Source organism: Pteronotus mesoamericanus, unplaced genomic scaffold (assembly GCF_021234165.1).
Source record: "Pteronotus mesoamericanus isolate MK-2021 breed Mesoamerican mustached bat unplaced genomic scaffold, CSHL_Meso_final scaffold_85, whole genome shotgun sequence".
In the NCBI taxonomy this organism is placed as follows: Eukaryota; Metazoa; Chordata; class Mammalia; order Chiroptera; family Mormoopidae; genus Pteronotus; species Pteronotus mesoamericanus.
In genome coordinates, this window is record NW_026555329.1 from 34,497,776 (window position 1) to 34,641,954 (window position 144,179).

A 144,179-nucleotide genomic window follows, 5' to 3' on the forward strand; every position below is an offset into this window, starting at 1 on the left:
TCAGAAAATGACTTCTCTGTCATTGTTTGGGTGTCCTCTCATGCAGCACTTGCAGCCTTGGTGAAACAACACAGCAGCGTGTCATGTTTTGATACGAGGTCATCACAAGTGGAGAGGAGGTTGTATTACTAAAAGGGAACTCAAGAACACAAAAATCATTAAAAATGGCAACAAAGATAGGCTGTGGTTTATGTGGAACTCCCTGCATACCAGCTATAATTTTACTCCTTTCTCTCTCAGGAAATCATACTGGAATGCTAAACAGATGTGTGTATATGTACATGTGTGTATATATGTGTATATGAATTATAATTACATATATAATTCAAAAAGGAAGGATGAATACTCAGAGGTCCTAGTAGTCTACACCACATAACATGTTCTTTTTAAAATGAGGGCAAAATGTCCATAACAAAATTTACCATTTTAACTATTTTTAAGTTTACAGTTCAATGACATCAAGTACATTGACACTTTTGTGCAGCCATCACTAACATCCGACACCCAGACTTTTTTATCATCCCAGACTGTACCTTGATATTTTCTCAATTAATTTTATTAACATCCCTTGAGAGAATTTGAGATACTTTGGGAGGCTAAAACCGGGAAAATTCCATTCTCTACCTAGCAGTAGTTTTCCACTTGTTCAGTTTCATGTCCAGTACCTGTGTAGGAAAAATTAATTTGTAGAAATATTATTTTATCTTATTTATTTACTGCATTATAGAGTCTTACTTTGGGAGAGAGCTTTTTACTGTCAAATTTCCAAAATAACTTTGGAGACCAATGTGGAGTTTCTTATTTTCATTTTTGCCGTGGTAATGGGAAAAAAAACTATCCTTTATCACCACTATTCTCAAAAAGGACATCATTTTTTAAGAGATTTTATTTATTTTTAGAGAGAGGGATAGGGAAGGAGAGAAGGAGAAAAAAGTTGATGTGTTACAGAAACGTTAATCATTTGCCTCTTGTATGCCCCCAATCTGGGGCCTGGCCCACATCCGAGTCCTGTGCCCTGACCAGGAATCAAACCGATGAGCTTTTGGTTTAAGGGATGACACCCAACCCTCTGAGCCACACTAGTCAGGGTGCAAAAAGGACATCTTAACGCCAAAATAAACAGGAAAAGCCATAAGGACAGATAAAAAGGAAATTTACCTTCATAAAAATGTTGCTCACTGTATGTTTCTTATTTTTCTGAATGTACCAGTGACTGGTGGAAACCATGACATAGAGAAACAACATTCTGAGAAAGAGTAAATGAATTTTTGGTCTCAGTCAACCACTTTCCGCCAATATTCAATGACTCTTGATGGTTCACTTGGAAAGGTGTATTTTCTCTAGGTTACACTTTTTAAAAAAATTTTTCCCCCTCACCCAATGACATATTTTCATTGTTTTTTTAGAGAGACAGGAAGGGAGAGAAAGAAACATCAATTGGTTGCCTCCTATACATGTCCAGACAGGGATCAGACATCTTGATTTTCATCAAGTTTTCTGAAATTCTTATCTAATGAATTGATACCTTCAATAGCACAAATCATTTGAGAGGAAGAGGGGGACCAGTTTTGTATTTTTTTCTTTTATGATTAAAGTAGCTGTAAAAATAAGAGTGGAGTTGTGAAGGTAAAGATAAAAGATGTGGCAGTCTTGCTAGATTTCAGATTGAGTCTCTCACTCTAATTGATGCTATTTATTATACTCCATGCAACTCCCACCCTAGACCTTCCCCAGTACAGGGCACTATAGACTAATTTACTTCCTAGTGCATTTTACAGCATTTGGAAGCCCTCCAGTGGCCAAATACTATACCTGAAAAAAAAACACACAACACCTATTAAACTGAATTGTTTACATGTGAAGTGTACCCATGTTTGCAATGTACTTTGAAATGTAACAGAAAATAAATGGATTACTGTATGAATAGAGGGATGTGTAGATGGTTACATATGGGATAAAGCAAATATAACTGTGAATTGTAGAATTCAGGTGACAGGTGTATGGGTCAGTATATCATTTCAACTGCTCTGTGTTTGAACATTTATATAAAAAAATATTGTGTACAAATCTCTGCTACACTCTCAAGATTTATACCTTGTAATTCAGATTGTTGGATTAAAATTTTTTAAGACAACATTTAAACTACCTTTCAATAAAATTGTCTTCATTAATGAACATGGACTAATTTTTCTTAGCATGGATTAATTTTTAAATATTTAAAAAGCACTTCTGTGTTTCTATTCAGAAAATTTATACAACAGGAATGTGAAATAGCTAATGGATTTCTTTGTTTTAATAAAATGTTTATCTTCCTAGAATATCTATTTTACACACTCATAACTTGTTACCAAATTAACTAGATTCACTTTGTTTTTTAAATCAGAGAGGCAGTTGTTTGGCAATTGCTGACAATACTTATTTTTAGAGGAGATGCATTGATCAGAGTTGAATGCAGAGAACAAAACCCACCCTTAAGTAATTTAAGCCAGAAGGGATCTATTACATGGTATATTACACATGGTTGGCAGGAAGAAACAACCTATAAGCTGAGCTTCAGGAATGACTCACAGATTCATGCCATGGAGCTGGGCTGTCAAAGAACTGCTGTTCATGCCATGATCAGGAAGTCACTTACTGAATGGGGAAGCCAACCCCAAGCCACATCACCTTCAGTATGAAATACATCAGGAAGGATGCCTCATAAGCTTCCTCTCTCCCTCACTCAATTTTGGATTCTTCACTATACTCGCTGCTATACATAAATGCCTCTAGTTAGTAGAATTTAAATCACATCTTTAACTCTAACTGCAAAGAAATTAAAAAAAATACGTTTTCAGCCATCCAGACACTAAAGCCCAGAAAGGTATGCTAAGAAGGGGGTGGCATTAAATGAAAGGCTGTTGAAAACTCTCTAGTGGACAAATCAGGCTGACAGCACCTGAACACAGTGATCAACATTACCACTGAGACTACTAGACATTACCATGATGAGTAAAATAAAAAGTAGATGGCAGGATCTATGAAAAATTCTGGCCCCAAACATCAAACCTGAATCTGAGAAAGCCTCCAGATCCAAATGCCAAGTTTACAGGAAATAGAGGGATGGAACACATTAATATCACCCCAGGGATGCAATTAGCAAAATCTAGAGCGCGGGAAACTACAGAACAGATGACAGTTTCTACAATAAATGGCAGAAACAAAAAAAGAGACAGGAACCTAAAATTAGACTTAAGAGACCTATCCAGTAAATGCAGTGTGTGAATCTTGTATGGATCTTGATTCAAACAAACCAATTGTCAGACATATTTTATGAGACTCTCAGGGAAATTTGAACATACATGTACTTGAATAATTGATTATATTAAATAATTACTGTCAATTTTTTAGATGAGCTAATAGTGTGATTATATCAGCAATCACTTCAGTCACTTTCACAATAATCTTTCAGATTGTTATACATTGTTTCATAATTTATGGTTCTGGGTTTAATATTGGAGAGAAAGTTAATTGTGCTACTCATTTTACAATGTTAAATAATGTAATCCTTGTAACAATCCTGTATTAAAGGTAAATTATGGTGTTTGTTAAGGGGAACACCTATTAAAAGCTTTTCCGAAAGTGGATAAAAAAACAAATGTCTGTTTTAAAGTAAACTTGGTATGTCTAGGAAAGAACAAGGAAGCAGGCAGTATTTCAGGGAAGGAAGACCATCAAGCAACTTAGCTAATTGATAGGTAAGAAAAATTATCAGATAATATGTCCTTTCAAGAAAATAGATTTAGATTTACTTTAGGTTCCATAAAGTAAACAATAGATTCAACGTTCAAGGTGTTTTTAAAATGTTCCTTTGTCCTTGAAACTGTGAGAAGGCAGCTGTTGTCTCATTTCAAAGATGAGGAAGAACTCACAGCACACCCCTAGCCAGAGTAAGTGTGACAAGCACATTGAGAGGTGTGGTGCGACCAGACACATCCAAAGCTGGGAACCCTGGGCCATGAGGGCTCCCCAAACTAGTTGGTCGCAATCTTGAATTTGCAATTCTATTAATGCGCTTAGGTCATGCATTCTAAAAGTTTGTTCTTGGGGGTGAAAAATATCTTAGATATTACAGAGATCTGTGCCGCTCTAAGCCTCAACCCTATCCAACAAAATCCTATTCCTTATTTCTATCACAAGGGAGAATTTAAATTTAATTTAAATTCCCCCTTGTGTGTGTGTGGTGGGGGATGGATGAAGAAAAAGTTTCAGAAACACTCGGTTAGCCAAAGGATATTTTATTTATAATACAGCGATATTTGAATCATGTTATTTCATTCCTGAAAATGGATATCATTATATTTACTTTTCAAATTAAATTAATTTTAAAAACAAGTATTTTTCTTAAGTAGAAATCATTTTTTTTCCAGATTTCAAATGGCTTACAAAATCACAATGCTACCTTGTTTTTCTGAAAATGATCCACCCAAAGCCACTCTTTCCAAGGAAAATTGTGTAATCTCTGTCTAAAACTGGTAATTAGTTTCTTAAAGGGATGATTGGATAGCTCCTTTGGCGAACTGCAGCCCCAGTTGACTTGAGTTGTCTATGTAAAGTGAGCTTATTAACTGGTAATTGCTAATCTCCACTAAACTTTGTGCTTCATAAATAATATTTTTAAAAAAATCCTCACCTGAGGATAGGGTTATTGTTTTTTTTAATTGATTTTTGAGAGAGAGGGATGGAGGGAGGAACATAGATGTACACTTCCCAAGTGGGGATCAAACCCGCAACCATTTGGTGTATGGGGATGATACTCCAACCAAGTAAGCCACCCAGCCAGGGTCTTTGTAAACAATCTTAAAACCTGTTTGTAAGTTACTGTTTAGAGTTATTGTCCTAATACTTCTAGCTTCCACTCCCCTACTCTTATATGGAATTGCTGTAGAATTTTCTAGCTCGAACTGAAGATGCGAGATCATTATTATTTACCCTGAAACTGAATTCTCCTGAGGCAATACCAGAAATGCCACCTCTGCTGGTCTCTAAACTTTATATAAAAGAAATTGAGTCTGAAAAACGTGCCCTCTTCACCCTGACTGAATGTCACCTCTATTCAAATTACTTCACTGCAACTAAGGTGCACCTAAGCACACACTGTAAGCAGAACATTGGGTTAGGCATTCAAGAAGCTTGCAAGCTAACATGGAAGATACAGTTTGTAAACAGCTAATTTAAAATGATGTGAAAAAATTGCTTAGAATACTAGCGCTAAGGAGACTTTATGGAAGTAGCAATTGATTCTGCCAGAAGATAAGGGATGTGTATTGCAAAGTAGAAAGGTTTTAAAAAAGTACTACTAGCTGAATGACTTTGGAAGGGATGTAACTTAACTTTTACGCTTGAAGACAGTGGTAAAAGCTTTTCATGCAGGGGTGGGTGTTGGGTGGGACCAAATGAGCAAAACACGGAAGTTAAAAATTCCAAGGTGGCCCTAGTGGGGTAGGTCAGATGGTTAGAGCGTCGTCCCTATACGCCAAGATTGTGGATTCAATCTTCAGTCAGGACATACATATAAGCAGCAGCCAATGAATGCATAAATAAGCAGAACAACAAATTCTCTCTCTCTCTGGCTAAAATCAATAGATTTTTTAAAATTTTAATTAAAAATTCTGCCCTGACTGGCACGGCTCAGTGGGTTGGGCATCATCCTGCAAAGTGGAAGGTTGTCGGTTGGATCCCTGGTCAGGACACATGCCTGGGTTGCGTGCCAGGTCCCTGGTTGGGGGCGAGTGAGAGGCAACTGATAATTCTCTCCCTCTCTTTCTCCCTCCCTCCCTCTCTCCCTATAAATAAATTAAAAAAATATAAACGTCAAGGTGTATTTGGGGACTATAGTTGGAGGTTAGGGTAGAGGGGCCAGTGGTAGCATATGAGCTACATCTTGGATTTCAAAACATACAAAGGCCTTCCTGGTCTCACAGTTACTTCCCTGGGAAGAATTACTTCAATGGAACTGTTATTTGAATGCATAATACCACCTAACCACCCCCTCCTCCACCCCTTCATCAGCAGAGAGAGATCAAAATTTCCCTGCATTGAAATCTTGGACAACTTACTTAACCTCTCTCTGTAGCCTGATTTTCTTACATATAAAATGGAGATTAAAGAGAGTGCTGCCTTAAGTGAGCCACTTACATGGGTGTAGTATGAGTTTGTGACATAAATTTGTAGACAATGGATATAGCTCTATCAGAAATTCTTGTTTTGAAGCATGAGGGGCAGGGGGGGCGCTGGGGGGGGAGGAAGGATTTGGGATCTGTTTAGATATGTGCTAACTCCCAACCAAGGGCTTAAGACTGACAGCCTTAAAGAAGGGGCTTGCTAAAAGGACTACAAGTGTGCCCTTTTAATTTAGAGCTCAGGTAAATACTTTTCAGCCCTAGGAGCTGCTTACGGAGTGTTACTAAATAAGTGAGTACACTTCTAATTATTTAAGGCTTGATTTAAGACTTTGGAAATTCTTTGGCTTTTAGCTACAGCCTTTTGACATTTTCAGTGTTCATCACCAACTGTATGTTGTAAAAAGGAAAAGAGAAAGGATGCATGGGGCCATTTTATACACTTTTGGACTGTGGAAAAATGAAAGTAGATAGGAAAAAGGCAGAATCTACATTAACTATATGTAGATTTAACTAATGACATTTTGTTGTCCATTATTGTGATTATTTCAGTATTGCCACATAATAAACTACATAAAACATAACGGCTCCCAAACAACACTATCATTTCTCACATTCTGGGAATTAGGAGGCTCAGGTGGGAGCTTCCCCCTTGCATGGTGTTAGCTGTTACTGTCTCCATGTATTTTCTCTTCATTTTCTCACTGTTCAGTGCTTTAGCTTGAGCTCTTTACATGCCAGCAGGGTCCCAAGCAGAGTCAGGCCAGAAATGCATCTGCTGCATTTTACTGGTCAAAGCAAGGCACGAGGCCAGTTTACATACTAATGGTAGGAAAACAGACTCCACCTCCATTGGAGGAGCTGCAAAATATTGTGGCCATGATTTCCAAGCTGGCCCAGTAGCTGACAAAGTTAACAGTAAAATTGAAGTTGACCAAGAGGGCAAAATTCCAGATTCTGACTCCTGCCCACACAATGCTTGTCTCATTTTGCCCTAGAAATTACCCTGCTTACTGCTGGATAGGAAGTAAACATGGAGGGGAGGGATGCAGATGGCCTTCATGTGTTCAAGCTGTGTATTTTAAAGCCTTTGGGTGGCATTTAACTAAAGTAGCCCCTGGTCAGTTACCTAGCATGCATGTTTCTTGCCTGCTAAAGCCTACACACCTAGCTTCCCTGAAACCTAGAGGCATATAGTAGGGTCAGTAGTTAAAAGCAAGGGTTTTGGAATAGGAGCTAGGTATGAATTCTGGCTTTGCTCCTTCGTGTGACTTTAAATTACCTAAAGTCTGTATTCCTCAGGTTCATCCATTAAACAGGAATATATATACCTGGCAAGGTTTTCATGAAGTTGAAGTGTTCAGAGATCAGCAGTGCCTGGCACATGGCAAACATTCAGCAAGGTTAATAATTCTTATTAAAAAGGCCTGAGTCTGCATGAAGATACATCAAAGCCTTCAGATCTGATTTACTCATGCCTCTTGCAAAGCAAGGCACTTGACATTAGGGCTTTCAGAAACATTTTCACACAGTGAAGCCATCCAAAAAAGCTTCTGGGCTATTGCGTTTTTTAAATTTTCATGAGTACCTTCCTTGAATTTTTTTGACCTATACATTTCCACTTGCTCTACTACCCTCTTCTGGTAGAATGGGGAAGAGTTCAGTGATGTTCCAGCTGGTGCAGCTACAGAAATAAAAGCTATCATTATTGGCAATCCTTAAAGAATCCAACTTTCAAAAATATTTGCTCCTATGTTCAAATGAATTCAAGTGAAGGTAAAGTCTAAATGTAAAATTTCTATGTATAAATTTCAATTTATTCCTGTTACAAGGAAACTGATATTAACAGAATAACATTAGAATGGACAACTCACTTTAGTTTGAGAAGATGCTAAGACAACTTTGTTATTCTGAATGGAACTAGATAATTCCCTGTAGGCTGGCTGCATTTCACCTTTCCTAGCAAAATGCATATATAGAACATTTTTTAAAAGTTTTTATGTATTGATTTTTTTAGAAAAAGGGGGAGAAAAGGCAACTTTAGAAACTTTAATTTGCTGTTCCACTTATTTATGTATTCACTGGTTGATTATGTGCCCTGACCAGGATTGAACATGCAACCTTGGTATATCAGGATGATGCTCTAACCAACTGAACTATCTGGCCAGGGCCTAAAAATGCTTTTCTAATGTTAATTTCAACTAAATCTCTGCATCTTTCAAATTATAAGACATGATGTAGTATCTATCCTTAGCTTGGTGTTTTAAATTTTTGCATAGAAGTTGCATGGAAATGTTATTGTGTACCTACTTTAAATACAATGAGAAATGCTAACTTCTTAAGATTTTTATATTTAAGTTAACTATATAAGTAAAGCTAAAATTTATAAGGCATAATTTAAATACCCAGGTATATAGATAAAACTGTATATTTATGTACACATTAAATATAATCCTACTGAAGAATTTTTTTAAATAATTATTTATTATCCTTGCCCGGGACATTTTTTCATTGCTTTTAGAGAAAAGGAAGAGAAACATCGATGCCAGAGAGAAGCATTGATTGGTTGCCTCCCATATGCACCTGGACCTGGGATCAAACCCACAACCTACGTATGTGCCCTGACTGGGAATCCAACCCTCAACCTTGGTTACAGGACAATGCTCCAACCAAGCCACACCTGTCAGGGCTACTGAAAAATATGTATTTTAAAATTTTTACTCACTGATTAGAGAGAGGTGTCTATTTGTTGTTCCACTTAGTTGTGCATTCATTGGTTACTTCTTCCATGTGCCTGACCAAGGAGCAAACCTGCTGTTGATGTTACCAGGACGATGCTCTAACCAACTGAGCTACCTAACTAAGGCTACTGAAGGATTTTTGAGAAAAACAGAATATTTGGGGCAGGACTCAGCAAAACGAGTGAAAGGGGTCAAAAAGTACAATCTTCCCGTTGTAAAATAAGTCGTGGGGATGTAAAGCATGGTGAATATAATTAGTAATACTGGATTGCATATTTAAAAGTTGCTGAAAATGGATCTCTAAAGTTCTCATTGCAAAACAAAATACTATGGAAAATTTAAATACTGATTTAAAAAAGAGAACTTTTTAATATTTGGCTATTTGGGAATAACTCTACTAGTAGGTAAAGAATATGTCGTTGCTGAAATATTGGGAAGAGTTCTCAAGTCACCAATCTTACTGTATTAGATCATAACAACACATATGCCATGTTATCTCTAAAAAATGTAAAATGACTGGAATCTTTGGAATTCTCTTCCCCCACAAATTCAACAAAGCCCAGATTTGTTATAGTTCAGAACACAGAGACACATCTTGAGTTTTGCTTTTCACTCATTAAATTGTTTACGATCTAAATATTGGTCATTTATCTTAGAAGATTTGTGCCCCTTAAAGACAAATAGCAGAGGAAACACATTATAGCAAATCTGTTAAGAGTTCTCACATAAAATGTGAGTGGGTGTGTGCCAAAGTCTAGGTTAAAGCTTTTGCTATTCTGTCTGCCAGAGTGAAAATATGAGCTTCTAGCTTTTAATAGCTGTGTAACAAAGACCCATAATTGGAGAATAATTTAAAAAGCTATTAATAGAATCTGAATTTTTGGTATTTAAAATAACATCACTAAAAGCAAGTATAATTAGGAGGTATATGTATAATAAAAAAGCATCAAAAACTTTCCCAAAACTAGCATAATGATTTAATTCAATTTAATCCTGTCTTTAGGATTAACCTAGAGTAATTTCATGGATTGCTATCCAGAATACCAAATATGTAATTCAACATTAGAATACATTTTAAGACTAAATATATAAGACGTCATTCTCCACTTTCTCTTGAAAAAGCTTCAGATCGCAAATTGCAGTTTTATTGTTCCTCCTCACATTTAGCACAGAATGGTCTCTTTTAGTTTAATTATGAAAAAGTTAATACATATGTACAGATGTCTTAAGAACAGAACCAAGTATTGTTTGGAAACTGCAGATATGTTCTTGGCAAAGTATCAGTTATTGGATGTTTTTGACTATTCTGTGCTATGATCTGGCTCCAGGAGCAGAGATAAGTAAAACAACCTACTGTTAAGCTTTACTCCTTGAGTGTATTTATGTGGGTACCTTAAATCATGTCAAGAGGTATTATGTTTTAAAGTACAAACACTTAAATAGAAGGGTGGTTAGAAATGTAAGTCAAAACCAAGTACGGACTTAGCTACCTTAACATGTACTGTAGTTTTGGATTCAGCTGACATTTACTTTCTACTGTGTCAGGGCCATATTTAAGAAAATACTTATAATTAGTTCTACTTTACACATTTAGCTGCTTTTAAAGTATACATATATATGCTAATATTTTCACTAAAGATCATGTTCACTTCTTTTCAAAGGAGCAAGTATATAACAGGAATTTCAAGTGCACTGATAAATTAAAAGGGTACAGTATAGACACAAAGAGAGATTAGTTGACTGACTTGGTAGGAAACAGGACAAGCTCAAGGGTTTAATAGAAGAAATAACATTTGATTTAAGTCTTGATAGATGTGCCTGGCTCTCCCGAAGGAGAAAAAGAGTATTTAAGATAGAGGATATAGTGTGAGGTCAGGGCCTGCAGAAACTTTTAAGTAGTTCATTATGGCTGGAACACAGGTGTAAATGGAAAAAAGGATAGAAGTCAGCAGCAGACAGATCTTTGGAGTGGTGGTATTGTATGATCTAACTTCAGACTTGATCCTGTGGGCCTGGTCATCCAATTTCAGTATGCAACAGAATCACCTATGGCTCTTGTCTAAAATACATATTCCTCAGCCCCATTCTAATTCAGGTCCACACCAGTACCCTGGAACCTGTATACCCATTTGGATGGCTAAAACGAAAATCAATTGCAATACCAAGAGTTAGGATAGGTAACAATCAGAACCACTTTAATCCAAAAAATCCACTCCTTGGTATATACCCAACAGATCAATGTATATTAAGTGCATCAAATAGTTCACTAAAAATGTTCACAGAAGCATAATTTGTAATATTCCCAAACCAGAAACCCAAAAGTCTATTAACAGCAGAATGGACAAACTGTGATATATTCATACAATGCAAAGCTCTATAGAAATGAAAAAAGAACAATTGCTATACACAGAACAACAAATTTCAGAAGCCCAAGGGGCAACCTTCTTAGTGGCTCATTTGTTCAATTGCCTGACCTTGGTGATGATCACACAGAGGTGTGTGTGTATGTCATCGTAATTTTGGCACCCTTCTGAATACATTATACTTCAATAAAGGCCTTCCAAAAGCAAACTGTTCTCCCCCAAAAATCTTTACAAATGATTTTAGGACCATATTACACAAATTATCAAGTATGTGAAGGAGCTAAGTATTTTTCAGTTATACTTCAGTTTAAATTTTATTAGGAAACTGAATATGCTATAAAGGTGTCTATCTCTTGCAAATGTCAAGGGTCCATTGTATTCACATTTCCTTATGACCAAATGTAAGAGAAAAATTGGAAATTCTAAGGGATCAACATGAAGACCATTTGGCCTTAAAATATTTTGACATAAAATTCTATTTCCTCTTCCACGATGATCCTTCCTCCTTCTATTCATAGAAATTATTCTATCTCTATTTAATCTCAATTTCTTCCCCCTCTTGTGTGCAGAAGGCAAAGATAGATGTCCACTGACTTTAATCCATGATGTCACAATTCTAACTTGGTTCTTACAGATGGGACCTGTGCTCCAATAGAGTGATGGAAAGAAACTGGTTTCCCTCTTTCCTAACTCACATCCGTTTGGTCTTTTACTGGTACCTTAGAAGGCAGTAGCACCCAGGGGTGACTCAAGGGCTAGCATCAAGATTAGTATTACAATGACAAAGCCATGTGTTTGCAGAAGTTGCTGGTTTTTTTCATTAAGAGATTAAACCCTGTTCACACTCTTGACTTTAAGGTAAGACTAAGCCAGCAGGAAGGCAGACAGTAAGTCTAATTTCCGAGGAATACGGAATGAAAAACCAAGACAAGTAAGCACTGTAAAATTGTTGTTTTGTTTTTTTAATGGCTGGTCAAATATCCTGAAACATACATATGTTTTGATAGTCTTCTAATCCCAGTTGAGTTCAAATATTAAAGTAACACACACGAGCTAAGAGAATTCAATATTGTTCCAAGGCACTTACTGAATCTCCATGACTAGATGAAAACAAGGACAATTAGGATAGACAATTAGACAGTATATAATATAAAAATAACTTTTTGCTTACAATTTACAAAATGTATTATTATTACAATCTTTGATCTCTGATAACCTGCAATGCTGGCTGCATGAATCCAGCAGTTTTGAAATTCAGAAACTATTTTCTAAAACTTCAGGGCAAATAATTTACAAATAAGGTACACAAAGATTAGACCATGCAGAAATTTCTTACATCTTCTGTTAATAATATTTTATGACTCCAACTTTATCAAATTATATACCTACTTGCCCTGTACATATACAAAATAATGCATACATGATAAAACATTAGCAAAAGAGTAGTCCTTAAACTCAATTTATCATAAAAGTATTACTATATTAACATGTTTACAAGCAGCGTGTAACAGGGTTAAGAGACATTAAGGCAATAATACTTGAAGTTACAAAAGAAACCATATGTAATACTTTTTCCTAAGTGTAGTATAAGGCAGGTAGATGCTCCCAGCAAAAATTGCTAAGATAACAATCTACACTGCTGTTAATCCCACATTTTTAAGATGGAATACTATTAATCTGGCTTTTGGTGGCACTTAAATTTTCCAGTATAATTTAAAGTGTTTTTTGGCTCCCTGAATCATGTCCATTCTGAAGGCGGATCTCTTGGTCCTTTGGGTTTTCCACAGCGATTACCAAAACCTATAATCAAAACACCACAGTAACTGGTTAGTGTTCAGAAATATTTTAATACTGTTAAAACCATGTCAGACATCCTTATTTTCTGGAACAAATACATTTCCATATGGGAATTCAGAATTTAAACAAATTAAATAAAACTATAAACACAAACCAATTTTCAATTGAGAAATACCTCATTTAAGAAACTGAATAAATCGCAGAACAAAGTTTAATAAACTTTGTCTTAAGGAAATCCTATGATGATGGCACATGAACTTTTCTCATTCTCGCCAGCATTAACTAATTCAGATTCTGAAATTACCAATATCTGTGGCTTTTGTTGGACTTTCTGGTATTTGATCTTTCTTGTTACTGGAAGTAGGTGGACACTCTGTACAAGTCTCTGGGTGAATAGCTCCTGTTAGATGAAATAAAATGCAAAACAAAGGCATTGTTAATTACCATTATTTGTAGCATTATGTATAATTCTCTGATTGTTTTAATGTGGACAGTAAGTTAAACGAGCAAGTTTTCTCTCCAGGGTATCATGATTTTAGAGGCCCAGATAAATATAAATGCTAGGGTAGTGAGCACAGCATTTCCTATATTAAATAATAAAACCTATATTATCATAAGGTTTTCCTGAGGGCACCCAGAAATCTGGAGTACTTCTGCAATGTGAAGATTCTCCTTATGCTCTTACTTACCAATCCTGGATCTTGCTCTGACTGGTGTGGCTCAGTGGGTTGGGCATTGTCCCACAAAGTGAAGTCTCCAGTTTGATTCTGGGCGGTGTACATGCCTGAGTTGCTGGCTAGGCCCCTGGTTGGGGGCATGTGAGAAGCAACCGATCGATATGTCTCTCCCATAACGACGTTTTTCTCCCTCTACCTCCCTCCCTTCCTATCTCTCTCTCAAGAAATTTTTAAAAATCTTTTTAACACACACACACACACACACACACACACACACACACCCCCACACCCCCACACCCCAGCCTGGATCTCAACCTGGATCTCAGCATATTTCCTTAAAGTATTACACTGTGTGCTAATAATTCCAAGTGAAATGCCTTTATATGGACATCAATGACAAGCCAGTTCATAGTTAAATAATGGACTTAGTATTTTCCCCTAAAAGTAATAATCTTTTCTTTACTGTAAAGTTTTACACTGCTTGAATTTTAGTTTACATAATTACAATATATACGATTACTTAACAAAAGAAATTAACTGCTATGAATCATTCATGCTTTCACAACCTCTACACCTCTGTAATAAGCTTTTCTGGAAACTTGGAGTACAAGTCAAATTATATTTTAATATGTTAACTCCCTTCTGGTTCTCTTCCTTCTTTATGCAATCTAGTTATCGTCCTCCATCGTTCTAGTCACACTCACAATTATCTCTGACTTTATAATCCTTGTCCTTAGGTGCTTAGAGTCTAGACAGAGGTCAACAAACTTTTTCTGTAAGACACTACAGAATAAGTATTTTAGGCTTTGCAAACCACACACCATCCTGTCACATATTCTTCACTGACTTCTGTTTTTTTGCTTTGGTTTTTAAACAACTCTTTAAAAATGTAAAAATCATTTGTTCAGATCAAGGGCAGAATAAGAACAAAGGCCAAGGGGCAGGATTAGGCCTGTTGAATACAGTTTGCCAAGCCCTGGTCTAGTATGAGAGCCAGAAAAGTACATTAATTACAGTACTGTGGAAAGCTTTATAATGAAATTATACATAGGGTGCAATAGGGACAGAGAAGAGGGTCATTTAAGTGGAACTTGTGGTGATTAGGTATTCAGGGCTGGCTTCTAAGTGGAAAAGATGATCTAGTCTAAAGGCCTCAATTTTCTCAGTGAAGTAAAGGTCATCTACTGAGTAAATTAGTGGGATTGATGACTTTAGAAGTAAAGATTTGGATAATTCAGGTGCCAACTACAGTCACTATCTGTAGTTTGGTTATCTTATATAACCAAAGCTGAGGGCCCAACTGTGGATGAAGGCCCAGAATTACAGGCTCAGTCTATAAAACTGAGTGATGTTCCCAGCTGTATTCAATACACCCAAGGCATAAAATACAATGCTATGGGAATTACGAACAAGAAAAGTCAAGGATAATTGTGAGTGTGACTAGAGTGATGGAGGATGGTATCTAGATTAGACAGAGAAGGAACAGAAGCCAGAAAGGAGTTAACATATATTTAGAAAATAAAAAATCCAGGGAGCCAGCCATAACAGTACTGGTTAAAAAAAAAAAAAAAAAAAGGTAGTGATGAATAGCTTTGCTACCTATTACATACCAGGCACAGTACCTGACACTATATATGTGATTTGATTTAATTAAATCTTCACAACAATCCTTTAGAGTAGGTGCTATTACCTCCATTTCACACAGAAGGAAACTGAGGCTGAGACAGATTAGATAAACATGGGCAAAGCCACATAATAAGTAAAATGGCAAAAACTGGATTCTAGTTCAGGTGGGCTTGACTCTAAAGTTTCTGCTCTTTTACTTACAATATGTTGCCTCCAAAAAGTAGATAGAGAGTAACAGTTGAAATGGAGCCCTATTAATCAAAGATCCGGAGAGAAGTTGAAGCAGAATGGAGGATACAGACAGAGATGATAGATGAATTGAGGGAACCGCACAGGCTAGGACCTTTGATAAGCTGCTTACATGATCATTGAGGAAAATTAACAATAACTTGACCTATTTTATTACCATGATAGTATAAGTAATGTGGTAGGGAAAAATTTTAACTTGGCATTATGACACTTGGTTGAACTACATAATCATATTGGTCTTTATAAATGTGTAAGTCTTGCCCTGGCTGGTGTGGCTCAGTGGGTTGAGCACTGGTCTGTGAACAGAAAGGCCACAGGTGTGGTTCCCAGTCAGGGCACATGCCTGGGTTGTGGGCCACGTCCCCAGTTGGAGCATGTGAGAGGCAACCCATTGATAATCATCTCCCTCTCTTTCTCCCTGCCTTCACCTCTCTCTAAAAATTAAAATCTTTTTAAAAAGTACTATCAACAACTGAGTCTAAAAACAAAACAAAACAAAAAAACTACAAAGAAACAGAACAGGAACAGAGTCATAGATATGGAGATCATTTGGAGGGTTATCAGCTGGGTGGGAGAAGGGGGAGAATGGGGAAATGGTGCAGGTATTAAGAAGCTAACAAAATAGACAGGGGAAGGTTCAGAACACCATAGGAAATGGAGAAGCCAAAGAACTTAAACACACACCCATGGACATAAACTAAGGAGGGGGGAGCGGGAATGCTGTAGGGAAGGGGGTTACTGGGCAGAGGGGAGCAAAGAGGGAAAAATACTGGGACAACTGTAATAGCATCATCAATAAAATATACTTTAAAATTTTTAAATTAAAAAAACAAGTAACACCTAAAAGATTTCCAAAACAATCAACTTTTAGGGACCTAATTCAATCACCTAGATTAATATGGGGCATCTATTCAAATCATTGTCAGACGTAGATTCTAAGTGTTTTTATAAACAACAAAAGATAAAATACAGAGAAATGTTTAAAAAATAATTTCCTTCCTATCAGTCTATAACTACTGATAATAAATGCTGTTATTTTCAAGATCAATAATAATCTTCAGAATAGTAATTATTTTGGAAGACTTACACTACATAATTCAAGTTCTAGAAGAGGTATCCTACATATTTTCACATACAGAAAGAACCAAATAGCACATACCATAAGACATTCTATTTTATAATTAATTTATATAATCTACAGCAAAAAGGAACAAAATCTAACTTACCATATTTTTCACTTCCAGACTTTATCAAGCCCTATATGGAAGACATTTAATAGTTTTATGAAAAACTATAAAATATTTTGTCTTTTAAGTACAGATCCCAAGAAATCAAGACTTATCAAGATAATCAGTGTCAAAGGAAAACAAAACAGTGATGTTTTCAAATAGATTTAAAATTTTCAAATGTGCAGTATTTTATATTGGGAGTAAAAGGATAGGGAAATTCCTTTTCCTTCTGGATAAAAACTGAAAATGCAGAAGCTACTATACAAAGAAACATATACCATTCTACATTTTGCCAGTTATATTTATCAAAGTATGATACCATGGATTAGACATACCATAATTATTATATATTATCACTATTTTATGACAAAGTATATCAGTGTTTTTAATCAACTGTAATATGTACCCAATTTCAGGGATATTAAAATATGGGAGAAATATGAAAAAAGTGTTGATGAAAAATTATTATTTTCCATGGCTAAAATACTTAGCTACCAACACATTTCCTGAATGGGAAAGGAAACCTCATGTGACCAGAAAAAAGCCAAAGGGAGGTACTATGTACCTCGTATTACAACGGGAGGGAAAAAATTTAGCAAAGTACTATGACCCTGAAAACGGTAACTCCAGTTTTATTCATACCTCCAGAATGATTTGGGACATAGCTTAATATACAAATTTCAAAAGCAGCTTGGTAAAACAACACTCTGAAGGTATATGACAGTCATATGTAGGCTAGGATGCCCTTTTAAAAAATTCAGATCTCACATTTCATCTGAAATATAGCACTAGAAAGAAATGCTGATTAAAAAAAATACATTTAACAATCTTAAGCAAGCAGTTATTTAACAAACAACAACCATGATACATTAACCACAGAGCAAAAATACTTGAGCTCTAGCTATTTCAATCCCAAAGGACTCACTTCAGATTTTTTTTGTTCAGAGTCTTCCTGACTTTGAAGTTCACTCCATTCAGGTGTACCTGAGAAAAAGGAAATCTTACAATTAAAATTAACATCTTTATTTCTTGACATTTCATTAGATAATATTCAAAATCATTCTATAGATTTTTCACTTTCATAAAAAATTTTGTTTCTATCAATTTAAGAATATTCCTCTAAGTTTCCTTTCTTAAAATTTAAAAAATCCAGTCATCAGATTATAAACCCACTATACAGATTTGACAGACTTGTTTAGTATTATTCATATATTATGGCTTCACTGTTTTTAACAGTTCTTTTTTAAGATTTTTATTTATTTCTCGAGAGAGGGAAAGGGAAGAAATAGAGAAGGAGAGAAACAGCGAAACATCAGTGGGATGACCCTCACACTCCCCTAACCTGAGACCTGGCCCACAACCAATGTATGTGCCCTGACTGGGAGTCGAACTGGCGAGCTTTTGGTTCACACAGGAGGGCACTTAATCCACTGAGCTCCACCAGTCAGGGCAACATTCTTAAAATCAGTTAAAAATAATAAAATATTGGTGAAATGTAATTCAAATAAGAGTAGTGATCACCTCCATGGAGTATGAGACACTGTAAATATATTAAATATATCTGTACTCTTTTTCTAGAGGGGAAGAAGAGAAATACATTATCAGGGCTTTGAATTATGATCACTGTTCCCAGTTCTCACTGATACTCTTGTGGCCTTAAGTGTCTTTCAATTAATACCGCCTAACAACCCAACTTAAATGTTTACTTATCTGAACTGGCACAAAAGACATCAAATTGAAACTACATTTGTAATTGCACTTAACTACATTATAGTATCTAACACAGATACAGTCATTTTAGCCATCTTAGCAAGTAAAAATACCATTTTGAAAGTATTTTTCATACAAAGGATTAAAAACATTTGTCAATATCAATTCAAACCTGTTTTTAATTTATTTATGCAGTTTTATATCAACTACATTAAAATCAGCCAAGTTTTTCAGAGTTTAAACTAGAGTATGAAGTATTTTGTAAAAGCAGAAGAGATACTCACTATGTTCACTTGCTAATACAAAAGATTCAGGAGTTCTTTCAGGGAGAGGAGGAGGTAAATCTTCACTAACAGCAACATCTATATTAAATACATAAAATTTAGAAAAATTATGAACTTGTTAAAAAATGTTGACTCATTTAAAAATGACCTTATCTAAACAAATTGAGAGCTTTCTTCACGTTCTGAAATTCACTGTCATAAGTATCTGAAAGGTTTTTTAAATGCAAAAATTAAACAAGAAATCCTTACCACTTGACTTGTCACGAATTACAAGGTCCACTCAGCAAGTAAGAATTAAATCCATCACAGAGAGAAAAATGACTCTCCTATTAACTTTCCCAACACCCTGAAAACATTATCACACTGCCCTCTGAGTCTGGAGGCAGTCTCCAGAAAAGCCAGCAGCAAGTGACTTCTTTGCTGGGCATGCTGATGATGCTTTGAGTCCACAAAGGAAAGCGTTGTCATTAGATGCAAGCCAGTATTTCCCAAACTGGAATCAACTGCCCAACTGGACTGCCTGAGTTTTGCCACACTTAATACCATCTGTCCCCTTTACTTTTTAAATTCCCCTCATTTTTCACTTAACTATGTAATTGTAATTTTAAAAACAGTAATGACTAAAACAACAGATTTGAAGTTGTAGTTATTTTTCTACTATACATAAAAATAATTTTTGAATATCCATTCATATGTTAACTAAAATCTTCTGAACAGCAGCACATGACTATGAGAATACTAACTGAAGCCATATGAAAGTTTTTCAATAAAAACAAAATTAGCTCTTAGAAAACACCATACATTAGGCCTCACCAGCCTTATGTCGTAGGGTGAATTAGATCTTTTGAAGTTTCACTGGGAAGGTAGAGAAAGAAAACAATGAGGATACAATCCCATGTGTGGACTCTCAGGTTAGGGAGGATAAGGGAAATGTGAGGATTCTGTTATTTTGTCTTGGCCATGACAGCTCTTTTTAAAATCTTGCCGTGATACTTTAATGTTTTACCGCATCTGATGGGCTATCTACTAAGAGACTGAATATCAAGTAAACCATTTTCAAGAAGCACAAGTCAGATATGATTGCTATTGTCCGTTTAACATTTATTTAGCTGAATAGACAAGAAAACAGAGTTAAGTGTCCTGCTGACAGAAAAGTTCCAGCCCAGTATTTTGTAACCGTCTGAGCCATCATCATCCTTCCCCTTGCCCTTTTGTTTCTAATAGATCACAGTGATGAAGAGACGGCTCTTGAAGGAAGGGATGCATAATCTTGGCATTGTGGTGCCATTTCATAATTAAGTGAACAAATCAGGAAGGGCAGCCTCTTTTGCTTATATTTAGAATCAAGTATCCTTCAGAAACTTTATAACTCTTCTCTCTTAAAGCCTTTTTTATTTTAAAATATGGCCCATGCTTTTAACCTGCATGTTTCTCCCTCGATCTCTCTGGATTGTCTTTTCCATGTTATAAACATGTTTTAGAAGTTATTCAACCTAAGACACCACATTTTACATAGGCTTTTGTGAATAATATATTGTATGGGGGTCTAGTGTAGCCAAGTTTGAGAATTTGAGTACACCAGAGCCAATTTTCAAATCAAAATTCATAGCCAGGAATTTCTGTCAGGCAGTAACTATGTCAAAGGTTGTTTTTGAGTATTCTGTTTAACTCCCTAACAAGTTCCAAAACAAGCAAAAAGAAAAAGAAGAAAGAAAAACCCCAAAACACAACTACTCTTGAGCCAGTGATTCATCCAAAAGATAAATGATAGCATTAAGAATAGAACTGCTTGTAGTTATGTTGCTGCACAGAACACTTACACAGGAAAATCTTCAGTTAATATCAAACTAATTTAGCATAGTCAGGACAAGGTGAAAAGAAAAAGAAATCACATTTACAGCTACCTTTGTTTTGAAATACAAGTAAATTTTAAAAAGCTGAAGTGAGCTGATATATAGTAGGGTACTTTCAACTATCCCTGTACAGTATGTGGTATTTTATGCTAACTCTTTCTGTTATCACCAAAAGACTGGGCATGAGGCAATATATTTAATGAGCATATAATATCATCCATCCTTCCTGCCCTCACCCAATTCTATTTCTAGTAATCATTAAAAGAAAAAATTTCCTGGGCCTAAGACTTCATGCCTGAAAAGGGGGTGGGGGAGCCCCAAATGAAAATTTCTTGTCCACACGTTTCTTGAGCAGTTACAATTTGATAGTTATTTTTAAAACTATGAGGTTGAAAAAAAAATAAACAACTTTAAATTATGGCAAACCAGAAAAGTAGTATTTATTGTGGTATCCATTATCTCTTGAAGACCCTTCAAATAAAACACAGGAGAATCGAGTATAGAAAATCCTATAAACTTAGGAAACTAGCTTAGACTCTCGTCCATTCATCAGATATGTTCTCAAAAAATATAGTACATGTGAGTTGGGGGGAAAAAAGGCACCACAGTATGAGTGGTACTTATTGAATTAGAAAATCATCTTCCAAGTTCACAGTACGTATTTACATACATACTACATATTACAAATAACAGTCTGCATGTGTTACTAGCAAAGTTCACTGACAGTCAATGGCCACTGATAATCTATCAGTAAACAGCTTTCATGTTTAATCCTAAATCATTTGCTGTCAACTTTTTGGTCTGTTGAGGAAGGCAGCCGATGATTATTTTAGCTGATCACAGATTTTTAAGTATCAATAATACATCTTAGGAACTGAGTGCACACATTATCTTGAAATGCTAAGACTGCTTAATTAAATAATAGCAGTGATGACTATATACAGATATAGCCCACTCACTACCGATTGGATTAAAAGTCACATACTTCTGCTGAGTAGCTGCAATATTACTTCTTGGTTAAACCCAGGATTGAAAGCAGCCTCTTTTTCAAGCACTTACAAATAAAATTTAAAGGAAAAACTTTCTGTAGTTAAAAGAACATAAAAAAGGTAAGTGTTTTTTATAATCTTTAGTGGACTTAAATGGCCAATCAAGCCATTTTACCATATTTGTGCCACTGTTGCTTTAAGCAATTGTCCTTAAATTATTTCTATTATTCAGTCAGATAAAAAAGAAAATTTTTTTAAAAGACTTTATGTATCTTTTTAGAGAGAGGGAAAAGGAGGAAGAGATGGAGAGAATCATCAATGTGTGAGAGAAACATCTATCGTTGCCACTTGCACGCTCCTAAAACTGGGGTCTGGCCTGCAAACCAGGCATATGCCTTGACTGGGAATTGAACCAGTGACCTTTCAGTTCACAGGCCAGCGCTTACCTCACCAAGTCACACCAGTCAGGGCCAGTCAGACAAACTTTTGACCTATACAAAACGCTGAAAGCTATACTATATAGGAGGAGGAAATTTTTAGTTACAACAATTGAAACATTTTGAAAACAGAAAACCCAGCAATGCAATATGATCAAATTAAGGTAATACATATAAATTTACTTAAAATTTTTATCTAAAATGATTTAGATAAAATTTAGATAATTTTATTCTAGAGTAAAGTATGGAATAAAACCTAATGAATTAATATAGCTAAAGAGCTTAAAACAGTGACTGGCACATGGTAAAAATATTTAAGCATTAGATACTATTATTACCTTTTTCAGCACCTGAATGTATTGTTCCTGCTATATCATGTCTAGCAATGGACATTGGCAATACTTTCCTTGTAGAAATGCTTTCAGTACTAGTGGCAGCAGAAACCGTCGCACTTGCTGTTGAAATACTAGTTTTATTCTTGGTCAAAGCATCATCACAGTTCCTTTCATCTGAGTCTGAGTCATCCGAGTGAAGGGGATTAGTAAAACTGAGGGGTGCTCTGAATAGAGGTGAATTGCTATGATGATCCACAAGATCATGGGTTTCAACTTGTATTGTGGGGCTTGGTGTTAAACTCACAGTTTTCATTGTTTGACAGTGGTTATCTGAGGATTTTCCTTCAGATGAATCAGGCATGGGTTCAGTATTTTCAGGTCCATGAAATGACCACAGTACATGTCCCTTCTCATCAAGAGGCAAGCGGTCTGGCCTTGGAGGTGTGTCTGAATTCTTCTGTGATTCTTCTGGTGGAGTAACTGGAGGTTGATTTGACTGTGATCCACTGCAATCTACACAAGAATTCTGATAATTATCATCAACTTTTGGATCCCTAGGTGAAACGGATTTAATTTTCATTGCATGTCCCCTATTCAGGAGTGTGTTCCCATCAAAACTTTTTGGTCCCTCTTGGAGAGGGACCTTCTTAATTTCAAAACTTAAATTTCGCTCTAATTTTTTATCTATCTGTTCAATAGTTGATTCATTTTTCCCTGGAAGTTCTGCTGATTTATTATAATTTCTGTTGAGGTCTGTCGAATGTTGGTCTGATGAAACCATGTGCAACACTGGCTTTGGATGGTATCTGTCATTGTCCTGCCACACAGTAGTGACTGTTGGAAAAGCTGACGGGGGAGAAGGTGTCAAAATGGGTGGCACAGGGTGAGGTTCCGGTGGCTGCAATATTTCTTCCTTAGCATCCCCTTCCACAAGGCAACTGAAAAACAAGATTAATAAAAGGCTATTTTAAGAATGTTCATCCTTTTTAAAATAAGTTAGTGGGTAACAATTACGTAGTTGTCTATTATGTAGAGTCTGTGGTTATGAACAAAAACTATAATTTGTCAAACTAAAAAAACTTAATGTTTAAAAAGGTAATGCATGTACACTGTTCAAAAAGTAAAATCCAAGAACTTTAATGCAAAACAGAAGCCCCTCACACAGCTGCTTAAGCAACTACCCAGACATCAACTTTCAACATTTTTTAATAGCTGTTTCTAAGATTTTCCTTATCTCAAAATGTTTCAAAATGTATAAACTGTTTTCTTGATCTATTTCATATATTCTGTTGTCTTCCAACTGTGTGTCTTCATCTTCCCAACACTGTAATAATTTGTTTAGTTCCATTTTATGACTATAATTATTATTCATACCAGTGATACCATGATTTTATATCTCTTCTTGTACAAGTTCTTGTTTTTCCTTAATAATTGCTTTGTGTTTCTGATGGCTCTGTTCTATATGTAGCATTAGTAATTCAGCTCTTCTACTTACTTACCTGCAGATTCGTACACCTCCTCTTAACTAGTCAGGCAAACCAGGTAACATCAACACCATAGCATCCCTCTTAGAAACTTCGGGCCTTCTGTTCTAGTGTCCTCTCCTGTGTCAGACTTTTTCCCAGGCCCCATTTTCCTTTTTCTAGGTACAATCCCTTGTTTTGGCAAGTTATGTCCTCTAGTAACTTCGCAAGAACTATATGTAGTCCCCCATCAGTGTGGCTCAGTTGGTTGGAGCATCGTGCAGTACACCAAAAGGCTGGGAGCGACATTCCTGGTCAGGGCATATTCCGAGATTGCGGGGTCAATCCCTAGTTGTGCAGTATATGAGAGGCAACCAATTGGTGTTTCTCTCTCTCTCCCTAAAATCAGTACACTTCTTTTTTTAAAAAAGAACTATATATGAGGCAAATTTCTTGAAGCTTTGTATATTTAAGTATTATGTTTTCAATGGTACTGATTTTTTTGAAAGGTATATAATTGTAGATCAGAAATCATTTTCCTGCCCTCACTGGTGTGGCTCAGCAGACTGAATGCCGGCCTGCAAACCAAAAGGTCACATGTTCTATTCCCAGTCACGGCACTTGCCCGGGTTGCAGGTGGGGTCAGTCTCCAGTTACGGGTGTTTGAGGCAGCCAATCAACGTTTCACTCGCACATCGATGTTCCTCTCCCTTTTTCTCCCTCCCTTCCCCTGTCTACAAGTAAATAAAATCTTTAGAAAACAAAAATCATTTTCCTTCAGAATTTTGTAATTCTGATTCCTGTTCCTTGGAGTGTGAACTTGTTTTTTCTCTCTCTTGGAGCTTTCAGGTTCTTTTTTATTCTTGATGTTCTATAACCTCATATAAATAACATACACTGTATTACATTTTTTTAATCCATTATATTGGGAGCTTTCTATATTAAAACTAGTGTGTTTCGTTACTAGAAATCTTCTTTGCTAATTTTTTACTTTTGGTCTCCTTCCAGACTACTACCACTATTATTATTTAACAGACCTCCTGGTTTGATTCTTCCCTCTCCAATTTTCTATCTCTCTATTTGTTCATACTCATGAGCTGTTTCCTTATCTTCCAGCCTTTAATTTTTTAAATTTATGCTGTTATAATTAATTTCCAATAGCTTATTTTTTACTGTCCAGTTCTCATTTCATGGTATCAGTATTTCCTAAAGAATGAAAAAAATGGATGTATGTCCCCTTCCCCCCACACCCCCAGCTTTCTTTTACTGTGTATTGTTTCCATTTCCTCCAAGTTCCTTTTTGTTCCTGCTTATTTGAAGTTGTGTTTCATGTTCGGGGCTTTGTCAAATGTCTGATCATTCCTGGTTTGGTTCACTTTGTAAAGTGCATGGTGGTCTGACTACTATGCTGTGCCTCTGAGGCTAATGCAGAATGGTGTTGAATATAAACTTACTGAAAAAATGTATATATATGTAAAAAAAAATTAATCTCTTAAATGCCACCTTGAAAAAAAAGGGTAAAATTAAAAATGACTGGAATATGTGTGTATATATATGTGTTAAGGGAGAGTGCTTGTGGCTTAGTAATTATCTTACTGCATGGGAACTGAACATAGCCCTTGCAATATCACTGATGGACACAACCATCAATCACGATAGCTTTCCTCTCTTGGGCTGGTTAGTTTTTTAAGAAGGGAATTCTATCAACATCAGAAATGGCTACCAGTATTCTGGGAGTGAAATAAAGGGTAAGAGAAAGGGAGCTGGAGGATCTCATCAGTCAGTATACAGATTCCTGTTCTGAGTAAGACATTATCTACAATTCCACCATTAGTTGGACCTGACGTCCTTGAATCCAGAGACTCCCTGGTTCAACCACTTCACAGTAAATCCTTCCTATTGAGTGCCAAGGTATGGGAGAAGCAGTTATCTGTCTGCTCAATTTGATGAAAGGGATATGGGGTTCTAAATTCTCTATAGACACATTCAAGTACTCTTCTTGTTTTCAGTACTGTCCTATACAGCAGCTTAAGTGGGACCTCCAATTTCTGAGCCTTTCTGGAAGGTTCTTTGAAGAGAAACATTTTGCTTCTTACTGGTTTTCCCACCTTTCTTTCTTTTCAAAGAAAGTTTCATCTTTCTTTGTTGTTAGGCTCCTTCTCATTGGTCACCGTGCTCTTCACTTTTCAGTATTTTGTCAACATCTCATTTGATGCCACCACTACTCCAATTTTGTTTTCTCTTTAACTTTTATGTATTTTTATATTTCCTCACTGTAATTTCAGGAAGTTTAGAAAAGGATCAGAGTTAAGTGTTCAAACTGCATTATTTAACCAATGATCTTTTAAATGCTTTTAGAAGCAGTAGTCTACACATGATGTTGATACGTACATAGTAAATATATTCTTGATTACTCAAATTTTTAAAAAACAGCTTTATTGAGGTATAGTTGATATACAAAAAGAACTGTACATATTTAATGTATATAACTCAATGAATTTGGACACAGACACCCATGATACTATCACCACAATCAAGGTAAAAAACATATCCATTATCTCCAAATTCTTCATTGTGTCCTTCGTGGCTACTCAAATTTGATAATTATACTGACAAGTTTTTTTCCCTTATCCTTCCTTATTTTATATTTTGTTTAAACAAGGCTTAGTACACTTTTATAGCACTCGTATATGCACAATTTATAATAGTTCTAAAACTCATCTCAACCTATTAGTCCCAGGGAACACAATGGAATTCTGCCATTTGACCCTACTGCCTGAATTTTAAAAAAGACCTACACATGTAATACAGGTCACATACATAAAAAGTTAGGCACATATCCCCAAATAAAATCCTATCACAAGCTAAATGAAGATTTTTCTGTTAATACACATTTGCTACTTTTCTTTATTATGTTTTTGTTATTAAGGAATAATAGGACCCAAACTTGTAAAATGATATGTAAGAAAAGCTTAAAATTCAGAACATTCTACTTCTGTTTTTCCCTCAAAATTAGGAAGAGTCTATACCATTGTTTGTTGTTGGAGGTACAAAACCGTATCAATCACAAATTTCAGTGTACAGTTTGAAAACCTCCACACTGGCTCAATCACAAAAAACAAATTAAAAGATATCAGAGTAGCAAAATACTTCTCAATTTAATTTACAGCCAGTACAGTTTCTTTTAGGACTCACATGTGGGACAAAGAAGTTAGAGAACAGTTTACAGGTTTTAACTGGCTATCTTCCAAAGGAAATTAAAATTCCAATTTTGGGAGATAGCACAGGGAAAATCAAGAACTACTGGGAAGTTTTATTAATGTACAGTCAACATCCTGAGCATTTAAATGCTGAGACTTAAACTCACCTATATAGGCATTCTGATTTTCCTTAGAGAAGCACTGGAAAGGCAATCTGGGGACTATAGTAACTACCACATCTTGCCTTAGATGTTGAGGATAGCTGTAGTCTTTTTTTAAAGAGGAATGGTCTTGTGAAGGCGCAGCGACTAAATGCCAAGATCCAACCCTATTCACTTCATCCAACATAAGTCAACTTCTTTCAAGGTTATAAGAGGAAAAAATTGGTGAGTCCTATATTAAAGAAGTCTTACTCTGAGAAAAGGTCAATCAGTTTGGGTAAATATGTGCTCAAAATAAGACACTATGTAAAAGTCATTCTCAAAGTTTTATTACAGATCTCGGACTTTGCTTCCTTTTAAAAATAATTCCATAACCTGATTGTAACTTCACATATTTTATTTCATTTAATCCTTAGGACAATACTTAAACAGAAAACCCCCAAGGATCAAATCAGTTAAGTGACTTACTCATGACCTCAAAGCTAGCAAGGAGCCAAAAGGATTTGAAACTAAATCTTTCTGACTTTCTATACCTTTTCCATACTAACACCTAACTAATCTAGCAATATATGTTGATTTTAACTATTATAAATGAGCACAATAATAACTATGTATGTAGCCCTGGCTGGTGTGGCTCAGAAGACTGAATACTGGCCTGCAAACCAAAGGGTCACTGGTTTGATTCCCAGTCAGGACACGCCTGGGTTGTAGGCCAGATTTCCAGTACAGGGCATGCAAGAGGCAACCACACACTGATGTTTCTCTCCACCCTTCCTCCCTTTCTCTCTCTCTAAATATAAATAAGTATATAAAATCTTAAAAACTATCTATGGTGCCAGATGGACACTAGAATTATCCAGAATCGGATTTGGGATCACTTCGCATATTATATAATTCTCTAACCACTATGCTGTACACCTGAAACTCATATAAAATAATACTGAATGCCAACTGTAACTGAAAAATAAAACTAAAAAAAAAAAATTAGTATGAGAAAAAAATCTAGAGTAATAAACTAATCTTTGTTAGTAATGTTTTGAAACATCTTCACAGAGCTTCTTCAATTTGCATACAATTTTTGGCAATCATACTACCTGCACAGTCATTAAGAGAAACTGTAATCTTTAGAATATTTAAAATTTTAGTTGTCCAACATACCAAAACATCAGCTATTATCAGTTCATAGTTATGCTCACTGTTCTTACTCAGTATACTACTGAAATTTTTATCAAAATTAAACAAAATTTATGTAGTACACCAGTACAAATTAGTTGCCACTTATGCTACATCCTAAACAAAAGAATGATAAAGTTTATAAAGAAAATTTAGATATATTCAGAATTTGTTGTTTTAATTAACAGTGAGTAAAATAAAAAGTATCCTTTCAAAGAAAGCGTGATTTACAATACCTGCGGGTCCTTGGTGGTTTTGGAGGAGGAGAATCTTGTTTGTCCGAATCTATGGAGCTGACCATATTTTCAGTGTTAATTTCATTCTGCCAAGAAAAAAATGCTTCATTAAAGTTAGGAGGAAAATAATTTTCTTTCCTTGTATTCCAGGTAAATTGTTTTTGGGCTTTTTTTCTCAAATACCAGTTTTTGCCTAGTAACAAAATGGGTCTTATTTTGTATACTATAGCCCAAAGAACTATGAAAAACCAGTCCATTTCCACTTACTAAAAGATCAATTGTGTACAACAGCATTTCAACACATTTCAAATGTGGATCTTCCCAGGTTTCAGAGTGTGCGTGTGCATACACAGGGGAAAAAAAAAAGGAAAAGAAGAAACAGGTTTCCCAAGAAAATAATGATCAAAGAAGACACTGTTTTCTAGACATGGCTTACACTAGAAACTTAGTATGTGGAGAGGGGGAAAAAAGCCAACAAAGTAAGGGTTATATCCCTTACTTTCCCAACCTGTTTTGGACCCCTACTACTACATAGTATTTTTATTAGAGGTCCCAGAGCTCACTTTAAGCATTCTTTGTCCCATCCTCCCTACATCATGGAGTGCCCTACTCTGTTAGTGTACACAGCCCCTATATCACTATCTGAATAAATGAACCCCCAAAAGGCAGGGAGAACCCATCCAGGGATATCCTCAGTTCTCCCTAGTCACAAGAACCAGGGATAGGGTAGATAACTGCTGATGGAAATAAACAAACACAAACAAAACAACAAAAATAAACCTAGCTATAATTTTTTTTTTAAAAGAAGAATCTTAGTTTGTGTTTAGGATTGTGAATAGACGAGCTATGACATCATTATATAAAACATTGCCTTGAATTAATTTCAAGAGTACCTCATTTTTATCCAGTTAGCTATGTTAATTCTGAACCAGTAAACAGACAAGAGTGATTTTTTCACCCTTGCCTATACCACAGAAAATTTGGGGGGCAGAATTTTTGCATATACTCATATACTATGATCAATTATGGAACTCTAAAACTGTAGTTATTTTTTTTTTTTAAATCAAGAGACACTTCTACCATATCCATTTTGGCAGCATCTTTGTCTTTTATAACTGCTTATTGACAGTGTGCTTTTTTTATAAGCTCGCCCCACCAAAGAAAACAGAAATCTCAACTTTCCATCAATTTATAGGGCACCCTGTCTCCTTATACACAATCAGATGTATTAGAAGAGTTTTATGCATCTTATGCATCTTTCTCTGACTAGAAGAGTTACATCATGAGACAGAATATTCTCATTCTTAATAAAAGCCACCTACCATAACAAAGGCCCATGTTGCAGGGATATCAGCTGTAAGTAGGGTGAACACATAATTTATTATTCAATCCTGGCTCTAGAGAATGAAAAGGGGAGTGCTATTTATTATATCTAGACAAAAAGTATGAACTGGTATTGCCTCAAGTAAATCAGGACTTTCAATCACCACATTTTTAGATCCTCAGATATCACGAGAATTTAGAGACTTTTTCCATCATAAAGACACTTTTGACCTATTAATGATTCGTTTATTAGCCTATCAATTACACAATCTCATTCCCGTAAGAACACTCATTTTGTACCAAAATCTGTAAATATTCACATTTAGTAGGTTAAATAAAGATGAAGACTGCATGGGAAACTGCTACTATTGATCTGATTTTAACCTACAAAAACACAGCCATTATTTTATAATAAACCATAAATAAGAGCCTCATCTCGTGTTAAGTTCTGCTGCAAAATGAGCACTAAACACACACAGAAAAACAACTTTAGGTTTTCAGAGCATTTTTAGATTTTCAAACAGTCGGCAAGGCATTGTGGCTCTACAAGTGAAATGCACTGAACAGTAAGCACTGGGGAGGATACAAAAATGTAAAGGAAACAGTATTTAACTTCAAGAAGCATATAGTCTGGTACAACAACAAACACAAAAGTAAAGAGTTAATAAAACCAAAAAGCGGTAAAATCAGTATAATAAAGCTGTCAAATCAGGGAAAGAAAATGTTATATAGCTGAGAATATTAAGAATATTTTCAACTTCTTAAAGTTGAACTCTAAGGGATAGGTAAGACTTTGACAAAAATAACAAAAGGATGAAAGGGGGAAGAGGTGGGAGGGAACAACAAAAAGTAAAAACATTTGCCAACAAATGACTACATGTAATAAAGGAAAGAAGGTGTCAGGAAGGATTCTTCATTCTGGGTGAATGAGAGAGTAGTGGAGCCATAAATAGGACAAAAAAAGGAAAAGGAATTTCTAGGGGAAGTAAGCTTTTTGAGCACATTGAATTTTATATGATGAATGGAATTAATGTGGAAATGCAGAGGGAGCCATGGCCTATGCATGAAAAAAACTTTCTAGTCACTGGACTTCACAACAGAACAGTATTATCCTTGGACTCCTAGTTTTTACCTATATTATTTGCTGTACTCTCATGCCTTCTGACTTTCTTAAATTGACTATAGTTTTTGCCTGCACATTTGTCCTAATGAATATGAGGTCTGTCCAGAAAGTATCCAGCCACATAATACAAAAAAGAGACATTGAAGAAGATAAAAGATACCAAAAACAAACAAACAAAAAACCACTGTACAAAAGACAATAATGCCTCACTCTCCGTCAAAGGAGGCACCTTGGAACCTTACAGTTCTCCTAATTGGCATCAGCTGCCCCATCGTATTTTCCTGAAACTCACTGATGATCTGAAATCTCTTCCCTTTCAACGGTCATTTTAGTTTTGGGAGAAGCCAGAAGTTACACGGTGCCAAATATGGGCTGTAGAGGGGCTGAGTCACCTGGGTGATTTGACGTTTCACCAAAAAACTCTGCACCATGTGTGATGCATGAGCCGGCACACTGTCATGATGAAGCTGCCAATCACCAAATGCCCGCAGCTGTGGCCTTCAGAGCCATTCAAATAGTTTCCGTGGAGGAATGTTCAAGCTTAATGCAAAATCTGATGCAAAATCTTTGTTCTACTCTCAGTAATTTTGAATGTGACAGCCACACAGTACAAATGCTTACTCCTCAGTATCTGCCAACTTCACTATTACTCTGAAGTCATGTTTATGAATGCGCATTCCAGTCCACTCTCCTTGGCTGCCAGGTTACACTGATGATGCGCAAACCATTCTCGTATTAACAACGGCTGGACTTTTCCCTGGACAGATCTTGTGTAGCTGTCTTTAGCTGCTTTTATTACCTGTTGAAATAATCTCCAACTTTTGAAGTTGAAAAGAATTGTAGACATTAGTCCACTGCATATTAGGTTCTAGTGTATTCTCTTGCTCCAAGCAGAGATTGCTCAAGTTACTTTTTTGTTAACGGCTGACTACCTTTACCCATTAGCAAAAGTTATTCTGTGTATTACTTTTTCCCACATAACACAGCTGTAGCAAAAGCCATAAAAGAAAAATATCAGAACCTAATTATCAAATATATGAGAATAATCTCCAGCTACAGAATAAAATAAATACTAAAACAGGGTGCTTTAAAATTAAAGAATGTTATTTTTTTCTATTTTTTAAACTGTTGTTCAGTTATAGTTGTCCTGCCTCTTTCCCCATTGCTCTCCACTGCTCCGTGTCCCCCAACAGTCAATCTCCATTAAGAATATTATTTGAGGAAATAATATTCAGAATTCAGTATCACATCTAAAATGTGCAACACAAACTATTACTGCTATTACACAATCATTGTAGAATTGAAAATCCTGGTGTTGATAACTGGTGGTGAAGTCTTTTATATACAAGGTAAAAGAACATACCTTACAAACAGTTTGCTTTCTGAGATGTCTCTAAATCACAAGTAATAGAGTACTGGATCACAGAATAAACACTATATTTAGATCTCCTACTCAGGAAAATCATTTTTAATTCTAAACACCTCTTACTAGCATGCATTTATTATAGAGTCTTAAATTGCTGACTAGCATTTCAAACTAAAATTTCTACAAAAATACTTCTGGAACACAGAGCTAGTTTCAAAATCAAATTATCAGAAAAATAATTAAACAGAGATTCATGATTTCCACAGCATAGGTTCGCAAAGGTAAGTAACATTATTTGAAATCATTTTACGCAACCACACAGTTTTAAGATAATTTCTCCCTTTTATAAGATTCCACATTTTCTCTAACTGGGATTTATGGTCTCCAATCATATATATAAAGTTAACTATACTTAAGAAATCTTATTTTCTAGGCACTTTTAAGAGGAAACTAGAGCGCCAGATATTATGGTACACAACCATAGGTAAAATATATTTATTCTCATCAGATATAGCTTCTTCAGAATAGATTCTATACAAAGCTGCTTTTTCCTTATGCAGGATAGGAAAACCCATCTTGTCCAGATGGAAAACTCAGCAGTCACCACACCTCAGCTTAACAAAATACAAGGACATAGTTTAACTTTTTAAATTCAGTTAGCAGACATTTAGTGTGTGTATCCCTATGCACTTGTGATATTTCTTGTATTCCTTAGCCATTTGGAAACTTCTGAAAGACCTGTTATACAGACAATCTACAGTGGGACTACATTAAACTAAAATGCATTTGTAGAGCAAAGGGAAGTATCAACAAAATGAAAAGGCCACCTACTAAATGGGAGGAAACATTTTTCATATCAGACATCTGATAAGGGATTAATATCAAGAATATATAAACATGCACAACTCAATAGCAAAAAATTAAAAAATCCAATTAAAAAATGGGCAGAGGATCTGAAAAGACATTTCCACAAAGACATACAGATGTCCAATAGGTACATGAAAAACTGCTCAACATCACTATTCATGAAGAAAATGTAGATCTAAACCACAATGAAACCAGTTACAATAGAATGGTTATTACTTAAAATAAATAAATAGTGGTTGAAAGGATGCAGATCAAAGGAAACTCTTGTGCACTATTGGTAGGAATGTATATTGCTGCAGCCATGATGGAAAACAATATAGAGGGTCCTCAAATAATTCAAAATAGATCTACCATATGATCTGGCAATTCCACTTATTGGTATTTACCAACAAGATACTAATTCAAAAAGATACATGCACTCTGATGTTCACTGCATCTTCATCTATCTACGTGTTTATCACTGGATGACTGGATCAATCAAGTATGCGTGCTTTATACATACACTGGAATACTATTCAACCATAAAAAAGAAAATCTTGCCATTTGCAACAACATGCATGGATCCTGATGGCATTAATACTAAGTGAAATAAGTCAGAGAAAGACAAATACTGCATGACCTCACTTATGTGTGGAACCCAAAAACAAAAAGACAAAATCAAACTCAAAGATAGAGAACAGATTAGTGAATGACATAGGCAGGGATGGGAGGTAAGTAAAAATGGGTGACAGGGGTCAAAAGGTGAAAATTTCCAGTTATAAAATAAGTAATGGTATGTAATGTAAGCTTGATGAGTATAGTTAACAATACTGTATCGTATATTTGAAAATTCTTAGACTTCCGGCCAAGATGGCGGCACAGGTAGGTACACTTTGCCTCCTTGCACACCAAAAGGACGACAAATTTAAAAACAAATAACCAGAACTGCCAGAAAATTGAACTGTATGGAAGTCCAGCAACCAAGGAATTAAAGAAGAAACATTCATCCAGACCAGTAGGAAGGGTGAATATGCGCAGCCAGGGCAGAGAGGATACGCAGTGAGGCGGCAACTGGAGGACAGGGCAGACAAGTTGGCAGGTGGGAGATCCCACATTTGCCTACAGATAAACCAGGTGGAACAGCTCAGGAGCGAGACAGACTGCGCAACCTAGAGTTTCACTGTGGGAAGAGAAAGCCTCAAAACCAATGACTGTAAAAATCTGTGGGGGATGCAACAGCAGAGAAACTCCCAGCCTCACAGGAGAGTTTGCTGGGGAGACCCACAGGATTCTAGAATGTACACAAACTCACCCACCCGGGAATCACCACCAGAATGGCCCAATTTGCTTGTGGGTACCGGGGGAAACGACTGAAAGCCAGCCAAGAGCTGAAAAAGCAGCATTGTTCCCTCTTGGACCCCTCCCCCACATACAGCATCACAACACAAAACCCTGAATTACCCCACCCTGGTGAATGCCTAAAGCTCCACCCCTTCCAACATAACAGGTGCACTGACACAAAGAAATATGGCCCAAATGAAAGAACAGATCAAAGCTCCAAAAATAGAACTAAGTGATGAACCTGTAGCTAACCTATCAGGTGCACAGTTCAAAACACTGGTAATTAGGATGCCCACAGGATTGGTTGAGTATGGTCGCAAATGGGAGGAAAAAGTGAAGGCTATGCAAAGTAAAATAAAGAAAAACATACAGGGAACCAACAGTAAAGGGAAGAAAACTGGGACTCAAATCAATGATTTGGAGCAGAAGGAACAGATAAACATTCAACCAGAACAGAATGAAGAAACAAGAATTTAATAAAAAATTAGGGGAGGCTTAGGATCCTCCAGGACAACTTTAAACACTCCAACTTCTGAATCATAGGGGTGCCAGAAGAAGAGGAAGAGCAAGAAATTGAAAACTTATTTGAAAAAAACAAACAAACAAACAAATGAAGGAGAACTTCCCCAATCTGGTGAAGGAAATAAGACTTCCAGGAGATCCAGGAAGCTCAGAGACTCCCAAAGAAGTTGGACCCAAGGGACCAAGGCACATCATAATTACATCACCCAAGTTGAAAGATAAGGAGAGAATCTTAAAAGCTGCAAGAGGGAAGGAGACAGTTACCTACAAAGGAGTTCCCATAAGACTATCAGCTGATTTCTCAAAAGAAACCTTGCTGGCAAGAAGTATCCAAAGTCATGAAAGGCAAAGACCTACATCCAAGATTACTCTAACCAGCAGAGCTATCATTTAGAATGTAAGGGCAGATCAAGAGCTTCCCAGACAAAAGTAAAGTTAAAGGAGTTCATCATTACCAAGCCCTTATTACATGAAATGTTAAAGGGACTTATTAAAAAAGATCAAAAACTATGAACTGTAAAATGACAATAAACTCACAACTATCAACGACTGAACCTAAAAAGAAAAACATACTAAACAACTAAAACAGGAAGAGAATCACAGAAATGGAGATCAGAGGGGGAAAGGGGGGGAGAATGGAGGAAAAGGTACAGGGAATAAGAAGCATAAATGGTAGGTACAAAGTCGACAGGGGAGGGTAAAAATAGTATAGGAAATGGAGAAGCCAAAGAACTTATACGTATGACCCATGGACAGGAACTACGGAGCGGGGAATGCTGGTGGCAGGAGGAGTGCAGGGAAGAGGGCCAGAAAGGGGAGAAGAAAAACAGGGTTCTTAAGAGAGTAAATCTTAAAAGTTCACATCATCAGGGAAAAAAATTGTTAAATGTGTGTGGTAATAGATGTTTACTAGACTTATTTGGTGATCATTTCACAATATATAAAAATACTGAATCACTATATTGTACACCTGAAACTAATATAGTGTTATATGTAGATTATATCTCAATAAAATATTGAGAATAACTTTCTATATTTATAAAAATGTAATGGTTATTTTTCACTTCTATATACTAAGGAAATAACAGTCTAAAACATCTATATTTCTGGTCCTGACCAGTGTGGCTCAGTTGGTTAGGCAAAGCAAAAGTTCACTGGTTCAATTCTCAGTCAGGGTATGTCCCTGGGTTGCAGGTTTGGTTCCCGGTTTCTCTCCCACATCTGTGTTCCTCTCCCTCTCTTTCTTCCTTCCCCCTCACTCTAAAACATAAATAAATAAATTTTTGAAAAAACTTCTATTCCTGGCCCTGGCTGGTGTGGCTTAGTGCACTGAATGCCAGCCTGCAAACCAAAGCGTCACCAGTTTGATTCCCAGTCAGGGCACATGCCTGGGTTGCGGGCTAGGTTCCCTAGTGAGGGGGGCAAGAGAGGAAACCTCACATTGACGTTTCTCTCCCTCTTTGTCCTTCTCTTCCCCTCTCTCTAAAAATAAATAAAGTCTTTAAACAAAATTTAAAAATAAAACCCTACATTTCTGAAATATAAAAACTTTAAAATTAATATTGCATTTATGAAAAAAGAACAGGTATGTATTTCAATTAAAATTTAAAGAAAAATGCACAGCCTTCTTAACTTTTTGAAATATTAAATAAATCTCAATTTATGTAAGCTTATATACAATATATTAGCATTCTACTCTATATTATAAAATATTTGGCTACATTCAGCATAGGCTATAACAAGTTTTAATAAAACTAAAGGGGAAAAAGTAATGGCAATGTTTGAGGCCTAGTTGCACAATCACACCTTTAATAATAACGGAAGAAAGAACGAGTTCACATAAATGAATCTTAAAAATCTGAAACTGTCACTTGCCTAATAAAGGAAATACACAGTCCCTAAAACTGCTGGATCAATGTTAGATTGTCTTAACACAACGATATCCAATAAAATCATTTTTCTTTAATTTATCTTTAAAATTGACATATAATATTGTATTAGTTTCAGGTTTACAACATATTATTAGACATTTATATACCTTACAAAGTGATCATCACAATAATTTTAATAACCACATGTCACCACACAGTTATTACAATATTATTGACTGTATTCCCTATGCTGTACTTTACATCCCTGCGACATATTCTGTAACTGGCAGTCTGTACTTTTTAATCCCCTTCACCTTTTCCAGCCATCTCCCAATTTCCCCCCACCATCTTGATCCTGCTCTCTTTCCAGTAAGATCTTTTAAAGCTAAAATGACATTAAACTAAATCATGCCAAAAGGGGAGTTAATCGTGGCCCTATACTGCTACCTAAATAAAAAGCATATACAAAATAACTACAAAACTTTACATCATCATGACCAAGAACAAAATACAATTCATGGGGAATCAATTTACAGTTATTTATGTGGGGGTGGCAGGGAGAGGACAGAAAACTGAAGGAATATGGAGCTGGCTACCTGGCAGACCAGACATGCTCAGGGAACAACTGGCAAGCCTAACCAACTATTAACTGAAGGTGACAACACCAAATGTTTTAATCGTAAGAATCCCTAACTAAAGAGGTTATAATGGGAAGTCAGATCTTAGACCTATGTGATAGATTAATCCTTACCTTGTGGAAGCCTTATACATTGTTTTTATGTGTCCAGGATAACATACTTAAAATGTCACAATGATCTCTTCTTCTCCAGACCTCCAGAGATAAACACCCCAGTAAATGAGGCAAGACAACCCTAACATTCCTTATTGTTATTTTTTATCTGCATACCTCTGTAAACTTCATGTATTAAATGTTAACTATCGTGCACTCACCGTTTTGCCTCTTATGCAATCCTGGAGATTTCCCCGCTTTACTTTCTGTTCCCTCCTTAAACTACCACCAGTGGATTTCATGTCACTTTCTTTACATGTTCTTTAATTGTACTGTATAAAATAAGCTGCAAAACTGCCAGTCTCTGGAACACTTTTTCAATCCATTGAGATTTTGCTTTCAAACCTGGCTTCTAGCCTGGCTCAGATAAACTCTCTAAGTTCTTCAGGTTTGGAAACTCTTTTATGGAACAATGAAACTAATTTTTTAAAAAGTAATTTATACTTGAAACAATGAAGAATTATGATTTTTGACGTAAGAACTACTTTCCCAGCTATATTTTATTTAGAATATGACTTCTTGTACTGGAATCATTAAATACCCATCCTAATTGAGAGTTTCAAACAGGAAGAAGGAAAGGAGTTAACAAAATCAAGATTAAATACAAAGAACTATCACGGATATTCTCATGTTAGATAAAACACAAGATTACAATTAAAAAGCTAAATATTACATCTAGGTAAAAAGCAGAAGTTTTCTAAAATTAATACGTCAAAGACACCTACCACTCCATCAGCAATTTTCTGGACTCCATGTATTTCATATAGTTGTAGCTGTTTTTCAAATAGTTGGGCAATAGCTCTGTGAACAAGCTCATATTGCTCCTATTTGAGATATGAAATGATAAAGGTGAAACATTAAAAAGAAGCATTTATAGAAATATAGTTTATAAGTGAAACAAAAAATTGTACCTTAGTTTGTACTGCGGAATGCCTCTGTGTTCTCATTTCTTGTATTAAATTAAATACATTAAATTCCTCTGGTATTTTCTAAAACAAAGAATGTTAGTACATGAACTCTGAATAATTGTTCAGAAAAGTAGTAAAACAGTCTTCAGATTACATAAACACAGTAGAGTTTAAATTCATTCTAAAGGCCAATGTTTCCTGTGCTAGCTATATAAGGATGGGCTAAAAGAGGTAGGCAAAAATAACCAGGTATTTCAGCTACCACTCTGGAGAATGATAATCCTAGACAATTCTTATGTACATCTGTAATTAGAACTGCTGCAACAGGCAACACTGACATGAGCAGGCTTGATTTTCAGGCAACTTTTGTAGCGGGGAAGATGGCATTCTGAAAAGAAGAGAAACTGCAGAGATTTACTGAAGCAGCATTAAAAAGATAGAAAGGTTGCCCTGGCTGGTGTGGATCAGTGGATTGAGTGATGGCCTGCAAACCAGGGAGTCACTGGTTCAATTCCTAGTCAGGGCACATGCCTGGGTTACAGGACAGGTCCCCAGTATGGGGCGCGAGAGAGGCAGCCATACATTGATGTTTCTTTCCCTCCCTTCCCCTCTCTAAAAATAAATAAATAAAATCTTTTAAAAAAAGGGGGGGTGGCGGGGCGAACCCCAGAAATGCAGAAACAGATTTCAGGCACATTTCTAAGGCAAAACTGTTGGACTTTGGGGAACAATAAGGCAATTAAGAATATTTTGGAGTGATAAGGAAAATAGAAGAGTTAAGAACAATACCCAGATTTGTTGCTGGGAAGTCTTTATATCAAATGATTTTTACATCAAGTCCTAACGTAAGGCCCAAGACTATATTTATGTTAAGGCAAACTGAATCAAATGGCAATTATGTTCAAAATGCGCAACTGTCAAAATGATGAGTTTATTTTGCTTGCTGGCATTTATCTAAATGCCTCTTTCCACCCCCAGTTTAATCTTTGACTTTTATGTTAACATGTGATAGAATCCTACTTGAATTTTATTCACATAAAACTTTTCAATTCCACATTAGGAGATAATCACAGTTTTGAAGAATACAAAAATAAAATTTAATCTCTGGGCTTTTTGCGAAACTTTAAGATTTAAATATTCCCTAGCAAAAGTAAAAAATGGCAGAAAGGCAGGTGGAAAAAGAATAAAGAAAAGAAGGAAAAGGAACTAAGTATTTTATTAATCCTATTTTATACCAGACATAAATTGACATGTTCAGAGGAACCATAAAGCTTTGAGGGATTAAAAACTGCTCTGCAATGCATAGAAAACAAACGTATTAAAGAACTACCAAATGAACCAAATCTATACACAATTAGGAGGATTGCATTTTTCAAATCCTACAGAAGATCAAACAATCTTTTTTAAAACAATGGTGGTAATATCAGCAGCATTATTAATAAAAACACTGAAATGAGCACTTGCTACATGCCCCACATAATTCTAAAGAACTTTACAATGATTAACTTATTTCATTCTTATGAATTACTAGTATTATGATTCCCACTTTCAGATGAGTTGAGGCACAATGAGATTAAGTAATGTGACCAAGATCCCACAGCTGGTAAAATGACAGAACCAGAATATTAATCCGGGCACAGTCTGGCTCAGAGTCAGCATTCCTAACCACTACACTATGTTTCCAGTTAGGCATATATTTACTGAATGGATTTGGTAAAAGTCAATGCAGAATAGGTATTAATTCACCTAGAACAAATGGGTCACAACATGTTTACCTTGCTGCCCAGAGCGTTATCTCAATGTTATGTGAATCATTTACACCTTTTCACTAACCTATATTATTTGATAGCAAACCTACTTCTAAAAAAGTAACATGTACAACAAAACATGTTGAAATTTACTGAAATTGGTCCTAACAGCTCAATTGGATGTATCCTAACAGCTCAATTGGATGTACTGTTATATAAAAATTATTCTTACCCCGGCTTTTAGTAAATTCCATGTATAGTCTATGGCACAAATCGCACCTGTTCTTCCACAGCCTGCACTATGAATACAAAGTTTAAAAAAAATTTTGATTTTTTTTATTAAAAAACTAAATTAAAAACATATTAATATTTAGAACCCAAAAAAATCATTTAAGAAATATGACAAATCCTACTTATACTTAAAAGTACTGTATGTGCATGGCAAACATCCATAACATTAATATTTGTATTTTGTTTTTAATAAATTTAAAGAACTTTCTACACTAAGTGACTCACAGAATACCTAGGAGCGTTTACTGCAGAAGCCTCATTCTACCTCAGAAAACCTTGTCTTGTTAACGAAGTATCTGGCAGAGATAAATTTATTCATTGTTTAAAGATAGTTCTCATGCTTTAGAGTAGAAGAGAAAACAGTGCGTCATTTCAAATCTGCAAAGGGTACAGGAAAGATGGAGAATGCTACAAGCCCTGAGACTGACTTGAACACCAGCAGTGATTCAACAAAAGATCCCTGATCCCCCTCTCACCTCCTGAAGAACTAACAGAACCTAGAGAATGTTAAATAAAATACCACAGGATTTTTATTTTAAAACATGACAGAAATACTTTAGAGCAACTGATTCTCAAACAGAGGGAGGCAATATGCACCTCAGGATTGAGAGTCACTATGAGTAATTAAAAACGTTACTGACATCAGTAGAGTAATTTTTAGGCAGAAGAAAGTTGAGCATTATTTTAATGCGTATTTAAAAAATTTAGAATTACTCTGTTAAATATGTAATCTAGAAAGACATGATAAAATACATTATAAGCAACTTAGTATAATTTAAAAAGCTCTTAATGATCAGTAATATTCATTTTAAACCACTGATACATTTGTCAATTTCACTTATTTCTAAAACATTTCTAGAATTTGAGTCAAGAATTACTAGAGCTAAAAAATACACACTTAAAACTTGACAGTTTAAATATATAATATTACAGACACAGACAAAACAAAACAGAAAAGTTTAGAAACATCTGAATATATGTAAGTGTTTACTACATAATGGTGGATTCTCCAATTAAAGGGGAAAGACTTGACCACTCAAACAAAGGGTACAGGGAAAGTTAGCTAACAATGGAGAGCAAATATCCAATTCTTATGTAATACCTTAATCATAAAAGAATTACAAATGGATTAAAAATACAATGTTAAACTATAAAGTGCTAAAAAATATAGGCAAAACTTGAAGCACTAATGTGTTAAGAACTTTAAAGCCTACCTCAACAGACTGAAATCATAAAGAGATTTACAACTCTCAACAACAATTTTAAATTTAGACATCACAAAACAAGCAGAATAAAAACCATGAAAAACCATGACTAAAAGTTAACATCCTCAATATATACAGAATTCGTAATGTAATTATTAAGAGATAAATGACCACAACTATAAAATAACTGGCAAGGTATATAAGCAAGCAACTCACAAAAAAAAAAAAAAAAAAAACTATGAATGATCCCCCCCCCCCATAAACTTGCCTATCACAAGCATTAAAACAAACAAAAAGTATTGTGTTGACTCTGGGGCAAACAGGTACCCCACAAACCGGTAGTGGTAGGACTTAAATATAATTAACACCAGCTTTATTTAAATGTAAAAATGTGTATTAAAAACATTAAAAATTTCACATCCTTTGACTTAGAAATCCTACTTTTATACATCTGTCTTTATGAAATAATGACAGATGTATTCAAAGATTCTGCGATAACACTGGCCACTGAATAAACTGTTGTTTATATAATTTCAACTAACTTGTAAAAGAAGCCAAAGAATTTGCTTTATCTTTTAATTTTACAAAAAAGCATTTTTTTTGTTTGTTTTTAACCAGTAAATTACCTGATGAAAAGGTCAACTAACCACTGAATTAACTACAGCAAAATATTTTTTAATTAACCTAGCTGTTAACTGATTGTTCCCATCTCCATCAACAAGTTACCCTTTCTGGATCATAAATAAAAAAGCAGCCCTTTCACTTCATTAGTAGAGGTATTACAACAAGGTAAACTAGATAAACTATCTGCAGTGCTTCACCTCCATTAAAAAAAAAATTTAACTACTGAATTAACCAGTACATCTCCAAGTCACTTAAAGAGGCAAACTGATAGCAGTTTTATGAAATAAGTACTATGAATGAAAGTCTTTTAAAAAATCTGTTGTAGCCCTGGCCAGGTTGGCTCAAATAGATGGGAGTGTCATCCCTAGAACCAGTCATGGGTTCAACTGTTATTCAGGAAACATGCCTAGGTTTCAGGTTCAGTCCTGGGTCAGCAAGTACAAGAGGCAACTGATGAATGTTTCTCTCCCTCTCCCCCTCCCTTCCCCTCTCTCTAAAATCAGTAAGCACAGGTGAGGATTAAAAACAAAAACAAAAACCCCCTCTCCAAGGCCTAACTTTATAAATATTTGTTTAAAAAAAAAACACGAATGTAATTTAAAACTTAACAGAAGGAAAATAGCCTCAGGATTCAGGGAGCTTTTATGATTTGGAAACCCATATAATTACCTAATGAAAATCCAAAAATTAGGTTTCAAAACACAATAATCTATCACCTATATTATAATGCCAGCTATATTCCAAACTATTTAAAAATCTGGAAAATACTTTTGTACCTGCAATGGATACAAATAGGAACATCTTCATGTTCTTGGTATTTCCTCATTAAGCTTATCATATCCAGAATAGAATCAAATGATGAGGGGACATCATGGTCTGGCCAGTTCACATAATGAAACTGATAAAGCCTCCGAGATTCCTTCAAGAATAAAAAAAATTCAGTAATTATGAAAATACATTTGCAAATTTTAAAACACATAGAAAAGCTGCATCTCACTTTACTGCCATTCCTAAGAATAGTTACGTGATATTCGGTATTACATTTAAACAACACAATGATAGTCTACATCTATCGACTATTATATGCCTAGTATTGACCTAAGGGCTTCACGTGTAAGAATTTATTTAATCCCCGTGTTAATGTCACAAAGAAGGTACTGTTAATACTACCCTCAATTTATTATAGGTAAGAAAATTGAGACAAAATGATTAAATAACTTATGTAACATTTCATGACAAGTGACAAATGTGGGATCTGAACTCAGGCAGTCTTACCTCCAGAGCATGCTCTTTAACTATTAAACTATGTATACTATTTAATTAATCTACAGTAGTAAATTGATGAGCAATATACCATAAGCACTGAGTTACAATTACTGTAATTATAAGACTAACATAATATTTAAACTGAAAAATAAAATTAGAAAGGAACCTGTCCAACCCCAAACCTATTTGTCTTATTTCAGATCACTATGGTGTGGGGAACCCCATCCCCCAATAGTTTCAAGGGATCTATGAGTTTTAAACTATTTTCTAAACTATTTAGTACACTAAGGTGTTATTTGCCTTTTTCACTTTCATTCTCTCATGTATGTACAGCAGGGTCCTCCCGACACTGCATGATTTATGATGATGTCATCACTTTCAAAACTAATGGGATACGTGCTTGTGTATTTCTTTTTTAAAGCAAATGCCTTGGACTTCCAATCAAGATGCCGACATAGTAAACTCTGCTCACCTTCTCGCACAACCACATCAAAATTACAACCACTATATAGAACCACCCAGAAGTGTCAGAAATCTAGTTGAATGGAAGCCTGACAACTATGCAATGAAAGAAACCACATCCATCCAGACTGGTAGGAGGGGCAGAAATGCAGATCAGACAGGTCCCATATCCCTGAATGATGGATAAAAATTTGGGAGGTATATTTCAGGAGCAAGGAGTATCAGCCCCACACAAAGCTTCCCAGCCCTGGGTTCCAGTGCCAGGAAGATAACTCTCCCAGGAAGATAACTCTCCCAAAACTTCTGGCTGTAAAAACCAGCAGGGAGGGACCGAATGGGTGGAAGAAACCTCTGGAGCCCCAAGCAATTCCTCTTAAAGAACCCACAAAAGGATTTACTCAGACTCACCCCCTCTGTGCTCCAGCACCAGGGTAGCAGCATGAGAGACACCAGTGACATACAAGGGGTGGGAACAGCAGTGTCTGGCGTCAAGGCGAGAGCATGGGGACAGCTTTCTCTCTGACAGAAAGGCAGGCAGAAGCTATTGTCCCTTTTTAGAACCCTCACACACAGAGCCACAGAGCAAGCAAGCAATTGCCATATCTGAGACTTCACCAACCTAGCTAACTTGGTTTGCCCCTCTCTGGAGACCCCATGAGACTCTGGCCCACCAAACTTAAGAGCTGTTAACAGTACCTTTTCCATATGAATAGCTGGTCTTGGTTCATGCTTCACAACTTCCCAAATCCTCTCAAACAAGCAACAGTGGGCCTCAGTGAGCCCCCACCCCTACTCCATACCTCTTGCTAAGTGACCCCTGACCTGGCACTAGCAGCAGCCAGCCTAACTTCACAGCTTGGTTTCACCCAGGAATCTCCAAACCCAGCACAAGTTGCAGCCATCTCAGATTGCTTTATAGCCCAGGCAGGGTGGCCCTGGCAAAACACACCAGGCCTGAACCACCAGGGAAACCCCAGAGTCTATGTACCCAGTGGACAGCTACAAACCACATCGGAGCACCACTACACTACCCTACACAGATGGTGGAGGTTGCTGGTCAGTGGTCACAGCCACTCCTTGCAGCTGACTGACCTGGGTAAATCCCACATACATACCCCTCCCCAACCCTGCCACTAACCTGCCAACAGAAACCATGGCTCAACTACAAGAGAAGGGTATACCCAGGCCACACACAGTCACACCTTGAGTACCCAGCTTGAGTGATGAGAGGCTGTACCACTGGACCCTAAAGGACACCTACATTTAAAATTAGGCCATGCTACAAAGACAGGGAGACAAAGCAGCCCTACCTAATACATAGAAACAAACACAGGGAGGCTGCCTAAAGAAACATGGCCCAAATGAAAGAACAGAACAAAACTCCAGAAAAAGAACTGAACAAAATGGAAATAAGCAATCTATTGTGCAGAGTTCAAAACACTGGTTATAAAGATGCTCAAAGAACTTAGTGAGGATCTCAACAGCATAAAGAACATAAAGCCAGAAAAGGATCACTAACTGAAATTAAGAACAATTTACAGGGAAACAACAGTAAAGTGGATGAAGCCAAGGAGCAAATCAATGACTTGGAACATAAGGAAGCAAAACCAAGCAATCAAAACAATAAGAAAAAAAAATTAATAAAACAAGGACAGTATAAGACAACAACTTAATCTATCTTGTAGTTGACACAGTATAAGTGACAACTACAAGCATTCCAACATTTGAACAATAGGGGTGCCAGAAAAAGAGAAAGAGCAAGAAATTGGAAATCTATTTGAAAAAATAACGGAAGAAAAATTTCCCTAATTTGGTAAAGGAAATAGACATGCCAGTCCAGAAGTTCAGAGAGTCCCAAACAAGATGGATACAAAAAGGGCTATTCCAAGACATGTCGTAATTAAAAGGCCAAAGGTTAAAGATAGAGAATCTAAAACCAGCAAGAGAAAAGCAGATAATTACCTACAAAGGAGGTGCTAAAGCTGTCAGCTGATTTCTCAAAAAACATTTTGCAGGCTAGAAGGGATTAGCAAGAAGTATTCAAAGTGGTGAAAACCAAGGACTGACAACCTCTCTATCCAGCAAAGCTGTCATTTAGAACAGAAGGGCAGATAAAGAGATTCTCAGACAAGGTAAAGCTAAAGTTTATTATATGATATGTTGAAGGGATTTATTTAAGAAAAAGATCAAAAGAGTGAACTTTAAAATGGCAATAAATGCGTTAACTATCAAAAATTGATTCTAAAAAACAAACTAAACAACCAAGAAGAACAGAAACAGAATCATCAATATGGAGAACATTGGGATGGTGGTGAGTGAGGAGGGGATCTGAGGGAATGGGGGAAAAGGTGAAGATACTGAGATGACAGGGAGGTGTAAAGCACATAGAAAATGGAGCTGCCAAAGGACTTACATGCATGACCCATGGACATGAACAAAGGAGAGGAGATTATCAGAGGGAGTGTCAGGTTCTGGGTGGAGGGGAGCAAATGAGAAAAACTGGGACAACTGTAATAGCATAATAAAAAATAAGTAAGAAAATAAATTTAAAAAAATAAATAAAATGTCTTGTTTTAAATTTCAAATGTAGTAAATATTAAAAGATAAAGCCCACATAAACAAAAGCTCCTGGAATCGTCAACATTTTTAAGAACATGGACAGTCCTGCTATCAAAATGCTTTGAGATTGGCTAATTTAGGTGTTTAACTGAAAGAGCACCTGCTTCAAATCCAGCTTAAAACTGTATTCTATTTCTGCCATTTATTGAGTAACTTTATGTAAGCTACTTAACTTCTTAAAAAGTCTCTATCTTCATCTATGTGCAATGGAGAAAACAGTATCTACCAGGATAAAGTTAAGAGAGTTGAAATGCTTGACACACTACTGTAGTTTAATTCGGCACCTATTTATTAATACTGTAAGTTAAGAAATAGCAACCAAAGTATAATAAATGACTCAACTAAAGGGACAAATTATTAGTCAAGTCATAGGGAGCAGTAAAAGTACTGGAACCATGTCTTCTTGTAAACAGTAAGGTAGGAGTTGCAAGTATGTTTACTAATGCACTAGTAGGGAATAATGAACTTCATTATGGGCAAGTTAAATTACAGATAATAAAAATAAGCTAAATTAAGATAATAAAAAAAAAAATACATTGAGGAAAAGGTTGACAAGCATTCTCTAATGTCCATTAGATTTTTCTTTGACTTCTTCCTGGACAAATTATCATTTTATATAGCTCTGAAACACTGAAATCAAGAGCCTCAAATGAAAACAATGTACCTAAATTACTTAGCTTTGACAGTGGCTTGTCCCTTTCTAAAATATTATAAACTGTAAAAGTGGATAATAATCATCTAAACAATGCAATACCTGCTACTGCAATAGAGGAAATACATTTGCAGCAAAGAAACCAAGTATTCCAAATACAGTAAATTTATTTTACAGACAGCTGTTCTAACTAAGTTAAAATTTATATTACTATTATTTAAACTACATTATCTAATTTGGTAAGTGTAAGGCTCAAGATACAAAATGCTCAAGATACTAAAGGAAATATTACACCCTGAGTTTCTTCAATATTGTACATAACTAAAAAAATCTGAAGTCTCTTTAACTATTGAAGATAGTATATGATTTGTGTCTTCTCTTTAAAAATTATCCTTAGATATTATCTCTAAATGAAAAATAACTTACATTCTGAAATTCAAGTAAGAGTGTCCTAATGAAGTAGTCTGTTCTTGCTTGTTCAGCCTCCTAAATAAAGGGAAACACTCGTGAGACAGTGACAACATTAAAACAAAAATAGTACACAGCAAAACAAAGAATAACTTCATAAAGTCCACAATATAAAATCAACATTTAAAATTCCCGGTGTACCTGGTAAGTACAAAAACAACCATTCTAAAAATTCACGAATTTAAGTTTCATTTACGTGTATATATACTTTTATTTTCTTATGTTTACTTTTGCCCAGTCAATGAAAGGGAAACTTTATTGAGGCCCCAGGGCCACAGGGTTCAGGCAGAAGGCCACTCTGCGGGCAGAGGAGGTGGTGAAGGGGCCTTAATTTAACCTTCTTGTGGTGCAGGTTGGTGTGTCCACACTTCTTGTGGCAGTTGACCGCGTGGGGGTGCAGGCAGGCATATTACTTGCAGCAGATCATCTTGCTGCAGTCTTACTTCTGGGCAACCTGGCGAAGGGAGGGCTCAAATATACCACCCTGCATAGTCCACCAAGTACAGGGCAGACTCTTTCTGAATGTCATAGGTCTAAGAGACTATGGCAATCCTCTAGTGTTTGCCAGCAAAAACAAGATGCTGCTGGTCACACCAGATGCCCTCCTTGTCTTTTATTTTAACTTGGACATCCTCACTGGTGTTAATGAGCTCAGCCACAAGGCTGACGGTCTTGCCTAGTCAAAGTCTTCACAAAGATCAGCATTTCTGTGTCTGCTGGGGATGCTGTTCTGCCCCCTCATAGAAGAGAAAGCGGGTGGCACTCTATACATATTTTTAAGCAGAAGTGTCTGTTAACCAATTACTTAGCTAAAAGTCTATCATCCAATAAAAATAACCACCATCACCAGAATCACATAATAGAAATAATATAAACAAAATGTAACATCTTAGTACCTACCACCACATTCAGCCATTTCATTTTTCCATAGAGTTTAATTTTCCCTACATAACACTCCACTCTCAGTCAACTGGATGCCATGTGAAGAAGGGGATACACTCAGAAATTCCCAAATTGTTATTCTGATTAAGGATAACATAACCACTTTAAAAGTCTTCTACTGTCATTTGTCAAGGTATCAGAATAAAGCCTCTAGGTCAGTTTGTCCCTAAGCAAACTATTCTTTACCTTTGTAGTTAAAACCAAAGATAGTCTAGGACAGTGACTGTCAAGAGCAACATACTCTGTTTTATTAATAAAAACAATCCAATATTACTGTGGCTTTTATTTTTAAAATCGTATTTATTTTGAACTTTTCAAATAACATTAAGGTAAAAGTATGTTTTCTACTTTCATCTATGAAGAGTATGGATGAAAACATTGTCCCAAGACTTAATTTTCTCTTGCTTATAAAGGGTGAGCTAGTATCTATTTTTAGATGTTCAGGCCATAAAGTCTCCATCTACTCAAACTTTGCTGTTGTGATAGGCAAATACGTAAATTAATGGGCCTGGTTGTATTCCAACAAAACTTTATTTTCTAAACAAGCAGTGGGTTAGATTAACCTTTGGATACTATGCCAGCATCTGGTAAGTGGTTTACATAGAGCAACAGAAGACTGAGCTCCTGTTACCCAGTCCTACCACTTCTACAAATACTACCTCCTCATCCCTAAGCTAAGAGAGCTTCTTACACTGTTCTTCCTCAGTCTCAAACACTCTGACTGCCAAGTAATCAAGTAACTTACTATGGTTATTTTCACCAACTTGCTATGTAGTTCTAAATTTGATTTTTGTTAACATCAGTTCTAACAAATCCTAAGTTGTCTGAATCAACTACAAGACATACAAATACCATATGATCTCACCTCTAAGTGCACTCTGTTCAACAAAATAAACTAATGAACAAAATAAACCACAGGCATGGAAACATGAAGCAGACTGAAAGTGACCAGAGGGGATGGGGAAAGAGGACAATGGTGGAAAGAAGGGGAAGGGACTAGACAGTATGTATGAATGACCCATGGATATGGATAACAGAGTGGGAATTGACTGGGACGGGGGTGGGGGTAGAATGGGTGGAGAGGGGTAAAGGGGGAAAAATTGAGACAACTGAATTAGAACAAACATGATTTATAAATTAAAAAATAAATAAAATACCAAAAAAGTCATTAAAAAGTTACCATTCATTTTGAAATCTTATAAAAAAATTTTTGCTTTTTCAGCAAGGATCAATAACAATGCTGACAAATCAAACCAGCTATTGCTAATCAAATCAAACCTCATCAAGAGGACTTCTTAATTCTCTTTTAGTTCAATTGAAAAACTACCCCCCAAAAATCAATTCACCTTTTTTTCAAATTACAAATGATTCTCTTCTCTATTAATTATTGTGTTTTACTATTCATGATCTACTGTTCAAAACTTTCAAGTTGTTTTGTTGTTGAATGTTAAGCACTGCATATTTTCACTTGAATTTTATAATACCGAGTACAGTTATCACATTTAAATCTGCAAATGTTCAACACAACCACAATGCACAGAACTAGGTTTCCTGGAGGATTTTTTAATATTACAGAATACTTTTTGGGTTGGTGAGGAGGGAGGCATTCCCTCAGAGAAGTAGACAATGTGGAATGTATTACTGGTTTTTATTAATTTCAAATAATATGAAATGCAGTATGGTTTTTGAAATGTTTATATATAACCCACAAATATTTCGTTCTAACTAGGACTTAAAGTGTATTGACTGCATATTAAATCTAGGTACCTGAACTCTTGAGTTATAGTTAACATTACAAAAACACATTGTATTTTCTAAAAGAGATTATGTAATACAAGTTGAGTCCTTTTCTATGTCAACCCAGGAAGCACTAAACTTTGTGTATTCATCAAAGGAATTCATAAATTTTAAGAACAAGTAACAAGTCAGTCATAAAATTATGGACTTCCTGAACTCACTAATGAGAAGTAAAATCACAGAAACTGTTTTTCATTTAACCATGGAAAACAAAGCCAAAAACAATAATTCTGAGATGGGGGAATGTGATGGTTAATTTGTATGTCAACTTGGCTGGGCCACTGAGTGGTCAATATCAAATAACTGATATTTAGTCAAACATTATTCTTCGTGTTCCTGTAAGGGTGTTTTGGGGAAAGATTAGTATTTGGATCAATGGACTTTGAGCACAGCAGACTGCCCTCTAAAATTTAATGGATGGCCCATATCAACTTAATCAATGTCTAAATAGAACAAAAGGGCCAGTCTCCCCAAAGAGAATTCTCCAGTCGACTGCTTTCATATGCAACATCAATTCTCCCTGATCCTACAGATTGTCTTTGAATGAGAAATGAGCCTGAGTCTCTAGCTTGCCCACCCACCCAGCAGATTTTAGACTTGCCAGCCTCAATAATAATGTGAGCCAATTGCATATAATTAACCTGTTTCTCTCTATATATACACATCCTACTGGTTGTGTTCCTCTGGAAAACCCTGATTAATATAGGTAAGTATTTAATTTTCATGTTTGCTCAATCATAGGTCTTTTGAGCTGAGTAAATAAGAAAATACATTTTTTCAGCTAATTAAGAAAGATGACATCATGTGTAACCCCAAGCAAATTGTGGTTTTTATTTTAAAGCTCACATTTTACCTTTTTTTCTTTCATTTTTAAAAATATTTCATTTTCTCAGATTTGTGTTGAGAATTTCAATTTAATGCATTTCAAGAGTTCATTAAACAGCTGTATATTTTAAGTTTCTCATCAAATTATCTGCCATAAAGGAAAAATCTTTATGTCTAGGATGGCAATTCTTAAAGCCATCTTTGTACAATATTAATTAGAACATTTTGGAGAGTGTGACAAATATGAAAGATAAGCATGATAAACTATAGTCATCAAGGGTTTCAAATACATCATTCAAAACACAGTTACTTTGTTTACTCGTTTACACTCATTAACTTATATACAAAGACTAACACTATTAACATAAGGTAACAAGTGATAACATATATTTATGAAAGTCATTCTCAAAGCTTCTAAATTTTAAAGCGGTATAAAAACAAACGTTATTAATATTTGTTTAGTATAATTAAGTAGAGATTTACAATGGAAACGCTGAGTGCTTGGCTTATATAAAAAAGGGTTCATACTGTGTTACAATTTAATCAATCATCAGTCTAGTATGCCAATTTTCTGATTAAATAATGTACATAAAAACAGGTACTTACACAAGAAATTTTAAATGGTGCAAATGTTATAGGGTCTTCTCCATACAAAGGCCAATAGCGTTCACATTTTTTCTGTTATCAAAAAAAAAAAAGTTAGTAATCCATAGGATAGTTTTCCTTGATTTTGTGCCCTAGTGTTCAGCTTGTTGTTCCTTCCCAGAAAACAGAATAACTGCCATCAGTAAGCAAGGATCTAAGATAGCTCAAACTTATCCAATCATCCTTAAAGATCGGCTACTGTGTGCTCTCCAAAGTTGATCATAAGAACATTATTAAAAACATACTCTAGAAAGAAAAAAACTGCTTTTGATACAAAATCCATTTAGGATGAAGGGTTTCCAGGCAAGTTTCAAAGTCCATAAAATGAAAATCTCCATAATATCTGGCTGAATTCTCATTAAGTGTAAAATCTGTGGCATAGTGGAACGAGCATACTACTTGGTAGCAAAGAATTTCACAAGTACTAATTTCCTGTTTAACTGATCTTTAGTTCCCTTACATGTAAAAAAGGGAATAATAATTCTTATCTTACATCACTGTTGCAAGTACTAAATAACAGTATATTTCAAATGTTATGTTCATGGTATAAAAAAAAAAACTCATTAGTACAAGCATAATGCATAATTTAAACTATCCACCTTTACTTGAAATTACAGAAAGTGTAACCAGTTTCCCCTCTTATCTTCCCATTTTATACAGGTATAGAAATAGAATCCTCAATGTTTACTGGTTTTCTAATACCGAACCCCACAGAAAATTTGGTTAAGTAAGAAACCCTAACTTAATAAAAATACACAATGATTCTGCCGCTAAAAAATGAAAACAACTTTAAAACCCAGTAACACTAAAATGAAAGTCTTTAAATGACTCTCTAGCTTAAAATAAGCCTTCAGGCAGCAGGAAACGTATCAGTTCTTGCTATGTTCTTACAGTTTCAAATATATTAAGTAAAATTATTACCTATGGGCTGGAATTAACCCTAAGCTGACAATACTGCTCAGAAGGCAACAAAGTAGAACTGCAGAGTGTGTTATTTTGGCTTAGAGCAATATTATTAATATTTTAGGATGTTTAAAAGCACAAACCTCATTTCCCAGTAGGTTATAGAAAATAATAAAGTTGATTAAGTTATTTTTGAGGGGTTTTTTGGTCTTCTGCCTGCTAAAGTTTTAACATCTTGAAAACAAGCTATATAAGATTAGTTTAAGAACTGAAGCTGTGTGACTGACATACCGCAGTAACTAAGAAAGGATGTATCGGTATTTATAATCCAGGTATAAACTAATGACTACTTGTACCAAAAACTATGTGTTAAACATCAATACATTCATAACCTGGATATATAGGCATATATCATTCATGTTAGAGGTGAGTAAAGTGAAGCTTAGTGGGGACAGTTTACCAATGGTCAAAAAAGTTAGTGAAGTGTAGGTTTGTTTGATTTCATTACTTATGCTCTTTCCATTCGGTCACATTCTAAGCCAATAGTTAAGTCAAGGTTTTCAAACAAATTAGCAGGTCTGAATTCTCTGACGACTTATTTCTAACAAAACACTATTAATCACAAAATCTTTAGTTTAAAAAAAATTTGCCCTCAATACAACTTATTTTTTTAATCAAGTATTATTGCTGATATATATGGGGAGCTTATTAATAGAAGAGAAATAAGTCCTACACCTAGTAACTTAAGAAATTATTAGGAGAATAAAATTTAAATTTCCTAAGATAATCAATTAACAATGGTACTGAAGTACATACTAACAGCACTTAAACAGTTAACAATTTCTAAAACTGTTTAAGTTCTAATTTCAGAAAATGTTTATTTTTTGTCCAATATTACTGAATACTTCCACTACTGTTAAAAATTTAAAAATTGGTTTGGAAGAAATGACAAAAACTATCAGTTAAAATAAGCTTTTGCGATGATTTATGTGTTATTATATTTCACATAACTGAAAGATGCACTATCTTGCTTTTGCAGCATATTCTTTACTGAAAAAATGTTTTAATAAAAAATTTTACAACAAAACTAATTTTTGTTTTAATTAATGAACCACATTGGCATAGGGAAACTTCAAATTACCACATAACTTGTTTTCTAAGTTTGATTTGTGTGTCACACTTATGAAGACCACACATAAATTTAATTTAGTACCTATTCTATAAATATTACCACCCCCAACAATGAAGACATAGTAGATGATGCTGCAGGAGATCAAATAGATTTAAAACTAATTTTTACATGTACAGGCCATAAAAATACCAGTATTAAAAATTTCAGATTAAGGAATTTTCTTTGAGGATAGCATAAACAAACAAAAAATGTAGTGGTATTTGCAGGCAGAGAAATAAAAATATTCGTTGTAAATTTATAATTAAATTATTTTATTTAACTCATTTTCATTGCTCAATTTTATTACTATTTTTAGTTTTTTTAAAGGTTTTACTTATTTATTTTTAGAGAGAAGGGAAGGAAGGGAGAGAGAGAGAAATATCAATGTGCAAGACATATACTGATTGGTTGCCTCTTGCATGCCCCCAACTGGGGACCTGGCACACAACTCAGGCACATGCCCTGACTGGGAGTTTAAACTGATTTTTTGGGTTCATAGGCCGGTACTCAATCCACTGAACCACACCAGCCAGGGCATTATTCCTCTTTTTAAAATGTCTCTCCACTTCAGTCCATAAATAGTATTCTACTTACAGCACCATTAAAATCTATTATTTTCGGTATGTAATAAAATGTACTTATACTTTGTTCCTTTCATTCAGTAAAAGCAATAACAGAATACACACACACACACAAAGAAGTATCTGCTTTAACTACAAGGCTCAAAATATAATGAAAGACCAGGAATATATATATCTCCTTAGAAATAAAGAGACAAAATGAATACGCCAAAATTATTTTTAAGTGTTAACAGGTATACATACCCTTCCCATCTCAAATTCTCGACAGGCCATTACAATGATCTAATAAAAAAGAAGTGTGGGGGATAAGAGAAAGAATTAAACACAATTTTCTCCTTTTAATGAAATATAGATTTCAAGAATTAATTTTTACTCAGAACAATCAATTAGTTGCCTCCTGTACACACCCTAACCAGGCAAAAAAAAAGTAGTTTTAATATGAAAAGTATGAAGACTATACTTTCAGGGATCATTTATATAGTTTGTTAATATGCAAAGTATAAGTTAAAGAAATTGTCAAAATCACATCTTCCAAACAAGGGCTATATACCAACAAAATAAACTTTATGAATCTTAGAGGTTTACTTCTGAGCTGAAATTACATTTAATAAAATTATCTAAAGGTCGAATGAATTTAACGGTCTTTTTTTTTTATTATTTTTTAATCCTTACCCAAGGTTATGTTTTTATTGATTTTTTAGAGAGAGAGGAAGGGGAAGAGAGAGAAAAATACATCTATTTTCTCTGATCATTGCCTCCTCTATGCGCACTGACTGCAGATTAAGTCTGTGCCATGATCACACCCATTTTTTTTTTTTGTGGTGTACAGGATTATGCTCCAACCGACTGAGCCACCAGGGCCATTAAACTGTCTTTAAACATACGGCTATTACATTTGCTCCCCTACTCCAACATTCTTTAATATAATGCAAAGTTGTGTAACTGCCATCTGTGTTCTACAATTAATATTGCACTGTGTTGGATTTATCATATCGCTCTCCCTCTATCCATCTATCAATCCATCTCATTTCATAGCTGTCTTATTAGTTACATAAACAGGACAAGATTTGAAGTGAATCACGCTCTCCTCTTAATTTAATGAAACATCCTTGAATAAGTTTCTGACTTTTTAGTAAATATTAGCTTTAATTAAGATATCACTATGGCTAAGAAGTATTTCCATGTCTTACTCAGTAAAACATCCAATGTCATTACATGTAATACTTGTCAAAATGGATTATGAGAAGTAAATTACTTACTACAACATTGTACTCCCATATCATCCTCCAGAAATCTATTACTGTATTTGCTAAAGGTCCTTGGGTCGCCACATATGCTTTTGGCCCATAAACGCCCTAAAATGGTTAAAAGCAAATTTCAGTATGATTATCAAAAAAATATTTCCTTACCTAAATTTTAAGGTTCCAAATTTTATTAGTAACACTGCTGGTTTTTACTTAAAGCATTTCCAAATAATTTTTCTTTCAGAGTACATAAAAGCATGACAAAATATAATCTATTAACTTTAGCTTTGGATGAAATGTTATTACTTTTGTGTATTTATTAGACACAGTACAAAGAATTAATGATTAAATGCCTTATCATCACTTAGAAACTATTATTTACCTAAGAATTAACAAGAAAAGTCCCAATGTTGAGTCAACAAAGTTAACTGTAGCAGAAACATAAAGTATCATTTGATTCTAAAAACAATACTAAAACTAGTCAACAGTTCTTTCTTATTAGCTAGATTCTTCCATAGCTACTTTCAATTATTTATTCTACTTAAAGTTTATTGTGTGCCTACTATATGTTTCTAATAATAACCTGAGAACAACAGATCACACAAGGTAACAGACTAAAATACTAAACAAGCATTAATGGAATCATACAATGGCTCAGTGTTATTAAAGTGCAGTTAAAAACTAGAACTTTTAACAAATGTCATTTTATAAATACTTAGCAAATGTTTATAAAAGAATATAAATATGAACTACATCTGAAACAGCAAACCACCGACATATCAGTTTTTTTGATATTTTATCTCCATGTTTTGGGTTTTGTGATAAAATTGACTTTTTGGGGAAAAAAATAGGTTCTTATTTGAAACCATTACTGTCCAGTGTTGGCATAGATAATATTATTTTTACCACATAACTCTTACCACTCTAATACTTTTGTCAACAAAGCATTATATTAAAATATGTATGTATACATACCATATATAAACCACTAAAATTATACTGTCACTAAAATTATAATGATTCAAAAACAAAGAACACTTTAAGTCTTTTATTTAATCAAATAGTTTAAATGTGTCTCTCTATTGATAACCACATTAAGAACTTAACTGCTTTTGATCAAAGAGTATACCAAAAAATGTTAAATATATGACTATATTTAATCTTGCATTTTGGGTTGCCACTTGAAATGGTGACAGTTGCCAAAAGTGTTAAATATTAAGTTTATATTCTATAATTTTAAATCCGTATTACACACTAATTCCAGCACTGGTAATTTATCCTATGAATTTTTCATAAGAACAATAATATTCACTGCAATATTACCATCAAGAAAAACTGGAAATAACCTATTTAACACCAGGGAATTACCATGTACATCTGTGTACAGAAACTCAAAGGGACAACAGAAAAGATGATTTAGCAATAGGTAAAGTGTTTATAAGCTTTCAATGTAAAAAAAGAAAAATTTATCTCCACTATCACGAAACTTTATGAATAAGGATACTATAAAGGAAATCACATAAAAATGTGTCAGGGCTATGATTTTATTTTTATTTCTTTTGCTGTTGCTATCATGTTTAGGCAATTTAAAATACTTTAGTAAACTAGTATGTGGGAAGACATTAAGTATGGCCGAGAAACACCATTTAAAGTTAACATACCTTAATAAAATTTGCGTTGATATAGTCTGAATCTTGAGAAGGTGTCTTTAGGGTTAACTTAACTCGGCTGTGATCAACTGCAAAATAAATAACAGGATTTCACAAATTATGTCCTGTTGAAGACAGGCATTTTCTAATGAACCATAAGTTAAGATTAAATAACAAAAAGTATTTACTTTGAAAAAGAAAAACTGACTCTAGGTATCAGATGGATAACGTCCAACATCATACTGACAGGAAGTCATTCTTTAAAAACAAAAATTTGATGAGGTAAAGCTGTGTTTTAAAGATGCAATCAGTATAATCTCAGGAGTTCTTTGGACACACAAATTCCTAGGCATCATCCCACATTTACTAGACAAGAATCTGGGGTTTAAATCTCTGCAGTTTTTAACAAGCATATCACATGGCGAGCACTAACCATCAATACACAAGCCCATTTGCAAAAATCTTATTAGAAAATCTAACTTTCATATTTCACAAAAAATAATAAAAATTAAGTAAATTATGACAAATAATGAATTAAGATGACACATAAAAGTGCTTTAATACTGCACTTGGCCAATACTATTTATTATTGGGTAATGTCTACTTAGGGTAAAAAATAATCTTCACAGTAAGTCCCAAAATATAATTTTTAAGATTACATAATTTTTTTTAAAATGAAAGTAATATATATGATTTTTAAAAATTAAATCCTAAAGATATGAAATAAAAATAATCTTCCCCTGTCCTTGAATTCTAGGACTCTCTCACTCTTTCCCAATAAAGATACTATAATAAGGTTCTTTTTTTCTTCCAGAAGTAATTTTTATGCATAGAGCTACATACTTTGAAAAACTGCACAAATGTAATCATACCACACAAGTTGTTGTGTATTTGTTACTTTTTCAGCCTCTACTCAAAGTATCTCAAAGGCAGAAACTTTGTAAAACAGTTGTGTACCACTGGATCTTCAGTAAATGTTTCTGGGGGTGCTGAAGCCAAATAGTAACAGTAGCTACCAAATAATAGTCAAGACTGGTGCTAGGCTGCTACATACAAGCTGGGGATTTTAAAACATTTTTATGATGAAAAATTTTAAGCATAGGCAAACATATAACAATATAATGAATCACCATATATCTACTACCAGGTTTTAATAATTACTAGCATTTTTCCAGTCTTATTTCATTTCTCTCTAATCATACAACAGCTGGGGGCTGGAGAAAGCAAATTAAAAACACAAGAACTCTGAGTCCCATACTGCAATAAGTTTTATTCAGTAACTTCAAGATGGGACACAGAAATGACTTAAAAAAACCCCAACAAACTTCTAAGGCACATGCAGATTTTATAGTCACTACTTTCTATTTACAATCATAGTATATTACTGAGAATTTAAATATTATGTTGCTTATATCACACATCATTATGTGTATTTTAACATTCTTCACTGGTGCTCCTACTAAGCATAAAAGTGAGCAGAAAAAAATATAAAAACTAACAAGAAAGTGAAAACAATAATTTCTTTCCATGGTTTTGCTGACTGCCTCTACAATTTCCCAAGGGCCCAACTCCAAATAGATGAAAATCAATGCTGGCTACCCAAGGGACTCTTTAAAGCAGCAGTGTTTTTTCTTTTTGAACAGAAATCAACAACCTATGACAACAAAAAGAAAATAGATAAGATTGTTACCAAGGAAAGAGAAACCACCTAGTGACTGAATCGAGGTCTAAGAAATAAAAGGATCTCCATAATTAACATTAGACAGGCAGAATACCCTGATCCATCACTCCTAAAGGCTAGCCAGCTCAGTTTTAGCCTTCACAACACACAAAGCACAGGTATCCTTGACACAGGGAGTGCCCAGAAATTTCCTAATTCTGGTACTGAATTCAGTATTCTAGTATAAAATAAATCAAATGTCCAAGATAGGTCCAGAAAAAAACTTTTTTTAAACAGTGATGAACCTACTTTTAATTGATCAAAAGCAAGGATGTCTGCTCTGCCCACTTCAAGTTCACATTATGCTAGAGGTTCTAGCCAATGTAAAAAGGCAAATGAGAGATCCATACTAAAAAGTAGCAAAAACTGTCATTATTTGCAGATGCCATGATTCCGTATGTTAAAAAAAACCTGAAAGAATCCGCAGAAAAATACTAAACTAATAAACCAGTCCAGGAAGGTCACAAGATTAAAAAAAAAAAAATCAATACACAAAATACAAACTGTATTTCAATATACAGTTGATCCTTGAACTCTCCCCACCTCAAGTAGTCAAAAATTCGTTTACAACTTCTGACTCTCCAAAACTTAAGTTGTCCCTTGCTGTCTGTGGGCGATTGATTTCTGGACTCTGTCCACCGGGGAACACCAAAATCTGCATATGCTCAAGTCCCCTGGCAAAGAGCAGTGCATAACTGGCCCTCTAAATCCATGGACTCCTAACTTTAAATCGAAAATAGTTACTGAAAAAAAATCATGTATAAGTGGACCTGCGCAATTCCAATCTGTGCTGTTTGAGGGTAAACTATACCAATAAAAAAAGAATTTGAAAATAAAATTAAAATAATTCCATTTGTAATAGCTTAAAGATTTTTTTAAAAAAAAAAGAAATCTAGACTTCTGGCCAAGATGGAGGCATAGGTAAACACACTTTGCCTCCTTGCACAGCTACAGCAAAAAGTACAACTAGACTACAAAAGAAATATCACCCAGATTCAAAGGAAAAAAATTAAGCTGTATGGAAAACCAACAACCATGGATTTAAAGAAGTCACATTCATCCAGAGGGTTGGAGAGGGAGAGACACATGGAGATGCACAGAGAAGAGCAGAGAGATGGAGAGCTACAGAGGCACAGGATGGGTGGTCGTATGTTGGGAGAGATACTTAGGGAACGTGGGATCCTAGCCCCAGGTCAAACCACATAGCCCAAGAAGATTAAATCCTCATAATTTCTGGCTGTAAAAACACACAGGGGTTGGGGTGGCAGAAAAAACTGCAGAACTGTATTCTCAAAGGTCTCCCCATAAAGGGCCCTCAACAGACAGGCAGGCTCACTCCCTCTGGGCTTCAGCACCAGGGCAGCTGCTGGAAGGGCAACAGTGGCAGAGTGGAGAAATTGAAGCATCTTGCATCAGGGCAAGTGCCAGGGGATGGCTTCCTCCTGGACAAAACTCCAGAGGCCAGGCAGTGGCATTGTACCCTTTCTAAGCACTTGCCCATACAGAGCCACAGAAAGGCAACACGGTATCGGAGACTTCATCAACCTGGTTCCCACAGGTTGACCCACCTTAGCAATGATCTGAAGCTCCACCCCATCAAACTTGGCAGTGAGCTTTTCTTCAATAGCCATGCCACTGAGACAGGTAGTACAAGCAGCTCTGTCAAATACACAGCAAACACAGGGAGGCTACCAAAATGAAGAGACAAAGAAATACGGCCCAAATGAAAGAAAAGAACCAAACTCCAGAAGAACTAAACAAAATGGAAATAACCAATTTGTCAGATGCAAAGTTCAAAACACTGGTTATTAGGGTAAAGACCCAGGCAGAAATGAAGGTTACACTAAGTGAAATGGAGAAAAATTTACAAGGAACTAACAGGAGAATGGATTAAGCTGAGAATCAAATCAATGATTTAGAACATAAGGAAAAAAACATACAATCAGAAAAGCAAGAAGAAAAGAATTTTTAAAAAAGGGGATAGGCTAAGGAGCCTCTGTGACAATGTCAAACATACCAACATTCAAATCATATGGGGGCCGGATGGAGAAGGGAAAGAGCAAGAAATCAAAAACTTATTTGAAATAATCATGAAAGAAAACTTCCCTAGTTCGGTGAAGGAAATAGACATAAAAGTCCAGGAAGCACAGAAAGTCCCAAACAAGTTGAACTCAAAGAGGACCACACCAAGACACATCAAAGTTTAAAGATAGAGGCTTAAAAGCAGCACGAGAGAAGCAGATGGTCACCTACAGAGGAGTTCACGTAAGGCTGTCAATTAATTTATCAAAAAGAAACTCTGCAGGATAGAAGGGACTGGCAAGAAGTAATCAAAGTGATGAAAAGCAAGGACTATCCCTCTCTATCCAGCAAAGATGTCATTTAGAACTGAAAGGCAGATAAATGCTTCCCAGATAAGGTAAAACTAGAGGAGTTCATCATCACCAAGCCATTATTATACAAAATGCTAAAGGGAATTACATAAGGAAAAGATCAAAACTATGAACATTAAAATGGCAAAAAATTCACCACTATCAACAACTGAATCTAAAACACAATCTAAGAAAACAAGCAGAAGAGGAACAGAATTGTATATATGGAGACCATTTGTAGGATTATCAGCAGGGAGGGGGAAGTGGGAGAATGGGGGAAAAGGTGCAGGTATTAAGAAGTACAAAATAGACAGGGAACTGTTAAGAACAGTGTAGGAAATGCAGTAGCCAAAGAACTTACATGCATAACCCATGGTCATGAACTAAGTGTGTGTGGGGGCGGGTGGGGGGAGCATGAGGTGGACTGCTGGAGGGAATGGGGTATGAGGCAGATGGGGATCAAGAGGGAACAATCAGGACAACTGTGATAGTATAATCAATAAACTATATTTTTAAAAAAGAAAAACATGACTTGTACACTGCTTAGAAAATCATAAAACACTGCTTAGAGAAATTAAAGAAAATCTAAAGAAATGGAGAGAGATATTCCATGTTCACAGACTGAAAGAGTCAATATGCTTTAAGATGATACTTCCCAAATTGATCTATAAATTCCTACTGGAATTTTTGCAGAAACTGACAAGCTGATCCTACAATTTATATTGAGATGCAAAGGATGCAAAAGAATCAGTTTAAAAAAAAAAAAAACCCACACAGATGGAGGACTTACATTTCTTGCTTAAAATTTAGTATATAGCTCTATAGTAATCACAATAGTGTGATATTGGCTTAAGAATAGATCAATGAAGCCCTGGCTGGTGTGGCTCAGTGAATTGAGTGCCAGCCTATGAACCAAAGAACAGATCAATGAAATAGAATTAAATGTATGGCTCAAATGATTTCCAACAAAGGTACCAAGGTGATTCAATGCAGAAAGAATAGTTTTTTCAACAAATGGTACTGAACAATCCCACATACATAAAGACTATTTCATATTTCAGTCCCTAACCTCAAACTATATTAGGGAAAATTTTTTCTTACAAATCATATATCTTTATCTAAATAAAGACAAAAAAAAAAAATCCCCCCAGAAAATGTGTATCTAGGATATATAAACAACTTTTCAACTCAATAGTATAAAAAAAATCAAATTTGAAAAAAATACAAGTGATTTCAAAACACTTTTCACCAAAGAACATATACAAGTACATAAAAACAACATGAAAAGATGCTCAACATCATTAGTCATTGGAGAAAAGCAATTTAGAGCCACAATGAGATACCTCTAAATTTACCACCAGAATAACTACAATCAAAAAGACAGTAACAAGTGTTAGCAGACACATGGAGTAACTGGAACTATCATATATTGTTAGTAGGAAAGTAAAGTAGTACACAGCTGCTTTGAAAATAAGCTTATCAGTTTCTGAATAAGTTAAACATAAGCTTCCATAAACTCAGAAATTCCATCGTTGGGTATCTAATCCAAAAGAAATAAAATCATACGTCCACATATAAATTTGTATGGAAATGTTTATAACAGCACTGTTCATAATGCTCTTCAACTGGCAAATGGTTAAACAAAATGTGGTATAACCATGCAATGGAATATTAGTGTAAAATAAAAAGAAATGAACTACTGATATGTTATATGGATGAATTAAAAAACATGGTAAGTAGAAAAGCCAGACACTTTTATGATTACATTTATATGAAATTTCCAGAAAAGAAAAAGCTATAGAGACAAAGCAGAGCAGTGGCTGCCTGGGGTGAAGATTGCAAATTGGCATAAATGATATTTTGGGGGTGGTTAAATGTTCTAAAATTTCATTGCACAACTCTATAAATTTAGTAAAAATCATTGAATTGTGTATTTATAATGTGTATATTTTATGACATGTAAATTATATCTCAAAAAAGCGATTTTAGTTTTTTCCCTAAGGTTTATTTTTAGAGAGAGGAGAAGAGAAAGAAGAGGAGGGAGAGAAACATAAATATGTGGTTGCCTCTCACATGCCCCCTACTGGGAACCTGGCCTGCAAGCCGGGCACGTACCCTGACTGGGAATCGAACCAGCGACCATTTGGTTTGCAGGCCAGCACTCAACCCACTAAGCCACACCAGCCAGGGCTCAATAAAGCTATTTTTAAAATACTGTATCTGCAAGCATTGGACATACTAAACATGCAAAAGAAACTGATAACATTATTCTTATGATAAGTAAACATACATCTCTAAGTACAATTACTTTTAATATAATTTTCTAAATCAAAATGACTTAGAAATTTATTGGAAACTGGCTTATCAAACCTTATATAATTTAAAGGAAAAAAGGCACTGCCACTCTGACTATATAGCACAGTGATTAGCTCAGGCCCTAGGGCAAGCAAGGTCTCTTAACCTCAGCATTATTGATATTTTGGCCTTGGATAATTCTTTATTATGGGGAGACTGTGGCCTCTGTATTGTAGAAAGCAGAAGCATCCCTGGCCTCTACCCACAAGATGCCAATAGCAGCCTGCCTACTGTACATCCAGTTTTGCCAACCAAAATGTCACCAGACACTGCTAAATAGCCCTTCAAGGGCAAAATCACCCTAGTTGAGAACCAATGTTCTGAATACAGACTGGCTGGGTTTAAATCCTCATATACTCTATTGCTCTATGACAGGCTATTTAATTTAACCTCCATGTTTCAGTTTCTCATCTTCAAAGTGGCGTATTATAGTATCTACCTCATAAGTTTGTTATGATGATTATGGCAAATAATCCATTTACTATAGAAGTTGGCCAAAAATACAAAATCAGGGCTTTTATTTTTCAGAGGACCAATTTAACAACACACGACTGACCTTCCATCTCTATTCAAAATTTTAAAGCTTCCCCATTCTATTCTCCGCTTTCTCTATGCTCCACATCCCTACTATATTATTCTCAATACAGCACTAATTACCATTTGACTGACCACCTACGTTATTTGTATTCATTACCCAACACCCTGAATAGAACATAAGCTTCATAAGGGCAGGAGATTTTGCTACTTTGTTTTCTGTAGTACCCCCAGTGCCCAGTATATGATCAATATATTTTGTAAAAACAATGAATGAAACACAATTTATGAAAACAATAACCTGGAGCTGTTTAAGATTCATCTCCCCAGATGATAGACAAAAATGGAGACACTGTCTTTAAAAAAAAAAAAAAATTATTTATTTTTAGACAAGAGGGGAAGGGAGGAAGAGAGGGGGATAAACAACAATTTGTGGGTATCCTCTCGCGTACCCCATACTGGCCACCTGGCTCACAACCCAGACATGTACCCCAACTTGGAATCCAACTGGCAACCCTTTGGTTCTCAGGCCAGCACTCAATCCACAGAGCCACACCAGCCAGGGCAAGAAACTGTCTCTGTAAGCCTAGGCTATGCATATTAATTCCAGAACACAGTAAGAGTATTTCAAGATTGTCTTGTTTAACACTGTCCAGAAGAAACCCATACCATCCCTATTCTGAGGTGGACTGGAAGAAAAGTGGAGTGTATTTTCCAAAAGCTTAATGAATGGTTACTATGCTATTTACGAACATAATTGCATTATTATCACTAGAATATAATGTTATCAGTACAGGGTGGGACATAAGTAGGTTTATAGTTGTATGAGAAACAGTTTATTCTTGTATTTTTTATTAATTATTGTTTTATTTTCCACAAACAATTGTAGCTCTACTTTTGTACCACCCTGTATAATGTATATTCTCAGAGGCAAATATTTAGAATGCTGAGAACAGCAGACCTACAGGCATGAATTATTTTATGGTTCATTTTTTCATGAATAATCAACAAAGTTTCTCATTGTGAACAGACAATAGATAAAAATAAATATTTATTATAGCATTTTACAAAATTTATTCAGCTTTATCGAATTATCTGTTTATATATTTTTTTTAAAAAGCTTTTAGTTATTTTTTAGAGAGAGAAGCAGGGAGGGAGAAAGAGAAAGAGAGAAACATCAATGTGCAAGATATACATTGAAGGGTTGCCTCTCTTTCAACCTGGCACACAACCTAGGCATGTATCCTGACCAGGAATCAAACCTTTTGATTCACAGGTTGGCATTCAACCCACTGAGCCACACCACAACCAGGACTATATTTTATTTTAATAAAATAACTTTGAACAGACAATCCAAAAGATTTTCTTACTTGAATTTCTCAGTTATTTAAAAGTAGTATCAGAGTATTAAACAGTAAAAGAAAACTACTCTGAGAAGGAAAAACAAGAAGCACAATTACAAATTATTAACTTACAGTGTACCTTAAAAGAGAGGTTAATTACTACCTCCTTAGCAAGCAAACTCACTAGAAAGACTAAAGCTAGTGTAGGCTACAAACTGCTAATTAGCATTTCCATTACAACGGAGGGCATTTCAAACTTACATGGCAATATGTCCTTATATCTGTTCTTTTTAACATTTTCTTCTTTTTCTCCAGTGGCTGTGGGATAAATCTTTTCTGTTCTATATTTGGTAGACAATCTTCTTAATCGCTTAAAGTATTTAAAAAAAGAGAAGAAAATTCAAGTTTAGAAAAACAATTTTCAAAATTTTAATAATTCAAATAGTTCTTCATTGAATTTCGCTAACCCCAATTCTCTGCAAGTCATTTTCCTGTTTTTCTAAGCTCACAGTTAAAAAATTAACCCCAAGGATGATTTGTTTTTATTAAGTGCAAACATTAAGATTAGTATTTCAAATAGCAGTGAAAGCAAGAGCACTAGAACGAAAGTAATTTTATTTAAAGAAATCAATCACATAAGCTAAGTCAGAATATTTAACTCAGTCCTTAACATACTCAGGTAATTTTTGTGTTTTAACAAGGGGTCCCAGAAACCAAGATTTAAAACCTTGCTCAAAAGATTAAGTACAATTTTCCTTATTCTGTCTTAAACCTTGAGCACCAACGATATGTCAGTCTCCTTCTAAAGCATAAGCTAATGATTACTTATAAGACACTGAAAAACAAAGTTCTTTCACATATTGAATTGGAAACATCCAACAAAGACCAATTCTGCTTATTCACTGCATCACAGAAGTGGTTTGTGAGTTAGTGACAAATTCTTACCACATATGGCATTAGGGATGTCCTTTGGGCTGGAATATTTCTGTGTGTCTGTAATACACTTCCTGCTTTCAGAAGCACTGAAAGTCAGCATTGTGAATTGTTTTAATTCACTACTCAACTACATTGCTGAAATTTAATTTCAAAGGAGCCTACTTTCTTCCAGGCTTAAAGACATATTGAAGGCATTCTGCTTTAACTATTCAACAAATTATTAAATACAAATGAAATGAAAAAGAAGTCTAGTAACTTAACTTTTCCAACATTTTATCTTTGTTACTTGTGGTGCTGCCATCTAAGCAACTAAGAATGTTATTAAGAATATTATATCTATATTTTAAAAAATCACAGAACTTTGAGATTCTCAACTTATTATAATATACTTTAACATACAGCATGTATAGAACAGTGAGCCTTTTGGTTTTCTTTGAAAAACTAACTAAACTTTATCACTACAATCTCAGAGTCCTAAAACAAGAATACATATTTTTCTCTTGAAGATGAAAATATGACGAGAATCTTTTTCTGTATTGGCACAATGCCAAAGTAAAATTCCCCACATATACAATGCTACTTCCTGTGGTAAAGTTTTCAAAGCATAATAGTGGGAAAAATTGTATTTAAAAATAAATGGACTACCCTGGCCAGGTAGCTCAGTCGGGTTAGAGTGTGGCTCTACACAGTCTAGATACACCAAGGATGCAGCTTTGACCACTAGTCAGGGAATATACATAATCAACCACTGATTTCATAAATAAGTGGAACAACAAATCAATGTTTCTCTTTCTCTTCCTCACTCCCTCGCTCTCTCTCCCTCAAATCAATAAATACAATAAAATTTCTTAAAGAAAATGGACTGTTAGTGAGGATATGGGAAAACTAGAACTTCACTAAATGCCGATAGAAAAGAACATTTTAGCATAGCCCCTAAGGAGGTAAGTTGGCAATTATAAATAAACACAACTCCTTAACTGAGGAATTATACTTTTATAAATATACTGTTGTTTCTGTCTGAAAAACACACTTTCAGCACCACTAGTAATAAGGTACAGGTTCAAGAGGAAGGAGTGTTGTGATCAGTTGCATGAAGGAAAGAAGGTTGACTTTCAACAACGTTTAGGTTCCTCTGTAATTTATGAACAGTGCAGCAGCATCAAATAATTTTGAATAAATGACTAGGGGTTTCTCTCAGGAAGCGGAGGATGAATTAACGATAAAGAAGGAAAACTTAATAAACAAGTAACAAAATAAGGGACAAGGAGAAGATCGGGGTTCAGCAGCAAGTGCTGGGGGAAAAAAGTGCACCAGCTATAAACAAAAAGATTTTTAAATAGAATAATTAAAAGGTTTTGAGATTAGACTTTACATAAACTGGGAGGCATGGTAAATAGAAGAACCAATACTCTTTTCTAAATCTCTTAGAACATCACTATAATATAATATGACATGAACCTGGTAGCACTGACATCAGCAACATGTAAGTAAAACAAACACCATAAAAAGGTGCTTTCAAAACTCCACTTTAAAATTTCCCCATGATAATTATCTTTCTGTATGCCCTTTTTTTTTTTTTTTTTTGCTTCTTAGAGGTCATTCTACTTACATACCCCCAAATCTTACCATTTTTTTCCTTTTAATGTCTTAGCTTCTATTGAGTTTCTTATCCCACTGATACAAAACTAAGCTTTCTCTTGCGTTCATTTTAGACTTTATACCGTACTCTTAAAACACCATATCCTTCTGTGTATTTATAATGAAAATATAAAGAGACTATGTCTTTCTTCCCTTGCTAAACTCCAAACTCTGTGATTACAATATTACTGTCAGATTAATATTTATAATGCCCTGTACCCTGGAGCATACTGCCAGTAAATGCTTATATGTTAAATAAATTAATCTCAGAAGATTTTAATACTAACCTAAACAAAAGAAGGTTTGGTTCTTTTAATACATCAAAATTTATGTCTAAATAGTAGCTGAAGCAGAGGGTAGCACCAAAGTTCATTTAACTATATGAAATGGAAAGTATCTTCACATGTAATTTCATTTTAACTTCACAACCACAATTTTCCATGGTCTGTAGTGAAGCCGTAACTAGTAAATAAATTGAGGGACATGCCATAGTACACTAAAGGACAGTATTCATGTGGTTAGTGCTATGGGACAGACTGTGTAAGATTAGTACTGAACTAAACATTAATAAAATAATTCATTTATTAAGTTATACATAATTTTTCAATATAACCCTAGAGCAAGAAAGTACTTTGAATCATTTATCGTCCTAACTGGGCAAAAATATAGCTAAATGATATATTCACATATGCTTATACTTACCACACCCTTTATCACGAATGATTTTTAAAAAATTAAGCAAACGTAAAAACCAAACAAGCCTTTAAGAAAGACATTTTCTTTCTCTGACTTAATTCACTTAGCATGAATATGTGGAATCTAAACGACAAAATAAATAAAGTAAAAACAGACTGACAGTTGTCAGAGGAGAGGGAAGTTGGGGGACTGGGTAAAAAATTGAAGGGATTAAGAAGTACAAATTGGTAGTTAAAGAACAGTCACAGAGATGTAGATTACAGCATAGGGAATATAATGAATAATATCGTGATAACTATGCATGGCACCAGGTGGGTACTTGAAAGCAGCGGGAAGGACCACTTTATAAACCACTGGGCCGGCCAAAAAGTCCATTTAGTTTTTTCCGTAAAATAAAGGACACATTATTCATATTTTACCACTAACTTTATTGATTTGGATATTTTGATTATGTCAGCTATCTCCTGCATGCTATACCAGTGTCTCAATTACTGTCTCTATTTTATTGCTATTAACTTCAACTGGTCTCTTCGACCGTGGAGCATTGTCCAGTGAGAAATACCCAGCACAAAACTTCGTAAACCATTTTTAACACCTTTGATCAGTTAGTCTCAGTACCTTCTCCATCCATGGCACGAGGGAGTGAGTGAGTGAGTAAGTGAGTGAGTGTGTGTTTCAGTTGTGTCTTTACTCTTCTTGGAACAATAAAATGTAACATGCCTATTTTCCTCCACCTTCAGTATTAAAATAACAACACAAAAATTCACCACTTTTGATAGGGGTTTTTTAAATGCACACTGATATGATGGCTGTCACAATACAATCTAACGAAATTGTTCTGAATGAAGTTATAAACAACTAAGTGCTATCTCAGTCATCTTATGAAAAAAAAAAAAAAAAGAACTCTTTGGCCAACCCAATACATGATTTTCCAACCATTTTGTTGTACATCTCAAACTAATATAGTACAAAACTGAATATAAACTAATTGAAAAATAAAAAAATACATTAAAAAAGACACTTCAAATTAATTCTACCTTTAAAAGCCTTGAAAACAAATCGCAAATTCCTTAAATAATTTCATTCATATCTCAGAGTTTCTGTTCTAAAAGACAAGTATGGTCATTTTAATTTTAGTCCCACAATTAAAAATCTTCCAATGATAAACTCCAAGATAAACTAACAATTCCTTAGTTTAAATATAGCATATTCTAAATGTTTCCTGTTTAATCTCCTAGCTTCTTTTTTTAAAAACACTCAGAATTCAATGCTTCGGCCATACAGAATCACCACCACCACCACCCCTTCAACCCTTTACACATAAGAGTCTCACAATTTTTACTCCTGTTAATGCATCAATAGTAGGACTCTAGCTAAAGTGTTATTTCCTTTCTGAAGCCTTACTTGAACTGTTGCTGCCCCTTCTTAACCACTACTCAGCCTCCAGCAGCGAGTACGTCAGTAACAGACTGCTCTATTACCACTTGTGGTAGGTATTTTCAGTAATTGTTTATCTCACCCACTAGACTATAAAACTGAAGACAGACACTGGATTATCTTACTGGACTTTATAGACCAGTATCTAATACAATGCAAATCTTATTAAAAATGGGTAAATTCAAGAATTATTTGTGCCTTTTCAGACAAGTCATAGAAATGTCTCTAGTATTAGAATTTTTGATACAAAAATTGAGTTTAATGTTCGCTGTTTTAAAGTTCCAACCTATTTTATTTTCACTTTGTCTCTTAAAACACACAAGTTTTATTCCTCTAAATTCTAAATCAGTAAGGCAATTCTCAAAGGCCTCTGAAAGTCACATGCAACATGACGATCTTCTTTAAGGTACCCTTTGTGTCAAGATTTGCGTTCTTTAAAAGGGTAGAACAGCTTCATTGTTTATCTAAGGACTAAAGCTAATGAGAATGTATTGTGTGATGCTTGTTGAATCTCTCCAAATAGCTGTCTGATAGATTGTCCACTGGGTGTCTCATGGGCATCACAAATATCCTAACAATACAACCATTCAACAGTTATTCAAGTATTCAAGTTTAAGAGCTGGGAATCATACTTGATTCCTTCCTTTACTTCCCCTCACCCCAGATATCCAATGCATCAGCAAACTGTGTTAGCTACACCTCTAAAATATATCTAATTCTCTCCACAGTCACTGAACAGACTTAGAATTCAGAATGCACTTAAATGTTGAGAAGTATTAAATTTAATTTTTTGGCAAGATTTTAAGTCAGGGTAATGAAGAAAACAAATGGACACAAAAAAGAGAGCTAAAATGGAAATTAAGCTAACTTAAATTCTTTTTGGAATAAGATGGGATATAAATAAATTAAATATTGGAGCTCAGGGCTTCTCATGCTCTGTTACTAGTCCACGCACTACTGCCCCAAATTCATCAAAGTCAAAATACTTACAATACTTTTAGTAAATATGCACACAATATGTAAATCTGAGAGCTGTACCTTAAAGTGAAATAAAAACAGAATTACTTTAAACTTGAGTTACATTAGAGCAAAATATAACAATAACTAACCCATAAAATAATACTACTTTTGCTATTGCTCTAAAAATTTTGTGAGGCAATCACTTAAGAACTCGCCTGGAATTTTAAAAGGTAGGGGTTTGGCACATAGTTAGCACTCAATAATAACTGTCAAATGAATAAATTCATCTGGTTTGATATCTAGAATACTTAACTGTCCTATGTCACAAAAACCATTCAATTTAATACTATTTAGTAAGTTAACCCTATTATACAAATTGCATTACTTATTAAACCAAATTAAATTTTGTTAAAAGCCCAAAGTTATCAGCAGCACGTAGTAAAATCAGAGTATACTTTCTACCAAAAGCATACTACCTCTAACTGGCTGTTCTTAAATCTTTACAAATATATTTATATAAAAATATGCACACCTCTAATAATCTTACAAGCAACTAAAACAACCAAAGGACTTTTCAACTACCCAATTGCAATGCCCACCTTTGGTTGCAAAATATGCAACTCTCCTTTAAAAATTCATCTTATCTTTGCTCACCCTTTACCTACTTCTGCATGACAGACTAACTTGTTCACCATTCTCTTTCAGAAATGCACAGTTATAAAACTAAGTCAGAACTGATGTTAAAAGGACATACTTTGAAGTAAATAGAGTCTAATATTATGGGTCTTTGGGAACAAAATCATCTTATTCTTTGTTCATGTTGATTCCCATGCTTCAATTAATTTCCTAGTAGTCTGCCAAGAAAACTCTTTGCTTTCTTCTAGCTCAATACAGACATCATCTTGCTGAAACATTTCCTGAGACTAGTACTGATACGAACCACCCCCATCTTCCACTTCCTCAGAAATTGCTTCCTCATCTCTACCCACAGCTCCTCAAATATACTTCTTAATCTAGGACATATCTCAATGTATTGGATTGGCCAAAAAGTCCATTACTTTTTCCATACAATGGCTCACACAATGCTTAGTTGTCTTAAACTTCATTTGAAACAATTTTGTTAGATTTGTATTGTGACAATTGTCATAACAGCATGCATTTTTTAAAAAAAACTAACCAAAATTGGTGAATTTTTGTGCAGTTATTTTAATATTGAAGATGGAAGAAAAGTAATGTTGTTAGTATATTAGGCTTTTTTTATTTCAAGAAAGGTAAAAACGCAACTGAAATGCAAAAAGATTTGTACAGTATGTGGAGAAGGTGCTGTGACTGATCAAACGTGTCAAAAGTGGTCTGTGAAATTTCTTGCTACTATTGACATTCTGGCCAAATAATTCTTTGCTGTGGGGTTGTCATGCATTGGAAGAAGTTTAGCAGCACTCGGCCTCTACTCACTAGAAGCCAATAGCAGGAGATAGCAGACATACTCAAAATATCCAAGTCAATAAAGTTATTTGTGAAAATGAAAAATGTATTTTATTTACGGAAAAAACTAAACGGACTTTTTAGACAACCCAATACAATAATTATTGATATATGCACATATATATGCATATATGGTGTCCCTGACAAAACATGACTTCCCTGAAGCTACAGACCCTATCTTCTTTTTCTATTAATACCAGCTAGTGCCATCATAACCCATGACAAATATTAGGGAGTCAAAAAACTGTTTAGGTCTTCTCAGGTGGTATGTTCAGTTCAGAAAAAATGGATGCAAATGAGAACCAACCAGTATACATAAGAGATGGTTTTCCCTCCCTTCTTACACTTCATTACTACTTCACTACTACTTCACAATAGGACTGTGCTTTGAGTCAGAAACTGGAGTTCAATTCCATCAACTACTAGCAAAGGAGCTATCAACACAGCATTTTTATACCCTTCCTAAAAGTGTGTAGCATTAGACCTTAATTTAAAGAATTTGTTTCTAAATAAAATTTTGTACTATAGACTTTATATGTAAAAATATAGTGAAGCATTAAAACTAAAAGGATAAACGGTATTATACAAATTTCACAACAAGCTTCAATTTTTTTTTTCAACATCCTAGACAACAAGCAAATGCTTTCTTTTCTTAAAGGAAACAGTCCTGTTCTCTGGTTGGAAAGTATTTCTGTGTAGTGTTTTCTCAAGATCAAAATAAGTTAGGAGGTGTAATCCAACTTTCTCCTCTCCCTATCTCCATGTTATATTATGGAACTAAAATAGAATTCCATTTAAATTAAGATAACAAGAAAAATGTTCTGTCATATTTATTTTATTGAAATGAAGATATTTAATAGCAAAAAAAGTGTCCCCAGTTTTGATTATTTGTATTTTGTTCTACTCACAAAGCCATCACCTTTTTCTTCCATCCATTTCTTCACCTTTATCTAATGCCCCTCTGACCATTTTCATTGGTTCCACATTTTCCAGACCAGTCCCAATATTTTGTCCCACAGCAAATTGCTCAGAAATTCCAAAATCTGGGTTTTAAAACTATGGCTCCTGATTATGCCACCCTTCATCTGGTTTTGTGTCTTGATTTAAGAAAACAAGATCAGTGTAGCCTGCTTTTAACCTTCAGTCTCCATTGCTAAGCCCAAACCCTCAAAGCATTTCCAAAGCAATCCATCACTAATCTCATTCCATAATGTAGAATATAAACACACAGTAAAATTGAGAATACTGACTTCCAGCTTTAACATATTAAGCTACAATAATATTGTCCAACTAAAAAATAAAACAAAGACCCCCAAATTAATAGTATGGATGCAGAATTCATATTTATCTTTGCAAAAACAAATATAGCACCAGAAGAGTCACCTATGAAGTATAAGAGAGCTCAATACATATATATTCACCACTTTATGGAAATAAATTATCTTTTGCTAGGTCAAACTGCCACAAAGCTGTGGTCAACAGACCAAACTTTTAAAGAGAAATTTACACTTCTGGTGAACCATTAACTCCTGAACACCCTGAAAATTTCATTTGTAAAGTACTTTTATGGAGTCACTACTACTGATCTCCAAAAGGCATCTAAATCTCAAAAGCCTCATTTAGTATAGTTTTTTTTATTCATTTGGTTTTTTTTAAACACAGGTTGAGTATTTAACTCCTTTCTTAGATTCTATGAAACAACTGTCTCTTAATTCTCCTTTTACCTTGTGAATTTCTGGTTGCTCTTCTTCCTAGCCTTTAAATGGATGTATTCTTTGAAACTGCTCTCTCCTCCCTAGTGTGCCTTTAACTATTACAATTCTGAACACCCCCAAATCTCTAGTTCTAGTCCTGACTTCTCAATTCCAGTTCCATATTCAGACTGCTTACTGAATATACCAACAGCGATTCAAACCTAATAGAGAAAAGGCAAATACACCTCATTTTTCAAATGCTTCTATGTCCCTTTTTATTTCCATGGCACCTCTGCCCTCCTTATCCATTCAGGCTCACAACTAAAACCTCTTAGACTTTTGGACTTCCCCCGCTTATCTGTCCACTTGCTTCCCCTCACATCCAGTCAGCTTCAAGTTTTGGTTCAGTCCACTTCAGTAAACATCTCCCAAACCTGGCCTTTATTTTCTAGTCCCACTGAGAAAGAAGACGGCTGTTTTAGTGTAGGATTACAGATAACAATTTTCTTTCTTTCAACAGCACTGTCATTTGAATTACAAATAAAAAGATTTAAGAAGCACGCTGAATGAGGAAAAGGGGGAAATGTGGTGGGTACAACAAAAATAGTGCTACAAATTAATCAGTGATGTACAGGAGACAGAAAAATGCATTTGTTCATTAAATCATGAATGTAAGTACCCTATATAACACCTAGCATAGATACCCCACACAACACCTAGGATAGCATGCCTTTATATATGTGAAAACTGAAATAAGTATATGGGATTTATGAATAGATGAGGAATTTAAAAAATTAACTTATTTTCCAGTTACACTTGACATGTATTGTTATATTAGTTTTAGGTGTACAACATAGTGATTTTATTTATATACCTTAAACAGTGATCACCCTACTAAGTCTAGTACTCACTGGACACCATACATAATTATTATATTATTGACTATATTCCTTAAGCACAGATATGAATGTAAGGGAAATTTTTAATTAGCTGCTTCAGATTAGCTGAATTGTTCTCAAAACTAAAAGACACTAAAATACATTTGTACACTCAAATACCACCTGAATTTTTTGTTCCTAAAGAACATTTTAATCCCTTTTTGGTGTACCCTAAGAATTGATGTACAATACTTAAGAAAACACTGCTCATTACCAGCTGCAGTTCCTGTTTCAAAACTCAGAAAGCAATTTTTAACTGTATATTGCAAGTCTACTTTGGATTGCATTATATAAAATAAATCATGGGCCAAATTCAAGAATGTTAAATTGTCATTGATGTCCTCCCTAATCCTTGCATTATCAATCTACACAGAGTCTTAATTGTTATATTTCCTAAAGCTTGAAAGTTACCAAGCAAAATCAGACTAATTTTATTATTTTTCGTGCTTTCCCATTCCAACTCCCCAAAGTCTAGAAACATATAAGGCATTACTATTAGGTGATATGTTGTGCTGATTTTTTCTATCAATGCATAGAAATTTTCTTTGTTTAATACAAGGCATTTATGTGTTTAAGATATAAAAAAGTAAGGGTAATAAAGAATTTACTTTAACACAATATTAACACTTTTCAAAAAGAAAGAGAAACCAAGCTGAGATAAAATCAAGTTAGGTTGTCAAACTTTTGTTTGTAGAAATAAGTCTTCTTAATAGAAACAGAAATTGGCAAGTCTTCAAAAGGTTAAATACAGAGTTACCACACGACCTAGCATTTCTACTCCTAAAAATATATACCCAAGAGAACTGAAAACATATAGCCACACAAAACTTACATTATACACAAATGTTCAAAGTAGCATTATTCATAAGAGTCAAAAAGCTTAAACAAATTAAGCATCCATCAACTGATGAATGAACAAAATGTGATCTATTCATACAATGGAATATTATTTGGGAATAAAATGAAGTACTAATACACGCTCACTAGATGAATCTTGAAAACATTATGTTAAGTGAAAACGTCAAACACAAAAGTACATATAATATGGTTCCATTTATATGGAGTACCCAGAATAGACAAATCCATAGAGATAGAAAGTGGTTTCCAGAGTGCTGGAGAGGAGTAAAGGAGTTGTGACTGGTAATGGGTATGGAGTTTCTTTTGGAAAATGTTCTGAATTAGATAGTGATGATAGATGCCCAACTCTGTGACTATCCAAAAAACCAATGATATGAATATTCTGAAAAGGCAAGTATTATGGTCTGTGAATTAATCTCAATAAATGTGAACTTATCCTAACAAAGCTGTCATAAAAATTTCATAATAAGATGTTGAGAGACATCATTAATAATATTCACTGGCAGCTTCAGAACAGACTGATCAAGACATATTCAGTCACCCCACCCTGTAATAAGGAATATCCATCTCTTCTAATTATTACCCAGCTTCTGTTCCTTACTGTGGACTCCCATTAGGACATAAACACCACAGCACCAAACATAACAAAACTGAAGAATGTGATCTAAATAGGAATAACATAGGGAAATTATAAATGAACAATTAGGTATGTTAGAAACTTTGGCCAGTGAACTCAACACAAAACTTTGGCAGAAAAGGACAGGTAAGCACAATGAATAGGAAAAATAAAAGTATGCAGTTTTTAACATGAGTTGATGCACAAACCACAAAATAAAGCTAAACAACTAATTTGGAAGAGTAGATATTTAAAAGACGCGGATAAAAGGTAGAAAATGCAAGGGGAGGAGTGAGAAGAGATAACTGATAAGCTTGAAGTTTAAATTCTGCACTCTCTGTAACTCTAACACAGGACCAGGAAGGAAACTAAGTGAATGAAACCCAAACTTGGGTAATTTAGCAAATATGTATTCTTAAAGTTTTAGTATATTTCTCTGGAGAAATAAATTGGAGGTTATTTTAAATAACAAACATTCCGATTCCTGCAAAAATATATGCTATTCTAACATTGTTTCAGACGTGGTCCTGAAAGGCTGAATCAAATTACTGCAAAGATATGTGCGCCCCAAGTTACCAAGAGCATGATTTTGTCTTAAAATGTCTCTTTGTAATAATCATAAGGAGTGCTCGTCTTTCTTACATATAAAATCAAACAGAAAGCTCAAATCTCAGTCATAATAAAACCTAGTACCTATCTACCTATAGACTATGAAGATTTCCACAATATTTTATATCAAAACACAAACTTATGATATAGAGGAAATACATAACTAAAAATAATGTATAATCTAGAGTGGGTTTCTAAATTATTTTTTAAAAAGATGTTAGCATCTGCCAACCAAAAAAAGTCAAGATTTTTTTTAAAAAAAGGTTTAATATATTCATTTTTAGAGAGGGGAAGGGAGGGAAAAGGAGAGGGAGAAAAACATTAATGTGTGGTTGCCTCTCAGGCACTCCCTACTGGGGACCTGGCCCATAACCCAGGCATGTGCCCTGACTGGGAATCAAACCAGCAACCCTTTGGTTCACAGGCTGGTGCTCAATCCACTGAGCCACACCAGCCAGGGCCAAAAAAAAAAAAGTCAAGAGTTTAAATAAGAGGTTACACATTTTGACAAATTTTAAAACCATGGTCAAACTCATTACAGAGAATTTACTAATATTTTGTCCTGCAGAAATTTTACTGAGATACACAGAAGGTATGTCAATCTGAATAGCAATCTTGAAGGAAAAATTATAAGTAACTAAGACTTCAGTTGATTGTAAGAACTACTAATTATAGTGGAATTATGAAGCCACATTTACCATCCTAGAAGATGAGTGCTTTTTACTTTGAAAATGAATCACAAGTTTTGTTTTATTATGATTGTTAAACTTTTCATAATCTGGAGCTTCTCTTTGTGTTAAAGATGGATATGTAGAAACACTCTGATACAAAGAACCACAACAACAACAAAAACAATTAAAAAATGGACAAAAGATTTGAGTAGATACTTCTCCAGAGATATACAAATAGCCAACAAGCATATGAAAAGATCACTAATCAGCAGGGAAGTCAAAACCAAAACAACAAAAAATATCACCTGGTGCTCACTGCAATGGCTACTATTAGAAAAGAAAAAGGCGGGGGTGGGGAGTAGGTGTTGATGCAGATGTGGGGAAATTGGTGGACTACATGTGGAAATACAAAATGATACAGCCACTATAGAAAAACAGTATGTCAGTTCCTGAAACAAATCAAAACTTGAATTACCATATAATCCAGCAATTCCATTTCTGGGTATATACTGAAAGAACTGAAAGTAAGGTCTCAAACAGATAGATATGTATATACTCATGTTCATAGTAACATTATTCACAATAGCCAAGAGGTGAAAGCAACTCAAGTGCCCACTGATGGACAGGTAGAAAAACAAATGTGGTTTATACATACAATGTAGTACTTATTCAGCTTTAAAAAGGAGAGAAATTTTGACACATGCTACAACACAGATGAACCTTAAGAATATTATGCTAGTTGAAATAAGCCAACCACAAAAAGACAAATAGTGTATGATTCCACTTAAGTGAAGTACCTAGAGTAGCAAAAGTCATAGAGAAAAGTAGAATAGTGGTTGCCTGGAGCCGGGGAGAGGAGGGAAATGGGACTTGTTTAATGGGTATAGACTTTCAGTTTTGCAAGATGATGTGTTCTAAGGGTTGGCTATACAGCAACATGAATGTACATAATATTGAACAGTACATTTATAAGTGATTTAAGGTGGTAAGTTTTATGTTGTATGAATTTTACCACAATTATACATTTCTTTCCAAAAAGAAAAATAAAGCCAGTGTGGTGGTTTATATGGAAATTAAATGTCTTGTCCAGTATAGTAAGGGAAACCAGCTGGTTTTGTGTGCCACTACCGTATCTCAGATTACCAGGCCACACAATATTCATATAACATTAGATAGCTCTGCTCTACTCATTAATTCACTGTTAAGATTTTTTTTATCTGCTTTTCAGTTTGCTGACATACTGGATCTAGACATTTACAATAAAAGGAAAAAGATTTAATTATCTCCTTCCTGAGGATGACTAATCTCATCACTTTCTCCTATATGTCAGGTACCCTTTTAGGTTCTACAAATACAGTGGTGACCAGGACAAAAATCTCTGTCTTCATGTAGCATACTAAAAAGTACATGCTAGTAACGTAAGTATTTTTTCATTCCTGCTTCTTATATCTATTATCATTCATTTGCACATTTTATCCTATCATTACTACCACTGCTGCCACCCAAGATTATAATTCTCTGTCTGCCAAAAATAGTCTTTTATATTTCTATTTCCCCATGATTCCCACATCATACCTTCAATAAAGCATGGCAAGTCTTTTAGACAGAACAGGCACTGATAATCACATCCAGAACATCACAGTCAATGAATTGGCACACTACATTCATTCACATTTGTAACATTTTCAGTTCAATAAGTCGAGATAATATAGTTTGTGTAACTGGAGAGTATGAACTTAAAATGCTACTTGAAATTTGATCTTTGTGGTTTACCAACATATTGACATATGAAACTGATAGTGTAATTTAAAATAATTTATCTAAAGTATTATTTCTTTGTCCTAAATAACTAAGACATTCTTTGATTCATTTCTTTATTAACTGCAATGTCACCAAGAAAAGCTTTCAACTTTATCATCAGAGGAAAAATGTGCTAAATAAATGAGTCAGATAATACACACATAAAAAAAAAAAAAAAACCCTTAGAGATGAGGTATATATGTGTGCCTATGTATATATACACAATTTAAACATGATATATTATTGATAAATTAAATGTTTTAAAATCTATGCCCTGGCTGGTGTGGCTCAGTGGACTTAGTGTCAGCCTGTGAACCAAAGGGTCACCAGTTCAATTCCCAGTTAGGGCATATACCTGGATTGTAGGTCAGGTCCTCAGCAGGGGCTGCATGAGAGGCAGCCACACATTAATGTTTCCTTCTTTCTCCCTCCCTTCCTCCCTCCCCATCTCGAAAAATAAATAAATTTAAAAAAAAAAATAAATGTTTTATAATTTATATAAGCAATAGATGCAAATGCTAAAACATTCAAACCATACTGAAAAGCTGTATCTTGAATTCACAAGATACATTCAGATTTGATGACTTACAAGGAAGACTCATAGAACTACAAGTATAGTCACATTCACAGCTAGATTGTTACAGCTGAAGGATACAAAACAAAGGCAGCAAAGGGAAAGGTATGCGAGGCCAAGTTCAGAAGAAACTAGGCACAAGCTTTCGAGAACCCCCTCTAATGAAGCCACACTGGACCCACTTAATTCCTCCAGCAATGAATTGTGACAGCACCTGCGGAATGGTGTCTCCAGGGAAAACCACTGGAGACTCAGTGTCCAGTTTTTTATTGGGGACTTGTCACATTAGCACTCTCTGCCTAGCACAAACCAAAATTCTAGATTCTCAGGAGAATGCTAGGTATTTTTCATAAACCATATATATTTGTAGAGTCAAGGCACAGTGAATGACTCTTATCGAAGAATGATAGTCTCCCAAAAGACCAAGTTCCCAAACACCAACCAAAGGACAGTCTTGCAGGCAGGCCTTCCTAAGGACAGTCTCAAGCTTGCTATAAATTCTTTCCTGCACCCAATTATAAAATGAAAAAAGTAACCCTCCCTCTACCCCCGTGTCCTTTAAAGTAGCCATCCATGTTAAGCCTCCGTATTAATAGATATTTTATGCTGTTTCATAAAAATTTCTGTGACCAACATAATTGGATATACTATTTTATGCACATATGCAAATATTTTAAAGAAAACATACCTAGCAGTTGACATGCTGAGTCAAGGAATATGCACATTATCAATCCTATTTTAAGTGGCCAAAAGGCTTTACCCTCTATCAGAAGATCAAAAACATCAGTTTTTTTATACCCTTGCTAACATTGGCCATTATTAATTCCTAAATTGCCATGATTAACAACTTTTTAATTTTAGGATATTAGGTAGAATCTGGTAGACTCCCCCAAAAGGTAATCATGGGCCCAAAAATTAATGTTGGCTATTTGTATTTGCATTTCTCTGATTATTGGAGAGGTCAGTGACTTTTCTTCCTGTGTTCAGTAATTATTTGCATTTTAGGTATTTCTGTTTATCAGTCGCTGCATGTGCTCATTTTTCTATTGGAGTGTTCTTTTTACTGATATATAGAGGATACCTGAGTATTTCAGACAGTAATCTTCCACCTGCTAAAATGTGTTGAAACTATTTTAACTTAACCTATTGCTCATCTTTGCATTACTTTGTACTAAGATTTTTTTATTTTTATAAGATCACATCTGATCTTTATTATAATGTTTGTGTTTTAAGTATGTCAGGAGAAAAAGCACTAATTCAGACTGACTTTGGCCCAGATATTTCACCAGCATCTTTATATTGGCATATTCTCTCCCTCTAGACAACTATTTCATAAAAAACTTACCCAAATATAGTGGCTATCTTTTTTTGAAATTCTTTATTTTAAAATAAAATGAAGAAATCTTATGATTCAGCTACCATTTTATATTTACAAAGGGAAGTCTTAGGCAAAATGGTATCTCCTTGTACCATACCACTTTGTGAAGTGACAATTTTTAGGGACCAGCTAACTTCTAATAGGATGAAGCCATTAACATGACAATAGTGGACTGTCCACTTGACTTCTTTGCACCATATAACACTTCTTGTTTTCTTAATGCTTAATGTGTGTTACATTAGCAATCTCTGTGATTAAATTATTTTAGAGCATACCTCCTATAATCAAATAACATTTATTATTTAAATTATTCTGTCTAGAACATTTCATGAATGAGACAGACCTTTTATCAGTGTAACCTTTTATCAGTGTAAAGCTGACTTAGTATTTATTCTAAAACCAATTCCTTGTTTGTTGCCTTAACACTTATAAATTCACCAAAAGTCCTACTGTATTAGTTATACCTATAAATGTTCTTTTTGATTGCTCTTGTTTAGTTAATGCTGCTACTAACTGCTAGTCTTCCCTTCAACTATTCTTCTGGGCTCATTTTGAAAATCCATTCTTATGAAGCATTCCATGACTCTCCTGACAGTATGTGAATTTTCCCTTTTAAGAATCCACATTGCACAACAATGTGAATGCACCCAATGCCACTAAACTGTACACTTAAAAATGGTTAAAATGGTAAATTTTGTTATGTACATTTTAGCACAATAAATTGCAACCACCAAAAACTAAACTAAAATAAAATAAAATAAAATAAATCAAATCCTCATGGAACTTTGTCCCATAGTATTGTGTTCAGTTTTGCATTTGTTTTTTGCCTACACCTTTTATTTCTCTATCTCTATTGAAAATTCCCAAGGAGTCATGTAAGCCCCACTGTCATTCAAATGGATTAAATTTACCAGAAAACTCAGAATATCTCATTCTCTTTGAAATGGGGCAAACTTAGAATAATTCTATATATGACTCACTCTGATGTCTAAGAAATACAGGTAACCATTTAACATCTGTATTTACAATTATAGTAGATAAAAAGGAGCCTATCCAAATTACTTTTACATTCTAAATTAGTGCCTATGTACTCTCAACAGAAAATTGGTGTCGAACAACCACTTATTTCAAACATTCTCTCCCCATCTGCCGCCCCACCCTGCCCTGGTTAGGAATGGATGATCGTGCTGCTGGTTCCCATATTGACTGCACTGAAAGAGGCAGCAAAACATAATAGTTAAAATAGCATCAGTTTTGTAGTCAGAATAGTTCTGCCAACTTACTTACCAGTATGGCCTTGGCCAAATTCAGTTTCCTAATCTGTAAAAATGGAATTTAGATTAGTCTTTGGATCCAATGTAAAGGGCCTAGTGACACTTCTTACAGAGTGAAGGTAAACAGCATATGTACACCATTATTTGTGTTGTCTGTTAAACATACTTTGTAAGCATATTGCAATGATTAACTTATTTAACAAGACTTACAAAGTACCTCTCATGTGGTCACTGGCTATGTTCCAAAAATACAAAAGACAAGACAGATCCAGGCTACTGTATCTTTAAATATGTAGCAACTGAAGACCTTACAACCTAGTAATGTAAGCAGAAAATTATATAGACAAGTTAAATGTCATACCTTTGCTCTGTCAAACCCAGTTTCTTTCATCAGTAGTTTTCATGTAATGATTACCATTCCTACCCTCCCCAAACTGAACCTTAAAAGGGAAAAGTTTTGGTATTAACTACTAATAGAGGTCTACCTCTCCAAACTTCCCCATCAAGCTGAGGGCAACTTTTGTAACTGTTTCCTCATCTATAAAATGGACATAGTAATCTTGCTCAACAAGTTGCAGTTGGAAGTATGAGAGTTCATTAAACACAAACTGGCACTAACACCTGTATTTTTTTTGTTTTGTTTTGTTTTTTATTCACTTCCTTGATCCCATAATCTCAGGGCTTTAAGCCAGCTCTGGTTGCAGTGGAAGACCACACTGCTTTAGAGGTAGAGGGCAAGGTAAACAGCAGCAAAAGGGCAGAAGCATAGAGGGCAGAGATGGAAGAAGGGGTCCAGGGTTAAGAGAAGAGAGAATAATAAACCAAATTGACAGATTAGCTTTTTGACCTGTCCTCACTCCTTTCCCCAAATTATTTTTCTTTTCCCTTAAAATGACCATCACAGATTCACCTTTCAGGACAACTCACGTATATGATACAATTTCATGCACAAGAGTAATTCTCTCACTGCTTTGAGAAATAAAATAAAATCTATCCTTACCTAATAACTGCCAATAACTCTCTTAGTATCATATATATGTGTGTGTATATACATACACACGTATATAAAGCAAATTTGTGCTATCACTTTCTCAGTGCTTTTGACAAGGTCACTCATGACTGCTATAGTCAAATCCAGATTTAAATTCAAATTCTCTGAAATTCCTCAATCTACCTGGCCTCTATAATTCCACCCAGGTTTTGCTTCCAGCTTCCCAGCACTGAGAGTTTATTATCATCAAGCAGACACCTAAGTGTCCCTTATGTTCTATATTCCTCTGTTATTCGCAGTATATATTTTTTATCTCAGAAATTTCATCATTCATGAGTTCAATGATCGCCTATACACAAAAAAATTAAAGGTCTATAAGGCCAACATGACATTGGCCTGAAATCTAAACTGAGCTCAAACTCAATAATCTAAAATTGAATTTAATAACCCAATCTTCAAACTCATCTTTCCTCTTGTAATCATTATCTCATTACTGTCACTTAGTGTCCATGTTAGCTTAGATTAAGTTTCTTCTCACCCTCCAGTATCACCAAGTTTTGTGAATGCTACCTCAGAACTGCCTTCCAAATTCATCACTTTTCTTCATATTCACTGTCATTGTCTTTAGTCCCTCTTGCTTGAATTACTGTAATAGCTTTTTCTAAATGGTCTCTGTTTCTGTCCTTACCCCTCTACATTTTATTCTCCACACAGCAGCCAAGGTGATCCTGTTAAAATGTAAACTATCATCATACCTAAGAGTAAGTACCTTTTGTGAATCAAAAGGTTCTCATCTCACTTAGAAGAGTAAAAGCCAACCAAGAACCTAGATGGTCTACCGTAACTTCCAACCCCACTGTAAATCTAGTACTTTCTCACCCATTCTGCTCAAGCACACTGGCTTCCTTGATATTCCTTTAACATACTCAACTCAGATCATTGGGCATTCATTGTTCTTTGAGTCTGGGATGCCCTTCTTGCAGATTAACTGTATGGCTCCTTCCCTCACTATTTCAAGTCTTGACTCAATGCCTTAACATTCTGTGTAATAATATCTCATACCTGACATATGGTAGATTGATCATATTAATAGCCTGTTTTTCAAACTTCCCTGTATGATAACCACATGTGACTTTGCAGTTCTTCTGACATAAAAGGTGGAATCTATTTCCCCACCGCTTGTAGTTGAAGTGATGTTATATCCTACTTTGGCCAACAGAGTGTGACAGAAATGATAGTATTGCATATTTCTCCCTCATTTGCATCTCTGCCACGGCCAGGAGAATGTGCCAGGTAGCCTATTGAGGAATTAGAAACATGTGGAACAGGGACAAGCAATCCAGTCCTCCTAGCAATAGCCCAGCTAGATGTACTGATAACCAGCTGACTCCTGGAAACATGAAATAAACCCAGTCGCAATCAGTAAAGCTGCCCAATTGACAACCAAACGTGTAATATTTATTATTGTATGCCACTAAGGTTTTGTGGTTGTTATACAACATTACTATGGTAACAGATAACTGATATACTCTACTCCTTTCTCTCCTTCCTGTTTTATTGTTCTCCATAGCACTTAATATCTGACCTATTATATATTTACTTGTTTATAAGGTTATTCTCTGATTCTTGCCAATAGAAAATTAATGAGGAGTTGCAGTCTTCATGTCTAGGATAATGTCTGGGAAACAGTAGGCATTCAGTAAATACTCAATAAATAAAAATGAGCATGGTGGTTTAGTAAACCATTTGGAGCTATTGATCTGTTAGATATCTTTTTAATCTACAGAAGTCATTAAACTCAGATCCATTTTTTTGAATCACTATTTCACAAAGTGTTAAACTCAAGATTTTTATAAAATGTTACAATTTTACTAAACAAATATGTTTTATGTGTCATTAATAAATTTTATATTTTATTTTAGGAATATTATTTACACAGGCTTTATCTCATCCTATCCTAATTTTGTGTGTTTTACAATAATAAATTTTAGCATGGTAGTACAAGTATATACATAACTTATAAATTAATGGAACTACATTGAGAAGGTGCATGCTCCAAAGTTTTTACTGTGATCAGAAGTTTGAGGATCACTGCTCTAGAGCATAAAGTCAAAACTCACAAGTTACTATCAATGATAATCTTTAGATAATTAAATATACTACCCACATTTTTTTTTTCTCTAACACCAAAAAGGTCCAAATGAGAAAAAGAGCAAGGAGTTGCCTCTTCCCTTCACATTTATTTTACTTCCTACTTGGTACCTTCAATCTTTCTTCCTTCCTATCATCTATTTAGAATAACACCTGACAGTACAACATGTCCATTATTCATGTTGTTATTCTCATACTGCAAAATATTCCTATTTTACGGATGAGAAAACTAAACTGAGAGTAGCTTAAATAACTTGCTCAAAATTACAGAGACAGTAAGTAATGTTAGATCCATTCCAGACATAACTGTTATGATCTCCTCAACTGAAATATCCAATACATATGATGCTGAACACTTAACTTGCTAAAATCGAATATCATCACAAAGATATGTTACTTCTGCCTGGTCCTCTTCCTGCCATTTACGTATTCCTTCCTTAATTGCCTACAATTAGGATTCCCTCCCACCACCATCAAAGATTATTTTTCTTTCCCCCTCTAGCTGCAGCAAATCTTAAAGTAATAACAGTTTATATAGCTATTGAGTCCATGTTCTATTTCAAGTAAAATTTTCTAAATCTTTTAAAAAATCATTTATTTTTAGAGAGAGGGAAGGGAGGGAGAAACAGGGAAAGAAACATCAATGTCCAAGAGAAACATGGATCAGTTGCCTCTCCCATGACCACAGCCCATGCATGTGCCCTGACTAGGAATGGAGCTGACGACCTTCCCTACGGTTCGCGGGATAATACCCAATCCACTGAGCCAAACCAGTGAGGGTTAAACCTTCTTAACAAGAAAAATGATAAATGGGGAGATCATTTTGGAACATATCAGATAGGACATAAACAACATGGTTTATAAACAATACAAAAACTGGCTCATAACAAAGCAACAAGAGAAAATTAAATGTATTGGTTCCTTAACTAAATGTATTTATTCTATATGCTAAATTAAGTTGCATTTTAAAATACTTTAAAAATAGCCCTGGCTGGTGTGGCTCAGTGGATTGAGCACTGGCCTACAAACTGAAAGGTCGCTGGTTAGATCCCTGGTCAGGGCACATGCCTGGGCTATAGACCAGGTCTCAGATTGCCAGAATGGGAGAGGCAACCAATCATTGTTTCTCACATCAATGTTTTTCTCCCTCTCTTACCCTCTCTCTAAAAACAAATAAATAAAATCTTTAAAATACTTTAAAAATAATCTGCCATCCATCACAAGAATTTAAGGGATGAGGGAAAAAAAGTCATTATTTTATTATTTTTTGAAACTCTTAAGTAGCATTAGAATAATCTATGTCACTGCAGTCAGTTTTACAGGATTAGTTATAGTCTTTCTTATTTCTAAATAGTCAAGTATTCAATTATATTTCCCTTAGGACCTAAGAGTAACATAAATAAGAATGCTGTAACTGAGCCAATGATACAGGAAAGAGACTAAAAAAACAGGCAAACATCATGTTTAATGATGTCTCAACATCAAGGGAATAAGGGACTTAATATCAACAAGGCCTAGCAGGATACCTCAGTTGGTTAGAGCATCATCCACATACACCAAAGTTGTGGGTTCAATCCCCAGTCAGGGCACATACAAGGAGCAACAAATGAATGCAGAAATAGGTTGAAAAACAAATCCATGTTCCTCTCTGTCTCTCTCAAATCAATGGACATATCCTTGGGTGATGATTAAAAAAATAAAATGAAAAAATGAAAATAAAAGATCCTTCATACCAACCAAACCACATATTGTAAGACTAAACAGCTATGCCACAATAAAACACTTCTCACCAAAACATTCATGAATGTAAAAACCAACTTCATATTTACCTCATACTTCTCCCTTAGAAAATTCCTTCCTATTATTTGAGTATATGGGCTTTGAATAGTTTATATACTGCCACCTTGTTCCTCTCATCTAAAACCCACAGTTTTTATCATCTTTATGAATAGCCTTTTATCCTAGTCCACCTGACAAACTCTTTCAGAGGGGAGGGGGAAGGGGGATAACGGGGGAAAGAAGGGGAAGGGTCATCAAGGGACATGTATAAAGGACCCATGGACAAAAACAAGAGGGGGGAATTGAATGCAGGAGGTGGGGATGGGTAGGGTAGGGGAGAGTAATAGGGGAAAATGGGGACGACTATAATCGAACAATTAAAAATACATATATTTTAGGAATTAAGTTAAATATTTCAGATGCCATTCTAAAAAAAAAGTCAGTTCAAATAGGACCTCTTTGCTGAAACTGTTCATGATTTTTCAGGCAGATCTATCCTTTCCTGCCTCTATGGTTTCCATCTTGAATTACTATTGAGTATCTTCTATGTATTTCTATATTAAGCGCTTCACATACACTTTATCTTGATCTTGGTCCTTCCTGGTAGGTATTATATCCCCAACTTCTCTAGATAATCTGTTTGTATCATAGCAGGGCCAGGATAGACATTAATTCTGTAAAACTACAAAGTTCATTGTCTTTCTACTGGCTTAGAGGTTCCAAGGTTTTTTGGAACCCAAGCCCCCTGAGAACCTAAGAACTATGAATATTCTCCACTCTGACCCACCCCACCCCAATGGGTTTACACACAAAATATTATATATAAACTGAAAGGATTCACAGGCCCCCTGAAGCCCACCCACTGCCCCCAGGAAAACTTCTTGAGGAAAATGACTGTCCTATTTTCAATTGCCAATTCTGAACATAATGCCTAGCCCATATTGGGCCCTGAATGAATTATCTTTTGTATGAATGGTGGATAGTAGGAACCAAGGAAAGAGGACTAGGATACATTTTTGCATTCCTTTGGAGCCTACCAGGGTAGCTACTCAAACGTTCAATGTGTTTTCAAGTGCAGATTACATTTAAAACAACAGTTGTTAAGAGGAAATGTAGGTATTAGCATACATCCAAAGCCTGAGATTAACAGGATCCACATTCCACATTCTCCAGGGAAAACTTTTAAGGAGTAACTGTGTATCTGCCATAAGCCAGTTCACACACACTACAATATCGTACAAATGGAAACAAGATTTTTGTGTGATTTCAGGTGAAAGTAGGTAACTGTCAAAGCTTGACTGCATAGATATATTTAAATACTACAGAAAATATAAAATAAACTGGGCTAAAATATTTATCACAGAAAGTGAGAATTAATTACATTTTTGCTTCTTTCTGAGTTCTTGGTGAACGTGGTAAAGTCATTCGAAATTTTTAGTGTTCTGATCTTCAAGGAACCAGTCTATAAAATAGGAGAAAACTTTTCCAAGAAAGGGAAGATGTATGTTCAACAAGTACAACCACAGATAAGCAAGATTTAATTCATTTGGCAGGTATGCTCTAGGACAAGAAATAACTCACTCCAAAAGGCAAGAGTATGGGAATTTAACACTGGAAAGGTAATATGATACTATGTTAAGAAGGCTCTGGAATGCCAAGCTAAGAACAGACTTTATCCCTACTGTCATGTGATTCTAAACTAGGGCAAACTTACAAAATTGGGGGTACAGGACAAAGAGAAACTGGGAAGACTGATGAGCATATAATTAAAATTTGGGAAAAAAGGAGATCTTGGATCTGATGCTTTCAGTTGGCTCAGGCATTTAAAATTTCAATTACTTTAATGGTCAAAGGGAGCCTTGAGGGTTTTTTTGATCACACCTTTTTTTTAATAATAAAAATAAAACCATGTTTATAATATGGTCCTATATAAATGTGTTAAACACAGAACTAAGCTTCAACACTGGGATTCAAACCCACATCTGACTTTTCAATTATTATGCTTTCCTTTACCCCACTGATGCCAACACTTGAAAGCAGTATTTTGGGAAAGCGAGTATGGATGGGAGGAGGCAAGAAACTGAGGCAAAGAGAAAATAACAGCTACTGCTATAATCATTCCCCAAACTCCCAAGATACCACTATTTTTGAAGATACCAGTGACGTGATATTTGGATTTTATTAATGCAATCTAAAACCAAAAGTTAAAAGTGGACATTTTATTAAAATTAATATTCTAAGATAATGTCCCCACAGTATGATTCACGGAGTGGAGGATACACAAGTAGTCACTGAGTGGTTCCCTGAATCCTTTACGCCCACCAACCAATGTACAGAGAAAATATGTACTTAGGTATTTTTCATACTTATGTACAAGAGGTTATAATTAATAAAATACATTTAAAAGTTTTACTGAATTCAGTCTAGTACTTTATCTTATATTTTCTTTTTCAGTGGATACTGCAAATACAACTACAGTTCCCTAAGCACACCTGTACACATACAAGGGGGAAAAGGAGTTCTCACACTGGCCTCAGAGACAAGCCCCTTGCACCATTTGAAGAATCTCCCTGAAGAATAAATCCCTCTTCCAGCATTAAGCTCACTACAATTTCTGCTCATGCAATGACCATTAATACCTATTAAATGCCAGGCACTATAAAGCAATAGGGATACAGAGGAAATTAAGTCCCAGTCTCTAGCCTTGAAGGCTTTCAGTCTAGGAAATAAAAAAATTGTAAATGTTTATCAATCTGATAAACTGAGTGCTACAGAAATATAGTAGTATTTAACATACAAAAAATTTAATCTATAGAAATGTTAATATTTTACTTTCAGTTCCGACCTTTCAAAAAACCCTTTCTAAATTAAATGTCCAATACTGAAGAAAAAAACTAGTATTTTGTATCTAAAAATAAATACAAAATTATTTAAAATTAACATCTGAGGTAAATTTTTAGAGGCTGTTTCAGTGAGCCATGTCTGGAAAGTTACTTAAAAGTTTCCTTCCACTTGTGTAGTTAATTAAAATACAAATGTTTGGCTGGACACCCATCAAAGAATGGATAAGGAAATCTTAACTAACCCAGTAGCACTGAGAAAGCACTAAGATTAGCTCAAATGCATAGACTGGAAAACATAGTTTTCCTATCATTCTAGCTTTGAAAGACACATGAAACATAGCACCACTTATGTAAACTTACTGAGGTATTTTACAAACCTACAAGCCAATGACAAGATACCACTTCACACTCACTAGAATGCCTATAATCAAAAAGACACAGTAACAAGTGCCAGTGAAGATGTAGAGAAACTGGTGGGAATATAAAATGTGCACTTTCCTGGTGGGAATGCAAAATGAGCAGCAGCTTCAGATAACAGTCTGGCAGTTCCTCAAAATGATAAACACAGAGTTACCATATTACGTAGTAATTCTATTTCTAGGTTTATACCCAAGATAACTGAAAATATATCCTAACAAAAACTTGTACATAAATGTTCAGCATAGTATTATGCATAAAATACAAAATATTATATTGCATTTCCTATATTATTGTAGAACATAAAATATTCCAAAGAGTATACACCACTCAAATGTTCATCAACAGATAAATGGACAAACAAAATGTGGTATATCCATTACAATATTATTCAATCATAAAAAGGAATGAAGTATTTTTGATCCAAAAGCAACATGGGTGAACCTTGAAAACATTATGCTAAGTAAAAGAAGTCAAGTCACAAAACACCACATTCTGTACAATTCCATTTATATGTCCCGAAGCAGACAATGGAGACAGAAAGTACATTAGCAGTTGCCTAGGGTTGGGGACCCGAGGAAGGGAGAAAGGTAGGATGGGAGGAATGACTGCTAATTGGGATGAGGTTTCTTTTTCTGGAGGTGTGGGGTAGTAAAAGTTGATTATGGTGATGGTTGCACAATTTGGTGAATATACTAAAAACTCAACTTGTACAGCTTAAATTAATGAATTTTTATGATAGGTGAGTTATATCTCAATAGAGCTGTTATTAATTTTTAAAACACTTACAAGCCACAATATGCATTAAGATCTTGCCAGGCTTTCAGTCTTTCCTTCCCTCCTGTTTTCTAACATTTCAAATCCAAATTTTAAATTTAAAAAATAAATTAATTCAGAGGTCTTAATTAACCAAAAGACAAGTTCTTGTTATATGTCTTTAAAAATTATATTTAAACAGCAATCATTTCACAAAAAGAATATGTATATATGAAATGTATGATAAATATGGTCTCTACCCTATCTTTTTTTTAAAAAAAAGCAGAGGGTGCCCTGGCAGGACAGTTCAGTTGGTTGGAGGGTGGTACAGAAGTGCCAGGATTGTGGGTTTCAGTCCTCAGTCAGGGCACAAATAGGAATCAACCAGTGAATGCACAGGTGAGTAGAACAGCAACATGATGTCTCTGTCTCTCTCCTACCAAAAAAACACAAACCAACAAACAAACAAACCCCCCAAAAACAATGGAAAAGAAATGCATAGGATAGGAGGTGTAAGAGGGGAAATGCTCCTTCATCCTGCCTTCCTCTAACTTCTTCCAGTTACTTTCAGAATGTTAAAGTAAATGAAGGAATTTATACCCACTTCACCTATTTTCTCTTCAACCCACTATAATCTGGCCTTTTCCAATACCCCAACCCCAGACTGCTTTTTTCTAGCCACCACATCACTCCTATTTGGCAAACAGAATAGGTACTTTCTCAACCTCACCTTACCAGTCCTCCCAGAATTATTAAACTTTGGTAACTACCCCTTTCCTGAAACTCTCCCAGGTTTTCTAAAGTTCTCTGAGTTCCCTCATCTCCTTTTTGACCACACCTTCTCAGGAAGAACCCCGGTCTCTAAATGCTGATGCTCTTTACTGCCCTGGCTAGTGTGGCTCAGTGGACTGAGTGTCGGCCTGTGAAGTGTCACTGGTTCGATTCCCAGTCAGGGCACATGCCTGGGTTGAGGGCCAGGTCCCCAGTTGGGAGCACACAAGCAGCAACTACATATTGATGTTTCCCTCCCTCTCTTTCTCCCTCCCCTCCCCTCTCTCTAAAAACAAATAAAATCTTTAAATGCATACATACATACACACTGATGCTCTTCAACCTAAAGCTGGTCATTCTATACTTGTCTGAGTAAGTTCATTCACTCCCATACTATCAACTACCTTTCACATGCTTATGTGATGACTCCCAAATCTTGAACTCCATCCTGTCAGCTCTCTTGAGCTCTACGTACCTACTAGATGTCTCATAAGCACCTCAGCTTTAACAAGTCTAAAAACAAACTCATTCTCTTCTACACCGAAATTTCCTCCCACCATCTTCTGCTAGATCTCCTCCACTAGTTACTCCTCCCTTACTCTTCACCCTACCAAATGGTACCTTCTAACTTGGGTGATAGTATACCAGGCTAGAAACCTTGGAGTCATACTACAATGTTCCTTTCTCCTTTATTACCCACCCCTAGTGAATCATTAAGACTCCTTTCTTAATCCTCATCACATCACTTATAAACTCTTATTCTACTAGTTCATTTTAGTTCAGACCCTCAACACCTCACTTTTTATAGTTCAACAACTTCCAAAATGCTCTTCTTTACCCAATTAATTCATCCTTCATATTGCCATCAGAACCAACTTTCTACAATACATATCTGTCAGATTACTGATTACCTTTCTCATCTTTTCTACCAGAACCTATCTGAATGATAATAAGACCCATGGTAAAGCAGCCTGGACAAGGATGTTAGTGTCTGCTGGAGGTGGGGAATACTGCTGGAGTACTGGCAGCTAGCCTGATTGTATTTTGAACACCTGCCCACTTTCTCTGTGAATTTAAGAATTGTAGTGTTGAATTATTCAAAATTACTATTACTGATCTATAGAATAAAATACAGCATAGATATAAGAACAATCTGACCCCTACCTAATTTTCTCAGCATCACCTTTAGCCTATACAATGCATTGTCTCACTAGTTCTCAAAATACGGTTCAGGAGTGCCCACTCCCAGATCATTTCGGAGAGCCCATGAAGTCAAGTCTTTTCCTAATGATACTAAATCACGTTTCCTCATCTATAAACATGAGAAAGCACAGACTTTAGTATAATAATTTTTTTTATCACTTTTATTCTCTTCGGCATGTATGAGTTTTCCAGAGGGTACATGACACATAATACTGTGTGAAATGTGACATTGCAACAGTATGAATGCAGCAGGTATAAAAATCCAGTTTTCCTCTATTAAGCCAGATGTTAAATAAATTTGCAAAATTATAAAAATGCTTCTTCAAACGAAATTTTTTTGTTTTGAATAATTAAAATAATAGTATACAGGTTAATGTGGAATGGATTATCATTATTTTGAAGTGAATTATTTTTAAAAATATCTTTTAATTTCCAATATGGTAAATAAACAAAAGCTCTTTGGGCTTCTCAATGATTTTTAAGATTGTAAAGGACTCTTGAGATCAAAAAGGTGTGAGTACTGCTGCATTACTTATAGCAGATTATATATCCCTCCCTAAACATGTTCAACTTTAAAACTTCCATCCTTTTGCATGGTGCTGTGTTCTCCACCACTAGCCTAGTCCCAGCCAGGTCTTAAGGACCTCAGCTGTATCCTGGAAAAACAAGATAAAAAAAATAGAGAATCTGAAGTCATGCAAGATAAAATACGTCTCAGTGTTTCCTCATCTGTAAAATACAGGTTATATCTACTTCAAAAATAATTGGAATGTTAAGTAAGACAGTTTAAAACATCTGGCACAGTGTTTTGCATATAGTAGAAATGAAAACTGTCAATTTCCTTTCTACTTAAAATAATTTACAAAATCACCAACATTTTGTAATAAAATAAAAACAATGTAATAATCATTTAACCATAACGAAGCAAGCAAACTGGTTCTGAGCAGTTCTGTCAGGATTCCTATTTGTAGAAAACAGTTTTATAGACTAAATCCCTTGAAATGCATAAATTCTATGACAGTTCTGTGGTTACCTTTAACTGATAATTAAATTCAAATTAATTTAAAATATTTTATTTTAAATAGCATCTTAATATAGAATGATGTTATTATACCCCAGTTTAGCCTTAGAAAAGTGTCCATAAATCTTCTCTTCCCAATGTTTCACAAAATTAAGTACTATAATTCACACCTCTGCTGTATCGGGTTTTTTTTAAATACTCCATTGAGTCCACTCATTAAATTTTCGTTTTCACTTTTATAAACACAGAGAAAACTGGTTATTAAGCTAAAATGGCCATATTTACTTATAGCTTAAGTGTCATCTTTTATGGTTTTTTTATATAAGTGTCTAATGTACATTAGACAACCTTTACCCTATTCAGAATAAATCTACCTGTTTTACATTAGACATGATAAAGCTTTAAAAAGCAAAAGAAAATAACAGAAAACAAAAATCCAGAAACCTCTTCCCTTTTATCTCTAGTTATCTGTAACTAAACATATACTGAACAATTAGCTAGCTATAGGACACACAGTCCTTATTCACACACTAATCTGTTAGATGGTGACCCTAAATATCAGTCCCATACTTCAGCTTTGTAAAGGAGGTGCACTCTTCTTTTAAAGATGAGAGAACTCAAGTCTTTCATTTTCTGTTAAGTGGCCTGCCCAAGATCAGATAGCTGGTCAATGGCAGAAATGGGAGTAAAACCCATGTCTGTCAAACAATAATGTATACCATCCTTCCTTACACGTTTGCCTGTCATGATCACTGCCTGCCTCCTTGGAAAGAATACTGAAAGGTGAAATAATTGATTTATCAGTCCTGGATTTGCCACAAATAAGCTGTTTAACCTTCAACATGTAAGTAATCATCTTAGCTCCTCAGTATACAACCATCTGGATATCTTAGTTTTCTCCTTTTTAGGAGGGGGCCACAACAGGCCACAGCCAAGAAGAGACAACTCATACAATAGCTAATGACAGATGGAAAATTTTCTACCCTTACTAGTGATCAAGAAATTCAAATTAAAACACGAGAAATTCAAATTAAAACAAGACACCATTTTTCAACAATCAAATGATCAAAGATCAAGGTAATTACTATGTTAAACACTCATACATTACTGACAGTTGTATAAACCAATAGAACCTCTTCAAGAAGTTACTGGGTTAAGTTACAAAATAGTCTCCAGATGAAGTATTACGAAGCCACTTAAAACTATTTTTACAAATGAAAAACACTTATCAAACGGTTAAGTTGAAAAAAAAAAAAACCCCAAAATATTAAATGGTGTATTTAGTGTGGTCACAGAGAAGCATTAAAACCATAACAGATTAAAACCATAACAGATTAATAACATCGTATGCCAACTATACTTTAATAACTTTTTAAAAGACCTACACTTATCTATACATGCCTATTGATTCATGTCCAAAGATATAAATGAGTATATATAGTTCAAGCCTATATGCATAAATAAAAATGTTATATAGATTAAAAAAATTAAGAAGACAGCCTTTGGGTGATAGAACTATAACAGTGACTTTCAACCAGTGTGCTGCAAGAATTTTTAAAACACGTAATACCTGACAAGTTAGTCAGAGGCACTGACCTTTCTCCTTAAATTGCCAAATTAAAAAAAAAAAAAAGACAACAGCCAACACAATAGCCATCCAGTGTGAATGAATCAAAATTATATCTATTTTCTGTAAGATCAGCAAAAAATATTTTTGTTATGCCACAGCATTTCAGTAATTTATGTGTACCATGAGATGAAAAAGGTTGAAAATCGCTGGACTGTATAGGAAGGCTGGATAGAATAATGGAAAGAGAACAGTTTAGATGCCCATCCCACTTTCCTGAAAGTAGGACATTATTATTATTCTACAATTTCCAAATTTGAAACGATGATAATAATTGAATAGGATATTACCTAGATTATATCTAAGGCTCCTAGATTATATCTAAGGCTCAGTTCTAAAATGCTAAAACTTAAAATTGTATTTAATCCATATCAGAATTTAAGAATAACATAACAGTTTATCTTCTGTCCACTTTCTATGGCAGAAGGTATATAGTTTCCCTCCAATTTTCCAGTTAAGGGGAAAAGCAGCACCCACTAGCAGCCTTAATTATTTAGATATTGCTTATGAAGTTGTGGAATTTAAAAAGCAAGCACCATACAAGAATGACTTTAGTCGTCAAATCTAAAATGTAGATTCACCTAGCTATCCCTAGGTACTATGGAAGAAAAGGAAACTCAAGTCCTTGAGAAATGGTATCTCCAATAGGAATCCCTGACTCATCCCTAAAGCATGAACCCTAGGGCAGTTTCCCTTGTGCAGGAGTTCAGAGACTGGGCACCTGTCCTGATGGCCTGCATCACCAAACAATGCTCTTTCCTGACAGGATATGCCCACAGATAACAAAATGACTAGCATGCAAAGAAGTGGCCAGAGACCACACCACCTATCCTTCCATAACCAAAATAAGACTGCAAAAGACTAATTTTATGTATTTTAAATATCCTAAATAAACATTTTCTTCTATTTTTGCTAGAGTAGTAAAACAGGGACTCCATCCAATTATTGATACTCTTCAAAGATACCAACACAACAGAAATTGGCAGTATTAAGGAAAAACTTCCTCTTTTCCTTACCCTTCTCAGATCAAAAAGTAATTTTTCAAAAATTCATAGGCTAAATGTCAAGAGAAAATGCTATAAGGGATAGATAATTTAAATCTATGTTTTTCTATCTTCAAAAGATAGTAACAAAACCTTACTCCAAACTCTATTAATAGTCTAGAAAGGCGGGAATCACAAAGCTCAACAACGCTGTGGATCTATGTCATAAGCTGTTCATTTTAACGCTAAAGCTTTACTACACTGAAGTCTCTTTAAAATGTGAAAAAGTATTTCAGTACTAAAAGTCACTTCACCTGCACCTTGTAAACCAACTGTACCTTAAGGCAAAACTAAACAATGTTTGCTGCTCACTAATTTTATATACATAAACCGTGTATACTTTTCACAATCCAGAAATTCGGGGTCAAATGACTATCCTTGGGGGTGTACCTTGTCCAGGAGCAAAACTTCTCCTAGTTTATTTCCCATTCCCAAATCCCGCCAAGGCTAAGCAGCAACCACTTCCCCAAATCCCACTTCCTTTTCCATTCCCCAGACCTGCAGGGTTTCCAACGCCCCAGTCTTGCGCAATATCCGTAAGAGCAGCAGCCGCAGCCACCGCCTCCTAAGCCGGGAAACAACGCTAAAGGAATTGTCCAGCAGAAAAATAAGGTGGGGGGGGGGCGGCAACGAAGGAAGTCGACTTCTGGTCCCACGCCTTCGGATCTGACCCCCTCAATGATATTGCTGGAGAATTTCTCGAACTAGACTTTTAACCTCCTTTCCAACCCGCCTGCACAGGCACAGGGCGGAAAGGCGGGGGGAGGGGAGGCTGAAAAGGTTATCTACCAGTTCAGGGCTTCGGCCCGCACCGTCGCCTCCGCCCCACCAGGACCATTGTTCCCAAGTTCCCCACCCCCACCCCGGATAGGAAGTGATAGTCACATCCCCTCCGCCTTCGGCAATATCCCCTAGGGAGTCTGAAGAAGGCTTCCTTCAGGATAACCCTTCCCCCTCCGCACATACACACACCCTCAACCTAAAGCCACTTTGACCCCCAACACCTTCTCAAACCCCGCGTCTCAGGAGATAAGACACCGGACGGAGGTAAATGGGAATTAGCCAAACCACGAGAAACCTTATAGACAATCTTTTTTCCAGGCATCTGAGGTAACAACTGTGAACCCAGAACAGCATAAGTCCTAGCCTGCACACTTTCCAGAACCGCTTGAGCAAATGGACCCCACAAATTAATGCCAACCTCAACGCCCCTGTTCCTCCGTCAGCCGCGATCCGCGCTCCTCCCAGGGCAGACACCCTGCCTCGACCCTCCCAGGAGGAGCGGGTTGGGTGGAGAGGTGAGCAGAGACCTTACTTGCCTCCGGATGCCGGCACGAGAAACAATGGGTGGTCGCCGGCGGCTGTGCTGAGTGCAAGCTCGGCCCGGTGGCCGCTCCCTTTGCGCCCAGAGCGCCCGCGGAGGTGGCCGCGAATGCGGAGGGAAGGGAAAGGAGGCCGAGAGGAGAGGGCGGTCTCACCTCCCGCCGCCCTCCGAGACCACCCGGCCACTGGGGACGGTGCGCGCCCCTCCGCCCCTCTCCTCACTGCCTCACACAAAGCGCTGGAGGCCCAATAAGCCGGCAGTAGGCTCCGGTGCCGGCGAGAGACGGCGACAACCGGGTAAGGACTCACCATGAAGTCCCGAGCGAAGTTGTCCTCCCCATTGTGGTCCGGACTCTTCATGGCCTCGACCCTCTGGATGAATTTCCTCAGGATCTCCACTTGCTCCATCCTCCCGCGTCCCCCCGGCTGCGGTCGCTGGCCCCCCCGCCGCCGCCCGCCCGCCCGGCGCAGAGCCCGCTCCGTCTTCCCCAGCTCTCTCCCCCTGCCTGTCCCCTCCCTCCCGACCCCCGCTAACCCCCGCCACTCGCTCCTCCTCTCCACCGCCCAAGGCGGTGGCACCGGCCCGGCTCCCGACCCTACAACTTCCAGGAGCAGCCGCCGCTCTCCCACAGTACGCGGCGAACCGCCGCAGCTAGCACCAACCCCAACCCCCAGCTTGCTCCATCCTCCTTCCCCGCCCTCCTCCTCCTCCTCCCGCGGAGACGGAGACGCCGCCACCGCCTCAGGAGTACGGCTCTCCGCTCGCCCTACCCCCCCCCTTCCCGGTTCCTCCTTTCCTCCCGCTCCCTACTAGCAGCCGCAGCCGCCTATCTTCACCAGCGCGCCCCAAGCCGCCACCCAGACGCGCGGCCCCGCGCTGAGGCTCCGCCCCAGGCGCGACGCCACGCCGATCCGCCCCCGCCCGCTCCGTCTCTGGGCCGCACCGCCAAGCCCGCTCCGCCCGCCCCAGCCCTGCTAGGAATGGCTGGAAAGGGCATCGGCTGCCGGCTGGACGACCTGCCTCCACTTCCGGGGCGGGTTCTAGCCGGGAAGCTCACACGTCTGAGGAGAGCTGGGCGGAGGGAATTCGACTCTTGAACAGGTCAAACGCTAGTCACTCAGAATAATAGTTTAATTGGGATTTGCGGTCTCACCGCGGACTAGGTCGAAAAAGCGTATTTCTGGAGCGTTTCTACGCCGCCGCCAGCCGTAGGCTGGGACTGAAGTCCCGGTGGGCCAGAGTCCAAAAGCGGGGGCGGAAGAGGGCGGCGGTGGGAAAAGAGGCATTCTGGGAGCTGTAGTAGTGTTGGCTCACGTTCACAGATGGTGTGTCTTCATGTCACTATTGACTTGGTGACATGACAGCAGTTAGACTTTTGGAATGGCTACAGCTAAGAGAAACGAACCGCCTCTTGAGTGAAAGAACTTTTGCTTTTTGCCAATTTGTATATACCCTGGCGAGTGAGCGGCTGAGATTCGAAGTGCTCCCTAATACTACAGATAATTGGCATGCTTATGGTGAGGGCTCAGTGTTTGCTGAATTGAAGGGGGTTAGTCTTCTTGCCTATTCGATTAAAAGTACTTTGAAACCGAATAGACATTTCTCCATAGAATGGACTTTATAAATCTCTATGCATCTTTGTAAGTATAGTAATCAGAGAACATCCTAGGCTAATAAACTATTTTATAAAGAAAGAGGTTTGTCCAAGGTCCCCCAGCATATTCTTAGCAGAACCAAAGACAGAACTAAAATCCTTTTGCTTTCATTACAGAACCATATTGCCTTTCACAAAGGAACATGCGCGATGTAGTAAAGAATTTGATTCGTAGACTTACACTCACAAACATTTTTTACACATCAGATTGGTCAGAGGGAATTTGATTTAATTTGGGAATATCGGTGGTAGGCCCCTTTTCCCAGATGAATGTTGAGAAGTAGACTGGGACTAGACTCTAGTGAGCATTGACTACCTGACTAAGGATTCCAACGTAATATTGTTGGCAGTGGGAGCCACCAGAGGTTTCTGAGTATAGAAGTAAAATTAGAAAAATATTAATCTGTCACTTTTGGATAGATTGTGAGTTAAGGGGAGAGAATATAATGAGAGATATTGGAAGCCAATACATGAGGCAATAAAATCTGAAACAAGGTCATAGCTCTGCAATTACAAGGACACAGATGGAGATGAGAGAGACTGAAAGAGCTCACAGAACTAGGTAAATAACTGACTTAGCAAGTAGGAAGGTAGAATTTAAAATGACTGAAAAAATAAATAAATAAAAATGACTGAAATTACTACATTGGCAGAAATTAGAAGGTTTAACAGAATACAAGACTCTGCCCTGACTCTGCAGAGTAAAGTGTGACCCGTTGATCCCCCTTCAAGGTGTATGCCTGGGTTGTCCCTTTGGTCCTTGTTCTAGGTGTGTTGGAGAGGCAGCCAACTGATGTTTCTCTCACATGTTTTTCTCCCTCTAGTACCCTCTCTAAAAAGTAATAAATAAAACCTTTGAAAAAAAAACTGCATGGTAGGGGCAAATGGGGACATTCATCCACAGATGGTATGAGAAATTGGCACAACATCTTTGGAGGCAATTTGGCCATAAATGTATTAAAATGGAAAAGTAATACATGCTTTGACTGAAAATTTTATAGGTAATATCTATAGCTGTTTACAAACATGTTTATCACAGCCATATTTGTAATGGCAAGAGTGTAAACAACACTTGCCTATCTAAAAGGCACTGGTTAAAAAAAACAAAATCGCATGCATATAACTAAGTTCTATGAAGCTGCTTTTTAAAAAAAAATACATATATGTTGCTGTAAAGTAGGTCACAAGCTCTATATCACATGAGGAAAGCTAGGGACACATGTTTACAGAATGCTTCCACTTATGTAAAATGAAATACAGATAAAATGCTTGAACATACATAGAATTTTTTCTGCATGATACTTCAAAAACTGTTAGCTGTAGACACCTCTAGGAGGGACTTGAGAAATCTTCGGTAGAAAGGAGACAACTTTTACAATTTGTGTATTGCTTTTCTAACAAAATTAAATCAATTTAATTTGAAATTTTTGTAGACTTTCAATCTGGGTGATAACAGGTATGGCAATATCTTTCATAGAAACATGTGAATAAAGGAAAAAGGAACATGTCTTGTTTGGGAGATTTTTTTTAAATGGCACAGGCTAAGTCAGAATTCCTACTTATCTACACCACAGTTCTCAAGGAACTTGACCGTCCTGCCCAGTCTCAGCCACAGCCAAGGGTCTGGGCACTTGACCCAAGTTAACCAATCCATGTAGACTGGCCAGCAACCTATGGCCTGGCGTAGGAACAAGATCTGGTCCAATCAATTCTCACTGTTAGGGATCTGAACTAGGACAACTGGAGAGAGTAAGTAATTAAGCTGCAAGCACAAATGCTAAATGCCATGGGGTAGAGTTAGGGATTTGGCAGGTTGAAGCCTTGTGGGAGAGTAGAGAGTATAAAGAATCTGGTTAGTCAAGAAGGGAGTGTTAAGCAGGCATGCAGAGATATGTATAGGTGTCATGATATAACTCATATGGCCATGGGAGAGACAGGGAGAATCCCTGGAACTTCTTGACTTCCTCATAACTTTAAGGATAGGCTTGGTCGATGTTTATTCCATAAATAAGTTCTGCTTTTACTGAAACAGAAAAGGGAAATAATAAAGAGCATGGGCTCTGAAGTGAAGGAGATACAGGTTCAAAAACCCATTCCATTTCTTACTCAGGGAAAGCCATTTAACCTCTCTAAGCCTCGGTTTCATCTTCTAGGAAAGCCGCCTTGTGCTGTCTTAACAGGATGTATTTCACAAATAGTGTATTGCACGTGACACTTGCTCATAGAAAACACAAAATAAGGATTGGTTAAACAGGCAAAGAATGAGTGCTTTCCAGACCTTTTAATTTTTTTACCTTTCCTCTCTTTAGGCTCATTCCCAACTCACTAGCCACCTTCACTCTGGGTAACTTTAGGAGGGATGAGAAGAAAGCCAACTACCATTTTTAAAAATCTCTCTTATTAGTACTTACGTGAAGGTTTGAGTAGGAGTTTACAACTAATAATTAAAAAGAAGTTTCAGAATTATCTACCTGTTTCATATCCTTTTCCCTTCTGGCTCAGATAAAAGTAATGCTTTATATCTGTATAGAAAACTTATCTTTAACGATATTTTCACATCTATTCTCTCATGAAAGCTACCTTTCTTACAGTTTTCATGGCATTACAACTCTTTGTGAGTTCCATTTTTTAAAACAACCTTGGGAAGTAATTTGGCATCATTGTCCTCATTAATAGATGAAAAGCTAAATAAAACACAGGAATAAACATGACTAGCTCACTTGTAAAAAACAAATGTCTCAAGGCCAGAACCCACAGATCCAGAGTTTCCAGCTTGTTGCATAAACCACTGAGTCACAATGCTTTCGTACCTGGTGTAATTTAACTGAAACCACAGATGAGGATTCAAACCTGAGATTCTCTCAAAGTAGCACTTCTAATATTAACTCGTCATTTCACTTTATGTACTCGGTGCTCTCTATCCTCCCAAATTAAAATACTCATAGCTGAGAAGTTATGGAAGAGTGAATAAGAAAGAAGTGAGAGAAATTCTTCTCTAATTTATTTCTGGTATCCCTTACTCGCTCACTCCTAGACCTAGTCACAGCAAAGAATCTGTTCACCATTTCTTAATTTGTTAGTTTATTATTGAAATGTATTATCCAGTAGATAGGAACTGGGGGAATAAAGGAGCATAACTTTTTATTCTAGGGCAGCATAAGTTTTAAAATTTTTTTAAATTTTCTTTTTTATTTTAGAGAGAGGGGAAGGAAGGGAGAAAAACATCAATGTGTGAGAGAGAAACTTTGGCTGCGCTCTGTGCATGCCCCGCCTAGGGACTAAACCTGCAACCCAGACACGTGCCCTGACCAGGAATCGAACTGGTATCCTTTTGGTTTGCGGGATGATGTCCAACCAACTGAACTACAGTGGCAGGGGCTTTTTAAAAAAATTTTTAACTTTACACATAGCATTTTTAGAAGAAAGCATATAAAAATGAAGAGAAGTCAGGAAAAGATTAAATTTCTTTAATATATCTTAAAGTTAAATAGAAGTTTCTCTCTCAAGTAAAAGAGGTGCAGAAGCAGGCTGTACAATGGCAGATATGGAGGCTCCTTCGATTCTTCTGCTCCAGGATCCTTGCATTTAAATTTCAACCTCAATGGCACCTCATGGTCCAAGATGTATGCTGCTAGAGCTCCAGCCATCACATTTGTATTCTTGGGATTATATTTCTAAAACTAATATTTCAGAGCTTTGTCACATAATACTCCTTGTTTATTCTCATAACTCTACCCTAAAGTAGGTAGGCCAGGTATTATTATCTCCATCTTTATGCATAAGAATTTTAGTGGGGATAATAATGCCTAAGCTTAGAGAAATTGAAAGATTGACAGAAGGTCATACGGTTGGCAGAACTGGAACCAAAACCCAGGAGGCTCTCCACTCAATGAAAACTGCAGAGGGGTACACAACAAAGGCTAAATGTCAAGGTATAACAATAAATACTAACTGCAGGAGAATGTAGTAATTAAATCCACCCTTTTTTCTAAATTCTCCATCTCATATTTCTTATGCTGTTTCATTTACTATTCAAAGACAAATTAATATTTTACAAATAACTTGAAAGTCAAGTACTACCTGGGCATTTAATTAGTGATCCTTCAACATTATGACATTTAGTTTCTGTATTCTGGAATGGATAATTAACAATGACTGTGAAATATGATTGCAGCATATAATTTATCCAATATATTGATTGAGCTCAGACTCAGCTATCAGCAAAAAGCCCCAGAACAAAATAAACAAAAAACTCCTTTCATTCAGTGACTGCTAATATTTTAGATTAAAAATAAATTATCGATAAAAAATTATGTATGATTTCACTTATATGTGGAATCTTTTTAAAAAAAATTCACAGAAAAAGAGATCAGACTTGGAGTTATCAGAGGCAGTGGGTGAAAAGAGGCAGAATCGGAGGAAGGTGGTCAAAAAGCACAAACTTCTAGTTACAAGATAAATAAGTACCAGGGATATAATGTAAAACATAATAACTACAGTCAACATTGCTGTATGATTTATAAGAAAGTTGTTAAAAGAGTAAATTCTGAAGAGTTCTCATCACATGGAGAAAAAAACTTTCATTTTTATTGTATTTTTTGGGGATGATGGATGTTAGCTGAACCTACAGGGTTAGGCAAAAATAAGTTTACAGTTGTGAGTATGCAAAACAGTTTATTCTTATATTATTATGTATTATTGTATTACTTTCCATATGAACAACTGTACACCTACTTTTGCCTGACTGTATTGTGGTAATACTTTCATACTATATATAAATCAAACCATCATGCTGTGCACCCTAAACTTAATGATGTATGTCAATTATTTCTCAATAAAACTGAGGAAAAATTAAAATTTTGATTCCACCTATACAACGAACCTGAAGTAGTCAAGTTCATAGAAACATAAAGTGAAATGGTGGTTACCAAGGGCTGGGGGAAGGTGGAAAAGGGCAGTTATTGTTTAATGGGTATAGATTTTGGTTTTCCAAGATAGAAAAATTCTGGAGATCTGTTTCATAATGGTGTGAATATACTTAACATTGTTGAGCTGCACACTTAAAAGTGGTTAAGAAGGTAAATTTTATGTTTTTACCACAATATAAATAAATTATATTGATTGGGATGATAAAAAAAAAGTACTAGAGATAGATAGTGGTGATGGTTGTACCACAATGTGAATGGACTTAATGTCACTGAACTGTATACTTAAAAATGGCTAAAATGGTAAATTCTATGTTAGGTATATCTTACCACAGTTTAAAAAACTTATATGTAAGGTACCAATGTGATTTTAACTTCTTAACCCATTCACTATTCTGTAAAAAAAACTTTTCATGTTTCCGCATAGGCCACTATACAGCTAGGATTTCTTTGAGTTTCTCAGTTATTCACCCTAAGTCAAACATAAATAATCGGTGTTGTTAGGGAGATATTCATGTCTAAACTAAAATCTGTAAAGGAAAATTTTATTTCCAAGACCTATCACATTATGCAGAAATCTTGTAATGCCCTTAGACTTCCACAAGACATCTTACATAGTATATTTCATTCAGTGAAATTAGATGATCACCTTGCCTCATCAGTGACTATCACATTTCAAGATGCCCATTTTGTAGTCATATTCAAGTTCATCCTGTAGTTGAAAATTTGTTTAAAGACATTTACTGCATGAATAGCTAGTTACTCATTTTTCTTAAATTTCCACTAATAAACATTCAAGGTTCGAAAATTACTTTTAAATTTCCTTTTAATGTGCTCTACCAATTACTCTTTAAACTTTAAAAAATATTTTAAATTTTGAAGCATGTATCTATTTCCTTCTTTTTCAAAGAAATAAGCTGTGTAATTCATCAAGGCAAGTGTTATCTACTCTTATCAGTTTTTAAGTAATTCCATTATTTCAAAATTCTAGTGAATTACTTGCTTATACCTTTCTTTAATAGTAACTTGTCTCCTATAGATCTTTGATTTCTTTTTCCTAGTTGAATATTTGATATTTAATGTTTCTTCAGTAAATTTCAGTTTGCTCTTTCTCCAATTAACCGTGACTGATCTTTCTGTAGCATGTTACAGAAAGACTATTTTAAGTATATTCATAATATTTGACGAAATCAGTATCATGTGTCATGCAGATGGTATTCTGCAGTAGTTTTATTTCTTTTTATATATATTTTATTAGTTATGCTATTACAGTTGTCCCATTTTTTCCACCTCTTTATTCCCCTCTGCCCTGAACCCCTCGTTCCACCAGCATTCCATGCCCCCCACCCCCCGTTAGTTCATGTCCATGAGTTGTACATATAAGTTCTTTAGCTTCTCCATTTCCTATACTATTCTTAACCTCCCCCTTTGTATTTTGTATCTACTATTTATGCTGCTTATTCCCTGTACCTTTCCCCATTTTTCCCCTTCTCTCCCCCTCTGATCTCCATTTCTGTGATTCTGTTCCTGTTCTGGTTGTTTGCTTAGTTTTGGGGAGTTTTTTTAGGTTCATTTGTTGATAGTTGTGAGTTTGTTGTCACTTTACTGTTCATAGTTTCTGATCTTCTTTTTTGTAGAGAAATCCTGTTAACATTTCATGTAATAAGGGCTTGGTGATGATGAGCTCCTTTAAACTTTACCTTATCTGGGAAGCACTTGATCTGCCCTTCCATTCTAAATGATAGCTTTGCTGGAGAGAGTAATCTTGGATGTAGCTCCTTGTCTTTCATGACTTTGAATACTTCTCTCCAGACCCTTCTTGCCTGCAAGGTTTCTTTTGAGAAATAAGCTGATAGTCTTATGGGAACTCCTTTTAGGTAATTGTCTCTTTTTCTCTTGCTGCTTTTAAGATCTCTCTTAATTAAATTATCTTTCATCTTGGGTAATTTAATTATGATGTGTCTTGGTATGTTTCTCCTTGGGTCCAACTTCTTTGGGACTCTGAACTTCCTGGACTACCTGAAAGCCTATTTCCTTTTCCAGATTGAGGAAATTTTCCTTCATTATTTTTTCAAATACATTTTCCATTTCTTGCTCTTCCTCTTCTCCTTCTGGCACCCCTATGATTTGGATGTTGGATCATTTTAAGTTGCCCCTGCAGTTCCTATGCCTTTCCTCATTTTTTGGAATCCTTATTTCTTCATTCTGTTCCGGTTGAATGTGTTTCCTTCCTTCTGCTCCAAATCTTTGATTTGAGTTTCAGTTTCCTTACTTTCACTGTTGGTTCCCTGTATATTTTCCTTTATTTCACTTTATAGCTTGCACTTCTTCCTCTGTTTTGCATACATACCCAATCATTTCTGTGAGCATCCTGATTACCAGCGTTTTGAACTCTGCATCTGATAGGTTGTCTGTCTCCTTGTCGCTTAGTTCTTTCCCTGGACTTTTGATCTGTTCTTCCATTTGGGCCATATTTCTTTGTCTTGGTGCACCTGTTACATTGTAAGGGGTGGAGCCTTACATATTCACGAGGGCGGGGCAACCTACTTTGCTGCATATGTAAAGCTGTATGTCAGGGAGGGGTTGGTCAGAGAGGGAACAATGCTGCTTGCTTGGCTCTCACCCTGCTTTCAGTCACTTCCCCCACTACCTATATGCAAATTGGACCCTTCTGGTGCTGATTCCCAGGTGGGTGAGTTTGTGTATATTCTATGACCCTATGGGTCTCTCCAGCGAACTCTCCTGTGAGGCTGGGAGTTTCTCCCGCTGCTGCCACTCCCACAGGTTTTTACAGCCAGAAGTGTGGGAAACGTCCTGTCTGGTTTCAGGAACTGTAGCCTCTCCAACAGCTGAGAGGGCCACAAGTCTGGAGCTAATCAAGGAGGCCTTGGGTAAATAGGTCACTGAGGAGACAAAACCTGCCTCCCTCACATCACCCTGCTTGGCCCTGGAGGATGGCTGGTTAGTCAATGACGGGTAAGACCCCTTGATGGCAAGGGCAACCTAAGACAGGCACAGCCGCAAGGGGCATCAGGGAATAACTTGGGGGGACATGGAGAAAGGGCAAAAACATCTTTACCCCTCAGCTTAGATATGATTGGGGGTCCTCATTCTATCTGAAAGAAGTCTCGTCTATTGGCAGCTCTGATCCCCGACCTGGCTCTGGCTTGGAACTGGAGACGGCCCTAAACTGGATCAGGCAGTTCCTGGAAGAAATCAGACCTAGAAGTAAATTCTTTGAAGCATGCTTTGTTTTTCCTTCAAAATCTATGATAACCAGCTCATGCTGGGAAGGAAATTTACATTATTCACAAATCCTGACCTCAAACCCTTTGGCATTCTTATGTTTATGCTCTCATGTTTACTCATCTCTTCTCAGACTCATGTAAATCGGTGTGTTCCTGCCATTTGTTTTCTTCAAAACATCATCTGTTCTCTGTAAACATTAACATACTGCTATTACAAGATCACCTGTACATTCTTACTACCTAGCCCCACTGATAACTCTTTCAATAAAAGCCTTTGAACACAGGGGCTTGGGGCCTTCTCTACTATAGGGAAGTGCCACCCCTCTCCTGGCAGACAGAGAAGTGGCTGGGATGACTCAATTTATTTCTCCCATCCGTGATGACCCCAGGACAGGCTTTACGGGATTACAGCCCTGCTCCCTGCCTCCGCCGGTGCCTGAACAGGGACCTGAAGAGTCTGCCCTCAGCTGGCGTCTGAACAGGAACACTCAGATCCAGAGCTCCACGCCACCTCACAGAAATTTTGAGTCTTTAGTTTCCCATGCTGGAACCCTGAGTTACGCTCTTTGTCTTGCTTCACAGCTGTTCCTCCTGGCTTATCTTCTTGCAAATGTGGAACCACACAGTCCTCCAGCCACTGCCTTGCTGCACATCTTCGCCCCAGCTAACCATATCAACCCCTCTTACCAGTCTGGATGAATGTTTCTTCTTTAACTCCTTGGTTGTTGGACTTCTATACAGCTCAATTTTCTGGCAGTTCTGGGTTTTTTTGTTCTTGTTAAATTTGTTGTCCTTCTTTTGGTTGTGGGAGAAAGCAAAGAATATCTACGTATGCCTCCATCTTGGCCAAATGTCACATTAAAATCTTTTATGAATTATGGAGAATACATGTACAGGGGTCTGGCACAAATAACACCCCTTTTTTATTATGAAATCTTTTATTACAAAATTGTGAGCATGTAATTCTGTAACATGATAATATCATACTCAAGCATACCACATGACATTTTATGTGAAATGTTCAAATTAAAACTATAAATTATTCCACCCATACCCTACCAACCACACTCAAGCAGACATTACTTCTGCTGGACCCTATATATCTTTTAAATTTTCTTTTTCAATTATGATTGACATTGAATATTATTTTATGTTAATGTCAGCTGTACAAAATAGTGGTTATACAATCATATTGCTTAGTGATATGTTACTTAGCCTCAATGTGTTTGTGTGTTTTTCAGTTTTTTTTCTCGTAATTTATTTCTAGTTTCATACCATTGTGGATGGAGAGGATGCTTGATATAATTCCAGTCTTCACAAATCTATTGAGACTTGTTTTGTGTCCTGACATGGTCCAACCTCAAAAATGTTCTTTGTGCACTTGAAAAAAATGTAGATTATGCTGCTTTGGGTGAAATGCTTCAAAAATATCAATTAAATCCATCTGATCTAATGTGTCATTGAGGGCTGCTGTTTCCTTGTTGATTTTCGGTCTGAAAGATCTATCATTGATGTCAAAGGTGTTAAAGTCCCCTACTATGACTGTATTACTGTCAATCTCTCGTTTAATGTCCATGAATATTTGCTTTATATATTTAGGTGCTTCTATGTTGAGTGCATAAATGTTTACAAGGTTTATATCCTCTTGTTGGATTGACCCCTTTATCACTGTAAAACAGCAATTTTCCAGTGGTGTGCTGCAAGAATTTTTAAAACATATAATACTTGACTATTTAAACAGTCAGGGGCACTAACCTCTTTTCCCTTAGAATGTCAAATAAAAAAGTCACAACAGCCAACACAACAATAGCCATCTGGTGTGAACAAATTTAAATTACACCTATTTTTTTTTAAGATCGGCCAAAAATGAATTTTTCTGGTCTTCCACAGAATTTTAGTAATTCGTATATGTATGCCATGAGATAAAAAAGGTTAAAAATTGCTGTTATAAAATATCCTTCTTTATCTCTTATTGTAGCTTTTGTTTTAAAGTTTATTTCATCTGATGTAAGTATTGCTATCCCAGCCTTTTTTTAACTTTAATTTGCATGAAATATCTTTTCCCATCCCTTAACTTTCAGTCCATGTGTGTCTTTTGATCTGAAGTGGGTCTCTTGTATATAGCATAGATATAGATCATGTTTTCTTGTCCATTCAGCTACCCTATGTCTTTTGATGATTGGAGCAGTTAATTGATTTACATTTAAACTGATTATTGGTATGTACATACTTATTGTCATTTTATTTTTCATGTTTGTGTTCCTTTTCCCCCCTTCTTCTTATTCTCCCCGCCCCTTCTTCTTAAAGAAGTCTTTTAACATTTTTTGTATTACTGGTTTGGTGGTGATCACTCTTCTATTGTAGTTTTTTTTGGGTGCTCTTTTATTCTCCTACAGTTTTATTTATATATGTTTTAAGGTCATTATGTTTTTCATTGTAAAGAGTTTATTTATTTTTAGAGAGAGAGGAAGGGAGAGAGAAAGTGAGGGAGAGAAATATCGATGTGCGAGAGATACATTATCAGTTGCCTCTTGCACACCCCCTGATGGGGACCCTAGCCTGCATCCCAGGCATGCGCCCTGACTGGGAATCAAACCAGTAACCTTTTGGTTCACAGGCCAGCACTGAATCCACTGAGCCACACCAGCCAAAGCAATTCTCCTACAATTTTAAATGATAGTCTTTCTGGTTAGAGTAGTCTTAGTTGTAGGTCCTTCTTATTCATCACTGAATATTTTGTACCAGTCCTTTCTAGCATGAAAAGTTTCTGTTGAGAAGTCAGCTGGAAGTTTTATGGGAGCTCTTTTGTAGGTAACTGCCTCTCCTTTGCTGCTGTTAAGATTCTCTCTTTGCCTCTAACCTTTGCCATTTTAATTATGGTATGTCTTGGTTTGGGTTCCTTTGGGTTCATCTTGTTTGGGATTCTCTGAACTTCCTGGACTTATGTGTATGTTTCCTTCACCATATTAGGGATGTTTATAGTCATTATTTCTTCAAATAGGTTCTCAATCCTCTGCTCTCTCTTCTCTCCTTCTGGTACTCTTATGATGTGGATATTGTTATGCTTGATGTTTTTCCAGAGGTCCCTTAAACTCTCACTTTTTTCATCACTTTTCCTTTTTCTGCTCTGATTGCATGTTTTCTGCCACCTTGTCTTTCAAATCACTGATTCAGTCCTTTGCTTCACCTAATCTGCTATTCATTCCTTATAATATATTCTTCATTTCAGTTGTTATAATCATTTCTAACTGGTTGTTTTATATGGTTTCTCGTCCTTTTTAGTGCTTACTATCTCTTTGTTAAAGTTCTCCTGAGTTCATTTATTCTTCCCCTAAGTTTATTGAGCATCCTTATAACCATCATTTTGAACTCTGTATCTGATAGATCGCTTGCCTTCATTTCATTAGTTCTTTTTCTGGGAATTTCTCCTTTTTTTTCATTTGGGGGCATGATTCTTTGTCTCCCCAATTTGTTGGCCTCTCTGTGTTTGTTTCTATGTATTAGGTAGATCTTCTATGTCTCCCAGTCTTGGTAGGGTAGCCTTATGTAGTAGGTGGCCTATGGTGCCAAGTGGCATAGTCTGTCTAATCACCTGAGCCAGGTGCTCAAGGAGCGCCCCTTAAGTGGGTTGTGTGTTGAGTCTTGATTTCAGTTGACACTTCTGTGGGCAGGGTTGACCCTCAGGCTGAGTGGCTGTATGGATTGGCTGTGAACACAGTGTATGAACCGACTGTCCTCTGAAGTGGAACTTGCCCCAGTAAGATCTGGTGCTTGTTGAGACCTCCCTTTATATGTGCTGCTTGTGGAGCTAATCAGGTGGTGGTCTCCTGTGGTCTGGTCTGAAGCCAACCTCAGGTGTGTTGGTTCTGGAGTCTCTTGGGAGGGACTCTGGTGCAGATCAATGTCAGATACTGTCTGTGATTGGCCCTGGGCTACATGTTAGGAGCTACCAAGTGATCCATGGTTGTTACCTGCCTCTTCTGGCCTGGCTGTGCATGGGAGAGGCCAAGGTGTGAACCAAGGTCAGCTGCCATCAGTATCAGGCCTGCAGCAGTTCAACAAAATGTCCAAGACACCCTGAAACCTGATGTTGGCTGCCAGATGCATGTTAGGCTCAGCTACCAAAAGAACATCAGGCAGTATGCAAGTTGTATAAGGCAGCTTCTCAGGGAGTCACCAGATAAGGGTGAATGGTGTTTGCCAGGTTAATACAGTTTCAAACTCATCTCCAGTGCTAGGTCTGAGGCCACTCAACAAAAGTCTCAGGGTATACTAAGGCCAGCCACAACCCCCCTGAGGCCTTGGCAATAGTACAGGATCTCAGGGAGTTGTCCAGGTTGAGTTAGTAGAGTTCACCAGGCTAAAATAGACTTAAGATTTGTCTGAGCAGAGAGATGGGTTAACACAGGGAAGTTGCCACCTGTTGGCCATGCGGGAAGATGGTCCTTGCCCTGAAGCCACACAACTCAGTTACTCTCTGTGTGTCTCTGGCATCCCCTGAGCTTGATGGGAATTTCTCAAGAGCTTTTCAAGAAAGACAGCAACACGGCCCAAGCTTACTACTGCTGACAGAGCCCCTGGAGTTCACAAGCTGGCCATGACGGGGCCCCAGGGGTTATTAGGAAAGACCTGGGATAGTTCACCATGCTATGCTGTGCCAGGGAAGTGCTTAATCCAGGAAAGATAGTGTGCATGGGCAGTGGGGTAGGAGAACTCAACACAGGGGCATTAGAGGCTGTTCCTCCATACCTTGCCCTGAAGCCCCAAAATTTAGTTTCTCCATGGATAAGTCTGGCAGCCTTCCAAGCCACTGTCCCTCCACCAGAGCCCAGGGTGAGTGCCTGTGAGAGAGAGTTTGTGCATTGTCCCTTTAAGGGGACGTCTGGTTCCTAGCAGCCTTTTGTCTCACCAGAGTGGACAGTGTCTGCTGATATTTACAGCCACATGTTATGTGGGCTCCTCTTCCTGCCACTTGTGCTCTTGGGTGGGGAACCTGGCATGGGGCTGAGACCTCTAGCTCCTCTGAGGGACCTCTGCAACTGAGATATCCTTCCAGATTCTCCACCACCACCCATAGGGGTGGGGCCAGCTTGTTTCGAGTCTCCACTTCTCCTACCGGTTTGGACATGGCTTCTTTTCTGTATCTCCTTAGTTATAGGACTTCTGTTCAGCTAGTCTTGAGATAGTTCTCCAGGTTGATGTATAGTTTAGTTGCAATTTTGATGTGGTCATGGGAGGAGGTGAGTGCAGCTTCTACCTACTCTGCCAACTTTGGAGAATATATTTTACAGATATAAAATAAATCATTGTTTTTAGCATTACAGCTTTTATATTAACTAGTATTTTTTCTTATTCCAAAAGTGTACATATACATGCAAAAAAAATTAGAAAAAAAGCAAAAAAATAGTTTTAATATTATAAAATAACTTGTAAATTAGGTTATTTGGACCAATTTTCTGTTAAAAATAACTAAAAATGCTAGAACATACATATACACATATATGTGTATATACATAGTTTGATATAGCCCCATCTGTTCATATATATTAAATATATACATATACATAATATATACACCCAAGATAGGCTTCAGACCGTAACAGAGCACTGCTGGGGCAAACTCCTCTTCATGGGAACAGGCTCTGCACGGCAGCTCATACACTGTGATCATGGCCAATCGACACAACCAGCCAGCATAAAAATACACACACACACACACACACACAGACACACACATACACAATTGCATATAAAGAAATATTTTAAAATCATTGAAGATGTGGGAAAACTGGAACCCAGAAAAGTTAATGAACACAGAAGCCATTCACTAAAAACATGTGCTGATCCTGAGCAAATTTCAGGTCTCATTTTGATAGCCTTCTGGGCCCAAGGGCACAGAAATTTAGGCGCTTGAGCCACACAGCAAGGAGTTCAGTAGGCAATATGGACTCACACAGTAAAATGAAAATTCAAAGAAATACATCTTTGTGGTAAAGATATAAACCAGTGCTCAGTACACCAGCTTGGGAGACTCAAATTGTAGTATTTAAACTTATAATACTACAGGTTAATAACAGTTCAATGAACATATGGTGCATATATTCTTCAAATTAGTGTTTTGGGTTTCTTCTGATATATTTCCAGAAGTTAGAATCACTAGATCATAAAGCAGTACCATTTTTAATTTTTTTGAGGTTACTCCATATTGCTTTCTATAGTGGCTGCACCAATCTGTGTTCCCACCAGCAGTGCATGAGCGTTCCCTTTTCTCCACACCCCTCCAACACTTATTGTTCGTTGATTTGTTGATGATAGCCATTAACGATAGGTATGAGGTGATATCTCATGGTGGTTTTAATATGCATTTCTCTGATGATTAGTGATGATGAGCATCTTTTCATATGTCTATTGGCCATCTGTATGTCCTCCTTGGAGAAGTCTCTTCAGGTCTTTCGCCCATTTTTAAAATTGGATTGTTTGTTTTTTTGATGCTGAGTTGTATAAATTCTTTTTTAAAAATCCTTACCCAAGGATATATTTATTGATTTGAGAGACAGAGAGAGATATGTGAGAGAAACATTGATCAGTTGCCTCCCACACGTGCCCTGACCGGAGATCAAACTGGCATCCTTTTGGTGCCTAAGACAACACTCCAACTAACTGGGCCACCCATCAAGGGCAAGTTGTATAAGTTCTTTATAAATTTTGGATATTCACTGCTCATCAGATGTGTTATTAGCGAATGTGATCTCCCATTCAGTGGATTGTTTTCATTTTGTTGATGATTTCCTTTGCTGTGCAAAAACTTTTTAGTTTGATGTAGCCCCATTTGTTCATTTTTTTCTTTTGTTTCCCTTGCCCAAGGAGATATATCAGAAAACAATATTGCTATGAGAAATGTCTGATATTTTACTGTGTATGTTATCTTCTTGGATTTTTATAGTTTCAAATCTGAAATTTTAGTCTGTGATCCATCTTGAGCTTATTCTTGTGTATGCTATAAGAAGGTGCTCATTGCAGCTTTATTTACAAAAGCCAAGAATTGGAAGCAACCCAAGTATCCATCAGTTGATGAGTGGATAAAAAGGCTGTGGTACATGTAGACAGTGGAATACTACTTGACAGTAAGAAAAAAAAAGGTGGGAGGGAATCTTATCCTTTGTGACACCATGGATGGACCTGGAGAAATTATGCTAAGTGAAACAAGTCGGTCAGAGAAGGACAAGTACCATATAATTTCCCTCATATGTGGAATCTAATGAACAAAATAAACTAACAAAATAGAAACAGGCTCATAGATACAGAAAACAGAGTGACAGCTGTCAGATGGAGGAGGCTTGCATTACTGGGTGGAAAAGGTAGAGGGATTAAGCAAAAAAATAAATAAAACTCATGGGCATAGACAATCATATGGTGATTACAAGAGGGAAAGGGGGTGGGGGAGGTAGAAAAGGTTATAGAGGGATAAATGGTAATGGAAGAAGACTTGACTTGGGTTGGTGAACACATGATAAAATACACAGATGATATATTAGAGAATTGTACACCTGAAACCTATATAACTTTGTTAAGCAATGTTACCCCAATAAATTCAATTAAAAGAAAAACAATACAGGCTTATAATGTTCTTCCATTCCTACGAAGGTAATTAGTTCTGGTACTTAAATCGGTTCTCCATTCTGTCAATCTATCCAACTTAAGGCAATAAAAACAACCTTAAACAAATCCACTGAAAAATAAAACGCTGGCCATTAGAGCCCTGTATCAGTTAGGAATAAGTTCAGCTATGAATAAAAGACCCCAAATAATAGTGGCTTAAAGAAAGGTAGTCTTTTGTTTGTCCCTCATATAAAAGTCTGGAGCTAATAGTGGTCCAGGGTTGTTGTAGCTTCCATTCCCAAGATCATCTCATGTTCCTACTAGTCTACTCCAGCCATCACACATTCCAGCCTGTCTGGAAGAGGAAAAGAGGAATCAGAGGCAAATGATACATGCAAGTTGTCTTTTAAAGATTTCTGTGCTATACTTTGCTTACCTATGAGAAAGAGTTACCTGACACCAATATCAGACAAGACCAAAAAAACATTGCTACAGATAATTATGCCTGAACACAAATAAAAAATATAAATATTGACCAAACTGCAGTCAACAAACATCTACTCTGCCTAATATGACTTACTAGTTACTTTGTTACTAATTCAATTTTAGTCATGTTTCATTCCTCCTGATATTTTAGATCCCAAATCATAGAATTACCCCTGTTTCCTATCAGAATCCAATCCAGAGTAAGATTCCCTGCTTCCTTAACTCTCCTTACAATTGCCTAACACAAGCCAAATCCTATAGTAAAGCTTTTCTAATATTTTCTTGCTGCAATACCCATGGCTCCCAGTGGTGTGCTCCCTCATAGCAACAAGCAATAACTCTAACTTGTTCAACCATTGGCTTATTCCTGTGGTCTTTTGATGAAGGGCAGGGACACCTATTATTAACAGTAATTAGTAATGCTATGCCTGAAACCATAAAAATCCTTTAAGGAAACATAGGCAGCAAAATCTCAAACATTGGTTGTAGCAATTTTTTATCAGATATATTTCTCCAGGCAAAGGAAACAAAAGAAAAAATAAACAGATGGGACTACATCAAACTAAAAAGTTTTTGTACAGCAAAATAAATCATCAACAAAATAAAAAGGCAACTTACAGAATGGGAGAACATATTCGCCGATACATCTGATAAGGGGTTAGTATCCAAAACTTATAAAGTATTTACAAATATTGTCTACACCAAAAAACCAAACAACCCAATTTAAAAAAATGGGCAAATGACCTGAATAGACACTTCTCCAAAGAGGACATACAGATGGTCAATAGATGTATGAAAAGATGGTCAACAGCACTAATCATCAGAGAAATGCAAATTAAAACCACAATGAGGTACCATCTCACATCTGTCAGAATGGGTATCATCAATAAGTCAACAAACACCAAGTGTTGGTGAGGATGTGGACAAAGGGGAAGCCTTTTGCATTGTTGGTGGGAATGCAGATTGATGTAGCCACTGTGGGCAGCAGTCTGGAGATACCTCAAATAATTTAAAATGGATCTGCCTTTTGACCCAGCAATCCCACTTCTGGGAATATATCTGAAGGATCCCAAAACACTAACTCAAAAGAACATAAGCACCCCTATGTTCATTGCAGTGTTATTTGTAGTCACCAAGATAAGGAAGCAACCCTAGTGTCCATCAATAGATGAGTGGATAAACCAAGGGATATTTACACAATAGAATACTACTCAGCTGTAAAAAAGGAGAAAATTTTACCCTTTGAGACAGTATGGACGGACCTGGAGAACATTATGCTAAGTGAAATAAGCCAGTCAGAGAAGGAGAAAAGCATGTGATTTTATTCATATGTGGAATCTAATGAACAAACTGAACTAACAAGGAAAATGGGGACAGAGTCATAAATGGAGAGCAGGATGACATCTGGGCCAGAAGGTTATGGGGTGGAGGGATTGAGCAAAAAGAAAAAAGGACTCATGGACATGGACAACAGTGTGGTGATTGCTGAGGGGAGGAGGGTATAAGGGGACTAAATGGTAATGGAAAAATAATAAAGATTAAATTTTAATAAAGTAATTAGTTATAGGATCACAGTTGGTGAGAGTTGCTGAGAAATGTAGTCTCTTCCTTGGATCACCATGTGGTCAGTGAAGATTGGGGTTTCTATAGTAAGAGAGAGAGTACGCAGATATACCAACAAGCTAACCATCTCTTCTGTACCCTCTAAACTGAAGAAAACCTAAAGGCTTTGTTAATGTCACTATCCAAAATAAATGTATACTAAGAAGCAAAAAGATAACATCAGTAAATAAATAAATAAATAAATAAATAAATAAATAAATAAATAAGCAAGCCATATAAATAAATGGCAGAGTTGTAGACTTGGTCTCTCTTTCAAAAAAACATCTGTAGGCATTGCAAATGCAGATGTGTGTGGACTATGACCACCTGGAGAGCCCTTGCCCTGACTGGAGGGAGCAGCTATCATTTCTCAGCTCTGGCAGATGTTTCCCTGTGGGGACACTGCCACAGTGTTGCCAAACTGTCTATATTTGAAATTTCATAATTTTTCAATGTTGGCTTACATTTTAAAAAATACAGTGTGGGCCAAACAAAATATTTCTGTGAGCTAAAATGATCTTAGTTTGTAACTGTTTATCTAGAGGAATGGATTGATTTCCTACCCTTCACATAATCTCCCAGGAACATGCTTCTCTCAGCACATATACATGTTCTAGTTCCTCTAGGTCAGAGGTATGATTGACTTCCTCTTGCAAGAACAGAGTTGCTTAAATGACATGGGTTGCTGAATAGAATGCCAAAAAGGAAGAAAAGATACTTTATTTCTTCTTAATTTTAATGAAATGATCCAATGATCAACAGAATATGAATTTTAGAGCTGACCTTCTTCCATGGCACACATGGAAATGACCCAGAAGAGGCCTAGCTCATTACACTGAGGCCAAAAATGACCCCGTGGCAGCACCCAGTAGGTACTTTGCCCTCATTTTTTGTTCTTGCTTTTATATTTCTCATCACTGATAATACTTGATGTTCTTTTTCTTATATGTTGCTAATTCATAGTTCAGAGATAGCTAATGGTAACTGGAAAAAGGTTTCATCCCTAATTTCAAAGAGTACTACTGAAATGTCTGCGTGTGTATACAGGGCTTTTCCAGTTCTTACGCAGTGACTTTCATAGCTAAGCCCTTTTGATGCCCTTAGTCACTAAGACTAAGTCGAGGAGAATGCTCCAATACAGTGATCTTCATTAGGGTCTTCTCAAGAACAAGTATGTATAAAATTCACAGTTCCTGGACTGCCAAGGTTAATATTTCCAGATGACCTTAAATATCCAGCTTATCAAAGTCAAAGAGGATGAAAACATCAGAGACCACACACAGAAATATGTCAGACATTTCTTTTTGGACTATAAACCAGGGAATGATTGAGATTTTTTTTTTTCAATCCCCACCCACGGATATGTTTCTATTGATTTTAGAGAGAGAGGAAGGGTGAGAGAGAAGCATTGATCAGTTGTCTCCTGTATGCACTCCAATCAGGAATAGAACCCTAAACCTAGGTACATACCCTGACCAGAGATTGAACCCACAAACCTTTTGGTGAATGGAACTATGCTCCAACTAACTGAGCTACATGGCCAGTGCTGATTGAGATTGTTAAATTTAGGTATAAAGCCATATGATTTACAGTGTAAATTAAAGGAAGGTGTGTTTGGAGCATATGACGTTATATTAATAGTACATGTATTTCTATTTGGAGCTTTTTGACATGTTAGGAGGTACCAACCATATACACTATCACTAAGGTGTGTCCGTAGATTATATCTAATTAAACACACCCCCTGGCTTTTGCCTCTAGTGGTAGAGTATTGTTTACCAAGGTCAAGCTTGAGCTTTAATATTATGTACCCTGACATAATGTTGACTTTAATTATAATAATTGCTAAATTAAGAAAAATTATATTGTTTGACAATGTATATTATCTGTATTCCTTCTAAAAAGATTTGAAGTCATTTAAAGTGAAGTATAGAGGCATTTTTAAAAAAAAATACAAGAGAAAAAGAACAAAACCAGTTTATGAACAAGGTGGTGGGAATGGAAAGTGTAGGGATGGTGAGTAATTAATCTGAAAACTTAAGGATGATGATGCTAAAACTGAGTAAAAAACTTACCTCTGGATTTCTTAGTAAAAAATGAGCTATAAGTTTCATAGTTCTTACTAAACACTAAAATGGAACATACTAATCTATCAGAAGAAACAAATATTGCCTACCATTGAATTCAACGTTGTTCTTGTTATGTAAGACATTGAACAAAGTGTCATCAAATTACAATTTTATGAAAATGCCAAAATATTCCTCATGTGGTCATTTCAACGTAGACTTTTGGCAGACGTCTAAGGACATAATGTTAATAGGTTTCTAGTAAGCTGAAGACATGTAGTTTAATTTTGTAATTTTGTAGTGTTGGTAACAGGAACAAGGATAGACTCAATAATTACCATGCCTCTTAGAATGTACACTTATCAAACAATGAAAAAAAATATTGAAGACAACATGTTTTAAAGCTTACAAAGTTTGAGATCTTTTGTTTCCATTAATTCAACAGGTATTTACCGAATTCACAACATGTATACTTGTTTTGTTATATGCCCTAGAATGTTCATAAATATCTCATCTTTAGATGGTTCCTAAGTGATGTGTATATCCCCTTGGTTCTAAGGAAAAATTACACTTTCTACTGATTCACTCTCTGATATGTATACATATTGAATTCAGTATTTAATTACCATTTTCACGTGCTAGATAGTTAATTTATACCTAGAGTAGGGTGAGGATATACAGTTTAAAAGAAAAAACTTCAAGAAAAACGTGGATCTTGTTTTGGCAGATTTTAATTGTTAATAGACAATTAAAATAATAATGGGAAAGAGGTTGAAAATATCCCAAAAGAGTTCCAGGCCCTCATAAACATTTGTCTGGCTATTTGATGCAGCCATTTGTATTTCTGAAAAAAGCAAGTGTTTTTTGTTAAGTTCATATCCATTTATTTTGAGCCTTGACTTTGGGACCACAGACAGCTAATATGCATGCCAGATGATTTATTCACAATGAGTGATAAAAGATGAAAAAATCTTGCAAAGCAAAGCCTGCGTCAAACTTCAAAGCATTAAACTAACAATTTTCTCAGCTTTTGTCCTTTATTTTCATGGGAAATTGTGTGTGACATTAGTTTGAAATGGGTGAGGAGCCTCTCCAAAGACAATAGCAAGGATGGGTTTAACTCCATCAAGGCTCTCCTATGAGAGACATTGTGAAGAATTATGCTAGGCAATCTTTACAGATACTATACACATATGCTCTTAAGTCCTGTACATGGCATCTCATAATGAGAGAATAGATGTGGGTTAAATAGCTTGCCCAACAGAGTGCACCAAAAAAGAATTATGATGATGGCAATAACACAAGGAAGCTGGTTCCAGTGGGAATTAGGTAACCTGCCCGAAGTCCCACACTAAGGAGGTGACAGAGCCAGGCTTTGACTCCAGTGCACAGGCAGCACTCTCAGCCTGGAAAGACCACAGAAACATAGTTTTAGCATTGAAAGAGACCTCACAGATCATTGAGGCAATTCAATGCCCTTCAGCACACTAATTTTATGTGTGAGGAAACAAGGTACAATGATATTAATGTCCTTTCAAATGAGAATAAGATGTGAAATTATTGGATTAATTTAATTCTTTGCCTAGTCCATCATAGTTATTCACGTTTTAATAAGTAAACAAGAGAACAATGTGATAATAATTGTTACCTTTTTTGTGGAGAGAATCGTCAGTGAACTAAATGAACAAACTCCAGGTGCTTGAACTTTCTTGTGCTCTCCACACATAGCTCCCACCTCCCCCCTGGTTTCCTGTCATATGCTTATAAACTTGTTCAGGGAACAATGGGAATTTAGAGAAATCATAAGAGCATATTTTAGGTGTATGAAGTTACCCCAAATTAGCCTACCAGTTTCTAATTGGAAGTACTTTATTACCTAAAACAACTAGGAGATGTGCACTGTTTTTGAAAAATCAGTAGTTCTGAAAATCTGAATTGTAAGATGCTCTTTCAGGGGTGTCCAACCTATGGCCGGCAGACCTCATGTGGCCCAGGATGGCTATGAATGCAGCCCTGCACAAAATCATAAGTTTACTTAAAACATAAGATTTTTTTGTTTTAGTTAGCATATGTGTATTTAATGTATGGCCCAAGACAACTTCTTCCAGTGTGGCTCAGAGAGGCCAAAAGGCTGGACACCCCTGGTAGATAATCTGTTCACTAGATCTCTTGCAGAATAATTTTTTTTTTGTAATGTAGTAAGGGTGTATTTATGCTTTGGACAGAAATACTTTATTCATAAAGTTGCATTTTTAATGTTTTTCCCCCCAGCTTATACAATTGTTCCTCCCAGCTTATCCTCATGTGAATGTTGGGCTGCACCAGTCAGCCATCCTGTGTCTTGCCCATGCAGGCCGCTGCCTTGCCTCCCATCCTCTCCACCTTGGCTGCCTGTCTCTGCCCCTCCTACCAGTCTGAATGAATGTTTCTTTAACTCCTTGGTTGTTGGACTTCCATGCAATTTGTTTTTCTGTCAGTTCTGGTGGTTTTGGTTTTTAAATTGAGTGTTATGCTTGCTTTTGGTTGTGCAAGGAAGCAAAGCATTTCTACCTACGCCTCCATTTTGGCCAAGACATACACATTTTAAAATGTGAACAGCCAGGTAACAGATGGTTACTAGATTTATTGTGGTGATTACCTCTAAAAGTATGTAAATGTCTAGTCTCTGTTCTGCACACCTGAAACTAATATAATATTGTAACATGTGAACTATAATTTTAAAATAAATTTAAAGACATATAAACAACCAAAAGAGAAACATTACTGTAACTAGACCTAACCAATGTTGAGAATAAAGGAAGGATAAATTTATGGTTAGTAATTTTGTAATGTTGTTCATATATGACAATATTAAACATATTTTCAAATGTGCTACTTTCCTGACTCATGTTTAGAAAGGGAATCACTCTAGTCCTCTATTCTTTTCTATTATTTCCTGCTACATTACTTATTAAAGCCCAGCCTGTGTCTCCCTGCTCTTAAGCAGATTTTCTTCCCTAAAATAATTACAAGTATCCTGCAAAGCATCTGTTCTTATCCATTCGTTTTCCTATTTTGTTAGAAATTTTAGTTTTAATGTAATTTTCCTAGATTGTAGCCATCCCATGCTATATGGAATTACTATTAATTATCACCATTTAAATGATCAATGGAAGTGCTAAGTGGCAGAGGGTTCAGTACTGATCCTTTAGGATGATCTTCACTGCCCATACCCCAGTTAGCTGTGATAATGTGATGGAAAGAAGGAAATGCTGAAAAGGTGGAAAAGTATTTGGAAAGGGAGAGAGGCCAGAGTGAGAGAGGTCTAGAGGTCCAAATATCCAGAAAGAAAGATGTAGAGAAATAATAAGGCAAAATGGGAGAATGTGCAAAACAAAATAAAAAGTCCATGATAAAAAGGGAGACATGTGGTAAAGGTTCCATAAGTAAACAAAAAGTTGAGTATATACACCATGTCTTTTTTTTCAGTTCTTTTTTATTTTTAAGTATTTTTGAATTTTAATTATTGTTCAAATACATTTGTCTCCATTTTCCTGCCACCACTTTCCCCTGCCCCACCCACACCCACCTCCCACCTTCAATCCTTCCCCACTTTGGCTTAGTTCATGGGTCCTTTATACATGTTCCTTGATTTGACCCTTCCCCTTCTTTCCCTGTTACCCCCTCCCACCTCCCCTCTCATTACTGTTGATTTGTTTTTTCTTTCAATATTGCTGGTATATTTTTCTTGCTTGTTTGTTTTGTTGATTAGGTTCCACTTATAGGTGAGATCATATGGTATTTGTCTTTCACCCTCTGGTTTATTTCACTTAACATAATACTCTCCAGTTCCATCCATGCTGTCACGAAGGGTAGGAGCTCTTTCTTTCTTTCTGCTGCATAGTATTCCATTGTGTAAATGTACCATAGTTTTTTGATCTACTCATTTATTGATGGGCACTTAGGTTGCTTTCAGCACTAGGCTGTTGTAAATTGTGCTGTTATGAACATTGGGGTCCTTAGGTTCTTTTGAATTGGTGTTTCCGGATTCTTAGGGTATAATCCCAGCAGTGGAATTGCTGGGTCAAAAGGCAGTTCCACTTTTAGCTTTTTGAGGAAATTACACACTGATTTCCACAGTGGCTGCACCAGTCTGCATTCCCACCAACAGTGTACTAGGGTTCCCTTTTCTCCACAACCTCGCCAGCACTTATTTGTTGATTTGTTTATGATGGCCATTCAGACCGGTGTGAAATGGTACCTTAGTGTGGTTTTAATTTGAATTTCTCTGATGGCTAGTGATGCTGAGCATCCTTTCACATGTCTCTGGGCCCTGTGTATGTCCTCCTTGGAGGAATGTCTGTTCAGGTCCTTTGTCCATTTTTTAATTGGACTGTTTGTTTTCCTGGAGTGGAGTCATGTGAGTTGTTTATATATTTTGGAGATCAAGCCCCTGTTTGAGGTATCATTGGCAAATATATTTTCCCATACAGCTGGTTCACTTTTCATTTTGCTGATGTTTTCTTTAATTGTGCAGAAGCTTCTTATTTTGATGAAGTCCCATTTGTTTATTCTTTCCTTTATGTCCTTTGCTCTAGGGGACACACTGGTGAAAATAATGCTGCATGGAGTTGTTTCCTGCCTATGTTCTCCTCTAGGACCTTTGTGGTGTCGCTTCTTACATATAAATCTTTCATCCATCTTGAGTTTATTTTTGTATATGGTATAAGCTGGTGGTCAAATTTCATTTTTTTTCATATAGCTGTCCAGATCATACAATGCCACTTGTTGAAGAGGTTATTTTTACTTCATTTTATGCTTCTGCCCCCTTTGTTGAATATTAATTGACCAGAGACATGGGTTTATTTCTGGGCTCTCTGTTCTGTTCCATTGACCTATGTGTCTGTTCTTATGCCAGTACCAGACTGTTTTGATTACAGTGGCCTTGTAATATAGTTTGATGTCAGGTATAGTGATCCCCCCTACTGTATTCTTTTTTCTCAAAATTGCTACGGCTATTCGGGATTGTTTATGGTTCCATACAAATTCTTTAAATGTTCTACATCTGTGAAATGTGTCTTTGGTATTTTAATAGAGATTTCATTGAATCTAGAAATTGCTTGGGGTAGTATGGACATTCTGATGATGTTAATTCTTCCAGTTCATGAACACGGAATATGCATCCATTTATTTGTGTCTTCCTTAATTTCTTTCCTCAGTGTTGTGTAGTTCTTTTACCTCCTTGGTTAAGTTTATTCCTAGGTACTTTATTTTTCCTGTTGCTATAGTAAATGGGATTTTTTTCCCTGATTTCAGATTCTGATATTTGATTGTTGGTGTGCAAGAATCTTGTTTTCTGAATATTGACTTTGTATCCAACTGTTTTGCCAAATTCACTTACTAGGTCGAGTAGATTTTTGGTGCAGTCTATAGGGTTTCTATGTACACTATCATGTCATCTGCAAGCAATGCAATTTTACTTCCTTATTTCCAATTTGGGTGCCTTTTATTTCTTTTTCTTCTCTGCTGTGGCTAGGGCTTCCAATACTATGTTGAGTAGAAGTGGTGAAAGCGCTTGTCTATTTCCCGATATTAGTGGGAAAGCTTTTAATTTTTGCCCATTGAATATGATGTTGGCTGTAGGTTTTTCATATATGGCCTTTATTATGTTAAGGTATGCCCCCTTTACTCCCACTTTGCTGAATGTTTTTATCATAAATGGGTGCTGTACCTTATCAAATGCTTTTTCCATATCTGTTGATACGATCATGTGATTTTTGTCTTTCCTTTTATGTGATGTATTATGTTTATTCATTTGTAGATATTGAACCATCCTTCAGTCCCTGGGATGAATCCCATTTGATCATGGTGGATGATGTTTTTAATGTATTTCTGGATGCAGTTTGCCAATATTTTGTTGAGGATTTAGGTGTCTATGTTCATCAGTGATGTTGGCCTATAGTTTTCTTTCTTTGTTGTGTCTTTATCAGGTTTTGGGATTAGGATGATGCTGGCCTAATAAAAAGAGTTTGGGAGGCTTCCCTTTCTTGAATTTTTTGGTATAGTCTGAGAAGCACAGGGCTTAGCTCTTCCTTAAATATTCTGTAAAATTCTCCTGTGTAACTGTCTGGTAACTTTCGTGTGTTGGTAGTTTTTTGATTACTGCTTCAATTTCACCAGCTGTTATCGGTCTGTTCAGACTTTCTGCTGCTTCTTCATTCAGTGTTGGAAGGTTATCTTTTTCTAGAAATTTGTCCATTTCATCCAGGTTTTCAAATTTTTTGGCATATGATTGTTCATAGTAATTTCTTACAATCCTTTATATTTCCGTGGTATCAGTTGTTATTTCTCCTCTTTCATTTCTGATATTATTTATTTGGGTCCTCTCCCTTTTTTTCTTGATGAGTCTGCTTAAAGGCTTGTCCATTCTGTTTATCTTTTCAAAGAACCAGCTCCTGGACTTGTTGATCCTTTGTATTGTTCTTTTAGTCTCCATGTCATTCAATTCTGCTTGGATCTTGATTGTTTCCATCCTTCTACTCACTCTGGACTTGGTTGTTGTTTCTCCAGTTCTTGAAGCTGTATGGTTAGGTTGTTTATTTGAAATATTTCTGTCTTTTTTAGGTAGGCCTGTATTGCTATGAACTTCCCTCTCAGGATTGCCTTCAGTGTCCCATAGGTTTTGGACTGCTGTGTGTTCATATTCATTTGTTGCCAGAAACTTTTGATTTCTTCTTTGATCTCATTTTTGACCCATTCATTGTTTAACAGCATGCTATTCAGTCTCCATGAGTGTGAATGTTTTTGAGTTTTTTCCTTCTGGGTCTCTTTTTATGGCCTTTGTTTTGAAATCTATTTTGTCTGATATAAGTATTGCTACCCTGACTTATTTTTCCTGGCCATTTACTTGGAGTATTGTTTTCCATCCCTTTACTTTCAGTCTGTGTAGGTCCTTTTTTCTGTGGTGGGTCTCTTGTAGACAGCATATGTGCAGGTCATGTTGTCTAATCCATTGAGATTGGTTTCTAGTTTCAAGCCCTTGTGGTCTGAGAAAATACTTATTATGATATCAATTTTCTTGAATTCGTTGAGGCTTGTTTTGTGTCCTGTCATGTGGTCTATCTTTGAAAAAGTTCCATGTGCATTTGAAAAGAATGTGTATTTTGCTTCTTTGGGATGAAAGGTTCTGTATATGTCAATTAAGTCAATTTGATCTAATGTGTCATTCATTTCCACAGTATCCTTCCTTGTTATATTTTGTTTGGATGATCTATCCATTGTTGACAGTGCGGTGTTAAAATCCCCTACTATCAGTGTGTTGCTGCCTATGTCTTTCTTGAAGTCCTCCTGGATTTTGCTTATATATGTGGGCGCTCCTATGTTGGGTGCATATAGGTTTACAATGTTTATGTCTTCTTGATGGATTTTTCCTTTGAGTATTATGAAGTGTCCTTCTGGGTCTCTTTTTATGGCCTTTGTTTTGAAATCTATTTTGTTTGATGTAAGTATTGCAACCCCTGCTTTCTTTCCTTGTCCATATGCAAGGGATATTGTTTTCCATCCCTTTACTTTCAGTTTGTGTAGGTCCTTTGTTCTGAGGTGGGTCTCTTGTAGGCAGCATATGTGTGGGTTATGTTTTCTAATCCATTCAGCTACCCTATGTCTATTGATTGGCGCATTTAATCCATTTACATTTAAGGTTATTATTGATAGGCACTTATTCATTTTTTCTCTTTGTAAATCTGTGTTCCTTTCTTTCTCACTCTTTTTCTTCGTCTTTTTAAAGCAGTCCCTCTAGCATATCTTGCAATGCTGGTTTGGTGGAGGTGTATTCTTTTAGGCTTCTTTTGTCTGTGATACTCCTTATTTCACCTTCCATTTTAATTGAGAGCCTTGCAGGGTAGAGTAATCTCGGTTGCAGGCATTTGCTTTTCATGACTTGTAATATTTCTTGCCATTCCCTTCTGGCTAGTGTTGCTGTTGAGAAGTCAGCTGCTAGCCATACTGGGGCTCTCTTCTATGTTATTACTTGTTTCTCCCTTGTTTACTTTAAGATTCTCTGTTTGTCTTTGATATTTGCCATTTTAATGATGATGTGTCTTGGAGTGGGCCTCATTGGGTTCCACTTAAGTGGGACCACCTGTGATTCTGGCACTTATGTGACTTTTTCTCTCCTCCAATTAGGGAAGTTTTCCATCATTACTTTTTCAAACAAGTTCTCCATCTCTTGTTCCTCTTCTCCTTCCGGTATCCCAGTTATACGGATATTATTACCTTTCAGGTTGTCCTGCATTTCCCCAATGCTTCTCCATTCTTTTTGAGTCTTTTTTCATTTTCTTGCTCTTCCTGGCAGTTTTTTTCTACTTTATCCTCCAGCTCGCTGACTCGATCCTCTGCTTCATCTAGCCTGTTTTTGATTCCTTCTACTGTGTTCTTCAATTCAGAAATTGTATTCTTCATTTCCTCTTGCCTGTTGTTGATAATTTCTATGTCCTTTTTCATGCTGATATAGTTTGCAGTAAGTTCCTCATAGTTGCCCTGTAGTTTTTTGTAGATCTCTCTGAGTTCACTGAGCTCATTGAGCTTCCTTAGAACCATTGTTTGGAACTCAATATCTGATAGTTGACTTGCCTCTATCTCATTTAGTTCTCTTTCTGGGAATTCCTCCTTTCCCTTTGACTGGTGGGTGTTTCTTTGTCATCCTGTAATTTGTGAGACTCTTTTATTTTGCTTCTGCTTCTTAAATTGGTCTGTCTTGACTTCCTGACTTTGTGGTGTGAACTTCTGTGGTGGAAGACCTGTGAGGTTCAGTATTGCAGTTTCCTTGATCTCCTGAACTTACTGCTCTTTAGATGCCTTTTATGCCCTTTATGTTGTCTCTCTGGAAGTAATTGGGTTTTAATTGTTGTTTGGTCATTCTTTAGTGGGTCCTATCCTCCAGCTGGTTGACTGAAGGTCACTCTGCCCACCATGTCTTGTGTTTTTGTTCAGCTGCTGCCAGAACAAAACCACAAAGCCCAGGAAGCAAACCCACATCCGCAAAAATAACCCCTCCCCCCACAATCCCACTATCAACAGCAAATGAACTGTTATAATGAGGCTGTAAAGGGATTAATACTATTATAAGAAAGGAGAGAAATAAACCATTAGTATAAACTCTAATGACTTAATATGCACAAACTTAATGGACCCGAAATGAATGTTAAAAAGCTATGCAGTAAAGGAAATATCGCAAATCATGGAGAAGACCACAGTGGATTTCATCTCGGTAAGCTCTAGTATTTACTGCTGTTCTTTCTTTCTGGATCCACCTCTGGTTTTATCAGATGTTAACCCCATCTGACCTTAGGCAGTCTGCTGGAGACTTCCAGGAATCTACTGTCTGAAGCTATCTCATTCAGTTGTTAATCTAGTCATGCTGCACTTAGCAGTCAGGCTTAGACACCACAGGGTGGGGCAGAGTTCTTCCTGGGGGCGGGGCTATTGTTTTCTCTCAGGCTGCTGCTGCTCAGGGGTGTGGTCTGCCTGAGCAAGATGGCTACTGCTATATGGGGGAGGAGTCAGCACCGGGATCCCACCAGCTATTCCCATTTTTCTCTCCCCAAACCCTTCATCCCCAGTCTCTCCTCAGGCTTCTCTAGCCCACTCTGCTCCCATCTTTGCCAGAGCCCAGGGTAAGTGGCTGCAAATAAAAATTTATGCATTGGCTCTTTAATTGGCTCTTTGCATCTCCAGCTGCCCATATCTGGCAGAGAGCAACCCTACCACTTTTTGCAGCTGTCTGTTATCTGTGTACTTTTTGGGCTCTGGTGCTGTAGGATGGGGATCCCCACATATGGTTTAAACCCCACTCTTCTCAGGGAGATCCCACTAGCCATTAAATATCCCTCTGGCGCTGCTGCCCATGGGTGCCCAGCCAGCCTCTTGAGTTTCCACCACACTCATTATAGGTCAGGTTGTGCTAAAGCTGATTCTTCTGTCTGTCCAAGGTTATAAAGGCTTCTCTATCACTATTGTTAGTTGTTTGTTCCAGGTGATTTCTCCACCATTTAGTTGTAATTTCAGATTGGTTTGGGTGGAGATCAGTGTGACTTCTAGTCACTCCTCCACCATCTTGCCCCTTCTCCTATATACACCAAGTCCTGAAGTTGGCACACCAGTTGTCCATTATTGCCAGTGCCTATTTTGAAGTATACTCTTAACATAATTGTTAACATTTACCATTAGTGTTTTAAAAAGTTCTACTTAAAAGTTAATCTACTTTTTATATGGAGCAGAATTTATAACATTTATATTTGGTTTTGACTAACATAGAAACTGAGAATTTTATTTAAAAGAATTACAGTATGATATGGTAGAATAAGCAAGGATTTGAGATCTAGGTAGATTTAAGTTCAAATCTTGTCTTTTTTCTTACTACCTTACCTGTTAACCCCATGAGAATCACTGAATTCTCTTGCCTTGGTTTCCTCAAGTGCAAAATGGTGATGAAATTAAAATATTTCAGCCCTGGCTGGTGTGGCTCACTGGATTGAATGCTGGCCTGTGAATGAGAGGGTCACTGGTCTGATTCCCAGTCAGGGTACATGCCTGGATTGCGGGACAGGGTCGCCAGTGGAGGGGTTTGTAAGAGGCAACCACACATAGATGTTTCTCTCCCTCTCTTTCTCCTTCCCTTCTCCTCTGTCTAAAAATAAATAAATAAATAAATAAATTAATAATTGAAAATGACAATAGCCAACACATTGTCACATTGTTTTTAATAATAAAAACAATATTATTAAAAAAATATTTCAGGCCTGTAATAAAGTTTAGAAATAGTGTACATAAAGTGTTTTATAGGTAGCATGAATAAAATAAATCAAAGCTATTTTCATTAGGTTATGTAGCCCAGTTAGTCATTGATACAATAAGTAATATTTCCTGCCTGGATCCCTAGCATTTCACTAATAGCCAAGCCTGTATATTTCCTTATTTTGTGTGTTTGGTATTTTGTCATTAAAATATGAAATTTTAATAATCAGAAAACAACCCACGCAAAATAACTAAAATTTTATCTAATTATTTCCTTTTTGCATCCAGTAATTTATCTTGTTTTGCTAATGGGCACTTTTTCCAAGTGATCAAGTTAACATCAGTAATGAGAAAAACTCTCATGACAGGAATTCTGATGTGATGTGCTGAGGACGCAGCACTTATTAAGCATTCTTGCTAATTATGATCTAAAAATGAGGAAACTTCAAAAAAATCCAAATTGGAGAATATTCTATAGAAGCAAATGTGCTGTATTCTTTAAAAAAAGTCAATGTCATGAAAGATAGAGGCAGGCTCGGAAACTTTCCAAATTAAAATAGATTAGTAATGACAATTAAGTGCAACAAGTGATCCTGAATTAGATCCCAATTTAGGGGAAATTTTACCAGAAAGATCATTATTGGGAAACTGGTGGTATTTGAATATGGACAGTATATTAGGTAATAATACACATTAATGTTAAAATTCTTTATGAGAATATCATAAATATAAATAGACAAATAATTAGGTATACAGAGAGACAGAGACATAGCAATGACTAAAACAAATGTAATAAACTGTTAAAAATGGATAAATCTGGGTGAAGAGTATCCAGGAATTCTATATCCTATTTTTGCAATTCTTTTATAAGTTTGAAATTATTTAAAACTAAAAAAGTCAAAAAGAATGTATATTGTTTTAAAGAAAGCAAATGATCTTTTGATGCAACCAGTTGACTTTTTAAGTAGACTTTATATTGAAGTCTTATAAGCCCAAATCAGGCATGTCTCCCTTAACAACCTATTAAGATTAATTTATCTCAATTGATGCCTTATTCTCATGAATGTGCTTAAAAGAAGTCATGAGAGTAATGACTTCTCTCTTATCCTTTTAATGGGTGTCTCCCCTAGGCAAATATAATACAGTGTTATGGATAGATCTGCATATAAAAGTTTGCATTATTAATGTGAACAGAATTGATGATTCATTAGAAAGCAGCAATTACAATGAATGGTTTTGAATTTCTATATGCAAAAATTGGACCTGGCAAATAAAAATTAACCTTCTTTGGAAAAAATGTTTCAATTTAGCACATTGATCTTCAGAGAAAATTATTAACATATACATTTTGAAAAATAATTTTAAAATATTTTAATTTGTTTTCTCTGAGAATTTGAGAACATATCCCTCATCTAACTCTCTGAAATCTGGAAACAAGGTTAAATCTCACCTCTTGGTATTTAATATTTCAAAAGATAAACGGTAGTCATGAATGTTTTACTTTTCCCTCTTTATTAGGAATGTGAAATTCTTTATATGTAATGATCAAAATATGCTGTTCTCAAACATCATAAACATGGTACTATTACTTGGAATTGCATCATTTCTATATTCTCAACTTTGTGTGCATGCATTCATTTTAGGCTATAATTTTTGGATTCTTTTTTAAAAAATAAAATCAATAAATTTCCCTTATAAAATGAGCAAAAACTGGTTGCTAATTTATGTCATATATTCTCCAGCCAAGAATGGCCACAGGCTCTAAGAGGCCATGTATGTCATGAGACTGATGAAATCATTCCTATGTTGTGGAGGCTGAAGTAATGTTGTGAGTCCCTGGGTGGTCTGGCCGGATTTCCTGGTTGAATTAGAGCAATCTTTTATGTCATGGTATGCCTTGCCCAGGTTGTGCAATGTAATTAAAACCAAGCAAACCTGTTGTTCAACTACTTCAGTTCTGTTCCTCCTGTGTCCAAATTAGGTGATATCCATACAAACATGGTTCAATAGAATATTTGCCAGCTGATAAGGATTGTAAAAATTTCTGTGAACTTACTAAATTAAAAAAAATAATAATTTGAAAATATGCTGTGAGCCAGATGGTGCTTGGAAGGCGCTTTGAAAAGCAAACTTTATTGTCTAGATAAAATTCAGGTTCAACAAAGAACAGGTGATATCAGAGGCAATAGTTTTTTACAGGTGGCTCTCCTTTTCTCCCTTCTACCTACCTGGGCTATCCACAAGCTCCTTTATTCTCATACTAGGATGATGGCACAGGTTTGGTAGGTATAGCCTTGACACTAGCATAAAGCTTCTGCTTCTCACCGAGGCCCAAGTCCAGGTCATTGGAATAGGGATGAATGGATGGGTTGTTTTTGCTCTGGGCAGAAGGTGGGAGAGAAAGCAAGAAGAGTTCTATATGTGAATTGTCTCCATGAGAGAACATATTAAGTCCTTTTTTTCAATCATTTCATTTTTCTTTAGTTTTTACACAATGGCCTTAAGAGTCGGTCATCTATTTCTTTATAGTAGACGATTCATTATTTATGCTTTGTGTTCTGCCTTCCAAATTTATTTTGATGAAAATGTGGATCAACGAACTTTGAATTCAATTTTTACTGGTACTTAATTTGTTAACTCCTCAAGTATTAATTCCTTAAAGAAAAATAACAATTATGGTCCTGAAAAATGAATCTGGAAATTTTATTTTTCAAAGGAATAAAATAAATTGCTAACATCTCTTTGGGCAGTTCTGTGCTGTAACTTTCCACTGCAATAATGGAAATTTCCAGAATTTCTTTACAAGAACTGGTCTTGCATAAGATTTTTCTTCTCTGCTTTATTCGATAATGTTTTGAGCCCACAACTACTTTGCTACATTATGAGGACATATCAGGGTCTAGCCATGTAAAAATATATAGGTTATTAACTGCATTATTAACTGTATATACTAAAAAATATAAGTACTGAATGCCTACTATATGTAAGTCACTATGTGCCCATCTAATTGGGGAAATACATACATATCTGAGTAATTATAAAGTAATCACAGAAGTGTTAAAAGAGATCTAAAATGAAATAACTGATTGTGTCAAAGAGAGTCAAGGAATGTGGTAATATTTGATCAAGGCCTTAAAGGATGACTAGAGATTTGCCCAAGGGGTATACTCAGTGAGAGTAGACATTCCAGTTACAGGGAACATTGTTTGCAAAAGCAGGGAGGCCTGAAATGCAAGATAAATTCTGGAAGCAGCCTGGAATCACTGGCATTTAGGGTACAAGCATTAAGCATAAGTTTCTTTCACCAGTTGGCTGGCTCTCTCAGCTATTTCTCACATTCTCCTCTTAGTTTCTTTCTTTCTTCCTTTTTTTTAAAGATATTTATTTATTTATTTATTTATTTATTTATTTATTTATAGAGAGAGGGGAAGGGTGGAAGAGAGGAAGAGAAACATCAATGTGTGGTTGCCTCTCACATGCCCCACAGTGGGGACCTGGTCCACAACCCAGGCATGTGCCCTGACTGGGATTCAAACCACAATCCCTCGTTTTGCAGGCCAGAGCTCAATTCACTGAGCCACACCAGCCAGGGCTCTCCTCTTAGTTTCATTCCGGCTTCAGCTCCCGGTGCAACAGAGCTCTTTTTCTCCCCCAGCACCTCTGGTCATTGAGTTGGTAATTTCTCAGCTACTTTATGATCATCATACTCTTTTCATGAAAGGGACACACCTTGTGCCTCATATTATTTTCTTTAACAAAACCAGTCACGCCCGAACTGATTACTTCCCCTGTTTATTGGGGTTTATTTTCCCAACGACTTTTTGGCTGTTTTCAAGTCAAGTCCACCTTGAAAGAGTGAAGCTTTATCATCATTTAGGATAATTAAGGAATATATAGCAAATTCTGAAAATAACCTTGAGAAGTATCCAAAATGTTTTGAGAAATGCTAGTATCACATATAGACTATAAAGATGATTCTTTGAAAAGAACATTCCTTTGGATGTGCAAATTCTAGTATATTGTAAAATAGTCACATATTGTTAATTTTTTGGTGTGATAATGATATTGTACTTATTTTTAAGAGTCATTTTTGAGCTATATACTGAAATAATAAGGTGAAATAGTGTGATATTTGCTTTAAAATAATCCGTGGGAGAAAAGGGCAGTGCAGGGAGTAGATGAAATAATATTAGTGGATAGACATATGAGATTCATTATACTAGTCTATTTTTGTGTGTTTAAAACTTTCAATAATGAAAAGTCACTTTACATTATAGTCACATGTCATTTTGTCCTTGTATGTGAGAAAGGAATAATCGTTTTCATAAATATAAAGGCACATAAAACACTTATCAGTTCATTAGCCCCTCCATAGATTGAGAGAATCTGAGTTCTTTATAAGGACCTCTAATACCTTTTGCTGTAAAGAATTTTATATTTATATGTAAACAAATAATCTTTTAACTAAGTAGGCAATTAAACATGCAAATCAACAATTCTACCTTTTACCCCAAAGAGTGCACCACTTCCTATTTTAGCTTGTCATTGTCTTTTATTTTACAACACACTGCACAATGTATACTAATGAATAAATATTATCTAGTGTAATTGTAGAGGTATTTCCTCCTGTTATAATGTATCAAGTTTATTGATTTGTCTTCTTTACAGTGCCCTCGTCCACATACTTCAAAAGTTTTTAAAAAGAACTCTAGATATTTTTGGACAATAAAGATCTTGTTAAAATCAGGTCTTTCTTTAATTCAAATTGGTTAGCCTGTAGAATAGCTTATAGGATGGGACATTTCTAGCCCCTCTTCAGCATGTAAAATATTTTGTTACAGGAATGGTAAGGTAACTCAATGGGTCCTCTTGTTTTCTGTGTGAGCACATAGACTTCAGAGCACAGGGCAAGCTCCCCAGTCTGAGCTCACATTTGGACCTCAGAGAGCTGTTCAAGATGAAGAATTACCATAGGCAAGATTGTGCTCTTCTTGTTTAATTAATTCTGAACTCATAATATATGCATTTTGTAGTGGTTCTTCTTGCTCCAAATCCAACTTAATTAACACACCTTTAATTCTTAACTTTTTCATCTTATAAGTCACCTCTACAAATTTTAATATCTACATTCTCCAATATACTTTCCCTTTAGGTGAGTATTTCCCAAAGTGTAGCCGAAGGGCTGTTTCTGTTGCCTGGAGTGCAGCCCCCAACCACAGACATTCTTATCAGAATCTCTAGAGGTAAGGCCTGGGAACCGTGCTCCAGTGCACATTAACAACTGGCACCCAAGTTTAGAAGGAAGTTTTCATTTGGCTATGGAAAGGCAGGACCAAGAATAGAAATCCATTACTTTTCTCCTGCCTGTGCCCTTCTTTAGAAGTACATTTTCTCAAGTTGTAAAATGCATGTTGATTAAATGACAGCTTTTGCAGAAGGAAACTCTACATTTTTGGTGGCATTTTAGAAATATTAAGTGCAAAAATATCCATCAGTTCTAGAAATGGTGACATTACACATACATTTGCCGGTTGTTCCAGTTGTTAATTCACTTAAATAGTAAGCGCTTTTAAAATACAGATTTAACCATAAAACTCCTAGAACACATAGACAGTAAAATCTCTAACATTTCTTGTAGCAATATTTTTTCTGATATATAATCCTTGGGCAAGGGAAACAAGGAAAACTAAACAAGTGGACTATATCAAACTAAAAAGTTTTTGCACAACAAAGGAAACCATCAACAAAATGAAAAGGAAACCTGAGTAGGAGAAAATATTTGCCAATGATACATCCTATAAGGGGTTAATATCCAAAATTTATAAATAACTCATACAATTCAACACAAAAATAACAAACAACCCTATTTAAAAACGGGCAGAGGACATACAAATGGCCAATAGACACATGAAAAGATGCTCACTGTCACTAAGTGTCAGATGAATACAATTAAAACCACAATGAGACATCACCTCACACCTGTAAGAATGGCTATCATCAATAATAAATCAACAAACAGCAAGTGTTGGTGAACATGGGGAGAAAGAACACTTGTGCAAATTGGTGCAGCCACCATGGAAAACATATGGAAGTTCCTCAAAAAATTAAAAATGAAACTGTGTTATGACCCAGCAATTCCACTGCTGGATACCCAAAGAAACCAAAAACTCGAACACAAAAGAATATATGTACCTCTATATTCTTTGTAGCTTTATTTACAATAGCCAAGATATGGAAGCAACCCAAGTTCCCATCAGTAGATGTATGGATAAAAAAACAGTGGTACATATATACAATGGAATATTACTCAGCTAATAAAAAAATGAAATCTTACTACTTGCAACAGTGTTGGTGGACCTAGAAAGCATTATGCTAAGTGAAATAAGTCAGTCAGAGAAAGACAAATATCATTTGATTTCACTTACATGTAAAATGTAAAGAACAACATAAACCAACAAACAAACTTGAAATAAACTCATAGATATATAAACACACTGATGGTTGCCAAAGGGGAGGGAGGTTGGAGAACTGGATGAAAGAGGTGAAGGGATTAGAAAGTATAAATTGGTCATTACAAAATAGTCACATGGATGTAAAGTATAGGGACTATAGTCAGTAATATTATAATAACTGTATGGTGCCAGGTGAGTACTGGAAATATCAGGGAGAACACTTTGTAAAGTATATGATTGTCTACTATGCTATACAGCTAATACAAAATAATATTGAACGTAAACTGTCATTGAAAAATAAAATTTAAAAAATAAAATAAAATATAGTTTTAAATGGTTTGTCATTCTTTTAAAATTTTTAAAAATGTATGAGTATTTTGCCCTGGATGGTGTGGCTTAGTGGACTGAATGCTGGCCTGCAAACAGAAAGGCTGCCAGTTCAATTCCTACTCAGGGTAACTGCCTGGGTTGCAGTCCAGGTCCACAGTTGGGGGCTTTTGAGAGGCAACAATTAATGTGTCTCTTACACATTGATGTTTCTCTCTCTCTTTCTCTCTCCCTTCCCATCTCTCTAAGTAAATAAATAAATAAAAGCAAGCTTTAAAAAATTGTATTTTATGTCCATGAGGAGATACTGCTTAGGTAAGTTGTGGGGTTTTAGGTTAACAGTCTTCAAACTTTACCAATACATATACGATGATATTGGAAGACATTACAAGAGCTGTGAAGGTCAAAGAAGAGTTTTAAGGAACCAAGGTTCTGGATATTCAATTTCTCTTTGCACTCCTTAAAACTATTCAGAAAAAATAATGTATAGAGAGAGGACCAAAGGGCAAAAGTGGAAGCTCCTTCTGAGTTCCTGTTCTCCCTTTGATGCACTGATAGTTCAGCTACACGTGGAGCAATTTCCTCTGAAATAGATCCAGAAACTACCCAAGCAACTCCACATCAGGAAAACACCCACATCAAACCAGTAAGAAAGACTGAGACATGCTCTATCCATAAACCTCACCTCTAGCACAGCACCATACAATAGAGAGGGAACCTTTTCCCTGAGGAGTGAAGGGTTTTGGGCTGTATATTTAGTGTCTCAACTTTTAGGACTCCCACTTGACTGACCCCCAAAATACCGAGATCTGAAAGTCAGTGGGCCCCGCTTCCAAGAGACCCACAAGATCATAGCAAACAAAGATAATATTGTCAGTAAATGGTGTTGGGAAAACTAGGCAGCCACATACAAAAGGAAACTGGATTCCTTATTTTATACCATACACAAAAACAACTCAGTGTGGATTAAAGACTTGAATGTAAGACCTGAAACTGTAAAACTCCTAGAAGAAAATGTGGATGGTGGTACGCTCTCTGATATTGGTCTTAGCAGTGATTTTTTGAATTTGACACCAGAAACAAAGGCAACAAAAGAAAAAATAAACAATGGGACTACACCAAACTAAAATGCTTCTGCACAGCAAAGGAAACCATCAACAAAATGAAAAAGGCAACCTATGGAATGGGGGGAAAATATTTGCTAACCACATATCCAGTAAAAGGTTATGCAAAATATGCAGGGAACTCATACAGCTCAATAGCAAGAAAAGGAACTAACCCAATTTAAAAACAGGCAAAGGATCTGAACAGACATTTTTTCCAGGACACAGAGATGGACAACAGCTACATGAAAAGGTGCTCAACAACACTAATCAGCACAGAAATGTAAGTCAAAACCACAGTGAAATATTACCTCACACCTGTTAGAATGACTGTCCCCTGAAAAACAAGAGGTAGGTATTCATAAAGATACAGAGAAAAAGGAACTCTTGTACACTACTGGTTGGAATGTAAATTGGTTCAGCTGTTTTGTATGATGGTTCCTCAAAAAGTGAAAAATGGAACTACCACATGATCCAGCAATCCCACTACCAAGTATATAGCTCAAGGAAACAAAACTACTATATTAAAGAGATATCTGCATTCTCAAGTTTATTGCAGCATTATTCACAATAGCCAAAATGTGGAAATAACCTAAATGTCCATCATTAGGTGAATGGATCAAGAAAATGTGATACCTACATACACACGTGCACACACACAAAATGGAATATTATTCAGCCTTAAAAAAGAAGGAAATCTTGCCATTTGTAACAACATGGGTGAACCTGCAGGGCATTATGCTAGGTGAAATAAGCCAACCAGAAAAAGGCAAATACTGCATGGTATCACTTATATGTAGAATCTTAAAAAAAAAGTCAAACTCATAGAAACAGAGTAGAAAAGTGGTTTCATTGGCTAGGAGATGAGGCAAATAGGGAGAGGTTGATAAAAGGATACAAACTCTACATTATAGGATGAATAAGGTCTGAGGATCTAATGTATAATATGGTGACTATAATTGATAATGCTATATTGTATAATTGAAATTTGCTAAGAGAGTAGAACTTAAATGTTCTCGCTATCCTCCCCCACCATAAAAGTAAGTATGTGAGGTGAAGAATGTATTCATTAACTTGATGGGACAAATCCTTTTACAATGTATACTTATATCAAATTATCACATTATACAGTCTAAATATTTTATAATTTTATTTTTCAATGATACATTGATGAAGCTGAAAAATAATAAAAAACTGATCTTCTTGAGGATTCAAAATTTCCACCTCTTCTTTCATGCACCTCTGCACCTCTTCCCCTTTATGTCATATTTTAAAGAAGAAAGACCCCCTCTTACCCTAATCTTTCTGTACTGTATTACCTTGTGGTAGAAAAACCTCTGTAACCGACAGGGATAATTAGAAACATAGCATAGGTATATTGGTATGGGTGCTGAGAAAGGAGTCACATTAATGAATGAGTAACAATTCCATTTGCAATTAGATGGTTTTCTATTTTGCTTTCAAAGATGTACTATTAAGTTCTCAACTGATAGAGCACTAAAAGCAGGTTTCGGTGCTACGTTTCTCTTTAATTTTTGGCATATGATGCTGACAGAATGCAAAGAGATCAAGCAAATAGGAGAAAGGACTCATGGACATAGGCAACAATGTGGCAACTGCTGTGGGAGGGGGACAAAAGGGAAGGATAAATGGAAATGGAAAAAATACAATAAAAAATTTAAAAAAGAAGAACTGAGGGCAGCGCTGTAACAAAAGTCCTATTCCCACCTACTTATTTACATGAACAAGTTTTGCTTAACATTTATATTAATAATAAAACATAAAAGGTAGGGGAATAAAATGAGGTTAAACACTGTCTCGATTTAGCCATAAATGGTAAGTAATTATACTAAATTGATACTTGACCTAATTTTAGCAAATATTACATACTTGATCTAGTTTTAGCGAAATAAGTCAGTTCCCATCTAGTTCATTAAGAGAGACATTAAAACAAAAATTCAATTTTCTGTTTAATAATTGCTTATCAAAATGTATATTCATGTTGCTTTTATCAACAGTATGCTAATAGTAATTGAAATAATAACAATACAGAATAATTTTTAAACAGAGCATTATGGTCACCAAAAATTTAAAAATGAAATGTCAATATATATGCCTTTTGTTGTCATAATTAATATTGACAAAGACTTTCAAGGATATAAATATGTCATAGGAGGATGAAATAATTTAGTAAAAGCAGAATAGAAATATGAGTTCAAGAAGAAAAAAGGAAAGATACAAAATCTCTGATTATTAAAAATAGCTTGTTCATGTAATTTTAAAAATAGATGACATGATATTTGGATTCTATGTGCTTTATTTTTGAAAGTGCTGTAATACTTTTTAATAACAATATTTACAATACACTGGAATTTTCATTCTTTGTAACTATTTTAACTTGGGATGAAAAGTTTTAGATATCAGCTTAATAATGTGCAAGAGAATACAAAGCTTTACAAAATTCTTCTGAAAGTATTTGCAAGTAAAAAGTTTGAAGGCCACTATTTCAAGAACCCCAGTCAGAAATCAGTGTGTGGAAGGGACTATAATGGGGAAGAACGGGGGAAAATTGGCAGCGCTCTAGTTAGGAGATAATTGATTTCCTCCAGATATAAGGAATTTGAAATAAATTGTGTTCACAGTCATGGAAATAAAGAAAAACAGGCAGAAAGCAAAAGCTACTAAGAAATGAGAATTGTTAGTGTCAGTCCCTGCTTTGTTTTCTATAAAGTTTTAAATACTGGCATAACAATTTCCCAAGCCTAGCTTGATCTTCTCCCTCTCCTTTCCCTTCCATTCTTTCCCTCCCTTCCTCTTTCCTTCCTTCCTGTACTATTCATCACTTTGCTACATACCGGGACTCCTGAAACAGTTAATTAACATCAATCGGATCTCTGACATCTGATAGCTTCCAGCCTAGTAGAGAAGCTAACAGCTGAATATGATGCCGAAAGAGCGATATCACCTGTAGTTCACATTACTCCACTTCCCTCCCCTTGTAATATGCTAGAGGATAGGGAGGCAAAGCTCCATTTCCCAGAATTCCTGAGGTTCCACATGTGGCCCAGTCTCTCTGCCAAAGCAGACATACGAATGGCATGTTTTGAAGACAGAAGTGAGACGGAGGTGGCACTTCTGCTGTTTCCACTAGCAAGCAGAGATATGGAGGCTCTGGTTCTTCTATGGCAAAGTAGCAGGGGCCCCACGGTCTGGAGCCTACTTCTGTGGGTGCCAGGGACATCCATTTTGATGGCACAGATCTGGACTGAGGCAATGTGTCTGGAGCCAACAGCTGGAGCTGTTATTTCCTCATTCCCAAGCTTTCTGATTATTCCCCAGTTTTCTGACCATGGCATAGGCAAGAGCTACCTTTATTGGCACATCTGGCAATCATTCCTGGAAGCTCAGCCTGGAACCTGTTTCCCCAGATTTTCTAACAATTTTTTAAGTACCTAATTCATTATAGTAAATCCCTTTGAGTTTAAATTAGTTAGAATGGCTTTTTTTTTTTTCATCTATGCTTTTTTTTTATTGTTCAAGTACATTTTTCTCCATTTTCCCACCACCACTTTCCCCTGCCCCCTCCCCCACCACCTTCCCTCAATCCTTCCCCACTTTGGCTTTGTCCATGGGTCCTTTAAACATGTTCCTTGACTTGACCCTTCCCTCCCTTTCCTTGACCCCCTTCCCTCTTGATTCTGTTGTTTTCTTTTTTCTTTCAATGTTGCTGGTTATATTTTCCTTGCTTGTTTTTTCCTAGCATATATCATTAAGTTTCATACTATAATCTTAATATTCAAATGCCTGTGATTAATTTGTATTTGTAAACAAGTTTGTAATTTTGTGACTTATATAACTGTCTTTAAGTCTAGTTCTTTTTTTTTTCTCTTTCTTTCTTTTTCTTTTTTTAATTAATTTATTTACTTTTTAAATACATTTGTCTCTGCCTTCCCCCCACCTCTGTTACTGGCAACCAAACCCTTCCTGACACAGATGAAGCCCATCATTCCTTCCAGCCTCCTCTCAGACTCCTGTGCTGTTCCTAGGTCACTTTGTTGTCAAACAGCTGTTATCCTATAGGCCAATGATAACTCAAATAGTACAACTCTGAATCTAGTCTCTGGCATGACTTGTTCTGGTTGGTTCTCTCTTTGGTGAACTGAGGTCTCTCCTGCCCGATATCAGGGAAGATTGTTCCTGAATATATCTAAATGGTGGCTTCAGAGTATTGAAACCTTATATACTGTTTAATCTGTTTTTGTGC

At 36.1% G+C, this 144,179-nt stretch overlaps 1 protein-coding gene across 1 annotated transcript; it reads right to left on the reverse strand.

Annotated features, from left to right (window-relative positions):
* Positions 1-12,212: 12,212 nt before the first annotated feature.
* On the reverse strand, positions 12,213-100,152 carry PTPN12 (protein tyrosine phosphatase non-receptor type 12). The gene is made up of 18 exons (XM_054563930.1): positions 99,989-100,152; positions 66,452-66,560; positions 57,879-57,955; positions 56,233-56,328; positions 55,217-55,255; positions 52,280-52,351; positions 48,068-48,127; positions 43,419-43,561; positions 40,755-40,821; positions 38,778-38,855; positions 38,592-38,690; positions 28,685-28,770; positions 22,455-23,389; positions 18,838-18,915; positions 17,769-17,827; positions 16,841-16,871; positions 13,367-13,462; positions 12,213-13,065 (listed from the first exon to the last, which is right to left on the reverse strand). The coding sequence occupies exons 1-18, from the start codon at positions 100,085-100,087 to the stop codon at positions 13,004-13,006; spliced, it is 2,286 nt and encodes a 761-aa protein (XP_054419905.1). The 5' UTR covers positions 100,088-100,152; the 3' UTR covers positions 12,213-13,003.
* Between the last annotated feature and the right edge of the window lie 44,027 nt (positions 100,153-144,179).

Excerpts from the sequence above, each read along its gene's own strand:
- PTPN12 (XM_054563930.1), bottom strand. The coding sequence starts at position 100,087 with ATGGAGCAAGTGGAGATCCTGAGGAAATTCATCCAGAGGGTCGAGGCC. Across the intron at positions 52,352-55,216 it reads GAGAATTTGAGATGGGAAGG|AAAAAATGTGAACGCTATTG; the intron begins GTATGTATACCT and ends TTTTGATAACAG. Across the intron at positions 17,828-18,837 it reads TGTATTAGCAAGTGAACATA|GTACACCTGAATGGAGTGAA; the intron begins GTGAGTATCTCT and ends CCTTTTTCTCAG.